This window comes from Mus caroli, unplaced genomic scaffold (genome assembly GCF_978045245.1).
Source record: "Mus caroli unplaced genomic scaffold, Mus_caroli_1 scaffold_19, whole genome shotgun sequence".
Classification (NCBI taxonomy): Eukaryota; Metazoa; Chordata; class Mammalia; order Rodentia; family Muridae; genus Mus; species Mus caroli.
In genome coordinates this window covers 44038812-44166095 of record NW_028227274.1, presented here as the reverse complement: position 1 = coordinate 44166095, position 127284 = coordinate 44038812, and the positions used below count along the sequence as shown (strand labels likewise).

Genomic DNA, 127284 nt, shown 5'->3' with positions numbered 1-127284 from the left:
CAGGTTACACTGATTTGTTTATCAGCTGTCAACTGGGGTTTTTTTTTTTTTTTTGTATTCTATAACATCAGAGCTGAGCAGTGACACAAAGTATCTGGCTGCAAATCTCAAGTATTTAGTCAATATCTTACCCTTTAAGAGAAATTGCCAACTTTTGTGCTGGATCACAAAATAGCCTCCACATATTTTAAAATCGGGATGGAGAGATGGCTCATGGATTAAGATCACTAGTTGGTCTTGAAGAGGTTCTGAATTCAACTCCCTGCACCCCCATGGTAGTTCACAACTATCCCTAACTCTAGTCCTAGCAAGTACAATGCCTTCTTCTGACTGCTGTGGACACCAGGCATGCACCACGCACAGGATGCACATGCAGACATATAACCACCTGCACCCCCGCAAACTATATCCATTAAATAAAATAAATAAATCTAAAAAATAAAAGCAAATTATTTTAGAGTAGTCTTTACACAAGAAGAATTACATTAGAAGCCAACACAAATATATGGGAAATATAAAATATTTAGTATAATTTGAAAATTAAGCAACTCATTTCTAGATAGGCCATGTATCAAAGATTACAAGTGACAACTGAAAATTTTTATTAACTAAATGACAAAAGTACAATATAAAATGTTATGAAATAGCTTAAGTAATCAATAGGTAAGATGAAAGTAATCAGTGCATAAAAATGAAAGACTAAATATTTTTTGCTCAATTTTGGGTCTAAGGAAAGGCTATCCATTCTTGCAACACTCATTAATTATTTTACTGAAAATACTAACCATAGAAATATGGCAAGAAAGGTAAGTTAAAGGTGTGATTAGAAAGGGAAAAAATGAAAATATCTGAATTATAGATGATATAAAAATTTACAAACACATTCTAGCAGAACTAAATGAATTTTATACTATTACAGGATGTAACTTTATTATACAAAAAAATATTTGTTTATACCTACTAAAATTAAAAGTAAAAAAGAAACCAAGAGAGGTGACCTTCATTCTTAGCAATTGTTGGGCTTCCTGCTTGGATGGAAAGGTGTCCTGGAATTCAGAAGCCCAGGAATCACACAGCTCTGAGGTGGGACAGTGTCCCATGGAAGGGCATCCTGAGACATGGAACCCAGGAACCACACAGCTCTGAGGTGGGACAGTGTCCCATGGAAGGGCATCCTGAGACATGGAGCCCAGGAACCACACAGCTCTGAGGTGGGACAGTGTCCCATGGAAGGGCATCCTGAGACATGGAGCCCAGGAACCACACAGCTCTGAGGTGGGACAGTGTCCCATGGAAGGGCATCCTGAGACATGGAACCCAGGAACCACACAGCTCTGAGGTGGGACAGTGTCCCATGGAAGGGCATCCTGAGACATGGAGCCCAGGAACCACACAGCTCTGAGGTGGGACAGTGTCCCATGGAAGGGCATCCTGAGACATGGAGCCCAGGAACCACACAGCTCTGAGGTGGGACAGTGTCCCATGGAAGGGCATCCTGAGACATGGAGCCCAGGAACCACACAGCTCTAAGAGGAAGCAGCCTCAGCAGAGGTGTTGCAGCTCCCAGGGGAGGGGATCCCCACCTGAGCTGAGGAGCTCTGGAGCCTCAGCCCTGCTCCCCTTCTTGGGCTCTTCATTGCTGCTTGGCTTCTTCCGATGAGAGAGCAGACAAATCTCATGAAAGAGACTGACTTATCGGGAGGGTCCAAGGTGTGGAGGGATGTCTCGAGGGTTGGCTGCCTCTGCTTCCCAAAGTGGACATCAGGGAATTAAACAAAGGGCAGGGCTCATATAGGGTTTCCTAGGGGGGAGGAGTTTTTCCAGGGATTTTCCTGCTCAGGGATTGGTGGCTTTTTTTCACCCCACCCAGACCCCCTTTCCCTGCATCAGGGTTAGGACAGGAAGTCCTTCCTGGCTGCAGGCAGCTTTGCTGAGGTGCCATCCTTGCTCAGCTGCTTGAGAAGGCTGGAGAGCAGTTGCCACCACTGTGGACAGCTCCTGTGGCTGAATCTCCTGGTGGCTGCAGGCTGAGCCAGCAAAGGAGCTGTTTTTGACAGTTCCTGCTGTGTGCCACTCAGGGATACAGCAATACTAACCAGAACAAAATGCTTAGCTAGACACAAATAACCGAGGTGTAAAACACAAACACTAAAAGCTACAAGGCCATGAAGAAAATCTCAAAGCGTACATAGAGTCTAAGGTTTAAAAATGGGATGAGGCTAGGATCACCTAGCTCCATAATTAAACAAAGTAAGACAAGCACTGTAGTACACCCATAATGCCCACACCTGGGAGGCAGAGGAAGGAGATACTGAGTCTGAGGGCAACCTAGATCCCATAGCCAGATCCTATCTAAACACAAACCAACTCTTCACCGGGAAAATAAAACAAAAACAAAACAAAACAAAACAAAAAAAAAAACACAAAAAACCAACAACAACAAAAAAACAAACAAACAAAAAAAACCCCCCAAAATCCCAAAAGTGTATTCTTAGAATACACTGAATGTCACAGTCTGTAACTGTTGCTTCAATCAAGGTGTTTTTAAAAGACTAGCCTTTCTTTTTCTGTTCCTAAAATTGATTATTTGGGAATCTCACATCACAAACCTTAATCTTGATCACTTCCCAGTCCTCTCATGTCTACCCCCTCCCCCATGTCCTCTCTCCCAAGCCTCCTCCACACCCTGCCCCCCCCCCAAAAAAAAAGAAAGACAAGAAGAAGGGAAAGAAAGAAAACGGTCCACTTTGTGTGGTCCAGACACTTCCTGTAGCATGGTCAGATTCCTAGTGGCCAGCCCCAGAGGGGGCATGGGTCTTTCTTCACCTGCACTGCCCACACCCTAGAAGGGACGGTGCATCTGCACACCTGCCAGAAGCCATCAACTGTGGGAAGCCATGTGGTGGAGGGAGGAATGAGGGATGGGGCTAGTTCAGCATGGCTCAAGGACCACAGACCCATTCGTGGCCCTCAGCAGCTGCACGGACCCCTGGCCTCAAGACGGCCTCAGGTGGCTATGCTCACGTAGGTGCTGGAGACTGAACTTGACTCTTCTAGAAAAACCGTCTGTTTCTAACTGTTGGGCCATCTGTCCAGCCCCAGGAAAGCAGTTTATATTGAAGATTTTTCTTCACTCGATGAAAATTGTCAAGTATAGAGTTTTTACAAGAGACCCTTTAGCATTGCTGGTCTCAGTGTTGATACTTTGTATGGTATGTAATCCTTCATTGAGTATTTTCTTTGGTGGTAAAGTTTTCTGAGAATAACATCTGTCGTGTTGACTTCGTCTCCTCTTCATTTTTTGAAAAATATAAATTCACTTTTGGGAACGAGGTTTGATATGAATCTATGTGGCTTTAGTTTGCTTTTGTTCTTAGTAGATAAAAATGAAGCAACTTTTAACTGGGTGCCTAGTGACAGTTCCACCATCTGTCTTTAATGTCAATGCAGAGCATTTCAGGAGTCTGGACATGTTCTTCATTTTGTCTTCCTGTCATCTTTGAGAGGTTTAATGCTCTAAATGGTTCCTCACACATGCATGATGAGATACAAATGCCCCCCAAGCACTAAGACAAAACCTGCATCTCCCTCCTAGGCACTGACATGGCTCTAAAGGCTTCACTTTCTCTCTTCCTACTTCCTTGGCCTCTGTAGGAGTCCAGAATAAGGGTTCCTTGCTACAGAATTTCCTGGGAGCAAATGAACAACACTTTTGTAACAGCAGCATCTTCATGGAGGAGATGGGCAGCCAGTGTGGCCAGGTGGCAAAAGGGGGTCCTCAGATCGGAGATCCTGGCAGTAAGAACTGTTAGAGAACAGTTAGTTCAAACTACGTTTTATAGCGGTGAAAACGGAAACTTGGGAAGTTGAATGGACTTAAAACCCAAAGTGTAGTAGGAACATTTTCCTCCCCTGTATCTGTCTCCTCCTCTTCCTCACATACAAAGCTTTGCTCTTGTTTTGAATGGCAATATGTCTAGAGAACAATGGTCACCTTGCCAGCCTTCTCTCCAGCTAGGAGTAAACACAGGACTCAGTTCTCCCAAGGGGGATGTGAGCTGAGGCTTCCGGTGAGTTGTGGTGAAGGCTCTGAGGCCCTAACATTTGGCTTGTGTACCTGACACTTCTCCTTCTCACTCCAACGGAGACATAGATTAGTTGCTCACATTTCACACAGTGGTTTTGTTTTGTTTTTCCTTTCATGTGTCAGATTCCATTTTGGGTGTAAGAAACTTTGATTTCTAAAGTGAAATCTCTATCCATCCTGAATTGCTAATACCGAAAGGGAACCCATTCATGGATGCTACTGGCTTTTTGTTTGTTTGTTTGTCTGGTTTGTTTGTTTTGGACATCTACGGGGCGTTTCCTCTCTGCAAGCAAAGAGTGAGTACAAGACCCTAGACAAGTGGAGAAGATCAAGCTGGCGGACTGCACTCCCGAAGCTCTGCCGCCAAGGCTCTGACTCAACATGAGGCACACACTTCTGCTGCCGTTCCGAGAGGCTATCAATTGACAGACAACAACACTCTACCAAGAAGCAGCGATGATCTGGGAGAAGAGAGTACAGTTACTCAGCAATTATGGCCGCATCAAGGAGAGCTAAGAGGAAAGCAGGTTGAGAGAGGAGGAAATATGTATACTTTTTGGATTTCTCCGTCACAGAGGAGAAATTACCAAATATTCCCAAAGAAGAAAGACGTCTATGGCTTATTGAGACAAAACTGTAAATCAGACCATTTCCACACAGCTCCCTGCCTCTGATGGCCAGCCAGCCCAGAGCAAACCGTTCCAACCTTCTTCAGAAGAGTAGTTTTCCTGAAGAAGTGTATTTGTCCAATGGTGCTCCTGTGCAATCTAATCATCACTGTCAGTTGCAAATAAATAAATAAATAAATAAACAAACGGTTTAATAAATAAATAAAGTCCTATGACTCAGAGAAAGCCTAGAACAGAGAAGGAGATTGCGAAGCAAAGAGAAGTAGGTGTGGCCACTCCAGCAGCAAACCTCTTAGAGAGATAGCTATAAAAATGAAGTCTTCCAGCCGGGAAGCTGCACCGGAAAAGGAACAATTAGAAGAGTGTGTTGTAACTAAAGGTGAGAGTCCAGGAACCTTGCTGGCACAAATGCTTTTCTGTTCTTTCACTCTTTTGTTAAGGGAAAGTTGAGCATCTGGAGGCTATTGAGATCTTATCAAACCCTACACACTTGGAGTGTTTACAACACAATCCCTGTGTCTATTCTCATCTTAGAAGCCCCGGTCGTGGTCTTTGTTACCTATTGGATTTCAGGAAGGCTGACTTGAGAAGCGGCGGTGCCATTTCCTGGGTCTTCACTTTTTTTCTCCTCTGGAAGCCAGGCTCTTTGTTGTGTCTCCTTTGCATTCATTTTCCTCTGCCCTCACACCTCCCACAACGCGATGGGGATTTTTTTTTTTTTTTTTTTTTTTTCTTGTCCTGGCTCTTAGAGCCCGGGAGAGCCAGTCTACCCGGCATCAGATCAAGTCCCTGGAGCTGTCGGGGCTGAATGCTCGCCTGCCAGGAGCCCCGCTTTGTGTGCTGGCGTGTTTGTCCGGACCGCTGGGGGACACGACCCCCGAGGAGGCGTGGCCTCGTCCCAGCACCACCCGGGAGGGCTGGACACAAGCTCGCCGCCGCCCTTATTTGTTCCGTTAGCTGGCGCTGACCAGCCTGGTGCAGCTAGGGCCCGGGAGGCTGGACAAGACTGCCCGGGTCCTCCTGGGCCTGCATCCCACCCGGCCCCGCCCTCAGCTTTCTCCTCTCTACTTTTAACCGTGCCCCTGGAGGAGGGCTGGGCAAACTCACGCTGAACAGAGAGAAAGGCGGGGAAAGGATCACATTCGATGAGCCCGTCTGGCTGGTCTAGAGTTCCTAAAGGGTCTTGACCATGTCGGAATCAGAGGAGATGAGTGAATTTGGCTACATTATGGAATTGCTTGCCAAGGGCAAGGTAAGCATCTCCCCTGTGGGGCTGTGTCCGTGGTCCGGGCTGGGCACTCAGAACCTAAGGGTGGGCTGCGGCATCGGAGCGGTCCCGTGCTGGGGGCACACAAGCTGGAATCGGGTCTGTGCTCCGCACTAGCGCATCCTAGTTGTACACAATGCATCGTGGCTGCCTTTTCTTTATGTCGAAGAAAGGGGACTCGTGGAGCTAGTTGGAGGAGCGGTGAGGGAGCCTGGCGGGAGAGGATGGAAACTAAAGGGCTGCGGGACAGCACGGAGACTTGGAATGGGTGACAGGTGCGGGATGTAGAGGGAGGGTCCGCCGATCCGTTATCTCAGAGGCCCGGAGGCAGCTCCGAGTCCGAGCGCAGCCTGTCGCTGTGTGGGACAGGGACAGTTCTAGCTCTGGTTCTCAGCGCTGCCGTGGGCGGGAAACGTGCGGAGTAGCTTTTCTTGGTACCAGGGTAGAGGGAGCTGTGGACTGGCGAGATGCCAGCCCCAGACCTCTCCTGAAATCTTTGGGACGCAAGCTGGGAGTGGTTCAGGACGTTAGCAGGATGGCTTCGCCTAAGCCTTTCGAGAAGCTGGACCTCAGGGAGCGTCTGAGAAACTGCCCAGAGACGCCTCTGAGTGGCTCTGCTGGTCTGGGTTGGAAGAAACGGTGCTTAACTGCGGCTATGTTTGTTCACTGTACCAGGAACTTAGAGTGGGAAGGAAAAAAAGGGGGGTGGGTGGGAAGGACCAGACTCTACGTGGTCATCAGAAAGGAGGATTGTGCCTCTCTGGTATGAGCCCTTAAAACTCCAATCCCACACCCCACTTCAATGCTCATAGCTGGCACGCAGCATGGAGTCATTTAGCTATGGACCAGACAGTCCTGACTCCCAACCTGAGTATCAGGGTGACTAGTCCTCTCTGGATTCTCCTATAGCCGCGGAATACATTAATCCGAAATAGAATATCCAGTGACAATTGGAAAGTGAAGACCGTATCTTGGGTCACTTAGTAGCATTCATAGCCTGGACCAGAAGCACAAGTGGTAGACCCTCGTTCCACTTTCCCACTGACCTGGGACTCCATCCAGTAAGCTCGAGTGTCATCTGAGCACTATGGAGTCACCCTGGTCAGACTATTAAAGCACTTCGTGGTCCCAAACAGACATCCTGTTATGACTTCTGGACTTACAAAGCGAAGTCTACACCTTCCTCCAAATGAGAAGTCCAAAAGCAAGGGCTGGCCGGGGCAGTGGTGGCACACGCCTTTAATCCCAGCACTCGGGAGGCAGAGGCAGGTGGATTTCTGAGTTCCAAGGCAGCCTGGTCTACAGAGTGAGTTCCAGGACAGCAAGAGCTACACAGGTTTCTACCCTGTCTCAAAAACCAAACCAACCAAACAAACAAATAAAGCTAGGGCTGGCTGCCAGGGAGGAGGGCCCTGCGACAGAGGTGGGACTCTGGATAGCTGCAACAGTGCTTGAAAAGGGGGCATCTGTTTAGGAGCTGGAATTAGGTTGGGGAGAAGATGCCTTTTGTGGACTTCAATGTAAATGGACCACTCTTGATGGGCTGGGCAATAGGATGATTGACAGCTAAGCTGTCTCTGTGTAGATGTTCTTCATTATACGCCAGAACTATATTAGTTGACTGTGATTTTCTCCAAAACTGAGAAACTTTGCGAAACTAGTCCTTGGCAGCGGTGGTGGTGGTGGTGGTGGTGGTGGTGGTGGGTCCAAGACCAGGAATGGGCATGTTGCCAACTCTGGTGACTACGCAGTACCCCTCAACACTAAATGGAGAAGGCAAACCTTGGTGAATTCTTGAAACTTCTTAGAATAAACTAAGGTCCGTGAATCCAGGAATCTCTCAGAGCCTTAGTGTGTTTGTTACAAAATGCTCCCTGGAATAGAAACATCAAACAGATGCACCTGGTGTCCTGCACTGGCTTCCTCTCCCTTGACTGTCAGACTGCCTTCTCTCTCTCGGCTCCAGCAGTGAGCCAGTGGCTGCCAGGAGCATTCCCCCACAGCCAGAGAGGCCAAAAATTGTTGGAAATCTTTGAGCCTGCAAAGTAGACAGTTCCTCCCTGTCTTTTTGGAGTTGGGGACAGGTGGCAGTAAGAGCTTAACTATTTCAACTCATGTATTCCTTATGGACTTTTTGTTTTGGTTTGTGGTTTTTCTAAACAAGGTTTCTCTGTGTAGCCCTGGCTATTCTGGCACTCATTCTGTAGCCCAGACTGGCCTGGAGTTCAGAGATCTGCCTGCCTCTGCCTCCTGAGGTCCTGGGATTAAAGGCATGTGCTGCCACAGCCCAGCTTGTCATTTTCCAACTCCATATAAAAACTCCCCTCTGTATGTGCTGTAAGCACTTAATGTTAGGTATGGGATAGCAGATTTTTGAGACTGAGGGCTTTGTTTTGTTTTGGATTTGGATTTGGAGTTTACTTGACAGCTTGGGTTTACAGCATAGGGAATGACAGGAGGCTAATCTGATCATGAGAGGCAGAAAGGTGGCTGGCAGTCAGCCAGCCTTCTCCAGGCTTCCTTCCAAGTTTGGTTTGTGAATTGATCGTCACCACTTTCCCTCTGGCGCTGTGTCATCCCTGCAGCGCTTCTCAAGCCCTATGCATGAGTTAAGTTCCAGCCATGTTGCTGGCCACGGAAATACTTAGGGAACATGCACAAGGTCTCGGGTTTGATCTCTAGAACTGCTAAAAACAAATCTGTTAATTTAAAATTCATGGCTCTGGGGGCTGTAGATGTAGCTCGGTAGTATGGAATTTGACTAGCATATACTAGACTACGGGTTCAGTTCCTAGCACCGCAAAAGGTAAGATAATAAAATACGTGGTTTGAAAATAATAATAAAATATGTGGTCTTATTAGAACACATGGATTCGTGCTTGTTGCAAAATACTCATACTTTTGGGATTCTATGGAAGAAACAATGGGGGTTCATTTTCACTTCCATCCCTCTGTCCAGGAACATCCGGGTACCTGTCTACTTCAAATTAAACCGGCTTAGTGTATTCCCCGCCTGGGGAGGTGAGTGAGCCTTTAATCTCAGAGTAACCTAAAACCTCCATGCCTAACCTGAGCAGCTAATAATGCTCGCTCTCTCCTGGAGCTTGCTTTAATATTTAAAGCACACAGCCAGCCCCAGCATTGTGATCTTCCTGCTCGCCCAACAATACCCTAGACCAGGCACACAGTTGTTAAGACATAGGCTAATTCTCAAGAGCCCTAAAAAAAAAAAAAAAAAAAAAAAATCAATGTAAATGCTTTCTCCTGCATTTCACTGCCGGGAAAACTTTAGCCATTTCTGAAAGCTTTTTTCTTCTTTTGCAACAGAAGGGACTTTGGGCTAAGACAGAGTTTTAAAATCTGTGGTCAATATCTAGAGATACTCAAAGCAATGTTCTCAAATGCTTTTGGTCTCTTGAGTTTTCTCAATTTTTTAAAAAAAAAATCCTCTTCATACTTATCTTCCCTGTAGATCACCCTGCACTTTTGTGGACTGACTCACAGAATGAAGTGTGTGGAGTGGAATATTAAGTTTAGAACATTTCTTTTTTCATATTTATTTATTTATTTATTTAATGTATGTGAGTACACTGTCACTCTCTTCAGACACACCAGAAGAGGACATCAGATGGTTGTGAGCCACCACGTGGTTGCTGGGAATTGAACTCATGACCTCTAGAAAAGCAGTCATTGCTCTTAACTATTGAGTCCTCTCTCCAGCCCCCAGAACATTTCTTCATCTATGCTGTGCTTGTCAGAATTATACCCAAGTATCAATACCTGGACAATGATTCTTTTTTAACAGTTGCCTCTCAGGTACATCCTAGGAGCAAAATAGTTTCAGCAAAGTGAAAGGCAATTTGGAGAGATTACATCTCATTTGGTTAAGCAGGCAACGAGACCATCACTTGGCCATTTGGTTAAGCAGGCAATGAGACCATCACTTGGCCATTTGGTTAAGCAGGCAATGAGACCATCACTTGGCCATTTGGCTAAGCAGGCAATGAGACCATCACTTGGCCATTTGGCTAAGCAGGCAATGAGACCATCACTTGGCCATTTGGCTAAGCAGGCAATGAGACCATCATCACTTGGCCATTTGACTAAGCAGGCAATGAGACCATCACTTAGCCATTTGGTTAAGCAGGCAATGAGACCATCATCACTTGGCCATTATTGGAACTTTGAATATTTGTGAGGTGCAAAAGACTCAAGAACTTTAAAATACTTTAATCTGTTATCTGGGTATATTTTGCTTACATATGTCTGTGCACCTCATAGGTGCCTGGTGTCTGAAGAGGCCAGAAGAGGGCATCCAATCCCATGGAACTGGAGTCCTGGATGTTGTGAGCCCCCATGTAGTTCAGAAAGATCAGCCTCAATAGTCTTGATCCAGTGTGCTGCCTCTGCAGCTCCAATACTCAAGAACTTTTACAAATACACAATCGACTTTGAAACAAGAATGCCCTTAAATGGTAAAAAGAATTAGGTTTAGAGAAATCCACAGAGCAATGTAAAGTGTTAACATCTGGGTCAGAAAAAAAAAATCCCACTGAAGGCATGAACAGGTATGTTCAAACAACTGAAATCCAAACTGAGGTAATAATGGTGAGGTTTGGCCTACTGTGAAGTGACTACATTCTTCCTTCCTTCCTTCCTTCCTTCCTTCCTTCCTTCCTTCCTTCCTTCCTTCCTTCCTTCCTTCCTTCCTCCCTCCCTCCCTCCCTCCCTCCCTCCCTCCCTCCCTCCCTCCCTTCTTTCTTTTTTTCTTTCTTTCTTTCTTTCTTTCTTTCTTTCTTTCTTTCTTTCTTTCTTTCTTTCTTTCTTTCTTTCTTTCTTTCTTCTTTTGTGTGTTAGGATTGAGCCAAATATATGCACTGTGGGAGCCTGCCTGCTGCCTGCCTGCCTTCCTTCCTTCCTTCCTTCCTTCCTTCCTTCCTTCCTTTTTCCTTCTTTTTTTTTTTTTTTTGTATTAGGGTTGAGTTCTGTGGGAGAAGAAAAGAAGACAGACTTGCAGTATCGTGTAAAAATAGCTGGTCTCAAAAATACTCTATCTTTATTACACTGTTGTGGAAGTAATTTGAAGATAGTATCTCCAAATATCATTTAGAAGGGTAAGTGGGTATCTTCATGAAATGGCCTATTACAAGCTTTATACTTACCTATGGGCAGTGCAGTAGGAACGGTGGAGTACCATTTGGCTGATGGAGAACTAGCACATTAGTTAATCTCAGGTAGAGGTAGGAAAGAGTACAGACGGGTATATGTCCCTTTTATAGAGGATTATACCCACTACAGGATTGCTGTAAGGATGAAAGGAATATTTTATACAAACTTCCTGGGAATGTTATTGAGACACAATAGACCTTCAACAGATAAGCTATGTATTCCGGCAGTAGGAGCAGGCCTTGAGACACTTTATATTGTAACCATGTGATCAATAACAAGTAGATGTTGGATGTTTAGATAAAATACCTAATATAAGGCTGGTGGAGTGGCTCAGTGTGTAAAGGCTCTTGCTTCCAAACCTGACCCTCCTTGCATAAGGAGAAATCTGAGTCCTACAAAGTAATGTTTTAAAAAATACTTGACAGAGAACTGCAGAGATGGCTTAGTCCATACAGGGCTTGCAAGGAACGATCTATCTTAGGTTCCACAGAACACCCACTAAAAAGAGCTGGACATGATGGCACCTACTTGTAATCTCAGTGCTGAGGAAATAGAGATAGGCAGATTATGTGGGTTCACTGGCCGTCCAGCCTTGCCTAGCTTATGAGAGAGTTCAAGGCCAATGAGAGACCTGTTTTAAATTTCGAAAATAAAATAAAAATTGAAAAGGGCTGAGAGATGTCTAAGAAGGGAAAGGCACTTGCTGCCAAATTTGGCAGCTTAATTTGGATCCCCAGGACCCACACATTAGAAACAAGAGAATCAACTCCTCAGGTGGTCCTCTGGCTTCCACATATTTGTGTGTGTGTGTGTGTGTGTGTGTCTGCAAGTGCACATGTGTGTGTGTGTGTGTGTGTATGTGTGCATATGAACAAGCACATATGTGTGCCCTATCTCAATAAATACAAAAAAATAAAAATGCTTTAAAAAGGTAGATGACACTTTAAAGAATAACACCCAGCATTGTCCTCTGGCCTCCACATGCACACAGGTGCACACACACACACACACACACACACGTATTTACACACATATACAAATATGGGCTATAAAATTAAATTTGAAATTCATATAAAACAACTTAATACAAGTATGTACAATATTTGTGTCATGTACTAAAAATGTTATTATATATCATCTAATTTTAATTGGATGTAAGGAGAATAATAAGGTGTGGTCAAAAGAAAAGTAGAGAACCTGTTTGTATCAATATTATTCAGCTCAACTTGCCCAAGAGACCTTTGCCCACTGACCACATAGGCTGTACTCCTGACACCAACCAGAAATTTCTGCCAGGACAGACCTACACCTCTTTCATCTCCCCAATGTGGAACTGTTGGCTGGGCGCTACAGAGCTAAGTGCCTATAGGGTTTTATCTTAAAACATAAAAGCTAAAGTAGTTTTGGAACAAGGCTTCCAAACATCAAACATGACTGAGGAAATGAGGATATGTAATTTAGTTAAGCTGAGCGTGCTAAACTCTACAAATGAGGTCTGAGCTAGAGGAGGTATCAATGAAAATTAGACTATAACGACTCCTCTGTGGGGTTGCGATCACATTTGTTTGTTTGCTTTGAGGCAAGCACGTAGCCAAGGCTGGCCTCAAACCCACTATATTTCTGCTTCTGCTTCTTGAATTCTGGGATTACAGGCATGTGCCACCATGCCTGGCTTTTGTACTTATAGATTCCTTTTATTTCTTCTCTACTCTTGGCTACCCGTCACACCACACTGGTTCTTCTTTTTCAGGTTCTGTTCTTTCTCTGTCTCACAGTTAGTAATCTGAAATGGCAGCTGGAAAGATGAGTAGGACCTGAACCAGGTGCTCTCTGGATGCCTCTCTCCAGACTTTGTTCACATAGCAACAGTTTATGCCCTTTCCCAGGTCTGGGCACAACTGGTAGACAGTTCAATTTACTGCCTTTCACCTTGAACTTCTGATACCTGGTAGTGTGGGCTGCAGTGTGACAAACCACTGTAAAACCCCATGGGTTCCATCATTTTTTAGCTTATTTCCCTTAAGTCTAGGATCTGTCTGCATTTTCGTCTAGGGATGCTGAACGATTGAGGGGGTTCCCCTTAGTCATGAGTTCGTTTGTAGTCACAGTATCTTGCTTCTACTTTTTGTTTAGGACATAGCACAATGGCACTCTGTCTGCTTTAGACTGGAGGTAAAGCTTTGTGTTTTAGGGCACTCACTGAAAAATGCACCGTGGTCACTAGGACCCAATCCAGTCGAGAATTTAATCTCTCTGGTGGCCAGGAGCCAACATAAGAAGAGACCAGGTGAGCTGAGTGAGTTGTGGGTTGTTAACCTTTCGGACTTTATGAACTCCATACAGCCCTGTGACAGAGCAAGTAAGTAGGCTGGAGATTCCACTATTGATAGAGCACTTTCCTAGCCTAAGTTAGCTGTGGGTTTAATCTTCACTATCAAACACACACACACACACACACACACACACACACACACACACACACACACACAGACGGGAGAGGGAGAGGGAGAGGGGGAGGGGGAGGGGGAGGGGGAGGGGGAGGGGGAGGGAGAGGGAGAGGGAGAGGGAGAGGGAGAGGGAGAGGGAGAGGGAGAGGGTGAGGGAGAGGGAGAGGGAGAGGGAGAGGGAGAGGGAGAGGGAGAGGGAGAGGGAGAGGGAGTCAAGGATGCTGAAGGTCTATAGTCTTGAGGGAGAGGGCAGGCATGGACCAAGGTTCCATTTGCTTCATTTTGGCCCACATGTTGAGAGAAACTAGTAGGACTGGTAGGGTAGGACACGTTAAACCTGGAGAAGAGTAAAGGACAGCCAATAAAATGCAAAATGGGATAATGATTAAGCAATTCTTGCCTTTTTGTCTGTATCTATGTCTGTGTGCCTGGTGCCTTGCAGAGGTGAGAAGAGAGCATCAGGTTCCCTGGAACGTGAGTTACGGATGATTGTGAGACAGCATGCAGGAGCTGGGCATGGAGTCCTGGTCCCTTGAAGAGCCACCCGTATTCTTAACCACCAAGCCATCTCACTGGCCCTGTCCTACTACTTTATTCAAAATGCTCCCAGCATGTGTAGAAATCCTGGTGTCCCCAGTCCTCTGTATTTTCAGATTGATTTTGTGTCATTGCAAGTTCACCACCTCTCCTTTAACTCCTGCCTCCCAACACACACACTGAATCACAGACCTATGCACATACGCATGTCTCTCCCTTACATTCCAAGAACAAGGTAACAAGGTGCTGCGCTGTAGCACATAGCTTATTCTGCTCCCTATGTACACAGAGCCCCCAGAACAGTACTCTATTTCAAGCAGGTCATCCTCAAATACCCATTAGACCAGTGGTTCTCAACCTTCCTGGTGCTGCGATCCTTTATTACAGTTCTTCAATGTTGTGGTGACCACCCCACCCCCAACCATAAAATTATTTTTGTTGCTACTTCGTAACTTTAATTTTGCTACTATTATGAATTGTAATGCAAATATCTGCATTTTTCTAATTTATTTATTTATTTATTTATTTATTTATTTATTTATTTATTTATTATATGTAAGTACACTGTAGCTGTCTTCAGACACTCCAGAAGAGGGCATCAGATTTCGTTATGGATGGTTGTGAGCCACCATGTGGTTGCTGGGATTTGAACTCGGGACCTTAGGAAGAGCAGTCGGTGCTCTTAACCACTGAGCCATCTCACCAGTCCCCAAATATCTGCATTTTCTTAGGTGACCTCTATGAAAGGATTGTTTAACCCCTAAAGGGGTTGTGACCCACAGGTTGAGAATCACTGTGTTGGACTGTCTCTGCAAGACAGGCAGGCAGAGGGGCATCTCAGGTAGGCAGTGGGATTAATTGTGAGGGTGAGAAAGTGCACGATCTACAAAGAAACAGTTTGATCCTGGTAAAGGAGAGATAAAAAAGGGTTCAACAACCCAAGTGATAAGAAACCTATGCGAGTGAGACAGGGTAGTACACATTTGTAATTCCAGCATTTAAGAAGCTGAGGCCGAGTGAACGCGTGCTTGAGACCAACCTTGGCAGCATGCCTATCTTGAAGCAAACACACAAACGTGACTAACAGAACCCACCAGGGAATTTTTTTCCAATTTTTTATTAGGTATTTTCTTCATTTACAGCTCAAATGCTATCCTGAAAGTCCTCCCATACCCTCTACCCCTCTGCCCTCCCTCCCCTACCCACCCACTCCCATTTCTTGGCCCTGGTGTTCCCCTGTACTGGGACATACAAAGTTTGCAAGACCAAGGGGCCTCTCTTCCCAATGATGGCCGACTAGTCATCTTCTGGTACATATGCAGCCAGAGACACGAGCTCTGGGGGCACTGGTTAGTTCATATTCTTGTTCCACCTATAGGGTTGCAGACACCATTAGCTCCTTGGGTACTTTCTCTAGCTCCTCCATTGGGGGCCCTATGCTCCATCCAATAGCTGACTGTGAGCATCCACTTCTATGTTTGCCAGGCACTGGCATAGTCTCACAAGAGACAGCTATATTAGGGTCCTTTCAGCAAAATCTTGCTGGTGTCTGCATTTGGTGGTTGATTATGGGATGGATTTCCGGGTGCAGCAGTCTCCAGATGGTCTATCCTTTCGTCTCAGCTCCAAACTTTGTCTCTGTAACTCCTTCCATAGGTGTTTTGTTCCCAATTCTAAGAAGGGGTGAAGTGTCCACACTCTGGTCTTTGTTCTTCTTGAGTTTCATGTGTTTTGCAAATTGTGTCTTGGGTATTCTAAGTTTCTGGGCTAATATCCACTTATCAGTGAGTACATATCATGTGAGTTCTTTTGTGATTGGGTTACCTCACTCAGGATGATACCCTCCAGATCCATCCATTTGCCTACAAATTTCATAAATTCATTGTTTTTAATAGCTGAGTAGTACTCCATTGTGTAAATGTACCATATTTTCTGTATCCATTCCTCTGTTGAGGGACATCTGGTTTCTTTCCAGCTTCTGGCTATTATAAATAAGGCTGCTATGAACATAGTGGAGCATGTGTCCTTATTACCAGTTGGAACATCTTCTGGATATATGTCCAGGAGAGGTATTGTGGGATCCTCTGGTAGTACTATGTCCAATTTTCTGAGGAACCGCCAGACTGATTTCCAGAGTGGTTGTACAAGCTTGCAATCCCACCAACAATGGAGGAGTGTTCCTCTTTCTCCACATCCTCTCCAGCATCTGCTGTCACCTGAATTTTTGATCTTAGCCATTTTGACTGGTATGAGGTGGAATCTCAGGGTTGTTTTGATTTGCATTTCCCTGATGACTAATGATGTTGAACATTTTTTTAGATGCTTCTCAGCCATTCTGTATTCTTCGGTTGAGAATTCTTTGTTTAGCTCTGTGCCCCATTTTTTAATGGGGTTATTTGATTTTCTGGAGTCTACCTTGAGTTTTTTATATATATTGGATATTGGTCCCCTATCTGATTTAGGATTGGTGAAGATCCTTTCCCAATCTGTTGGTGGCCTTTTTGTCTTATTGACAGTGTCTTTTGCCTTACAGAAGCTTTGCAATTTTATGGGGTCCCATTTGTCAATTCTCGATCTTACAGCACAAGCCAGTGCTGTTCTATTCAGGAATTTTCCCCGTGTGCCCATATCTTCGAGGCTTTCCCTGACTTTCTCCTCTATAAGTTTCACTGTCTCTGGTTTTATGTGGAGTTCCTTGATCCACTTAGACTTGACCTTAGTACCAGGAGATAAGAACGGATCAATTCGCATTCTTCTACATGATAACCACCAGTTGTGCCAGCACCATTTGTTGAAAATGCTGTCTTTTTTCCACTGGATGGTTTTAGCTCCCTTGTCGAAGATCAAGTGACCATAGGTGTGTGGGTTCATTTCTGGGTCTTCAATTCCATTCCATTGATCTGTCAGTTGCTGTACTAGTACCATGCAGTTTTTTTTATCACAATTGCTCTGTAGTACAGCTTTAGGTCAGGCATGGTGATTCCCCTAGAGGTTCTTTTATCCTTGAGAAGAGTTTTTGCTATCCTAGGTTTTTTGTTATTCCAGATGAATTTGCAAATTGCCCTTTCTAATTCGTTGAATAATTGAGTTGGAATTTTGATGGGGATTGCATTGAATCTGTAGATTGCTTTTGGCAAGATAGCCATTTTTACAATGTTGATCCTGCCAAGCCATGGGAGATCTTTCCATCTTCTGAGATCTTCTTTGATTTCTGTCTTCAGAGACTTGAAGTTCTTATCACACAGATCTTTCACTTCCTTAGTTAGAGTCACACAAAGGTATTTTATATTATTTGTGACTATTGTGAAGGTTGTTGTTTCCCTAATTTCTTTCTCAGCCTGTTGCTTTCCCACCAGGGAATTTTAATCAGGACCCAGGAAGAGTCTCTATACCTTTTAAGTGGAGGTTTAGAGTTATGGGTGTCAAGAGTGGGGAGCTGATGGAAGCCAAGCAGCCAAAGAGGATGCTGACTCTGACGGAAGTGGGGAGCCGGTGGTTTACAGCAGCAGACTTCAGACTTGCCACGGACATCACTGCCTTCCTGCTTTTAACAGTTTCTAGATCAATAGGATTCTGAACAAAAACGCTTTAGAATTAAAACAAGCACACAGAAATGCCAGCAATACAATATGAGAGGAAAGAAAGTCTCATGCCCCTGACTGCTCTTGTTGACTAGATCTTGGGAAGGAAACCATAGCTACCTCGAGTTCCCAGGTGCAGTCGCCGTGTCGTGTGCCCATGACAGTCTTTGCAGTACTTCCTCCCCACCTCTAGACCGCCTACTCCTTGGTCCCCTCTTCTGTGATGTTCCCAGAGTCAGGCATTCATTCTCATCAAATCGATCTGCTACAAAGTATTTTGTAGCATAAATGTATCCATTATGGAAAGTATTTAGTCATTATAAATGCAAGTGAGATTTTTGTATTGTTTCATATATACATGACAAGTATTGAAATAGGACCATTCTTAGTTAGCCATGAATCATTCACAAGTCTTATTGTATTGCAATTTCATAAATAGGAATGGATAAATTTCCTTTCAAGTAAGCTGTAGCCATTCATACTGTCATAAAAAAATATTTGAAATTGCCTAGAACCCCACATTTTGTCAAGTTGTATAACAGAAGTTTGCTGGCCAGGTGTGAAATATACCAGTGAAGTTTGCTTTGTATAATGGAAGGCCCTTGAATTTTATTTTTGCCCAGGTGTTGTCTATAAAAGTTTTATCCTCAGTTTGTGCTAGTGAAGCCTAATTTCTTTTACTCTGCCATCTCGTATGTTTTGGCTCAAAGGCCTATCTAAGCATGCTAATATATCTTTAATACAAAGGACAACATTAGAAACAAAACATTATACTTTTTGAAAGTCAAGACTTTAAAGAAGTGTATTTTAGGTAAGTGTTGTGGGGCGCAGAGAATTGCTGCTCCCCTCTTTTCCCCATACTTCAGATTCAAGGAAGCTTACAGGGTCTAACTTGTTTTGCAGCCTATCAGGATAGGAACAGCTCAGTCATCCCGTGCTGACCCTCCAGCCTCCCGCAAGGCCTGAATCCTCTCTCAGTAAATTGAGGTTGCCATTAGATGCTGTAGTCCCTTGCTATTCTCAATTCTACAATGCCATGATGGCCTGGTTGACAAAGAAGTTACCGCTGGTGTCAGAGCTGTGAGAAGATGTGGAATTTTGCCACAGGAAACAGATTTCTTCCAAGCAGGAAATTAAAAGTAGGATGCGTTTCAAAACCTAATGGAGATGTCGCTCTGCAGCTCTGTGCTCCCTTGGAGTTAGGACAAAGGTTCTTTCAATCTAATACCTAGACGAAACTAGCCATCACGAAAGCAGTGGCTTTAATTACCTAGTAATATTTGCCCCCGACTGTAGCAGGCTGCCTTGTTCTGTTCTGCCGGTGCGCAGGAAGCAGGCGAAATGCGCCCATCTAGACCCTTGGCCAGTGCAAGCTTGGTGTGGCTGCCGGGGCGTTCCTGAACCCCTGTCCACGCTGTGGAACCGCAAGGTGGCTGTGGGCTGGGCTAGGGCGGGGGCTTTGCCGCAGTATCTTGACTCCAATCCTTGGCCAGCACCCAGGGATGCAATCTCTGCTCCCTCCGGCTGTCCCAGTGACACTGGGCTTCTGCGTGGCGTGAGGCGCCAAGCCCGGGTTGAGTAAAAACCTGTACATACTTTAAGTGCTCAGTGACCAGGGAATACCGCATAACGAAAAAAAAAAAAAACCCAAGCAGGAAGAGTAGGTTGAAGAGCCCAAGGGAGAAGACTGGGGGATCCACCCGGGAACTTCCCCTAGGCCAGCCTGGCTAGGGGTGGTGGTAGGAGTGGGAGGGATCTCGCGCTGTCCCTGGAGTACCGCTCTGGGTGCTCCCTGAGGCGCACTTGCTCCTGATCCCCACTTCAGTTCCCTGGGAGCGTCACTGGTCTCCGTGCTTTCGCGCGCACTTTGGGAACGCCCTCAGAAAAAGTGAAATGGACCAGAGCGCCGCAGAGCCAGAACGTACTCCTTACGACCCCGGGGCCGTCACCCTGACCTGCGGGATTTAGACTCCGGGTGCCCTAGCTAGAGCGTGAGTGGTGGGCAGCTTCGAGCCCGCAACCCACCCCGCCCGAGCCCCACCTCGCCACTGACCACGCCCCAATTAGTCCCGCCCCCTTTGTGCGGCCGCGGGGTTGCCGGGGCGACAGCCCCTCCCCCTCCCGGCCCCGCCCCGCGCCACCGCCCCAGTCTCCGCCTGGCTGCTTGTCCAGCTGCAGTCCGCGCGAGCCGCCGCCGCAGCCGGCAGCCGGGCGTCATTCGCGGCTCCCGGGGCCCTCGCAGGGAGCAACCGCACTCTCCCGCGCCCGTGGTTTCGCCTGCGCCGGCCAGTCCCTCGCCGCGTGGCCCGCTGGCCGGATCTGGCTGACCAGCTTGCCCTCCGGTCTGACCCGAGGCTCCCGAGCCGCCTCGGGGACTCGCCCACACGACCCTGCTAGGGCTGGCTGCGCCTGTAAAGACTCCGTGGTTAATGTCACCCGGCGGAGGGCTGCGATGGAGGGGGATGCCTCAGACTCTCAGGTACGCACTTAACTCTTGGTTGTTCTCTCCCGGCTGGTCCCACTGTCCCGCGGCGCCTTTTTCTGCTCTTGAGAGGGTCGAGAGGGGATTGGGGTCCCGTGGGGAGAGAGCGAAACGCTGGTCCCGGACTGTGCGCCTGGCCACGCTGGGGACTCCCGGCAGGCTCTTCCCTGGGTTTCTGCCTGCAGAAGTAGTCGCTTTGGTGTGTCTGCGCTTAAGAGCAGGGCGCGCGCCCCAGCGTGCCGCCCTTTGTCTGGAGCCCAAGGGGCGCTGGAGTCCCTCCTGGACCCCCGCTGCTCCTGACACCCGCTGGGAGCCTTGTCTCCTCGCTGGGCGGGGCCGGGACCAGGGCCCCTGCGGCTGTGCGGTTCAAGCCTTTTCTTTGCAGAGAGGTTGAGTAGGGCGGTCTACCGAAGTTTCCTGACTCACCTCTTTGCAGTTGCTTGAGTGAGCTATCACATCAGATTGGTTTTAACTCAAAGGATGTTAAACAAGAGAAAGAAAGGAAAAAAAAAAAGAAGATACTGATTTTTTTTGAAGAAAGAATGACTTTATATCCAGCGTAACCAAATGATTTAGGCACAAGAAAAATGGAAATGCTTTTTAGGTATTCCTATAAGGGGTGGAGCTTTATCGATGGTATTGGTTATATGTAAAACGGGACAAGATTATATTTTGGGCAGCCAGCCTATATCTTTTCTTTTTCCTTTAAATTAGTGTGATACAGGGTGAAGTGAGATAAAATGTGAATATCCACTATCTGGTGTGAGTTTAGGTGTGACCGTCTTATTTCCAGGTTCCAGGTTCGTTGAAATCGTAGCATGCTGTGAGCCTTTCTAAATAGCTGTGATTCCTCAAGAGACACTGCATTAAAGATCTGTTGGCAGTGATGCAGCCAGTTATTCCTGGTGTGATTACTAAAGCCCTTTGTGTCACCGGTGGGGAAATAAATTAGCATACACTTACTTCATCAAAATGAGTGAATTAAATTTTACTTTCTGAGCACTTTTTCACCCAGCACTGGGAAGGAATATCAAAGCGAGTTTCTGGGTTCGAGGCCAGCCTAGTTTAAGAACACTAGTTCCAGGACAGCCAGGGCTACACAGGAAAATGGTCTTGAGCCCCCCACCCCCTCAAAACCACCATTTTTTTTGTATGATTGCATAAGATTGAAATTTTAAAAAAAACGTTGGCTTGTCATTAAAATTTCAGAGATGCCAGCAGTAATCTGAATAGAATTTGCGCCCCTCCCCAGCACTTCCCCAACATCTGTATAGAGGATGGATGGGAGAACAGTGTGGAGTCATCAAACCATTTTAGTTGTGTTTCTCATTTAAGGTGGTGAAATAATGAATCCCTATGGGCTTGAAGGAAGAAGCTGGGTGGTGTCTAACCACTCCTCTCCTCACCTTTAAAATTTATGATGTGCTTTTATGACACCTGCTTTGATATGCAATACAGAGCCTTAAGCATTTTAGCGGCATTTTCATAAAACACACGAAAATGGTCAAATTTAATGTAGAAAATTGCTGACAATCAGCTTGTAAATAGAATTCAGTTAAAATTTCCTGAACACACTGGCTTATTGATTGCCAGGTCTTGGTATTTAGCAATCCTGGAGTTAATGCACTGAGAATGGTTAGTGTCATAATGAAGTTATCTTTTGGTTGAAAACTATCACTTTTAGAATTTCCCTAAAGTCCTAAGTCAGGGACTTGTCCCTGATGGTTTGAACAGTCTGTGATTTTTGATAGGGTGTGGTCCTCTAATATCTTTATTATAACTTTTTTCTTACATTTTACTTTCTTTTGTCTTATTAGTTCTTAATTTTGTGCCATGTATATTAAAGGAATTTCATAGTCATAGGGATTTTTTTTTTTTTTAAAGATTTATTTATTTATTATATGTAAAGTACACTGTAGCTGTCTTCAGACACTCCAGAAGAGGGCGCCAGATCTCGTTACGGATGGTTGTGAGCCACCATGTGGTTGCTGGGATTTAAACTCTGGACCTTCGGAAGAGCAGTCGGGTGCTCTTACCCACTGAGCCATCTCACCAGCCCCTTTTTTTTTTTTTTTTTTTTTTTTTTTTTTGCAAGACAGGATTTCTCTTTGGAGCCCTAGCTATCCTGGAACTTGCTCTGTAGACCAGGCTGGCCTTGAACTCACAGAGATCTGCTTGCCTCTATGGCATGGCCACTCCCCTCCCCCTCAGCTGGGAAGTTCACACTTTAAGGTCTGTTTCTTAATTTTATTTTGGAAAAGTAAATACATGTACTTACACAAAATGAATGAGCATACTGACATGTCTCCCCACGAGAGTTTTGACCCTGTGCTGGTTTTCATCCTAAGGTGACTATTAAGAATATCGAAAAGGAGCTTATTTGCCCAGCGTGCAAGGAGCTGTTTACCCACCCGCTGATCCTTCCCTGCCAGCACAGCGTCTGTCATAAGTGTGTGAAAGAACTTTTACTGTCTCTTGATGACTCGTTCAATGATGTGGCGTCAGACAGCTCAAATCAGAGCAGCCCTCGGCTCCGGCTCACCTCCCCTAGCATGGATAAAATTGACAAGATTAACAGACCAGGTATGTGGGGGATGCTGGGTGGGGCAGGGAGAGCTTATTGATAGAGGTTCAGTTATATATAAGGGGGGTGGTTTTTGTTATTTTTTTCCCAAGTGAACAAGTTATAATCGTAGCCCCCACTTAAAATGTCAAAATGAACTTGTACTTTTTGATAGACACTTAATATGGATTTTGAATACTATCTTTGTGCTAAACTGCTTACACCTGTCTTTAAGTGATCGATAATGGGGGAATAATGAACTATTTAGTGAAGCATCTATAAAATTAATGTGCAAATAAATACTGCAGAATTAAGTATGGGACTACATAAAGGTTACTTCTAGAAAACTTTTGTTACTGAGATTTTACTTATTTTTATTTTATGTGTGTGTTTCAATGTATGTCTGTGTACCGTGTGCCTGCAATGTCCTCTCAGGCCAGAAGATGGTGGCAGAGCCCCTGGAGTTATAGTTGGTTACAGTTGGTTTCGAGCCATAATGTAGGTGCTGGGAATCAAACCCAGGTCCTCTAGAACAGCAGCCAGTGTTCTTTTTTTTTCTTAGATATTTTCTTTATTAACATTTCAAATGTTATCCCCTTTCCTAGTTTCCTCTCCGAAAATCCCCCCTTCTCTCCCCCATCTCCTTGCTCGCCAACCCACCCACTCACTCCCGCTTCCTGGCCCTGGCATTCCCCTATACTGGGGGCATAGAACCTTCACAGGACCCAGGGCCTCTCCTCCCATTGATGACCGACGAGGCCATCCTCTCCTGCATATGCAGCTAGAGCCATGGGTCCCACCATGTGTTTTCTTTGATTGGTGGTTTAGTCCCAGGGAGCTCTGGGGGTACTGGTTATTGTTGTTCCTCCTATGGGGCTGCAAACCCCTTCAGCTCCTTGGGTCCTTTCTCTAGTTCCTTCATAGGGGACCCTGTGCTTCGTTCAGTGGATGGCAGTGAGCATCCACTTCTGTATTTGTCAGGCACTGGTAGAGACTCTCAGGAGACAGTTTTATCAGGCTCCTTTCAACTAGCTCTTGTTGGCTTCCACAATAGTGTCTGGGTTTGGTGGTTGCTTATGGGATGGATCCTGGGGGTAGGGGCAGTCTCTAGATGGTCATTCCTTCAGTCTCTGCTCCAAACTTTGTTTCTGTAACTCCCTCCATGGGTGTTTTGTTCCCCATTCTAAGGAGGAACAAAGTATCCACACTTTGGTCTTCCTTCTTGAGTTTCATGTGTTTTGCAAATTGTATCTTGGGTATTCTGAGCTTCTGGGCTAATATCCACTTATCAGTGAGTGCATATCACATGTGTTCTTTTGTGATTGGGTTACCTCACTCAGGATATCCTCCAGATCCATCCATTTGTCTAAGAATTTCATAAATTCATTGTTCTTAATAGCTGCATAGTACTCCATTGTGTAAATGCACCACATTTTCTGTATCCATTCTTCGGGGTTCTTTCCAGCTTGTGACTATTATAAATAAGGAGCAGCCAGTATTAACTGCTGAGCCATCTTTCCAACCCTTACAGAACTTTAAAGCAAATCAGCCGTGCTTTCATTCTACCTGAGAATCTTAGTCTCCTTACTGGCATGGCATTCTTTTTTTCGAGTAAGTGTTTTGGCAGGGTATGGTGGCACACACCTCTAGTACCAGCACACAGGAGGAGGATCTGTGATGTAAAGGCCACCCTGGGATTACATGAGAACCTGCCTACTCCCCAAAATAAGGGTTTTGACCATCACAACTACTAGAATTGTGCAGTAATGTATGGAAGTAGCTTTAATGACACACAGCATCTACTTTGTACCTGTATCACAGGCCAACATACTTACCCTGTATTCTGTCAAGATGGTATTGTCTCTGAACAGTGATTGTAGAGGTGCTGTAGTGTAAAATTAGCTTAAAATTAGAGAAACAGCTGGAATTCTTTTAAGAGTCAGTGGTGACCACAGCCTCATGTTAAGCATGGTCTTTATACTAAGGAGCATATGTGTGTATGTGTGAGTACCCAGAAGTTCCAGGCTGCAGAGCTTCCACTCTGAGCTGTTTGCACTGGGAAGTTTTATCTTTAAACCTTTCATCTACTCTACTTGGTTTCTCCCACTGATAGGGGCCACTTTTTAATCTTGTGAATTTTCCCTCTATTTTTTTCAGAAAAGCATCTCTTTCTAAGCTGCATTTAAAGAGTATCTTTTTCTGTGCCTGCCTTATGCAGTGGAGTCCCCTTGTTTAGTATTTATATCCATGTGTCTACTCCAACAGAGTAAACAATAGTACTTTCATGTATTATATATACATGTTTTTATATACATTATAAATATATGTATATATCAAGATTTACTTGATTTTATACATACAGTGCTTTGTCTGCATGCCATGCATGGGTGCCCGCTGTCTGAGGAGGTCAGAAGAGAGTGTTGTATTCCCTAGGTCTAGGCTTACAGATGCTTGGGAGCTGCCATGTGGGTGCTGGGAATCAAATCTGTGTTCTCTGGGACATCATCTCTCTAGTCCCATGCAATTTTTTCTTGAATGCCAGTCATTAATCATTTAGGAGATACTTTGCACATATAAAATATACGTATAGGCCATCGAAGTCGATTGGGAAAATTGTGTTTGAGAGAGACCAAGGACAAAGAAGGTTGTGTTCATTGTGAGATCTTGGCTTTTATGTTTTGCTCCTTGCTGTGAATCTGTCACCCTGAGCGATAGTGAAACAATAATGAGTTGAAGTCATCCTTATGAGATGAAACTTGATGTTCTATCATAGGTGGGTCTTCACTGGCCAGTTGGGAATCTCTTGGCGGATGGAAGGAAATTGACTTCTTGTGTGTTACCGTTCAGTGCGGACAATTAGTGGGCTCTTTTCCTGCGGTTGTGTCCAGATAGGTTGTTTCTTCGACATGTGACTGGGTTGGGCTGACATAAGTCTTTCATGACGTTCTGTGTCTTAGTCTCTAGGTTTGACTGATTCTCAGTGTGGTTCATAAGAAATTAGAACTATCCATGCTTTCAGGAGCTCACTATAGTACTGTAATGCACAAGTGTCGCACGGATATTGAGGGACAACCTTTTGGTATTAGAGTCACACAGAGTGTGCCACCGTGACTGCAGTGTAATAGGGTTGAACATTTTCCTTTCAGAATAAGAGTTCCATTTCCCCATACATCCAGTGTCCAGTGAAGCGACTGAAATATGCCCCTCCCCATTCTGTAAGATCACTGTGTAGGCGGATCACGTCCAGAACGGAGAGTTGAAAGTGCTTGAGAAGTTTTTGGTAAAGGGTGACTGCAGGTGCTAAGCGTGTTTAACCTGGAGAAGGATGGCTACTGAATGGGTCCAGCACCATGTCAGGTGACCCACAACCACCTGTAACTTGGACTCCAGGGGATCTGGCACCTTCTTCTGACCTCCATGGTCAGGTACCCTCCCAACTCACACATAAATAAAAATACATCTTAGAGAGGTGGGGGGCTTCGAAGGTGAGACTGTTTGAAATGTGGCAGTCATTTCTGAAGGTCTGGTTTGTGAATCAGTGGTCACAAATGTCAGGGCTGTCACAAATGTCAGCAGTTTTAAAGGACCAGGTGTCATCGTGTTGCAGATGTAATAATACCTTTTGTTTATGGGAAGACATGATAAGACACTTGAAAAGGAAGCCAGAAACCCTGTTTGTAGCACTGAATGTAGAAGGAATGTATTTCTAAAAATTAGTTTTTAACCATTGGTTTTACTAAAGGCTTAGACCCTAAGCTGTCCAGTGTAGTATACACTAGTTGTGAAAGTGCTTGAAATAGGACTTTTCTGATTAAATACAGTATTTTCTGCTGTATATATAAAATGCTTACTAGATTTCCAAAGCTTCTGATAATAAAGACAGATTTAATGCTTTTTATCTTATTACATTCTGAGGCTGTATATAATGGATAATAGTGGGTTAAATATTATCAGAACTAAACTTATGTCTTAGCTTTTATTGTGGATATTAGAGAGATTAAATGTACATTGTGCTGTGGCTCAATGCTATACATATTTAATAGACTTTTAAACAAAAGGCTACTTTGAGAGCACAAAGTTTCTGTATATATATGTCAATTACCCATCCAGGTGTGCAAACAGAAAAGCTCTATTGTTTTATATTTCTGATTAGATGTGTGTAATCTTTTTCTCCATTTCATATTTTCCTGTTATCAGAGATAGTGAGTTGTAATAATCTTTTATAAGTTAGTTTTTTAGCTCAGAAAAAAAAACCTAAACAAACAAAATATACTTGAATTTACTTCGTGACCAGATACGAGGTTGTTTAAAAATACAAATTTGTAGGACAAAGCGTATGTCTCTCAAGTGTTGTCCGATACTGGTGCAGCCAAATTCTGTAAGATCGCCTATTTTATATTGCGGTCTTCGTAAACATCCTGTGTGTTAGCAAACACACACACTCACTGTTGATCCAATAATTGTGTTCTGTGAGGGACACAGTCCCTGCTTTCTCTTTTGTTAACAAGTGGTGAGTATTCTCTTTGGGATGGAATTTTAAATCCAGCTTTCTGTTCATTGTCCACAGCACCACAGCGGAGATCTTTGGGGTGGAGAGGTAGAAAAAAAAAAAAAAACCCGCTTTATTGCTTTTGTGGCTGCAGGCAGCGTGGTGTTAGATTTAAATTCTCTTGTGTATCTAGAGTTTCTCTAACACCAGTGGTCAAGTCTTCAAAATTATATAGAAAATAAACAAATTGGAATGACATGACTTAGAGGTCAAACAGGACAAAATTTCTGATGTTTTAAAGAGGTGTATGTCAAAATGATTCCCACTTTCATTTTGTCCACATATACAACTCGATTTTGTCTCTTAGTATCTGGTACCTGAAAAAAATCTTACATTTCTGTGGACTAGAATGAAACGTAACAAGCTACATTGGGAAGATTAAACAAATATTAAAATTTTGTTTGAAGTTGTCAGTTTCACAGTCTCTCCATTGTTCTTTGCATATTATGTCTTTTTGTTGTTGTCACCAATGTTTGAAAGTGTTTGCTGTCAGAGTTTTAATATGGAGGCCTTACCCACTTGTGGGTCATGTACATAGCATACCCCCCACCCCCCACTCCAGTTGACCTCTTAAAGTAAAATTCACTATTTTTGGTCGAATTCTGGTGATACTCTTTGGTTGGAGAAATGTTACCCTTTTCTGTTTCTCTTACCTTCTGAGAAGTCCATCTGGTGGCGCCCACCAATTGGGCAAGCTGTGAGAACAGGAGTCAGTTGTTGCCACCAGAGTATGGGAGAGGATACAATGGCAGCAGTCTGCAATGTGCTACACACATTTGATGCTCTTGCATTAGCTCTTAAGTACTTTATTCTTCTCCCAACAGTTGTGTGATAAATCAAAAACTGAAATCTGGCTCCTTTGGTGTCTATAAACCATTTTGAAAGTTCTTTAACTATTTTTTTTTCTTTAACTATTTTTAAATCTTGTCTTAATATTGGTTTACTGTGCCTTTGAAGCAAAAACCGAGTGGGTTGAGAGCATTTACCTAACTTACGGATGCTGCTTCCCCCAGTTGTGTGGCTGGAATTTGGTCTTCAGGACTTCCTAGCCTTCCCTGTCATCATCTGGTTAGTCCCTCACTTCCCATAGTGTGTCACATTGTAAAGAAAGACTGTGTGAATAGAACTTTCTCTAGTAATGGAAACATTCAACACTTCGTGCTGTGGTATCCACTAGCCTCAAGTACTCTTGAGAATTTGAACTATGGCTATTGCCACCAAAAGAAGTGAAAAATTAATTATGTTAAATCTTAACAGCTTCATGGCCCTTTAGATGACACAGCTATTGAAAGTTGACTTTATTACATTTAATTTTTAGTGCAGTTTTTTTGTTTTGTTTTGTTTTTGTTTGTTTGTTTGTTTTCATGAGGTTTATCTTCCAGGATATCCTTGGAGCTGTCATGCTTTCTTTGTTTCTCTGAATACAATATTTTATGAAACCAACAGTAAAGGCATATGACAGATGAAATGAAAGCTTATTGGCGTTCTTAAGGACACTTGAGGATCTGTTTAGAGAAACAGCCAGTATACCTATTTGAATAAGTTACCTGGAAATCATTCAGGTCTTAAATTCAACATTTTACCTCATTGAAGAGGTCCAGGGCAATATTTTATAAAGACTTATTTTTGCCATAAAAAAGGTCACAGAAATATACAGAAGAGGGATGCAACTTTTTTTTTAACATTTCTAAACATGAAAACAACCAAAATTTGGGTGTCAGCCGCTTTCATGTTAAAGCATGATTTAATTTTCATGGTTTTGTTTCCTGTCATGACTTAATTGGTCACAACCTCCATAAACTCAATAATAGACCATCGCTTTTCACATGCACTGTGGAGATTGGTTATTCGATCATTTAAATTTCTAGCATCTAGTTAATTTGTAGAAGGACCTAACTAAATATGAATTTCCATCTGTTTAAACTTGACCACTGCATTATTTGACTTCCAGAATTGTTTGGCTTCTTTTTTTCACAAAGACATTTCCATTGGCATGTGTGTGTGTTGTGTTTTGTTTTGTTTTAATTAGCCTGGCGCTTATTTCATTACATGCCTGCTGTGGTGTGAAACATCTTGGACTGTATTGCATGTTTTTAAAATTACTACAGGAATATATTTAGAGTAGGATTTTCAAGTTTGGGTGGGAAGTTTCTTTTTATATGATTCATGTTTTAAAATGTTAAGGCTAACATGTCATTAAATGGAGATATTAAAGATACTGTGCATGCCTGTTACATTAGCGCTTTGGGACTCCAGTGACATTTTGCATGCTATAAAGTCATTAATATAAACAACACTGTTGGCTGTCTGCTAAGTGTTAACTATTGTGATGTCATACTAGGCATCTTTTAAGACATTATTTTCAGATGACAGTCATTTCAAGAGCATTAATGTAGCTATTTAAAGATTGTTGCCAAATAGAGCATACTAAATGTACCCATTAGTTTTTGATGTTGAGCATGGTGGTATGAAAGAAGGCTGGAGTTGTTAAGAAGTTGCTTGGTCTGTGTGTTATGGAAGCTCTTTTTGGGCAACCAAGATCTCATACTCTAAGAAAGTTTTAAGTAAGTATGCGCCCACCCATGTTAAACGGACAGCTTTGCAGTTCTGTGAACCAGCAGGTAAGATCTGCCATAGTTTAGTTTCTTGACTTATTAAGATCACAATGATAACACTGAATTTAAAAATCGAATGTTTAAAGCCATTTATTGTATTTTCTGTAACACAAAATGACATGTAAAGCTCCTTGGCACCGAGTGAAATAATCTTAATGATTCCTTGTTTTAGGTCCCAAGAAGATACTGAATGGTTGGTCCCTCTTAAAGTGACTAAGTTCTAGGTCTATGAATGAATTAGTAACTCTTGTATGGATTGCATTCAATCCCTTCTTGTCTTTCCCACTGAACTTTCCCAGAAACACACTGCTGCAGTGGGAAACATTCTATTGCGATGATTCTTAAAATGTGTGACCACCCATTCCTTTGTGTATGTGATGAAAGTATAGACTAGCCAGAAATACACTGTCCGTGTAGGTGGCAATTTTGCAGTTCCAAATAGTCTCTGGGATTGAGCTTGCTGGTTCATGGGCCCAGACTAAGGTCCTTCTCTTTCATATACCCCATTTCTTCCGAAGTCAGCTAAGATGGTATTCACTCGATGACCTTAGGTATGATGTATAAAATTAACTAAAAATCTTTTATTTATTTATTTAATTTATGTATGTGAGTACACTGTAGCTGTCTTCATACACACTGGAAGAAGGCATTGGATCCCATCGCAGATGGTTGTGAGCCACCATGTGGTTGCTGGGAATTGAACTCAGGACCTCTGGAAGAGCAGTCAGTGCTCTTAACTAACACTGAGCCATCTCTCCAGCCCTTTAACTAGAAATCTTAATTATATAAACTCCTATCTCTATGAAGTGTTGTATTATATGGTTTGTCTTCATGTCTGTGTTTGGTTTAATATGAGTTTGTGTGCAATTTTTTATAGATTATTTTTCCTTTTTTTAATGAAAACTTTTAGTAATTTCACCTTGTCTTTTATATGTCAAGTAAAAGTATTTGTTTTGAAAAGCATTTTCAGAATGTAGATGGAGCCACTTGGAATGTTTGTTATTGTAGAGGCATGTCTTTCTAAAACCTGACTTCTTTTCGTATTAATCGTTTATGATGTAACTGAATGAAGACTTACTAATTACACAGGCTGGAAGCGTAATTCACTGACCCCGAGACCAACCACGTTCCCTTGTCCTGGCTGTGAACATGATGTGGATCTTGGAGAGCGAGGAGTCAGTGGTCTGTTTCGAAATTTCACTTTGGAAACGATTGTCGAGAGATACCGGCAGGCCGCTAGGGCAGCCACAGCCATTATGTGTGACCTTTGTAAACCACCACCCCAGGAATCTACAAAGAGCTGCATGGATTGTAGTGCAAGCTACTGCAATGAATGCTTCAAAATTTATCATCCCTGGGGCACTGTAAAAGCCCAGCATGAGTATGTGGGCCCCACCACTAATTTCAGACCCAAGGTAAGTTAGGGTACCAAATGTGATGGGAGAAATCTCCAGGAATCTAGAGACAGGAAGGTTTGATTGGGTAACATTTTAATAATTACAGCCCAGTACTTTAAAGCATGGGACATAGTGGTTTTATAATCTGTTAGGTGGAATTTGCATTTCTCAAGTATTCTGGGTAATTGGTTACTAATACTCATAAGAACTTCATGTCCTATGATCTCTGATGAGTAAAATAAATTTTGTATATCTCCAAGATGTTCTCATTTGTGTAATCGAAACAATGAATGCTTTAAAAGTTGTTCTTTATGACTTAGTGACTGGTATGAATATGAAAATATAATGGTATTGTTAAGAAGACAGGCTTTAACTTGTAATAATTTTATGTGTAAATTGCACATCTCTTCTGGAGCCAGAGAGATGGCTCAGTGGTTTAGATTGCCCACTGTCTTTAACAGAGGACCCAGGTTTGGTTCCCAGCACCCACACAGGCTCCTCATAGCCAGCTTTAATTGCAGCTCCAAGAGATTCAATCCTTTCTTCTGTCCTTTTTGAGTCCTGCACTGACGTTTCCATTCCCCACACAGACACATAACAAATAATTTAAAGTTTAAAGTCTTAAAAAATATTTCAAAAGTGTTCACTGAACATTGCTTATATAATGTAGCCTGAAAGATTAAAGCAAAGATATTTCTTTGTACACACATTGGGAAGGCCATCTCGTCAAAACTGTTAGTCTGATAATAGGTTTATCAAATAGCTTTGAATTCCCTATTATGATGTGTCTCACCGTAACTCCTTGGGATCTTTGAGTTTTAAATACGTATGGCTTCAAAAGTTTTAGTGATTCATTAAAAAGATCACATTAGTACTCTCCTATCATGGAAGGACACATGATAATGAGCTACGTTAGGGCTAGGTTTTTATAAGTTAAGGGTGCCATACACTTTGGCATGCAAATTAGCCATAAGCTTTTACTTGCAACTATAAAATCCTGATGAGTAACCCAAAGGTGTATGACTAGGCTATATTAACAAAAATAGTTCCTTTAAGCCATTTATGTTAGTCATTGAAAGCTGTCTTTCACGATAGAGAATACTCACCTATACCTGAACTCACTGAACCTCTTTGTATGGGAATTCTAAATTTTTCTACTTTAAAAAAAAATCATATACACTGGGTGTGGTGGTGCATGCTTTTAACCCCAGCACTCAGGAGGCAGAGGCAGGTGGAATTCTGTGAGTTCAAGGCCAGCCTGATATACAAAGTGAGTTCTAGGATGGCCAGAGCAGAGAAACCCTGTTTCACCAGACAAACAAAATCCCCCAAACTAACAATAAAACAAACAAGCAAACCATATACTTTTGAGAACTTGGAACTTGGACATTCTGAAACATTGTTTATTCCAGTTTTGTCTCCCCCCTGCAGCTGTGTTGGTAGTAGGAGTTTGCATATTGGTCGTTTATTTTCTTAATTTGTCAGACCAGTTATAGTTGCCTAACATCTAGTCTCTTGAAACAATAATGAACAATAATTTGACTTCATCAACATGTAAATATGTAAATACTTGCTTCCGAATGGAATCAGTCTTAATGTACCATTTCAAATGTATCTATGGTGATATTTTATTGAGTAAGTACAAATGTGCCATTTCCTTGAGTCGGGATGCTGCTGGGCAGGGCCTGTGTGGCTTGTGGAGATAGCCTGCTGGACTCTTACATTACAGAGCCTTCCAGGGCCCTGTTAGCCACAGGCTTGTGTGGAGAGTGAGGGCATCTGGTCTCTTAGGGTCTTCTGATGCCTTGTAGGGATACTCATGAATAGGTGTGCCTAATCTGTGTGGCGAGAGGGCCTGTCTAGCTTTTTTAAGCCTGCACTCTACTTGAGTCCTTTTGGAATGAATGTTTTCACCAAATTTAGGAGAAGTAACATTTGTGTATTGTTTGAACCCTCAAATTAAAAAATGGTAACTCTACAGTTTTCATGTGACATTTTTGTGTGTACTTTTATTCATTTATATGGTTCTATTTTATATAGCATTTATTTATATATATTTAGTATATACACATATATATTTTTATATAGCATTGGAGGACTTACTAGATTACTAGATTTTTAACTGTCCATTTGTTTTTGTTCATTAGGTTCTAATGTGTCCAGAACATGAGACAGAGAGAATAAACATGTACTGTGAACTATGCAGAAGGCCGGTTTGCCACCTCTGTAAGTTGGGTGGGAATCATTCCAATCACCGGGTAACCACCATGAGCAGTGCCTACAAAACCTTAAAGGTATGGCTTGTTATTTTAGAAGTGGGTTTATATGTTTGTTTTATTTTATTTTATTTTATTTTATTTTATTTTATTTTATTTTATTTTACCTTTATAGGAATTTTACCTGCAAGTATGTCTATGCACTGTGCGTGTACAGTGCTTGCAAGAGGGTCAGAAGAGGGCAATGGATTTCTGTGACTGGAGTTTCAGAGGGCTGTCACCCTCACTATGGGTGCTGGAAATCAACCCAGGTTCTCTGGAAGAGCAGCCAGTGCTCTTAATTCCTAGCTGTCTCTCCAGCTCGGGAAGTAGGTTTTGATACCTGGTGATTTCATGACTCAGTTTATATATATAAAATCATGATTTGTAATGTCATCTGTTTCACTGAATGGAGTTACCAGTATAAAGTAAAACTTAATATATAATTATTTTAAAAACTATAAAAATATAATGAATATATACTTATATAATTAAATATATAAATATTGGAATAATTAAAATTATTTTATATATTTATATATTACCTAGCATATATAATTTTATGCTACACATATTAATATAAAATAAATTATACAATATATATGTACATTATAAATTACATATGACTATATAATCATATATATATATGTAATTATAAAAATTAGATATAAATTATTTAAAAGATAACTATCATAACATTTTTAGTTTTTTTGAGTGTGTTAAAGCTAGTTCTGAGGTGTGAGGGAGAAAGGAATTGGGACCCCTATTAGGATCCTCCAGGGAGCTGGGTTCATTACCGAGATCCTCTGGGTGCAGAGGTAAGAAGGCTCCTGAAAATTTTCAAGTTTGATGGTCAGTAGCAGAGTAGGCAGTTGAATGGTGCTTCTTAAAATTTTGTTCTTTTTGCTATGAAGAGTTTTAAGCAAATTGTTCCCTTGGTTTAGCAGTATGTGTGCAGATTGCCCTGTATGTGGCTATATACACAATAGTGTCATATGTCTGTGTCATGGACAGGTTTGGCCATTGTAGCTTCTATTTCTCTGTTCGTTTGCTTTTTGGTGTCTTATTTAGGGTTAATATTGCAGTGGTAAAACATTACAGCTAAAAGCAACTTGGGGAGGAAGGCTGTTATTTCCTTTTATTCTTCCAGACAACAGTCCGTCCCGGAAGGAGTCAGTCCAGGAACGCAAGCCAGAGAGAAACCTGGAGGCAAGAACTGGAGCAGAAGCCATGGAGGAACACTGCTTACTGGCTTGCCCTCCAAGGCTTGCTCAGCCTGTTTTCTTACTACCCAGGCTCACTTTCCCAAGGGTGGCTCCGCCCACAGTGTGCTGGGCCCTCCCACAGCCATCATTAGTCAAGAAAACTGGCCACAGACCAGGATAGGGGGCATTTTCTGAGGTTCCCTCTTCCTAGATGACTCTAGCTTTTGCCAAGTTGATGCAAAACCAGTCAGCTGGAAGTTTGATCAGCTCTCAGATATTATCAATTACCCTGTGTTTTCAGTTTGCTTGGCAGGGCTGGGAAGTGTTTATTTAGTTTTAGCTTAATCAGACTGACTTTGGATGGTGAGTCTTCATCCCAATGATTTAGAAGCTCTTCTTTCTTGGGGTCAGGGGTCTGGATGGTGGGGAACATGTGCAAACTTTACTCCTTTCTGGAACTTTCCTTGACCTTAGGCATGGTTGACTGATACTCATTCTTGCGTACCTTTCCTCCAGTTTTCCCTTTTCTTCTTGTCTCTGTGGTTTTAGGCTTTAGAAACTCTGGCTTTCTTAGCTCCCACTTCAGGGAGACACTGGGATCCGGTTCAGTCCTTTGCCTTAAGCCATAGAAACTGCAGACAACAAGCTAGGATAGCCAGCTCTTCTGGTTTCCCATTGTCTAGGAAAATGTCTCTTTGAGTTCTTTTTTTCTCTTTTTTTGAGACAGGGTTTCTCTGTTATAGCCCTGGCTGTCCTGGAACTCACTTTGTAGACCAGGCTGGCCTCGAACTCAGAAATCCTCCTGCCTCTGCCTCCCGAGTGCTGGGATTAAAGGCGTGCGCCACTCTCTTTGAGTTCTGGTGTAGAACGAGAGATTCCAGATGTCGTGCTCGGTTGTTTCCAGTAGGAAGCCAGATACATTTTGTCCCTTTATCATGCATCTGCAGTTGGTCAGCTTCACAGGGCACAATCTGAGACATATCACACTTGTAAAAGGTTAGATTTCATGTGATCTGCCCCAGTTTTTATTAAACGTACTACGTCCTTGGCCCTAGTAAAGCTACAGTGTTGGTAAAACAATCCATATTTCTCTGCTGCTCCCAGACCCCACAAGCCTTTTTTAAATTTATTTTTTACTTTATTTTATTTTATTTTATTTTATTTTATTTTGAGACATGGTCTTGCTATGTAAACCAGGCTGGCCTCAAATTTGCCATAATTCTCCTGCCTCTACTTCCCAAGTTGTGATTTACAGGCGGTGGTACCACACCTGGGCAGAAAGGCTTCTGTGACCTCACATGATGTCAGCAAGCAAGCAATGGGTTCTATGGCAACATATACTTGCTGGGGACCCTCTGATTCAATATAGTCCTGCCATTGTCCTGCCTGGATGGGCTGTCGGATCCCAGTGGTGAAGGGCTTAGTCCACAGGGCTGTCTGTGCCTCTGCCCCACTGTGTATGCTAGCTGCGAACTCCATGTGGTTGGTTGGTTTGTTTAATTGCCTTGTATCACATGGTTGTAAAAAGTCTCAGTTACTCACCCTCCTTGGGTCTAATTATTTTATTTGAGAGGCTCTCGGAACTCAGGAGAACACAAACAGCAATTTATCGGACAGGATATTACAACAGGTGCTGATGAAGAGATGCCCTGGGAGAGGAATGTGGGAAGGGAAGAGCCGCCACACCCTCTGGTCATGCACCCTGTGAGAACCTCCTTTGGCGCTGCTATTTGGAAGTTCTGAATTCTCTCTTAATAGAAGCCTCATTGATAGGCTCACTGCATTAATTTTGAGAACTAATGGTCACCTCCACCTCGGAGCTTCTCTTCCCTGGAGGTTGTGAGGTAGGACTGAATCTTACCTGTCTAGTCATGCCTCTCTGTTCTTAGTGACCATCTCCTACCCTGAAGCCAGCTGCCTCTTGAATCATTAGCTTACTAAATAAATAAATAAATAAATAAATACATAAATAATTTTAGAATTAAAGGATTTAGGAGAGAAATGTCAGGAAACTACACAGCTATCTTTTATTGCACATTAATTTCTTTCATTTCAGACTTTCAGAACAATAGTCCATAATATACTTCCCACTTTACATTCTCTTTAGTAAGAGGCTGCTTGTCTAGATTTGTCATTTGCTAAGAGTAGCACGTCTCCTTTACACACTTAGTTTTACATTTAAGCTGACGGGGACTGGATACACCATATAAAGACACAGTACCACTTCTTTTCTTTTTGTCCAGTTGGGTGTTGAATTTCAGAAATGAGCATCATGGAAGGGTAACCTTGCATTGTCTTGTGTCTACTGTGTGTTGAATCTGCTGAGCTAAACACCAGGTTTCTCATCTACGCTGCAGTGTGTGTCAGGTTGAGAAGGTGTGTTTTCAATTCTGGAAACCGCTTGCACTTTTGGAGAAACTGGCTTAACCAGTTAATAGAGAATGACCCACTGCTAGCTAGCAGTTTTGTTAGCTGAGGCTAGGATATTTTCCGTCCTGTGACTCCCTTGGCTTCTGCTAATAGTGACAGAAACACACACATGGGCTTACAGTAGAGCCGCTCTTCTCCAAGGCTGCCTGCCCTTAGTCTTCCTGAATGGGGGGGACCCCAGAAAGGGTCTGCATGGGGGTTCCTGTTGACTTTTTCCTCTCACCATTTGGCCCCCTAGGCTTTTTGATTCTGGAGTGTCCTGAAATGATGCACGTTCACTGTCTCTCTTGGTCTGGCCTCACCTCAGTCACTGAGCCTTTCCATTGCTGGAAAGTTGGGGCTTTTCTAGAGCTTTCTCAGCCTCTCACATCACTACACAGGTTTCCTATTAAGCTTTGTCGTGGCTCATCTTACTTTAAACTGTTCACTCTGTAACCACATCTGAGGAATGTCTGAGTTTTCCATCTGTTATTTTCATAAACGTCTAAGGACGAGTATTACTCCTTTTCTGTTTGCTCTTCTCAAAACCACTTTGATTTTAGACAAGTTAATAGTTTGACACAAGTTTCTACTTTCAGAGAAGCAAAGAAATGCAAGCACTCCTGTTAGCAGTCCCCACTGCATAGGGAGAGACTTGGTGTAGCATTTGTAATTCAGGGTGTGCGAGATGTTTGTGGTGAATAGTGCTGTCAGAGTTGTTGAAGTAGGTAGGTTAGCACTTGTTGCTGTTGTAAGTGTTGGTAGTATAGGGCTTTCCCAACATGGTGGAGGGTAACATTTGACTATAAAATGCCCCCATGGGTTCTTGACTTTGGACACTTATTCCCATTTTGGAAGGGTATGGAACCCTTAGGAGATGAGGCTGGGCTGGCGGAAATGTGGGACCTTACAGTTCTATCCCATGTGGATTCTAGCTGGGCTCATTGTGAACAACATAAATGGCCGTGCCACACTCCTGCTGCCCCAGCCCCGGCTGCCCTGGCTACTGTGCCCTTACCTGCTGTGGTGGACTTGTGTCCTCTCAAATGGAACCAAAATAAACCTTCCTTCCCATAAGTTATATCTTTTAGTTACTGTATCAACATCAAGGGAAAAAAAAAATAACAAGACAGTAGCTTGAGTATGCCACATTGTAGGTTCTTTTTCAAGCACTACCCTTCACAGAAAGTACCACACATTTGTTTGTCCAAAGGTTTTATTCTGGACGTCTCTAGAGATGAAGAAGCAAGGCTGATATTACCTTTGAACTCGTGCGTTCTGAGTGCAGGGGGCAGGCTAGATATGCATTTCTCCCCTAGACTGCTCACAGGAACAGGTTGGCGCTGTTGTTGAATGACTTTTCCTTCATCGTGTTTACTAGTGTTTCACTGATGCCTTTTATTGGGGATATGATATATAAAGGGGAAAAATAGTTCTTAAACTTGGCTTGGACTTAGCCTTCATAGGACCTTGGGACAGCTATAGAGGCCAGCCTACTCCTACTTCATAGGGTCTTAGCTTTGTGGTATGACTTTCTTGGGAAGATGCGAATAAGTACCTTCTCACCTCAGACAGGCACTGAATTGATGTCAGACTAGAACAATCTAGCAGAGTCCAATTTGGCAAATTAATGAGCTCATTGTGGTTACTTATGGAAGCACAGATGGCTCACAGCTGTGTCACTGAAAAGCCCACGCCAGCTGTATCCCTTATCCCCCTGTGTTGGGGGTTGCAGGCAGCTTGGCTAGTGAGAGAGTTATGGACTGTGTAACCTTGGGAAGGGATGGTCTGATTAATCTTGTAATTTTCAGGAACTCTCTGAGATTTGTGAGATTGGTCTACTTTATGAGTCTTGAGTAGTCCCTCTTTGTGATGGGCCAAACTGTGTTTAAATTTGGAGGAAATTGTTGCATGTCAAGTCCTTAGGACACTCATATTCACACCAAAAGGTTATATTGTTTTAGCAAGTAAGAAGGACATTTATTGTGGATGAAAAAATACACACATGCAGTAGATACACAGAGAGACAAAGAACCTCTGCAAAGTAGAGGGGGACTTGAAAAACTTCTCCCCCACAAATAATCCAGTCTCTTCCCTAAAGCCTCTACTTTAGGGCTGGTCAATTCGAAGCTGATATTACCTTTAAACTTGCGTATTCTGAGTGCAGGAGCCATGTTAGTTATGTATTACTCTCTTAGACTACTCGTATGAAAGAGGCTTTGGCGCTGTTGTGGTGGTATGTTGTGTCGTGTTCTGATCTGGTCTTGAACTCCTTGTATGTCCAGCAGCAGGGGTCCTTCTGGTGTCAGACAAAGCTGCCAGGGTTTTGTCTCAAGTCAGAAAATTGAAGAAGAGGCTGGCTATCTTGGAGATTTTGATACTTTTATTACCAAGCCATGGTCCTTCTCCCTATATGTCTGCCTACCAGGAAGTCTTCTCTCCTAGTCTCTCCTTCCCTTCTCTCAGACATCACCCTGACTGATTTTTTGGGGCTTGGGGGCAATGACCATGACTAGCTGCTTTGAGCATACAAAGGGTGGACAATGGGGGGCGGGGCAGATGCAGTTCTGTCACTGGAGTCAAGAAAAAACAGTGCCTGTGCTCCTGCTTGTGGTCCCAGTATGTGCTCTTCAGGGACAGTGTTAGACTTGACATCTGGCTTGCAGTGTGAAGTTAAATACTCCCTAATCCTGGAGAGAGGTTATGTTACGTAATTATGAGTAGGTTTCTGGTTCAGCTATTGACTGTGGTATTTGTACCTTACGAACTCTGGGTTCTTTGGATGGGTAAAATGCTAGGTCAAAATGGAAGATTTTCTATCTCTTTGTAGGATTATTAGCCTGTAAAGTCCCATTTTCTTTTCTTTGTTTCTGTCTCTCTGTCTGTCTCTCTCAAGGATTACAGGATTGTACAGCCATGTCTGGCTCTTACAATTGATTGATAAGGACGCTGGAGATTCATCTAAGTCTTTGCACATGCTTGGAACATGCTCTTTCCCTAAGCTAGATTCCCAACTCATTCTGACTTTTGTGCCCAGAAATCTTGTTCCTTTCTGTCGGCCACTTCCTCTTTCTGCAGTGAGCACTCCCAGAGGGCTTCTATGTATCTGGTTGCTGGGTGTCCCTCTGAGACTGACATGGGTCCTGCATAGCCAGTCACATCTATTTCTGTACACATCCTCTTTCACTCTCCAGTATAAAGAGGAAGATGAAGTAGATTAGAGACTTACTTCTTGAATTCTTAAACACCAAGTTGTCTCTCTTCTTGCCCTCACTTCACATTTCAGGTGAGCAGCAGTTAGCATCCAGGAGAGCACTCCTCCTGAGCATCAGACCGACTGAGCCCTGGGAGGTGCTTCCTGGCCTTTCTCATTTTCATTTAGACTTAATACAGTTTTCCGTCGGGACTTGGTAGTCCTACCAAGTGCTCTCAAGTGGTTTTTGTTTTTTAAAAATGGATTCCAGATTCAGAAAATTATTCAAAACATATTGTTTTTAAGATAAAACCAGAGATTACACCAAAACCTGCGATGTAATTTCTCTGAGAAGGTATAGTGTTCAGAATAGCTAATTTACAAACAAATTAGTTGAAAATCCATGTTTTTGCCAGTGTACAATGAATGAATAGCAAGGATGGAATGGGCTGGGATTATTTTGGATTGATCTTTGGTATTTTTCCTGGTGTGTGTGTGTGTGTGTGTGTGTGTGTGTAAATTGTGAAATGTGAGGGAAGACTATACTATTTGAGCTGCTATACTATTTGAACTTCGGTTTGCTTAGAAGCCTTAGAATCAAGAATTCTGAGAGTGCTAAACAATGAAAAGTTCTACATGCACATTTGGAATTTTTGACTGTCACCCCTTCCTCCCCACCCCCACCCCTGACCTTCACTTAACCTTTCAGATGACCTTGAACCTACGTGCTGAGGCCAGTAAATATTTACCTTGAGCTAATCACCATAACTGGTTCTGCTGATCCTTCGTCAGGAAGGAAGAGCACCATGTAATTTACAAAATTGCATTAAGTCTTTGTTGAGTTATTTTTATATTTGTGTTCTGTGTGTTTCCACAGGAGAAACTTTCAAAAGACATTGATTTCCTTATTGGCAAGGAAAGCCAGGTGAAGAGTCAAATTTCTGAACTAAACTTGCTAATGAAAGAAACAGAGGTAAGTTGTGAGCTGGTCCGAGTGCCTTTCCATGCACTCATCCAGATGTTGTCTTCTTTGTTCATAACATCCTGAATGTGCTCTCTGAGCTGGAAGTCGTGTTACCTCATATCTCTGAATCCCTAGAACTCGTGGAAACACATGCAGAGTAGACTCCAGGATGATCAGTGTTCAGGAGGATCAGGGAAAGATTAGCTTTCCACACTGACCGCATATGAACATGAACAGATAGCCTTTGAAAGGTTACTGTATGTGATAGGCCCAGGGTTATCTACAATCCCAGGTCCTTCTGAATACATGTTCTGACTTGCTTATATACATAAAGATGAGTGTTCATGCTTGCTTTATTTGCAGTGGCCACAAGGTGGAAACAACTCAAACATCCATCAACAGTGGTATACAATTTGTGATGAGACTATTGGAACTAATACTAGATCATCTAGGTCTATCCTGCCATACATTGTATGGAAGGAATGATGCCGTGAGGACATTTATAGACAGTATCCAGAGCAGACTGCAGAGATGGTTTTGTGATGGTTGACAGCACTGGTTGCTTCTAGAGCACCTGGGTTCAATTTCCAACACCACATGGTGGTTCACAGCCATCTGTAGCTCCAGTTCCAGGCATCTACATGGTGCACAGACATATGCAGGCAAAACATTCATATACAGTATATATATTTTTAAGTGGCCAAGCAGTGAGATTGGATTATATTTAAAAATTTCATAAAGTTGTCCTCCTTGAGGGAGAATCAGCACTGCAGAGGTTATAAGGGTGGCTGCTGATACACAGTAATGTGCTTTTATCTGAATGTTCTCCTGGTCTACAGGCTACACAGAGAAACCCTGTCTTATCCCCGCCCCACCCCAAGCAAATTAATGCCATGTGTGTTTCCATCCTTAATGCTTCCTTAGTGATGATGAGACAGTTTTGTATCTGCAATCATAATTTTTATCTATGCATATTTCTGAGCTTAATGTGGAAAACCATTGAGAAAGTCTTACTGTCCTCTGAACTTTTCCTTTAAAAACTGAACTAGAACAAAGTATGTTGGTAAATACGAAAATATCATAATAAACCCCATCACTTTGTATGTTACATTAAAAACCAAAAAACACCAAAACCAAACTTGAACTGATGGGGTTAACGATGGAGTCTGAACAGCATTCCTTTCCCAGCGCAGAGGATGCTGGGAATTCAGCAGTGTCCCAGCAGTGTCCCTGGCAGTGCTTATTCCTGAAGACTTTGCTGTTAGATCTGTTGTGATGAACAATCCCAGCACTCACTGGATTCTTTCAAAGTCACCAGAGCCCTGATTTTATAAAAATTCAAATCATTTGGCCCAGGCAGGGTGACACAGATATGTAATCTCAGCACTAGGAGGGTGAGGTAGGAGGATTAAGATTGAGGCCAGCCAGGTTATGTAAACAAGACAAAACAACACAACAAAACAAACAAAACCCCAAATCAACATGCTTATAATATGCATTGCAGATAGTTTGTTTTATGAAACAGAAAAAAAATAATTATGCAGTGATAAGAATGTTTAGAGTATGTGACACAGTGGTATGCTTTAATCATCCTCATAAGAGTCTGAGTAATTTCTATTATCCATATATTTTGCATGGTAGAGGGAGAGTGGTGGGCACCGAATCCAGAGCTCACACTCAGCTACAGCTTAGCCCATAAGCACATGGCTGGGTAAGGATTAAAGAAAATTCATTTTAAAGACCTTAATATGGAATATTGAGAACGTTGCTTATAGTTCTGTGGCTGCAATTTAGCTTTAGGATAGCCTCCTGTATTTGAAATATTCCTGAATTTGAGATGAGTTGCAGACTCTCCAGAATTGTGCTCTTGCTATATTTGTGGTTAAGTCAGTTCCGTTCTGCCTTTAACCAATTTTATCACTGAAAATTGCTTCTCATTTGATCGAATCATTTTTTCTGTTGCCGGATTTTAATGGTACAAAGTTCTGACGTCACAAAGCAAATAGAAACGGAAGCGGACAGTTGTTCTTTATGTGCCTCACCCCAAGCTACTGCTTTGAAGATTTTTGGAAGCAGACAAAAATTTTTCTTTCCAACATCCGGCCTCGTTTTGTTGATATTATGTAGGGTGTCAGGAGAAGACCTCGATTGGGTTTATGGCTAAGATAATGCGTGTGTTCTATGCTCATGCAATGGAGAGATTGGGTTCAGCAGGAGGTAACACGTGTGTGTGATTTACACTAGTGCAACGGAGAGAGGGCGAAGGAAGAAGCGCTGGCGCATTTTGAAAAGCTCTTTGAAATCCTGGAAGACAGGAAGTCGTCTGTTCTGAAAGCCATAGATGCCTCTAAGAAACTAAGACTAGACAAATTTCACACTCAAATGGAAGAGTACCAAGGCCTTCTAGAGAATAATGGGCTTGTGGGATATGCGCAGGAAGTGCTGAAGGAGACGGATCAATCTTGCTTTGTGCAGACGGCGAAGCAGCTCCATCTCAGGTACTTGCTTGGCTCCTTAGCTTCTGAAAACCTCCACTGGCCGTGTAGCTCCTGGTGGTGGGTTAAGGAGCAGCCTGGCTCTGCCGAGTCCTGGGTTCTGAATGCAGTGTCCATTTCCTTGGCCTGCCATGTTGCCAGTGTTTAGTGTGACTTGGCCAGTGTTTAGTGTGACTTGCCTTTTCAAAGAATGGTTTTTACGTGACATATGTCTGCCCACAGAATACAGAAAGCTACGGAGTCCCTGAAGAGCTTTAGACCTGCAGCCCAGGCTTCTTTTGAAGACTATGTTGTTAACATATCAAAACAAACAGAGGTGCTTGGAGAGTTGTCCTTTTTCTCCAGTGGTAAGTGGTGAAAGCCGTGCTCCACCCCCACCCCCACCCCCACCCCCACCCCCCTGGCTGTGCCGCAGATGCCACTGATGCACATCCCTTCCCCTTTGACATACGTTGTTCTTGATCACCTGTCCTGGAACTTGAGTTTCCATGCACAAAACTGTACCCCTGGCTTTTTAAACATTGTGTACATGGCATGACATTGGTTTAAAATTATAAGCTTATGATATCGTTAGGTCATGAATTCTGGCTTAAAGTCTATTCTGATTTCCAGCCACATTGAATTAGGGCTGGCTGTGAAGATCTCAGCTTGATTTTATACCCTTTCTGAAGGCCGAGTCTCCATATAAAGTCAGTCTTCTGAGGAATGCTGTCAGGAGGGTCCTGACTTCAACAGATGGCTCTTAGGAAACACCCTCACAGACTGCCCCATCACAAGGAGGGCTTCCTTCCATTCTCACATCTTAATACATTTGCCTTGCTGAGATTTCTCTTCATGTGAAATTGAAGCAGCACAGACTAAGTGCTAGCTCAGTGGTTAACAGCAAGTACTCTTGCTAAGGACTAGAGTTTGATTCCCAGCTCCCACATCAAGTGCCTCACAGCCACCTTAGTGCCAGCTCCAGGGGCTCTGGTAGCTTCTGGCCTCAAAAGTGGCACTCACTTACACAACTTAATCCCCAAACATAAGAGTTTTTAAACCTGTATTTAAAAAAAAAAAAGATGCTTTCAGACTGGAGAGATGGTCAAGAACCCTGGCTGCTTTTCAGAGGTCCTGAGTTCAGTTCCCAGCAACAACATGGTTGCTCACAACAACCATCTGTTATATGATCTGATGCCATCTTTTGGCATGCAGATGTGCATGCAGATAGAGCACATACGTACATTAATTAAATAAATAAATATTTTTAAAACGCTGTTTTTTGAAAGACGAAATTTGTCTTCTGAAAGGTTAAACACTGTGGCTTGCTGTAGATCTCTTCTTTTTATACGTATATCCAAATCTGGTATCTATTATGGGTTTAGTTTTCCAGGTAGGTGTTTGTTTCATGTCAAATGCTGATTTATTTCCTAGACTGTTGGTTCTGCACATGTCAGTTGCTTTCTGCTTACTTTTTGAGTCTAAGGTTTTTACCTATGGATCCAAACATTGCTCCCTGCAAGGGTAAAGTCGATGTGGGTAAACATGGGTTATGCACAGTGCCAAGGGCGAAGAAAAAGCTGGGGAGAAGACAGGGGAAGCCCCCATTTCCTGCCTGTGGATATATTTAATATCCCCTTACATGCCCATCCTTATAGGGACCATGTGGCTGAAAATACTCTGTGATTTGGTCCTGTTTAGTTTTTTAGTTTAACATTAAAGCATGTTGTGGGGGTGGTTTCTGATCTTACTTTGACTGTGTACTCTTCAGGCATGTTAGTGCACTGTCAGGCTTCCTTATAAGAGGCTCGTGCCTATACGAGGCTGTGGGATAAGTGAAAGGAAGTGGGGCCCTTCCCTTATTTTATTTCCTCCTGTGTGGTTTGATGTAGATGGGGGTATGTGTGTGGGCAAACATGCTGGTGTATATGTAATTTATCCATTAAATTACACAGTTTAGACAAAGAAATGATATCATGGAATGAGATAGAAGTTCACGGCACAAGTAAAGTTGTCTCCAACCTTGAAAGCAACAGTCCCTATGCATTCCGAGTGAGAGCGTACAGGGGTTCTATCTGAACTCAAACTTAGTATGTAGCCAAGGGACACCTTGAATTTATTCTCCTGGCTGTGCTGGTATTACAGGCATGTGCTGTCATACCCAGCATACATGTAACTTATAGGCCTTACTGATAGACCATCTGATCCAAGCTTCCAAGTTTAGTGTATAGAAAAGGTTATGCGTGTGCACCAAGATTTAGCTGTGATGTTGGTCTAGGTTTTTTTTTTTTTTTTTTTTTGAAAAACCATATAGCCTAGGCTAATCTGCAATTCATTATGAAGCCCAGGCTGGCCTTGTATTTATAGTGATCCTAAGTTCAGAGATTACAAATGTAAACTACTATGTGGGCTATAAACATTATGCTTTCAGCAAAATATTAGGAACCTATTTCCCCTAAGTATATGAATCTTGGTCCATACAGTGGAATTTCTTATGGCAAAATATTGGCAGGATCTAAACAAGGCTGTTACACTGATTAGGTTGAAATTGCCTAAATATTTTTTTGGATTTTCCTTTTTTAGTTTCTGGTTTTCTTTTCTTTTTCTTTTTTAAAGTGTGTGTATGTGTGTGTGTGTGTTGTGTTTCATGTGTGTATGTGTAGACCAGAGGCCAGAGGTTGGTAACATGTGTCTTGTTCAGTTGTTCGTCTGATTCTTTTGAAATAGGGCCCCTCAGTGGACCCAGAGTTCACCAATTTGGGTAGCCTAGTTGGCCAACAAGCCTCAGAGATCCACCTGTCCCTCCCACCCCCGCCACCCCCTCCCGCCACCCCACCTCCGGCCCAGAGCTGGTGGAATAGACACCTGCCACCACTACCAGCTTTTCTGTGGGTGCTGGAAACATGAACTGGGCCACTCAGGCTTGCATGGCAAGCACTTCACCAGCTCCTGCTTCATCATGCCAATACTAAGAAAAAGTATTTGACTTTGAAAGTCTACACTGGTAAATATTAAAATGCTCATTAGAGTTTGGTTCAAAAATCACAAAACTTTAACATTTTTAAGTACTAAAATGATTTATGTAAGGTTATATCAAAATGTCAACTCCAGAGGTATAACTCATGATGGGTAAAATCTATGGTTTTAAAAAAGTAGAATTTCCAGTGTTTCAGAATTAATAATGGTACCACTTAATCTTGTTTTAGTTTTTCACTTATCTTTCCCAATTCAATTATAATTACACTTACCTTATTTGAGATTTACTGTCTCCTTATGCATAATATTATAAATCTGGAAATTTCTTGGACATCATAGAAGCTGCCAGTACTTTATTTTTGCTGAGGGAAATGCTGTCTTAACATCGTGTTCTATGTCATAATTCTTTCAGGCATAGACATTCCTGAGATCAACGAGGAGCAGAGTAAAGTGTATAATAACGCCTTGATAGACTGGCATCATCCAGAAAAGGACAAAGCCGACAGCTATGTTCTGGAATACCGCAAGATTAATAGAGACGAAGAAATGATATCATGGAATGAGATAGAAGTTCACGGCACAAGTAAAGTTGTCTCCAACCTTGAAAGCAACAGTCCCTATGCATTCCGAGTGAGAGCGTACAGGGGTTCTATCTGCAGTCCCTGCAGCAGAGAATTGATCCTGCATACTCCTCCAGCTCCAGGTACTGGGAATCCAGGAGTCAGGACGCAGAAGGGGAGAGGCCCAGAAGTGTAGAGTGTCTCCATAGGGTAGACCTACTTTGAAACCAGCTTTGTGCTTTGGAAAAACTCTAGACAAATAGATTCCACACTTGGGTGAGATTTAGAAATGGCCTGAGTTGACAAATACCACTTCATAGGTTGTATTAGATTTTGATTGATATCAGATCCCCGCCCCCCCAAAAAAGACATGTTAACGATTGGGGCTAAATTGGCATCAAAGTGGTATGAATGCTATTTTAAGCTATTAAGATGGCATGCTTGGCTGAGCTTGGGAGAGCATGCCTTTAATTCCAGTACTTAGACAGGCAGATCTCTAGTGTGAGACCAGTCTGGTCTGGATAGTGAGTACTAGGCCATCTAAGGGCAAAAACATAAGACTCTGTCTCAAAGCAAAGAGCCAAAACCATAAAACAGTAGCATGGTTCATGATCAGTTAATGGCAATGTCTAACATATAGGATATTGATAGTTGTTTTTTAAATTCGTTGGCATGATTTGTCTGACTTGCCCAGGTTTTCTCTCCCGGTCTGCTTCTCTGCACACGAGGGCACACGAGGGCACACGAGGGCACACGAGGGCAGAAGGCATACTTTAGGACCACATTGCAAGCTTTTCTTCTATACAGATAGCTCCTTGTTTCACATTGCCCCAGCTCTCTTTTCGGGATATGTTGACATTACTTGTTATTTATTAGACAGGTTGAAGAGCTTTACTGGCTCGGAAGGACATACAGGTTAGTTGGAGCCTACTGCAGTGTTTTCATAGATGGGGGATGCTTAGAAGTACAGTTGTTCGGACTCACAGTAGTGGGAAGCATTTTTCCCTGCCCATCACTGCCTCAGACAAACTCAGTTGTTTTTGTAGGCCATGGACCCTACCCCTGTTTTAGTGCCTTATATACCCATATTTTCTGAATTCTGTCTTTCCTTTCCTTTTTTGTCCAAATATAAAAATGGGGTGTGTGTGTGTGCTTTTCAGAAATATTGTGGTTTAAAAAAATTTATAACATAGATATTGTCTTAAGAGTGTCATTGCTATAAAGAGACACCATAACTACTGTCAACTCTTATAAAGGACAACATTTAATTGGTTGGGGCTGGCTTACTGTTTCAGAGGTTTAGTCCATTATCATCATGGTGGGAAGCATGGCAGCATCCAGGTAGACATGGTGCTTGAGAAGGAGCTGAGAGTTCTACATTTTGGTCCGAGGGCAGTAATGAGAGACTGTGCACCACACTGGGTATAGCTTGAACATAAGTAACACCTCAGAGCCCACCTCAACAGTGGCACACATCCTTTAACAAGGTCACACTTATTCCAATAAGGCAACACCTCCTAATAGTACCACTCGCTATGGGCCAAGTATTCAAATACATGAGCCTGGGGGGGGGGGCACCCTATTAAACCACCACAGATATATAGGGTTGGCTATACTTATTTCTCTTGAGTTTTACTAAAACCAATAGAAAGGGTGAATTTTCAAGTGTCCAGTAGACATTTAATGCTATATGCTATTTTTTAGTTTTTGAGTTTCTGGTCTCTGAAAGCAGAAAGATAATTCCAAATAAGGATGCTGTTTCTAGTAGTGGCTATATAGGGGGGAGGAGAAGGCATGCTAGAGTTTTATGTTCCTCTCTGAGAGAAGCCATTTAAGTAGTGGGACCATTCAGATTTACTGTGCAAAGTAGGAGATATTAGAGATGGAAACGAATCAGGAATAACTATGCCAGGAACTAGCCATCACCAAAGAGAAGGATCTGCCTGTATATGGGGACTGGGTTTAGCTTGCTGGCAGCCATTTTTTTTTTAAGTGTCATAAAGGTAGACGTACCATTGTAAGCATACAGTTTAGTGATAGAAAGTACATTCATTATTGTACAGAGAATGTACAGTAGCACCGTTCCCATCTTCAGAAAAAAATGTAAATCTCTCCTGAAAACTCGGTATCCCATAAACAACTCTTCAGGCCTCTCCCTGTAGACACTGGCCGTCTCTCTTCTTTCTCTGTGAGGATTAGACTATCCGGGTACTTCAGGCCTCTCCCGCAGACACTGGCCGTCTCTCTTCTTTCTCTCTGAGGATTAGACTATCCGGGTACTTCAGGCCTCTCCCGCAGACACTGGCCGTCTCTCTTCTTTCTCTCTGAGGATTAGACTATCCGGGTACTTCAGGAGAGTAGACTTTGCAGCATCTGTCATTTTGCATCTGGCTTATTTTGTGTTGTCTGTATTTTATACTGTGTCAGGATTTCCATTTTTAAAGTTTGGCAACACACCCCTGTACGTCTACCATATTTTCTTTATCCATTATTCTGCGGATAGATATTTTTGTTGTGTATGCGTTGTCTAGCTACAAATGTTATATTTGAAATAGTTGAGTTAGCTCCATTCTATAAATGCGGAAATTTAGAGTTTAGATGAATCTTTTATTAAATCTTTGCGCTGGATGCAAACCTCTCCAAACTGGAAACCCATGATGTTTTCAGAGAAAGGACCATCTTTCTCACATCTGTTGCGTTGACTGACAAGGGAAAATATCTTACAAGTTTTCAAATTAAGAAAGTTTAGTCTATTTAGAAATGTATACCGCGTCTTAGTTTCAGCTCCTGGGAATCCAAAGTTTCTAACCTCACGGGCACCTGCACTCATGTGCACATAACCGACCCCTCCCAATAATTAAAAATAATAAAATAAATATTTTTAGAGAATGGATGATTGGTCAAGTACATTCTATATATAGTAAATAATGCTGCTGACCCCAAGGTATATATTCATAAACATTCACAGCTATATAGAACATTTTCCTCTGCTTTGGTTATTTCTGAAGCTCTTCGGGGATCTAGAATATTCTAGAACATACTGCTGCTTTGGAGTTGTACTTTTTGGTTGCTGTCGTTATCTGGCATAGTACGACAGCATCCCTGCATCTGAGCTATCAGATGCAGCTTTCAACTATGGAAATCCTGGTAGACGTCGCTCAGATTGCTGTAAGAATAATTTCAGCTTCCGTTCAGTTTTCAGTTTCCTATTCGACGAAAAGTGTGGCTACAATACTGAGCACCTCTTGCTGAACCTGAAGAGAGACCGGGTGGAGAGCAGAGCTGGATTTAACGTCCTCCTGGCTGCGGAGCGCATCCAAGTGGGCCATTACACAAGCTTAGACTACATCATTGGGGATGTCGGAGTCACGAAAGGTAAACACTTCTGGGCCTGCCGCGTGGAACCGTATTCATACCTGGTGAAAGTGGGAGTTGCTTCCAGCGACAAACTGCAAGAGTGGCTGCGCTCTCCCCGAGATGCAGCTAGTCCAAGGTATGTTTTTTTTTCCTCTATAGAGAACTTGACAACTACTTTAAAAGTAAATATTAGCGTAGCCCAAGATCACCCTGAACACAGCCTTGTTCATTACATTTGGAACACTCGCTTCTCAGACCCAGGTGATTGGCTCTAGCCTGTGGCTGTCTTAGGAAAGGTCTTAGTCACAGTATCTTGTATTCATTCACAGAATAATTCACATTTAATTTTCTATGAGGAAGCTAGTCTGTTTTGAATTCCTCTTGCTTATGACACAGCTTCACAGCTTAAATTTTGAAAGTTTCCCATAGTTGCCAAAATGTTTGTTAAAACACCCATCCAGTGAAACATCTTTAACTTCTGGGTCACAGTTGTTATCTAGTTTATTTACATAGCTTCTTTAAACTTTCCCATTGGTCCTTATGTGCTATGTGTGTTTCTTCAGCAGGTAAATTTCTTAAGATAGTGAATAATGAAGATTATGTAATTTAGTTTCCCTTAAATGAGGATAAGATGAACTGGCTTAGAAAATAGTTTTTTTTTTTTGGTTTTGTTTTATTTTGTTTTAAACATTCAATCTGAATGGTTAAACATGAATGCTTAACATGTTATAATGAATGATAGGGCAAATGTTTTGCACAAATAATGACCTACTAATGAGCTATCCTAGGTAAAGGGCTAATGAAACACAATAGTATGCTCAGGTGTGAATATCGTAAATGATAAATGTTTTACCGATGGTGAAGTATTTGTGTTGACGTGTAAGAGTTGGACAGCATGAGAAATAAAAGAAGCCAAATTAAAAAAAAAACAGTAAAATATTGATACACTATGATTCAAGATATATAAAAAGACAAGCTATACACAGGGAAGAATGGAAGACTTGTATATCAGAATTTTCTATGACTTTTCATGTGTCACAAAAGGAAAAACCAATTTCACTTTTCTTAGTTGATGTGGAAATCACAATCAGGAAATAGGGGTTTCCAGAGGACAACGAGCCATGCTCTTATCTTGTGCTCTTTATTTATTTTAGCCTGTTAATTTCACAGATAAGAACGTAGTTCTTTTTATTTTATGACATACCGTTGTGTACCATACATATTTAATCTTAAATTAGGCTCCTCGACATTCGGATTTTTTTTCCAATGGAAATAAACTTTTAAGTTGCTATTTGTATTTAGATTTAGATAAAAATGGATGCTACTGCGGGGAATTTGGCACTGAGCACAGAGGACAACTCTGCAGGACAATTTATAGTCTGTGCTTTAGGTGTGTTCATGGAACATTTTTGTGTGTGTTCACTTTAGAGCAGTGTGCATTATTTTTTGAGTATGTTGAAGACCCTACGAGACTGTGGCTGGAGGTGAGTCACCGTGTTTATTGTTGTGTTGTAGATATGAGCAAGACAGTGGACATGACAGCGGAAGTGAGGACGCCTGTTTTGATTCTTCACAGCCGTTTACGTTAGTTACTATAGGCATGAAGAAATTTTTTATACCCAAGTCACCTACTTCCTCTAATGAGCCAGAAAACAGAGTTCTCCCCATGCCAACAAGCATAGGGATTTTCCTTGACTGTGATAAAGGCAAAGTGAGCTTCTATGATATGGACCACATGAAATGCCTGTATGAGCGCCAGGTGGACTGTTCGCATACAATGTATCCGGCGTTTGCCTTGATGGGCAGCGGAGGAATTCAGCTTGAGGAAACCATCACAGCGAAGTATCTGGAATATGAAGAGGATGTGTAGCTTGGACACCCCACGTGACTGATGAGGATAAGAACCGTGAACAAAGCCATGCCTTGATGTTAATCTTCGTAACTAATTACATATCATTTACGTCTCTGTCACCACACCTGTTTGTACTGTGTGATTCTTTGTTTTGTCTGGTCCTGCTGTGACACACAGGGTCTTGCTGTGTAGTCCAGACGGGCCTCAAACTCTGTTCTGTTATAGCCTCTGGAGGGCTAGGATTATAGGTGGGCACCACCATACCCAGCTAGTGTATGATTCTTAAAACTCAGAAGGACTTCACAACCTTGTCTCTTCCACGTCATTGTCCTACCTATTACAAATGGTGGGAGTAGAGACTTTCTGTCTTAACTGGTCTGGGATAGATAATTTTACAATGGAAGTCCTTCTCTTTGGGCACAGGGACTCTAATTGATGTAAGTCTAATTGGTTATTCATGTCCCTTTGTTTGGGGGCTGGGGTGGGATACAAAGTATTTATTGTGGTTCTTTGAGCTTGTTTTTTTTTTTTTTTCTTCTTTTCATTTTGTATCATGTTCATGTCCAAAGAGAAGATATTTTTAAATGCTTACTGATTGAAATTAGTACTAAGCCATGTGTCTTGCATTTGATGTTAATAGGAAAATAAATTTATAGATAGGTAAAATGACAAAGGCCATAAAATGGTAGTATATTTAAGTAGAAAGTTATGTATTTTAAAGTGTGTAACTACTGAGAATATTCATCGCCTGGCAAATGAATACTGCTTTTTTTTCCCCTGTAGACCACAGACTGTATTAGTAAGGACATCTCTAACAGTGTCCTTGTTGTAATGCCCATTGTCTGGCACATGTAACAAGCATCGTTTCATATAAAAACACAGGGTTCTTGAACCCGTGCAACTTTTCACTACAATATAATTATTTCCAGGAAATGTTATCTTCAAATTTTCTTACTTTAGAAAATATTCATATTTATAGCAAAGAATTATTTTTCAGAAATACTAGGGAAGATGGACTGATAGTGAACACATGTCTTTTTGTCTTGTGAATTTTATGGGTTTGGTACATATGTTGTATGTCAGGGTTTTCTGGTTTTTGTTTACAAATCTGAGAAGTTCACTGTCCATTTTCAGCATTGAAATACCAGACATGTTACATGTTACTACTGTCCAGTTGGATGGCATTATTTGTGGGCTCATTGTGTGGTCATAGGCACTTGTAGTGTGAATCAGTAAAGTACAAAATTCCTTAGAAATAATATGAAAAATCACAAGGATGTGTCTAGTCAGTTTTTATGTCTTTTCTACATTGAATGTTAATTTCTGCAAAATTACCTTCTGATTATTTGAATTGCCTTTTTAAAAGTTAAAATGTCCAGACACTAAGACATGTTTCCAGCACTGATCATGTATGGAATGTTAACATTTTAGTAGAATAACCAAAGCTGTTTATTTTATTTATTTTTTCGAGGCAGGGTTTCTCTGTGTAGTCCTGGCTGTCCTGGAACTCACTCTGTAGACCAGGCTGGCCTTGAACTCAGAAATCTGCCTGCCTCTGCCTCCCAAGTGCTGGGATTAAAGGCGTGCGCCACCACTGCCCGGCTCTATTTGATTATTTTTAATGGAAGCCTGTTAGGCCAATCACACTGCGTCTGACGCAGCACTGACGGACACACACCCCTAAGTTTGTGTAGAAAGGTGTGGAGGATTTGTGTTTAGTGGTTGTCCTTCCTCTCCCATTTATATGTAGCACTTTATGACATAGGAAACAGAGAGAATGTGCAGTGTTACCTGGGTCATTGTGCAATAAAGCTGCTAGTGTCACCAGTGTGTGGGTTAGTGTGATACTCAATACTCATGTGAGCACATGTCCTGTAGACATTTTAAAATATAAATAAAGCTTTAACAGGAGTCAGAGAAGGAAGCTGTTCAAACACTGTATCACTCTATAGAAATTGCTTAGTGGAATTTCACTTTTTAATAAAAAAATAAATAAACAAAGGGAAGCCAAGTGTAGTTATTCAAGTCTGCACTGCAGGGATTTTTTACTCTGCTTTGTGGTAAACCGAAACAGAACACTTACTATAAGATGCTTTGTGGCACATGTTAATTTTTTTTAATTAAAAAAGATTTATTCTTAATTACATGTATGTGAATGTGCATGTACACATGAATGTGAGCGCCCATGAAGGCCAGAAGTAGCGGATGCCCTGGCGCCAGAGTTAGAGGTGGTTGTGAGCTACCCAGCACTCGTGGGAAGGATGTGGAGACTCCTGGACGAGCAGTACTCACTCTTATTTTTATTTATTTATTTTTATTTATTTTTTAAAAGATTTATTGATTTATTATATATCAGTACACTGTCGCTGTCTTCAGACACTCCAGAAGAGGGAGTCAGATCTTGTTACAGATGGTTGTGAGCCACCATGTGGTTGCTGGGATTTGAACTCAGGACCTTCAGAAGGGCAGTCAATGCTCTTAAACGCTGAGCCATCTCTCTAGCCCACAGGACTCACTCTTAACCTCATATGTTAGTTTATTATTTTGAACATTTATTTAATTCTAGTATGATGAAGCTGATTTATTTCAATTGTCTGCTTATATTGTCATTTCTGGTCCACAGTTGATGACATTTTACCAGGTTTGCCTGTGTACTTACATGCAGACGTGTGTGTGTGTGTGTGTCAGAGAACAAGCTATGGAGAGTCAGTTCTTTTCTTTCACAGTATAGAATCTGGATTTTTAAACTCAGATCTCCAGACTGGCAGCAAGCACCTTAGCTCTTAGCTGACTCTAGATGGTTTCTTAACTGTTGTTAACTTTTTTTATTTTTAAAGGCCAAGTACATTAAGGCTGAATTCCATTCATCTTTGTCTTATTTTCCATAAATTCCTTCCTCCTACCTTGGAGTGTAGAGATGCACTTGCTACCACTTAAGACATACTAAAGTCTCCATACGATTTTAATAAACCACACCTTGTACAACCCTGGATCTGCCTGTCTCTGTCTTTTGACTCAATCTTTAGCTGGTTTTCAGACAACAGGACTGAGGGGTTTTTTTTCATAATGACTTGCTCATCCACTCCCCATTGGAGGGTAGTATTAATAATCTGAGGTTACTTCAGTTTGTTCATTAAAAAGCCTGACCTGTTTTCTGGGAAAGCGGATAGTAGGGTTCTGGTCGATTTCTTTGTTATTACATAACACTGAAAAGCAGCTCCCGTGGAGTAAATGTAAGAACTTAGGTAGTAAACCTGACCATGACCAGATTGGCTGATAGCTCATGATGCCTGCTTCCCAGTGAACACAGACAACCTGAAGAGCTTGTTGAAAGCTGATTTTGATCTCTCAATCTCCTGTCCTTTGAAATGGGCAACTGATACACTTCTCTTAAATTGCTACCAGAGTTAAAATAGGGCGCACAGAAGCTGTTAGCATAAAGCCTGGAATGGGTACTCAGCAGATAAGCGTTTGAAGTGATTAATCCCACCCAGCAAATAAATCTTTTAGTCAATTGTCGATATATTTTGCAAATAACCAACTCTAGTGTCTTAGTTAGGGTTTCTATTCCTGCATAAAACATCATGACCAAGAAACAAGATGGGGAGGAAAGGGTTTATTCGGCTTACTCTTCCACATTGCTGTTCATCGCCAAAGGAAGTCAGGACTGGAACTCAAGCAGGTCAGGAAGCAGGACTGATGCAGAGGCCATGGAGGGATGTTCCTTACCGGCTTGCTTCCCCTGGTTTGCTCAGCCTGCTTTCTTATAGAACCCAAGACTACCAGCCCAGGGATGGCACCACCCACAAGGGGTCTCCCCACTTGATCACTAATTGAGAAAATGCCCCACAGCTGGATCTCATGGAGGCATTTCCCCAACTGAAGCTCCTTTCTCTGTGATAACTCCAGTCTGTGTCAAGTTGACACACAAAACCAGCCAGCACATCTAGTTCATGGAGAAGAGGCAAAGGCAAGCAAACACCTGTAGTGGAAGATCCGAGCTGAGCCCTTGTTTTAAATAGCAATCCTTGTAATCCCGCCACTATACTTGCAAAGTCCCAACTGGCCCCTGTATTAGATATAATGGCGGAATCAAATCTTTGCTCAAAGCCCAAGGCAACTCAGAACTACTTGGAGAGCTAATTTGGGCCCTCCTTGTAAATACTGTGAGGTCAGCTTCAAGGAAGCCCTCCTTTCAATTGCATTTCCTAACTTTTCACGGAAGCCTAAAACCTTTTCACTGAAGCCTAATACATGCTGTCAGCCTCCCCTCTGTACCTCCACAGAGGAGTCATTCTCTTCCCCAGAACACAGCTGCTCAGTGTATTCCATCTCGGTGAGCAGTTCTCAAGTGGATGGAATTGTTAGATTCCAGCAAGGAATTCCATTGTCTTCAATAGGCAGAATTAATCCCAGTAGCGCTCTGTCATTATTGGCATATACATTTGTGGCAGTGTCCCTAGATCTGACTTTATTGTTGGCTTATTCAATTATACTCTTCCTTTACCCTAAATTATAAACGACTTAAAGCATCCCCCCACCCCTCCTGAGCACCATGGTGCTGGGCGTTGAAGTCATGAGCTTACACAAGCTAGACAAGCATACTAACACTGAGTGACATCTCCAGCTCAGAGTTTTCACATGTGTTGTCTTTCATTTCTGTAATTCCCCCAATGATTTTTTTTATGTCACTAGTTTTTAATTCAACCAAGACCACAATAACCAGAATCCATAGACACATCCATCAAAGCTTGTTTAACCCGTGCACAGTTGGTTGATATTGCAGCTTGAGAGCTGAAGTTATTTTATGCTTTCAAAGGCCCTTTATGGAACTGGAGAGGTCTCAGGATAGGATATTCTAACTTTCTCTCCCGGCCCCTGACAACAGTAAAAATGGAGACTTCAAGGCAGGGAATGCTACCTTGGTTGAGTTTCTACCTTTCACAAGATGCAGAAATTCTCACCAGGCTCATTACTGATACACCCAGGCATGAATTAGATCAGGACAAGTGCCCATCTGGCCAGGTCACCTGGCTGAAATTATAAGCTGCCGAAGTACGCGTTCAGTCAAAGTCACAGGCTGCAGGATTTGGTAGTGACTCCAACCTTCTCATTGGCCTGGTAAGGAGGTTGAGTGGGGGCTGGGGAGTGTGGTGGTAAATGTCATTAGATCATTTAATTCCCAAATAAAAGACACAAAACCCTTAAGATTTAAAGCATTACAGCTGGGCAGATATCAACCCTCTGTGCTATTTTGTCTACTATCCTGAGATGTCACTTGTCAAGTTCCACTTGGGACACTCCTACACCAGCACTCATGATTCACCTAACCCATAGTGACTTCTTTCTCTTCCTCCACTCTCTATGTTCCTGCCTCAGACCCCAAGCCCAGAAACTTCCCTGCACTCCTCTCTTCTGCCCAGCCCAGGCTGTACCCTATTAACCAATCGGGTAACTTGGGAAGCAAGGTTTAAATGGCAGAAGCTGGTATATGTGAGGAACTCCTCAGGGATGCTTTATTCAACAACAAGTCTTTTTTAAACAGATGAGAAAGACTAGAGCTGTAGATCTTTTTTTCTTGAATGACCTCAGGGAAGAGGAGCTCCTCACTGGGGGCGGCCAGATCTTGGGGGCCAGCATAGAGCATTTGACTATACAGCAGCAGCAGCAACAACAGCAACAACAGCAGCAGCAGCAGCAGCAGCAGCATCAACACCTACAGGGGAGGGCTGCTTTGCTAGCTCCCATTCCTGCACATGTCTCTTCTTCCTCCCCCTTCCCAAACTTTCTTTTCTTTCACGTCTCCATCTCCCCTCTACATAGTCTTTAGGGTGGTGTAGCCTGATCTTAAGATTTACCTTGAGCAGAAGCAGGTGGCCATTAAGCCCAGCACTCAGGAGGCAGAAGCAGGGATCTGGAATCTCTGAGTTTGAGGCCAGCCTGGTCTGCAGAGGGAGATCCAGGACAGCCAGGGCTATACAGAGAAACCCTATCTCCAAGACAAAACAAAACAAAACAAAACGAAAAGTGTTACCTTGAGGAGAGTCCAAAGAGTTTGGCTAATAGAGATAAATGGTAAGGTTCAATTCAATTACTTATTTCATATTCTACATTAGGAATAAAATACACTTATCTAGATCTAGCTAATGATTTTTGTTATTGTGAGATTATGAAAACTCATGAGTTACTCTTTGGGCCACTTTTGTAACCGTATTCTCTCATTTTTTTCTCATGTTTTCTGTGTTTTTGCCATGACATTTCTATGTGTTTCCTATCTGGATTCCCCGTAAATAAAGACATGAGGCAAACTTTGGCATTTGGTTGATTGTTGACTCAGGTTAGACATTTGAGGGATCTAATTAGCATAAGCAGAAGAGATGGGAACATTGCAACAGAGCACGGTGAATATTCTCACATACCCTGAAGTGAAGCTGGCCTACCAGTCCTTTACCAGAAACTTTATTTAATGATCAAGTCTCTTTTAAACAGATGAGAAAGACTAGAGAGTGCAGATTATTATATTTTTTTCTCAGATGACCTTGTAGGAAAGATGTCTGAGTCATCTTAGACCATCTGGGTTTGCTTTGGGAGTTTATTGATGATTCTGAATATTAACTGACTAACACTGTCAACATTGTGCAGCCCTACCTCTCATATCACCCTAACCTTGCCAGCACTCTTTGCCCATGACTTCAAGTAAGCACTTACATGCCAGCAAGTCTACAGTTTACTGTCTGCCGCACTGACTTTTCTGAACCCCACACCTACTCACAAAGCCACCTGCTTTTGGATGTCTTAAGAGCAACTTAAAATGAGCCATCTGGGTCCCAGACTCTATTTTTGTTCTTCTCAACCAGGCAATTCATTTAGAAAGAAGAGCTATTAAAATTTTTAAAAAATAGGACTAATGGTTGAAGAGATAATTTTGATAGAGGGTCCTTTCTGTATCCTCAACAGTTCATCAGATTGTACCAGCAATCTGTCAACAGTCTGCGATCTCCCTTCTGAAAGTGGGATAAGACATGAAGAGTCATGGCTTTTATGGCGAGTTCTCACGTCAATGTCATTTGCATTAATGGCTCAGTGCCAGTTGGGTTCTCACTTGGCATGCTTTGAGATCCACTGCCTACAGATCCCTGTACGTGGAAAGAACTGTGTGGATACATTTGTGCTCAAACTATAGCTTTTCTTTTCACTAAGGAGTAACCTAAAAACTGAATCCTTTCAAGACACCTCCCCTTTTTTAATCTGTAAAATGGAGGGAAAGAAATACCCATTAACCTTGTCATGGTGAGGGTTTTACTGCTGTGAACAGACACCATGACCAAGGCAGCTCTTATAAGGACAACATTTAACTGGGGCTGGCTTACAGGTTCAGAGGTTCAGTTTATTATCATCAAGGCAAGAGCATGGCAGGATCCAGGCAGGTGTGGTGCTGGAGGAGCTGAGAATTCTACATCTTCATCTGAAGGCTGCTAGCAGAATACTGGCTTCCAGGCAGCTAGGATGAGGGTCTTAAAGCTCACACTCACAATGACACACCCATCCCAACAAGGCCATACTTATTCCAACAGGGCCACACCTTCTAATAGTGCCACTCCTTGGGCCAAGCATAAACAAACTATCACAAATATTCTTGTGGATTATATAAAGAAATAGCTGAGAGGCATATGAGTTTATAACAAATCTTGACTCTTCCCACCTTCAAAAGCTGGAAATACATTTCACAAAGTTTCCAGTGCTTCATGCCCCAGCTTGGGACAAACTCTCCAGTATTCCAGTCTGATCTCAGTCTTGATGTGTAGTCAAGGAAGACTTTTTGCTCCTGATCCTCCTGCCTCCAGCTCCCAAATGGTATGGGTTGTCGCACATGGTCTCTGCAGTGCTGGGCATGAAGCCAGGGCTTCTCAAAAGGCACTCTGCTAACTGAGTTATGCCCTCAGCCTAGAAGTTTCTTTAGAAACCCTGGAGTTTGTATTTCTCTCATCAGATGGGATTTATCCCTGGCCCCCTGTAACCTGAGCATCTCCTCTGATCTTACTAGACTGAGGGGGTACTTGTTTTTCCTCTTGTTTTCTGGTGGTTAAGAGTCCTATTAATGCAAAATATGCTAGAGGTTAAAAAAAAAGTAGTTTTTCCTGGTAATTGAGCAGGTTGTTTATTTTAGTTTGTTTGCTTTGGTATAGGAGACCGAACTCACCTTGTGCATGTGGAACTATATCCTTTGACTCTTAACAGTTTTATTTTAAAGCTATGCCATTTTCTTAGATTGGATGAGAAAACACCACTCCTCGATTATTGTCTTGCTTTTAGTAACAATGACCCCAGAGCTGTCTTTGAAGGTGTATTTTCTTGGTAGCTTGCCTACCATTATAGCTAACAAATATAGATGCTTAGCAAACACCAGGCCAGATCAGCTTGTGACACAACATTTGCAAGCAAATTATAGTAACTCTGTGTCTTAAACTGATCACAGAAATGTCTGATCTCTCCTTAAGGTCGGGTTTGCTCGTCAGTTTCCTCTACCTTTCTCAACTCCTTCTGTTTCAGTGGTTCCTGGTAAAATCCTTCTAGATTGCACCAATGCAGTGGTGCATACGGCTCGTGCAGCTAGAGTGGCCCTCTCTCCAACTCTTGCCTTGTTTTGCTGCTTGGCTCCAGAATTGTCATCACTGTGTCTAGGGAGGGGGACTTTGGAGACACATTCATACCCACCTCCTCCCAACTCTGCCAGCAATTGGCTACTTTTCTCATCCTTCTCAAAGTTTCAGGTCCCCATCTGACCTTCCCAGGGTTGTTGTGCTAAAGTAACAAACTAGATGACTTAGAACAACAGAAATCCCTTGACCTCAGAGCAACATCAGATCGCCACGCTCTGAAATCTGTAGGGAAAGACCATTCCTTGCACCCTCTACCCTCTGGCAGCCCCAGGTATCCCGTAGTTGTGGCGGCCTGGCCATTTTCTTCATGTGTCTGTATTGTATGTGTTCAAAGTGCCCCCTTCTGTATGGACAGCTGTCAGGGATTAGAGCCTACCCCAGAGAGCTCCTTTTTTTTTTTTTTCCCTTGGATTCTTAAATACGTCACCTTCTTTGGAGGTTAGGATGACATGTTTTTGGGGAAGACAAGTTAACACATGAAGTCCTATACATTTCAGCACATTCTTGGAAGAGCTCCAAAGGACCACTTCTCACAGCGGTACTCAGAGTCTTTTGAGCCCTGCTAGCACATTTAAGTGGATGAGTACAAGACTAAACCAACAGTTAGCAGTGTCAATCACAGGTTTTAAAAATGGCGTCTCTCATTAAAATGTCTAGCAATCTGCCTTCTTAAAAGGTTTTAAGAGATTTAAAATGAGTTTTTTTTTTTAAACTGTGTGAATGTAGTTGCAGTAAGTAAACTAGAGTTAAAGAATACCTAGATTTCACATGCGCCAAACTCCTTGGAATGCCTTCAGTTTTCTGATAGCAGGTCATATTATCTGGGAAGTTTCAAACATCTCTAAAACCATAAAGACAAGGACAAGCTGCCTCAGAACTATATCTTTGTTGTGGGTAGAATGGTAGAAAGTCTCTGGAAATCTTTTACTCCTTCGGGGTAGATGGCTACAAGCAAGAGTGGCCAGGATCTACGGATTACTCAGTTACTAAGTAGGTGTATGAAAACACAAGCATTTATTGTTTGGAAATATTTGGGACCATTTTGTTTCTAAATACATTTTGTTGAATAGTCTCTCAACAGGGTATCATCAAGCTTGGAAGACTTCACCTCATACCATCCAACTCAGTGAAGAGATCTAAGTGATAATTATGCCACAGAATTATATATCAAACACATCGGTCAAGAACTGTATCACTGCTGAGGTATAAGGAATAGGAACATCATGAAATACATCACGCACATCTTATACATGGAAAGGCACATTACATCACAGAAGATAATCTCAAAGACCAACTGTCTTAGTTAAGGTTAACAGACACCATGACCAAGGCAAGTCTTATAAAGGACAATATTTATTTGGGGCTGGTTTACAGGTTCAGAGGTTCATTCCAGTATCATCAAGGCAGGAACATGGCAGCATCCAGGCAAGCATGGTACAGGAGGAGCTGAGAGTTCTACATCTTCATCTGAAGACTGCTAGCAGAACACTGGCTCCCAGGCAGCTAGCTAGCACAAGGGTCTTAAAGCCTACACTCACAGTGACACACCTACTCCAACAAGACAACACCTACTTCAACAGGGCCACACTTGATAATAGTGCCACTCCCTGGGCTGAGCATATTCAAACCATCACACCAACACAAGTTGAGAGAGAGAGAGAGAGAGAGAGAGAGAGAGAGAGAGAGAGAGAGAGAGAGGATATAACATAACAAGGAGGTCTGACATTACTAAGAATTTGCAAGGACACAGATAAATGGGAACTCTTATTTGCTAATGGAACGGTGTGTTAGCTATTCTTTACTTCACAGGGCATCTTATGTTTACAACTTTTATACAAGCTAAACAAACGTCTGTACCAGTCAGAAGAAGCAACTCCATCCCAGCAGTGTGGATTACTACAACCACTTTGGGAAAATAGTCTGTAATTTAGTGATTTGAAAATTAGCATACCTCATGACCCAGGATTTCTCCTCATAGGTGTCTATTCCAGAAAATTCCATGCTCTCATACCTCTGAATCCTTGTATGAGAAAGTTCATGGTCCCAACTGAGAACTAACATAGAGTCCATCAGGCACAGAATAAAGAAGGAGGCCAAGAAGTACTTACGTATAGAGAGCAGTGATCCCCAACTAGATGTGGGAATGCACATATTTTTCAACAGCATTAGCATAAGATTCAGGCCGGGGAGGCCTCTAGGAAGAGTGGGGAGGATGTAGCTGCACAGGCCTATGGGTGAGGTATCCTGACTTCTGCAGTAAGGGCAATCAATCTGTGTGGGGGCTGTAAGAGTCTTCACTTTGGCCGGGCGTGGTGGCGCACGCCTTTAATCCCAGCACTCGGGAGGCAGAGGCAGGTGGATTTATGAGTTTGAGGCCAGCCTGGTCTACAGAGTGAGTTCCAGGACAGCCAGGGCTACAGAGAAACCCTGTCTCGAAAAAACAAAACAAAACAAAACAACAACAACAAAAGAGTGTTCACTTTATCCTTTACAGTATATATTTATGTGCTTTTCTGTGCCTGTTATTTCACACAATACAGTAGCTGATGTAGTAGATTTCATACTGTTGTCTCCTTTTATACACTGGCTTTGGAGAGGAAGGCACATGTGGGGACTTTGGAAAAGTCACGTGGCAACTCTCTGTGGTATTGCCCTCTGAGTGGTAGGCTCTCTGAGTGGTGGGAGTTGATTGTTAACACCCAGGAGGCTAGCCTCTGGGCCCACCTGTGTGCGATCACCTAGATTGAGTTTAGCCTCTGAGAGTGTCTGGGAGGGATCATCTTGATTTTATTACTGATGTGTGAAGAGCAGCCTTCATTGTGGGTGGGACCATTCCCTGGGTGGAGCTTCTGAGCTGTATAAAATGAAGGGTAAGCTGAACAGTAATGCACCAATCCATTGCCCTCTGCTTTGGACTGTGGGTGCGATGTGCCTGTTTCTCTTGATCCTCTGTCATCAGGACTTCCTAGCTATGATGGGCTATGACCAGTAATTGTGAACCCATTGGAGTATTTTGCCACAGCAACAGGAAAGGAAGCTGAAGCACTGACCTCAGCGCTTTTCGCAGGTCTGTATCAGGATCTCTTGGTCTTGGCTGTGAACAGAGCTGTGGGTACAGCTTACTCCTTTCCCACTTACACAGGGAACAGAACTGTGGAATGACACCCATCGGAGTCACCTCAGACAGATGCAGTGACTAAATAAGATATACCGTCATGGATGTTTTTCCTGCCAGAGCTCACCTTGGGGGCCTTTGTGTGAACTGTAGAAGGCACAGAGACTGGGTGGACAAATAGACAGCACAGAGAGAGAGAGAGAGAGAGAGAGAGAGAGAGAGAGAGAGAGAGAGACTGACTCACATCACCGTTCAGAGCTGCTGCTGCTCTGTGGTAAATACAGTGCAGAACCTTGGTGTTGGCAAGTGACAAATGTTACTGCTGTGATAGAGAACCCAACACTCAGAAGACAGGTTGTCTGCTGGCAATCAGCTAAGGGCCTTAGGTACAAATAGAGCCTCAATTCATTGTGCGGGAGGAGTCTAGCCTTTCCTATTATTATGCTGCTTTTATGACAAATTCATTGCATAAAACAATGTGTTGGGAAATCTTCATCTCTGGATGTAATTACTGCTGGATGTAAGCATTACTTTTCTAAGGACTGTTTCCCCATCTTCAAAACGGCATCCTTGGTTTACGTACATTGCTTGGTGAAGCATGTGTGTTGTAGGGTTAGCAGAGCAGGTGTAGTGGGGTAGAGAATTCCAATGGGTCAACTGAGGACTCCTTTGATTTTCCCAACTCAGAGCACAGCATGCTCTGACCTGGAGCCACCAGACTACTCTGATAAAACGAGATCATGTGTCACCTAACGCTGGCAAACCTGGACTGTGTTCTCCACTGAAGCTGAATTAGCCAAGCCCTCTCTTTCTTTGCAGTGACGAATCTTGGTTATTAACTTGAGGAAGTCTCAACTGAAGAATTGCCTGCATCAGATTGGCATGTCTGTGGAGCAGTTTATTGCTAATTGATATGGGAGTGCCCAAGCCACTGTGGGTGATAACATCCCTGGACTGCTGGGCCTGGCCTATAATTTGAAAGGTAGCCCAGCATCAGTCACCGAGCAGAACAGTAGGAATCTCTCCTCCATGGTCTTGGTTTCTGTTCTGCCGTTAGTTCCTCTTCTCACCTTCCCCTTTATGACTGACTGTAATCTGAAAGCCGAGTAAACCGTTTCCTCTCTTAAACTGTTCTCCTTCCAAGGATTCTATCACAGCAAGGACATTTTTCCTTCCATACTACAGAACCAGCCTGTGATCCGCCAGGTTCAAAAGTACCAGGGATGGGGCTCCTCACTTGGAAATTTACAATGCGGGGATGAAATTCATTTTGCTTTTCTTCTTTCCGTTCTTCCCTTTCTGTGCTGGGAATGGAAAGCACGCTGCACTGTATCCATAAGTTACATCCAAAACCTGAAACCCGCTCTTGAACAAAAAAGTGGAGAGTTTTCTGATGACAGGTGAAAGACAAGAGAGATTGGCGGGGAGGTTTGGGGCTTCTTTAAGGAATCGTTCACATTGGAACTTCAAAACTAAGAATGAGAACCAGTGGACAGTATTCCTCTTCCGCTCCTAAGTGAATCCTGGATGATATATATTTTCTTCCTTTTACTTGGGTTCATCTTCACATTCCGCAAGAATATAAGAAAAAGAATTCTTTGTGTCCGTCAGTGGAGAGTACGTTCTGAATGAGGATATCGCCCCCTAGTGCTGAAAAGTGGCCTAGCTGGTAGCACCCCAAAATCAAAACTGAATAAGATTGAGTTTTTCACATCGGTACCGAAGACTCCGTTTTTTTTTTTTTTTTGCCCTGACTGACTTGTGGGTTCTAAAAAGAGCCGGTGATATTACTTTCATGTTATATAATATCATTGCTACAAATGACCAGTCCCCTCTTTGATTACAGAGCGGGACTGTGACTTTACCTATGAGGTGGAGGAGCGGTAACTTCTGATTAGCAGGTCTTTCAGAGAAGCTCACAGAGGTTTCTTTCATGGAGTAAATGACTGTTGCTTTTCTTGTGTGGGTTTTGCTACTGGGAGGTAAAGCCTATTGTCTTTTGTGGCTCGAAATCTTGGCTTTTAAATTTAGCAAATTCACGTATCTCTCCTTAATGCCAGGTCAAAGGGTTTTTGAGGTTTTGTTATCAGGGAGGGAGAGAAAGTGTGTTCAAATTGTTTCTCTGAAGCATTCATTGGTCCACCAGGAAGTAAAGAGCAGTCAGCCGGAAAGGAAAAGTTAAAGTGTTAACTATTACCAGGAAGTAGCAGAGGCCTTGTTACCAGGAGGTAAAGACAACTTTAAGGAACAGCATTTGAGAACCACCACCGCCCTGAGGGGCTGAGAAAGAGGAAGAGCAAGCAAGGAAGGAACAACTTTCAAAGAAATGCCTACTAACCCCCCATCCCAACCAGGCAGGTCTCTTCCCTGGGATTCAGACCTCCTGGAAAGTGTCCAGCCCAGCCTACTCAGAGATGGAGAATGTGCAGAGTCCATGAGGAGGAAACTACAGAGTGAATTGTTCTGCCTTCGGGGCAGAACACCACCCACAGGGAGCCCCTTGAGACAGCAGGCTGCCCACTCTTGTCCACTTCTGGTGTAAGCCAAGAGCTGTGGGAACTGAATAGTCTGGAGGCTTGGGAGAGGTGAACACCAGAAGACATATCCCCCACCTCTTCCATCTCTTCTTGAGTCTATTCTATGCACCCTAATGACTGAGTGTGTCACTGTTTCAGTTATTGAAAGAAAAACAGAAGTTGCCTGTGATTTGGGCTTGAGCGTCAATAAATAGCAGATATCATATATTTTCTACCAACTCTAATTGTTAAATATCAGAAACTTGCCCATTTTGAGGACTCTATCTTGGGTCTTCTGGTAATGGATCCCCCCCTCACCTCTGCTCTGTTACCAGCTGAGGCACAGGCACACCCATAGGTACCTGATGCTGAGGCTGCAACATGAGTCGAACGTTCTTGGATTTAATGTCTGATGTCACTGGGCAGTTCTGAAAGATTTTTATTAAACAAACAAACAAACAAACAAACAAACAAGCAAGCAAACATACTAGATACCGGTTGCAAAGGCAGTGGTAACAAGTGTGAAAGCCTGTGTGTGTTGCAGTTGATTAAAGCATGGTCAACCTCTCTCTCTCTCTCTCACTTACACAATCACGTGTAAGGGAAGCTGATTCTGAAGGAGTCTGGCTAAAGGTCTATCTGACGGCTTCACTCCCTTTTCCTAAGTTCCAACTCATATGCGCGCGTCGTAGAAATCTCTGGAAGCCATGATTGCCAAGACCCTGCTAGTTTCCCTGGATCACTCTTAAAACCTTGCCCCATCCACTCTTTTGTCTTATATTTTCTTCTTATTTTTACTTCTGAAGATTTATTTATTGTATGTATATGTGTACACTGTCACTGTCTTCAAACACACCACAAGAGGGCAGCAGGTCCCATTACAGATGGTTGTGAGCCACCATGTGGTGGCTGGGCATTGAACTCAGGACCTTTGGAAGAGAAGTCAGTGCTCTTAACCACGGAGCCATCTCTCCAGCCCATATTTTCTTCTTTAATCCCCTTCTACTTCTCACTCCTGGATTAGAGTTTTCTCTACTTGTTTCTATTTCCCTTTCTCCTACCATTTCTTTTCTTTTCTTTCTTTCTTTCTTTTTCTTTTTTTTTTTTTTTTTTTTTTTTTTTTTTTTTTTTTGAGACAGGGTTTCTCTGTGTAGCCCTGGCTGTCCTGGAACTCACTTTGTAGACCAGGCTGGCCTCGAACTCAGAAATCTGCCTGTCTCTGCCTCCCAAGTGCTGGGATTAAAGGTCTGCACCACCACTGCTCAGCTTCTACCATTTCTTAAACATACTCAATTCTGACTATTTTCTTCACTCAGAGATAGACACTTGCTTTTAGGCCTCTATGTGTTACAGTACAATCATATTGAAGTAGGGAGGCTGTTTAAATTACAGTTTTAGTTTTCATATATATGTCAAGAACAAGTTATTATACTATAAAATTAGAAAAGTTTTTTTTTTTTTAAATCAAGTATCTGACATACAGCATTTCCCTCCAACTTTTGGACTGCATGACCTTTTTCTCTTTGTACAATAAAAATTCTACAGAGGAAGGGGAGGTGGAGGGTCACTGAGCCCTGAGTGAGTGTCCAGCCACTCCAGTCAGTCAATATGTATACCATTTTGTCCTGTTTGCAACTAGTTTTGAAAACATAGGGGAGTCTACAGGCTGGGCACAGACTGTCCGTGGGGCAATTTGGGGATCATCTATGTTCCTGCCAGATCTATGCTTGGTCAGTGATCCTAATACATTCACTGGGTCTTCAGAATGAAGCTTGGCTTGTCATTGTGACCCCCATGAGGAGTGGGGCAAAAGCTGTGTAGTGCCACCACCAGGGTGAAAATTCTCCAAACAACTCCCCTCCTTCCTCATGCAATCTCCACCCCCTCCCCCAATCTTGTCTTCCTTTTCCCCCAGGAATCCCCTTCTGTTTTCATGTCACGTGTGTTCCACCCACTACTTCTTCAGCACTTCCCCTTTCTCACTCCATGACCCATTCCAACACCCACGTACATAAAAGGAGAATGCAGTAGAGGTTCCTATGAGAAACACGTGGTATTTGTTTTTCTGAGTCTGGGTCACTGGAACCTACAAATGCCATGGTTTCTCTATTCCTTATGTCTGAATACATTTCCATTGCATTTATGCTCCACATTTTCCTCGTTCATTATTGTATTGATGTACATCTAGGCTGTGCTCAGAGCTCTGTTCAAAGCTCTTTCCTTCCTAAGGTACTAAACACTTAGGGTTTTGCAAGTGTTATTATGATTATTAATTATTATTTAAATTATTTTTCTCAGAAAAATGTGCACGTCTATTGCTGAGGTGGAATATAGAAAGGGGTACATGCTACTTGTGGTGACTCTAGAAGGCCAGTGGGTGGGAAGTATGGTGGGGCTGACATGCCTCTGTTTCTCCTCTCCCTCCTCCTCCTCTTCTTTCTCCTTCTCTTCTTCCACATCCTTCTCCTCCTCCTCCTCTTCAAAAGTAGTGGAACAACTTTGTGGGAAGCTTCTTTGATGTGGATTTGTAAAATTCTGCAGAAGGTCTGAAGGCTGGGGTAGTGAGTGGAAGGAAATCCCAGTTTGTCTGTGACTGTCCGTTCTCAGCCAGCTTCCTTCAGCGCCTTTCTGCCAGGCCAGGAGCAACACCACCTACTCTAGAAGGCAGGCTGAGTTCTTCTCAGCTGTTCACACATTCATGGGGGGTGGGTGGGGTGGGAGCAGAGGGGCCACTGATTTGATGCCACTGGAAAGGATAGGAATGCTTTGTGGCCTCTCCAGCTCTTGGCTTCTTTTAGGGTTCCCATGTTAGTCTCAATTTGTCTTCTTGGGGCTCCAAAATACATCTTTCCTGGAGGGAATAGCTCTAAATGACTTGGAAAGAAACTCTTGCCTCTATTTGTTTTAGAAACCTAAGGCCTAAGCACTGCTTTCATAGTGTCCCATACGTTTAAGGGCCAATCTCTAGGATGTTCCAGTGACCTAAGATGGGGAAAGCCCCAGGGTATCTATGGGGGTAACTCTAGCTGAGACTCCTAACAGTAGGAGATGGATACTGAAGTGGCACTTCCTATAGCCAAGCAGGACTCCCAGTGGAGAGATAAAGACAGCAACCCACCCACAAACCTTCAACTCAAAATGTGTCCTGCGTACAAGATGGGCAGGGACAAAGAGAACAGACAGAGATGGAGGGAATGGCCAACCAATGACCACCAGAAATTAAGACCTATCCCATGGGCAAGAACCAATCCCTGACACTATTAATGATACTGTTATGCTTGCACACAGGGGCCTAGCATAACTGTCCCCTGAGAGGCTCCACCCAGCAGCCAATGGAAAGAGATGCATCAACCCACAGCCAGACATTAGATGGAGCTTGCAGAGTCTTATGGAAGAGTTGAGGGAAGGATTGAGGGACCCAAAGAGGACAGTTGACTCCAACAGAGTCAACTAACCTGAACACTTAGGGGCTCCCAGAGACTGAACCACCAACTAAGGAGTGAGCACAGGCTGGACCTATGTCTGCTGCACATGTATAGAAGATGTGCAGCCTCGTCTTCATTTGAGTCCTAACAACAGAAGCAGGGACTCTCCCTGAATTTGTTGCCTGCTTGCCTGTGGATTCCATTCCCCTAACTGGACTGCCTTGTGTAGCCTCAGTGGGAGAGGATGTTCAGAGTTCCTCAGTGATGTGATGTGCCTGGGTGAGGTGGGGAGAGTGGGGGGATAGTGTGTGAGGTGATAATGGGGGGATCCTCCTTTGCAAAGGAGAAGGAGATGGAAGAATGAGAGGAAAAGCTGCATGACAGGTTACTGGTAGGAGTGAGGGCTGATACTGGGGTGTAAAGCGAATAAATAAATAAATGTAATGATATTAAAAAGAGGTCTAGAGGTAGGAAAAAAAAAAAAAGAAGAAACCAAAGGCCTTTGAGTTCTGAGCAAGCTAAAGGCCTAGTTTCAGTGGAGGCCTGTCTGTACAAGGCTTCCTTTGTTCTTGGGGAAATGTACATAATTTTGTGGTTTTTAATTTATCAAAAGTTATTTCAGATTTCATTTTGTTATTATTTCTAAGCAACCCACCCAAAAGAAAACCAGAGGTGTGTGTATGTGTGTGTGTGCGTGTGTGTGTGTGTGTGTAACACCAACTACAGAACTGAAGCCCACTGCTGCCTGGAATTGTAAAAATTATTCTTATTGAAATAGGATTACTATTGAACGAGTCCTCTGTTTTCTCTGTAGCTTGCTGGGTCTTTGTTAACTTTTAGGATGGCCCAGGCGACTGGCTGAAAGTTGTTCTATACCTTATACATGCCAGCTCAGCCTCACTGACATTTCCCTCCCCTCTTCTCATTCAGTGAGAAAGCATGCCTACCGGGGCTGATGAGGGAGGTGAAGAGCGTGGAGTGTGTGTGTGGGGGCAGGTCTTCCTAGATTTCTCTACAATCTCCCAGCCATTGATAAATGCTGACTTCTTGTTACAAGTAGAGCATTTAGATTTTCCTCTTCAGTCAGCACAGTTTCAAATATCTGCCGAGAGCTGACATCCCCTTTCACTGCAGCTATGCTGATGGAAGTTATGAATAAAGATTATTCGGCATCTGCGTCCTGCCCTGGTTCACTAAGTTCTTTAACCCTTGCCACATATATTGCTATTTTTTTCCAGCTTATTGCTTAGCTTTTGATTTTTCTGTTTAGGGTATACTTTACACCTCAAGTGTGCTAAGTTTCTATGTGGTGAATTCAATGTTTTTTTCACTTATGATTTTGCCTCTGACACATGCTAAGTTGTTTTCCCCAACTGAAAAGGAGCACTTTCTGTGATGGATGCCATGTGGATCCCAGCGGAGTGACTTTTGATGTCGAGCATCCTGACATATATAAGTCAAGTCTTGCCTTCAGCTTTGTGAGGTCTGCACACACAGGTCTGGCTTCTCCAGCCTAGAAGCTCTGTGGAATCATCTGGGTTGTCCCAGCTTTCTCTCTGGGAGCCTGGCAGTACCGAGGACTGTTATCGTGGCACTAGAAGAGATTGTGGCTGCTGAGAATGGAGCCATGCTGTATATAAAAGTGATAACCCAAAGTATATAAATGTACTCACCTTAGCTGAATCCTTGGCGTCAGGCCTAATACAATCTGTTTCATTTTTTATTTTTTGAGACAGGGGTTCTCTGCATAGCTGTGGCTGTCCTGGAACTCACTCTGTAGACCAGGCTGGCCTCAAACTCAGAAATCTGCCTGCCTTAGCCTCCCAAGTGCTGGGATTAAAGGCAGGCACCACCAGTGCCTGGCTTACAGAATCTTTTTTTTTTAATCTTAGCTCAGGTTCCTTCTATCAGAGACTTTAATCAAGGTTTTGATAGAAATTGATATGGAAGGTGATTCTGGAAAGTGATGGGAGAGAGTAGAGATGGGAGACAGGGAAGGGGCCATGTCCAGTCTACATTGATGGTTTCTTCTGGGGGAGGCCAAGTTTTGTCTTGGTGAGATCCCTTGAAAACTCAGCATAGGTCATGCCTGAGAATTTTCTCTGAATTCATTTCTTTTCTAATTGTCCTAACCAAATCCCTTACAATAGACAATTTAAGGTTTTATTCTGGCTCACAGTTCAGAGGCATACAGCCCATCATGGTGAGGAGGGTATGGTCCCTGTTGCTGCCCAGAAAGCAGAGAAAGGAGAGCGCTCGTGCTCAGAGGCCCCTCCCTCAGCCCCTTTATCCTTTCTGAGAAGCGAGCCTATGAAGTGGGGCCACTGGTGTCCATCAGATCCTCCCATCTCAGCCAATCCTCTCAGTCCATCTTCATGCACACGTCTAAAGGTGTGCCTCACCATTTCCCCAGACTTTTATCAACCCAGTGAAGTTAGTAGTCATAGCAAACCACCATACTGACCAAGGACCTAACATGAATACAAGGCACTTATGAGATTGCTCCCCCAATACAGTAGATGAAGCAAGCAGAATCCCCTGGCAAGCCTGAAAGGTTGGGGCTGTCTCAGGATACTTTTTAAAAGTTAAAAAAAAACCAACCTCTTTATTGGTTCTCTGTGATTTTACATTATGCACCCCAAACCCATTCATCTCCCACTTCCCCTCCTACCCACTCTACACCCTTAGAACTTCCCACCCAACAGAGAAAACAAATTTCATTAAGGAAGCTATAGTGTGCCTTACAGTACACCCTTTTGCCCACACTTCTCTGCTTGCAAATGTTCATTGTAATGACTTACTGGTCTGGTCTGAGGCCTCTGGCTTCTGCTACTCTGTCAATACTGGATCCTCACGGGGACTCCTCTCAGATATCCTGTTGTTACCCTGTGTCATGGAGATCCTGTAGTTCAGAATCCACAGGATTGGCCCCTTCATGCACTCCAGCAGTTCATCTGAGGGGTAGATGCTGGAGTGGGTCAATTCAAAGCCCTGCATCTGGGCCTGAGAGATATGAGTTGGTCTGTTTGCTGGCCATCCTCAACCCCTTCCCCCCTCCCCCAACCAGCCAGGGCCAGCCCTACCCTGCAGCCCAGGCAAGTGTTGCAGCAGCTGAGGGACGTGGCCAGTTCTCCAGCTCTCCCATCTGTCATAGGTGGCAAGCGATGAGGGAGGGAAGGAGAGCGTCTCTCCCTTGTCTGTGCCACCACACAGCAAACAGGGTTGGCTAACCCACAATCCCCACCTCCAGAGCCAGCTCTACTGAGCAGCCCAGGTGAGGTGCAGAGCCCACTTTCTTGAATGCTGCAGGAGGTGAGGGGCAGGGCCAGCTCTCCAGCCAGACATAGGGGATGAGGGTGGGCAGGGCATCTCTCCCTTGCCCATGCTGACGCCTGGCAGACAAGTTGCAGGGCCAGCTCTCCCACACTCGCACTCTTGGGGTTGGCTCACCTGCCTCTCTCCTTCCCCACCTTCCCCGCGCCTTCATCAGGGTCAATGCTACTGTGCTGCCTACATGAGGGCAAGGAAAGTACTCCTGCTCTTATGGCCTCAGGGCCAGGTCTCCCCACTCTACAGGTGGTGGGAGCAGATGGGGAGGAGGGTATCGCTCCCTTCTCCAGGCCACCACATAGGATACAAGTGGTCCAGCCAGGTAGGGCTAGGTCTTCCATGCTCGTATCCTTGGAAGCCGGCTCACTCACAACTTCTGCGATGTACACAACTCCTGTGATGTGCAGCCTGCTCTCCTGAGTACTGCAGCCGGCTAGGAGTGGGGCCAGCTTTTCTGTTGTCACGCCCCCAGGGCCAGCCTTCTCAAGAAGTCCAGGTGAGGGGGTGGGGCCGGTTCTGTACAACCCTCAGACGGCAGCATTAGCCCAGACCAAGGACTTCTGCCTGGCTTTCGGTGGGAACAAACTCTTGTTGCTACAAGGCCATGGGTGCAGACATGGCCCCCAGGGGCAGCAGAGGCCAAGATCCTACCATGGTCCTTGGTGGCATCACTGGGTACTCACATCTTGCTGTCCCTCGTTGCTCTCAAGTCTTCAGTTCTGGCTCTCTTCATTGTACTCATATCCCTCTGCTTCTTTCTCTTCCACTTCTCCACCACTAACTTGCATTTGCGTCTGAGTGGCACCCAGGGTCTCTGAGTGTCTGGCGTCATCTCAGGAGTGGTCTCAGGAGTGCTATGTCCCACTCATACATGCTGACACCATGCAGGGGTCATCTCAGGCATGGTTTGCCCCACTAGGCCTACCCTGCACCCAAATGGTAGTCATCTCAGGCTAGCTTACTGTCCAGGCTCCGTGGTGCTGGTCTGGTGGTCATCTCAGGCTAGCTCCATTCAAGCCTGCATGAGTAACCCCGTGCCAGGGTGGTTGTATTGGGCTCTCTACTGCCTAGGTCAAGGTCCCAAGAGGAGTTCTTTTAGTGTCTTCTGGATCGTTCCCTGCCCTGGGAGCCTGTCTGGGCTTGCTTGGTGCCTGATTGGTGGTGGTCTCAGGCTCTCTCTTTTCAGGGAATGTTAGGCTACTAATCATTCAGATAGACGGTCCCAGGACAGAATACTGAGTGTAGACATGGCCTCTCTCCGCTCTGCCACCTACTGACCCATATGTGATACAGCAGCCACATCTGCAATGCCTCTGCTGGAGATTGAAAAGGCAATTCTTAAGTAGGACTCAGCAGTTCAGGTTAGGATTCTTCGGAATTTGATAATGTTATTAGATAATGTGGAGGTAAGTGCTTCCAAATGAGTATCATATATCATGGCGAGGGCTGGCAAGATGGGTCGGTGGGTAAAAGCGCTAGCTGTATCAGCCTGAGTTTCATACTGATCCCATGGAGGAGAGAAAGAACACACTCCAGAAAGTTGTTCTCTGACCTCCACACATGTGATGTGGCATGTTTTGTTCTTTTCATTTTGATCCCTCCTTTTCCCTCTTGGAACAAAATAAAAATGAAAAAAAAATCATAGTAAGGACATCTATCCTGTTTTTAGTTTGTTTAGGCTAAGTGGGGTTACACCATATCTAGTATTTTTCTAGAGAAGTGTGGTTTTGGTACGTGGAAAGTGGAGGCTCTTCCCGGTAAAGACATGAGACTTACAGACAAGCTCTGAAGCCCATAGAAGGAAGAGATGGTATGTGTCTGTCTCACCTTTTAGCTCCAGGGTCTACATGGTCACTACTGCTGGGTCAGTTTCTCTGGTGGGAACTTTGGTGGGTTTAAGCTAGAGAAACATGAATAAAGTCAGGGGTAAGTGCTTCTGGATGGCGAGAACAAGAGGATCATGAAACACAGATCAGCAGCCCCCCCTCCTCTTTCCCCTTTCCTGTCTCTTTATCTCCCTCTCCCCAACATAAACAGAAGATGCACAGCTTCCTCTCAGCATAATCCCGTCCTGGCAACCGTGCTCTTGGGCTTCAGGCTGTTACTATATGACATAAGTGTTGCTTGAATGCAAGCATTGCTAGTGGGTCACATGACCTGACAACTGCAGTAGCAGCTAAGTGACTGTGTGAGTAGCGTATACAGTGTCTACGTTGCTATGCGGGTCAGCAGGACGATTCATGTGCGAGCTGATAGAGGAGGTCGCGTAAAATTGTTAACACACCACTCAGAATGGTGAACAGTGGAACACTTACCATTAATTTCAGGCATTTTCTAATAGTTACAGACCTCAGTTGACCAGGAGTCATTAAAACTATGAAAAGCAAGAGAGAAATCAAAAGGGACTCTTTTGTGAAGGTTTTATATTGTTTTAATTGATAAACATTGTATTTACTGGGTAAATATTTTTTTAATGCTGTTTTAAAGTATAACAATTCAAACTTATCTATAGTCTTCTGTAATAAAACTTCAGGATACAGCTCAGCTTTCCCTGTTTCCCTATCTCCAGGCATCTTCTGCTCTCTAAACTTATCCTACAATCAGTTACACCAGCAATAAGTGTAAGAATGGTTACTAGGCTGAGCTCACAGTTCTTTGTAAGCCTGGCTGCTGGCGAAGGGTTTGCTATTGAACCTCCTTGTTTACTTTGGTCTGGTGCCTCTTTGGGACTTCCTGTATGGTTGATATCCCAGAGTTTTGAGTCTGGTTAGCTGGGCTGAAGAGTCAGCCACGAGTAACAAGAGACCAGCACTACTGATGTGGAACCTTTGTGTTCCTGGAGCAATTGTTGCTGGTTAGCTGGAGCTAAGACATTAATGGTGATTAAGAAGAGACCAATACCACTGAAGTGAAATCTTCTGGGAAGTGTTTTCTGAGAGTCAGGACACATAAGTTGTGTTCCAGAGGTGGCCGATGGGCTTGTCTGTCATACTAACAGCTGAACTTGGTAGTTAATAGTCATCCAGGTGGTACTGGTTTTGAAGGCATGAACAGGTCACACAGAGCAGCTGGGGCTTAGCACTGTGAGAGGCCAGGAGAGGCCTTTGGTGAAGGTGCAGCCTCAGTAGCAGACAAAGGCTCTGGATTGAAGGGATTATATAGAGAAATTGAGGCTTGGCCCCATGAAGAGAAGCTATTGGTGAAAATTGTAGTCTCTCCTCCCCAGCCTGAAACCTGCTTGCTCAGGTGTGGAGCTTCCCGCTCAATCGTTTTGCCACGCCCACTGCTGGAACCTGCCGCTTTGCTGTTTGGAGCCATACACGTGGTCACCCTGCTACTGGACCCCGAGATTATTTGGCGGGAATCGGGCCCCCTTCCCCTGCTTCATAACTGTGTGTGGAACAGTAAAATTGAGCTTTGATCAGAATCTGCCTGTCTTAGCTGCATTTCTTTCTCTCGTCGCCTAGCCCCTCTTCTCTTCCAGGTTTCCAAAATGCCTTTCCAGGCTAGAACCCAGGCTGTGATCTGCTGGCCGGACACAACAAAAATGTAGTCCAGTTGCAGCAGAGACGCCAGTGTTTTGGAGATGCCAGTGTCATGTGATGACTACCAGGAACAGCAGCAGCAGTGGAGTGGAGCCAGCCAGAGCTTAGAAGACAAGCTGTGTGTTGCAGAGGGTGAAGCTGGAGAAGTGGCCCAAGGCCTTTGGAAGAGCCCAGAAGATTGTGAGTGAATCTCAGATAATTAGACACTGAGTTATTTACACTGTTGAAGTTTGATTATGCTTTGTTTAGGTTGTGACTGTGCCCTGATTCTTCCCCTTCGAAGAAAGCATTTAGCTTATTTTTGACTTTTATAGGAGCCCACAATGGAAAGACTTTGAACTTTTAAAAAAGATTTTGGATTTTTAAAGGGATCAGATATTATAAAATGGTTTAATTTATAAGACTGTGGGATTTTAAAGGTTATTTTATGTTTTTAATGTGAGATTTGAGGAATAAGTAGAAAAGGAAAGGTTGTGGCTTCATGGTGATGTGCTTGTGTGTCAAAGTGACAAGGGATCAATTGTGTTCTATAGATTTATGTAGACTTGACAGAAGCTAAAGTTGTCTGAGAGGAAGGAACATCAGTTAAGAAAATGCCTTCATAAGATCAGGGTACAGACAAGCCTGTAGGGCATTTTCTTAGTTAGTGATTGATGTAGGAGGGCCCAGCCCATTGTGGGTGGTGCCATCTCTGGGCTGGTGGTCTTGGGTTCTATAAGAAAGCAGTCTGAGCAAGTCATAGGGAGCAAGTCAGTAAGCAGCACTCTTCCATGGCCTCTGCATCAGCTCCTGCCTCCAGGTTCCAGCCTAACTTGAGTTCCTGTCTGACTTTCTTTGGTGATGAACTGTGATGTGGAGGCATAAGATGAATAAACCCTTTCCTCCCCAGCTTGCATTTGTGGTCATGATATTTCATTGCAGCAACTGAAACCCTCACTGAGACAGGAGGAAAGGTGACATTGAAAGCATATCTGCATGCCTGTCAATTAGGGCATCATTATTTTTTAAGAAAACCTTTCAGTTTGAATGTCTGAAGGGTTTAGTGTCTGCATCAGCATGCTGCTGGCATTCATTCAGTTGGACTGACAGGGTTCAGGTTGCTGGGAAGGAGTGGTACGTTGTGGCACTGTGGCCCTTGTCCACAATTACAGTGGTGGCACTGTAGACTAGTGGATTTTATTACAGTGGTAACACTGTATATTCTTAATATTAGTTAAGAGTTTTTCCCCAAGTGCTGGGAATTAATACCGGGCTTTCCTTCATGCTACACAAGTGCTTGACTACTGGGATGCAGCCTTAGTCCTTCTTGCATCTGTGGTGACATTCTCCTTGGTGCCTTTAGGAAGTTTCTTTGGAAAGGTCACATTTTTGTGGTCTCTTTGACTTTTTTCCTGTGCTGTTTCTTTCCTTTCCTTTCCTTTCCTTTCCTTTCCTTTCCTTTCCTTTCCTTTCCTTTCCTTTCCTTTCCTTTCCTTTCCTTTCCTTTCCTGCAATGCATTCCAGGTTTTTATTTTACTTTCCTCTTTCTCTCTTTTCTCCCCCATTTCCTCTGTCCTCACCTTTCATTCCTTTCCCTTTTGACAAAGTGTTCTTCTTTTTTTCTTTCTTTTTTCTTTTTTTTAAATATTTTTTTTATTACATATTTTCCTCAATTACATTTCCAAAAGTCCCCCACACCCTTCCCCCCCCACTTCCCTACCCACCCTTTCCCATTTTTTGGCCCTGGTGTTCCCCTGTACTGGGGCATATAAAGTTTGTGTGTCCAATGGGCCTCTCTTTCCAGTGAGGGCCAACTAGGCCATCTTTTGATACATATGCAGCTAGAGTCAAGAGCTCCAGGGTACTGGTTAGTTCATAATGTTGCACCAACAGGGTTGCAGATCCCTTTAGCTCCTTGGATACTTTCTCTAGCTCCTCCATTGGCGGGCCTGTGATCCATCCAATAGCTGACTGTGAGCATCCACTTCTGTGTTTGCTAGGCCCCAGCCTAGTCTCACAAGAGACAGCTATATCAGGGTCCTTGCAGCAAACACTTGCTAGTGTATGCAATGCTGTCATTGTTTGGAGGCTAATTATGGGATGGATCCCTGGATATGGCAGTCTCTAGATGGTCCATCCTTTTGTCTCAGCTCCAAACTTTGTCTCTGTAACTCCTTCCATGGGTGATTGTTTCCAATTCTAAGAAGGGGCAAAGTGTCCACATTTTGGTCTTCGTTCTTCTTCAGTTTCATGTGTTTTGCAAATTGTATCTTTTATCTCGCTATACTAAGTTTCTGGGCTAATATCCACTTATCAGTGAGTACATATCATTTGAGTTCTTTTGTGATTGTGTTACCTCACTCAGGATGATGCCCTCCAGGTCCAACCATTTGCCTAGGAATTTCATAAATTCATTCTTTTTATTAGCTGAGTAGTACTCCATTTTGTAAATGTACCACATTTTTTGTATCCATTCCTCTATTGAGGGGCATCTGGGTTCTTTCCAGCTTCTGGCTATTATAAATAAGGCTGCTATGAACATAGTGGAGCATGTGTACTTCTTACTGGTTGGGACATCTTCTGGATATATGCCCAGGAGAGGTATTGCGGGATCCTCCGGTAGTACTATGTCCAAAATTCTGAGGAACCGCCAGACTGATTTCCAGAGTGGTTGTACAAACTTGTAATCCCACCAACAATGGAGGAGTGTTCCTCTTTCTCCACATCCTCGACAGCATCTGCTGTCACCTGAATTTTTGATCTTAGCCATTCTGACCGGTGTGAGATGGAATCTCAGGGTTGTTTTGATTTGCATTTCCCTGATCATTAAGGATGCTGAACATTTTTTCAGGTGCTTCTCAGCCATTCGGTATTCCTCAAGTGAGAATTCTTTGTTTAGTTCTGAGCCCCATTTTTTAATGGGGTTATTTGATTTTCTGGAGTCCACCCTCTTGAGTTCTTTATATATATTGGATATTACTCCCCTATCTGATTTAAGATAGGTAAAGATCCTTTCCCAGTCTGTTGATGGCCTTTTTGTCTTATTGACGGTGTCTTTTGCCTTGCAGAAGCTTTGCAGTTTCATGAGGTCCCATTTGTCAATCCTCGATCTTACAGCACAAGCCATTGCTGTTCTATTCAGGAATTTTCCCCCTGTGCTCATATCTTCGAGGCTTTTCCCCACTTTCTCCTCTATAAGTTTCAGTGTCTCTGGTTTTATGTGAAGTTCCTTGATCCACTTAGATTTGACCTTAGTACAAGGAGATAGGAATGGATCGATTCACATTCTTCTACATGATAACAACCAGTTGTGCCAGCACCATTTGTTGAAAATGCTGTCTTTCTTCCACTGGATGGTTTTAGCTCCCTTGTCGAAGATCAAGTGACCATAGGTGTGTGGGTTCATTTCTGGGTCTTCAATTCTTTTCCATTGGTCTACTTGTCTGTCACTATACCAGTACCATGCAGTTTTTATCACAATTGCTCTGTAGTACAGCTTAATGTCAGGCATGGTGATTCCACCAGAGGTTCTTTTATCCTTGAGAAGTGTTTTTGCTATCCTAGGTTTTTTGTTATTCCAGATGAATTTGCAGATTGCTCTTTCTAATTCGTTCCTTTTGACAAAGTGTTAAGGGACAAAGATAGAACAAAGATGGAAGGAATGGCCAACCAATGACTGCCACAGATTGAAACCTATCCCATGGGCAAGAACCAATCCCTGACACTATTAATGATACTGTTATGCTTGCACACAGGAGCCTAGCATGACTGTTCCCTGAGAGGCTCCACCCAGCAGGCAATGGAAAGAGATGCAGAGACCTACAGCCAGACATTAGATAGAGCTTGAAGAGTTGAGTGAAGAACTGAGGAACCCAAAGAGGACAGTTGACTCCAACAGAGTCAACTAACCTGAACACGTGGGGGTGCTCCCAGAGACTGAACCACCAACTAAGGAGTCCCCAAGAGGCATCAGACAAAAGTCTTTAAGGAGATAAAGATGCTGATGGTGGCTTAGGCATAAGAGCCTGATCCTCTGCCCCCTCTCAACCTTTCTGCAGTGTGTGGCCCATCTGGGCCTTGGACCCTAACATTTAGCAGTGGACAGTGGCCTTGCTTCAATACTTACTCTTTTCCTGTGTCCTAATCCTAGATTCTTGTTCCCACTTTTTGCCAGTAGGTGGCAAGAGAGGCCTGGGAAAAATATCATGACCAACCATGAGGATTAAGGAAGTCAGTTTTTATCTGCTAGGGCTGCATCCCCAGAGAGGCAAGGCCTCAAGGAGATCTTTGATGGAAGCAAATAATTTCCTTGTAGACTTGCCTCAGGCTAGAGAGAGGGTTATCTTTGAGTTAGTTTTCTTTCCTTTTAAAAGTTGCAAAGTGTTTTTTATCTATATATCACACATAGACACAATCATACGCCTTAACCATGAAAATTCATTACCTCTTCTTGCAGGCCAAGGGTTTCAGATACTCAACCATGGAAGTGTTGACTAAACCCCAGTAAGAAGCCAGGATTTAGGATACATCAGAACTTCTGACAAACTTCTACAAGTAGCAGTTGAGGTTAGAAGCAAAGAGATCAAAGTTAGCTCAGGACACCAATAAAAGGTGGTCAGTCACAGAGACTCGGCTGAGAAGCAAAGAGTGCATCTTGTGTTACCATAGGAACCAGCTATTCCATAACCTGTCTGTTCTTGGTATCTCTGTGTATTGAAGAACCTCTGGGTGTAGAATTCGGAGGCAGATATATTTAAGTTTGAGATTTAGCTCTGCTACCTCTAAGAACTGTGATCTCAACTCAAAACATTTCTGAGCCTTGGATGCTCATTTTCTGAATTTGGCTGTACATTTAGACCAAGGAGTCGTGTCAATATTAAATAGAAAGGGCTCTTGTCCCTGAAATCAAATAGTTGCTTAACAAATATAACTGTTAGGAAAATACTCACTTAATGATGAATAATAAAAAGGGAAAATACAAAAAAAAGTGTCTTAGGGTTTTATTGCTGTGAAGAGACACAAACCACAGAAACTCTTATAAAGAAAAACATTTAATTGGGGCTGGCTCATAGTTTCAAAGGGTTAGTCCATGTTATTGTCATGGCAGGAGACATGACAGTGTGCAGACATACATGGTGCTGGAGGAGCTGAGAGTTTTATTTCTTGATGTAATGATCCACGGGCAGCAGGAGTCTGTATATGTTACACTGGGAGTACCTTAAGCACATGAGACCTCCAAGCCTGCCTGTATATTTCCTCCAAAGAGGCCACACCTCCTAATAGCACAACTACCTATGGGCCATGCATTCAAACACATGAGTCTCTGGGGAAGGCATTCCTATCTAAACCATCATAGAAAGATATCCCACAGATATAATCTTTGGTCACAAGAGAATAATCTTCATGAATAAATATTATACTTAGGAGGCATCTCCTAATGATAACGGAACAGATTTCTATAGGTACATCTATATGTACAGTTTAATCTATAGGAACATGTGGAAAAATAATACTCAGAATGTCTTGCTTATCTTAAGGGGGTAAGTACCCTCAACACAAATACAACATCATACATTTTTGTTTGTGGTAGGTGGAAATATTTTGAGTCCATCTTAGGGTATTGCAGGCAGTTACACACTCAAAATGAATGAATACAAATGTCCCAAGTGCAGGATAGCTTAAAGGTGACAAGAAAAGTACATGGCTTATGGTGTACAGTTGTGTGTGTGGTGTACAGTTGTGTGTGTGTGCGTACGTGTATGTATCCTTTGATAGTTGCTATTTTATGTCTATTCTAATAGTTACAATGTGTGTTCTAGCCCAGATACTTCTGGCTTTATTTAGGAAGAAAATAGAGACATACATTCAAGTCATTTCTAGATATACTTTAAAATCAAACAAGAGAGCTGCATCAGGAAGATCAGACACAAGGAAGAGACAGTACTCTCTCCTTGGCTTTCTTCCCAGACCTTCCATTTAGAGAAACATAGTGTCACCTCTCCTGCCCACACACCAGTATGAGCTGTGGAAAGCCAGCATGGCCCAGGGGACAGAATTCCTTTTGTGTCATGGCCAACCCTTAGGTCATTACATACACAAATTCTGCTTTAAAAAAATCTCACTCCTCTAAATCTCTTGTGCTTCAACTTATTGATACCCTTCAACTAGGAGCAGACAATGACAATTAACTGGTTAAGTGCACATACTATGGGGAGGGAATCTTTGTTTCCCCTTCTAGATCTTGTGTTGGAACTTTGCTGGCAGAACAGCCAGTCACCTGTGAGGCTGAGATGGCATGTTTTACCCTCAGCACTGCTCCACAGAAGGGACCCTCATCACAGCCACAAGGGTCCTCCTGACGTCATTGTGAGCTTTGACCCTAGGAATGCACAAAGATAAAAATATGAAGGTGAATTTGAGTTTTCTTAAACAGGAACTTAAAAGAAAATTTGACAAAGTCTTAGGCATTTAAGGTAGTCTTTACTATGTGGCTGAGGATGGCCCTGAACTCGTGATCTGCCTGTCCTCCTGCCTCTGTTCCCAGTACAGGAATGATAGACATGTGCCACCACCGCCAACTCCTGAACAGTAATTCTTTTTTGTCTTTTTGTTTGTTTATTTGTTTTTCCCAGACAGGGTCTCACTCTGTAGCATTAGCTATCCTGGAATTCTCTCTTGGTGTGGACCAGACTGGCCTACAACTCACAGAGATCTGCCTGCCTCTGCCTCCTGAATGCTGGGATTAAAAGTGTGTGCCACCACAGCCCAGCTTGAACAATAATTCTTAAAACCATCATATCATTCAATATATGTCAGTGGTGTTATTTATTTATACAAAGGCCAGCTCTCTCAGTTAAAATACATATTTTTACATTGCCTATTTACTTATAAAATGTGACCATATTGAACCACTTCTCAGAAAATGTCACTTCACATCAAGTTCATGGTTTGAAAAGCAAGCAAGCAATTGCTGGTTTGATGTAAGAGAAGGCTTGAGAGGATTTATGAGGGCGACATTTCCTTTGTTCTTTGGATCAAAAACCAAAATGTCAAATTTTTGATAAACTAGAACATTCCTGACTGGCTGTTCTGACCTCTGGCATAGAGTCCCCAGCAGCCTAGGAGGACTTTGTCTGTGGCTCTGGTGTTTTCTGTCTCTGACTACCCTTTCTTATCCTGTGTCACCATGATGCCAAATGGCAAACTGTTTATAAAAATACTTATTTCATTTTCCATGTATTTAGATGTCTTTGACCAAATATGGAGCTACTCAGAAAAAAATAACACCAACTTATACTCATCCAGTGAGATGACTGTATTTTGGCATCTTTGAGGCTGTATGATTGACAGGATGTCTATTAAGATTTTTGGTATTTAAAAATGAGAGCTTCTTTATCAAGGAGTACAACACCCCCAGTGTGGGATCCTGCATTCTCTAAGTTTTTCCTTCCCCACAACTTCATTTATAATAGCCTATAGTATCTAATAATAAATATACCAATAAACACATCAGTTACCAAATTAACACTTTGGACCAATGACCATAAAACAAAAGCTTGAAAGTTCAATGATTCTGAATGATCTTGGGCACACAATCTTAGGAAACCTTATGATTTCCATGAAAATGTCAAAATTTCTAGACTCTTTTGGAGCATGGTAGACACACCGGAGTGATGATTATGGGTTCAAGGCCATGTTAGAGCTACATAGTGAGCACAGTGGGCTACAGTGACATGCTGTCTCAAAAAGAATCTAGAATTTGACCATGAGCCTTGATATCCATTTATTAAAAACAATAATCACCGATAATATTACTGAGGATTTGCTACATGCCAGATGTTGGACTGAATTGATTTATATGTGTTGGTCAAATATCTTATAACAATACTATGAGGCAGAAGCAGGTAACTAAGACTCCATTCTCCCCCTTAACAAGGGGTGGAACCCAGTACTGGGTGTGAGGTACTCTCAGGAGATGGAACCCAGTACTGGGTGTGAGGTACTCTCAGGAGATGGAACCCAGTACTGGGTGTGAGGTACTCTCAGGAGGTGGAACCCAGTACTGGGTGTGAGGTACTCTCAGGAGGTGGAACCCAGTACTGGGTGTGAGGTACTCTCAGGAGATGGAACCCAGTACTGGGTGTGAGGTACTCTCAGGAGGTGGAACCCAGTCCTGGGTGTGAGGTACTCTCAGGAGGTGGAACCCAGTCCTGGGTGTGAGGTACTCTCAGGAGGTGGAACCCAGTACTGGGTGTGAGGTACTCTCTCTCAGGAGGTGGAACCCAGTACTGGGTGTGAGGTACTCTCTCTCAGGAGGTGGAACCCAGTACTGGGTGTGAGGTACTCTCAGGAGATGGAACCCAGTACTGGGTGTGAGGTACTCTCAGGAGGTGGAACCCAGTACTGGGTGTGAGGTACTCTCAGGCTTCTCAGGCTACGGAGGGGAAAGGGGTTTTGCTTCTGAGTTTAGTTTTTTTTTTTTTTAATTTTTTTTTCTAAAGAGAACAAGGAAGGTGAGCATCACTCGGATATTTCCTATAAGCATCAGGATCTGCCTTTTTTGCAGAGACTAAAGATCGGCTGTCAAATCAGCATAATGAAGCCAACCAAAGTCGAGCGGCAGGAACTGGATTGTCATAACTGACTGCATTAGGTGGCAGTGAGATTTTATGTCTAGTGTTATTTTCCCCACGAAACCTTCTGGAAGCAGTTGATGTTACTTGGGTTTGGCTTTGGGCTTTCTCCCTTATCTGTACACAAATGTTCGGCAATTGCTTTCCAGTTCTACTCTGATCTGGGTATGAGGTACTCCCAGAGTAGTGCATTGAAGGTATGCATTTAGCGTCTGAGCATCCTTACTATAAGTCTGTAACTGTCTCTTTTCTCCCAGGGAGGGCTGATCCAATCTCACTTCCCTTGACAGATTTTATTTGCTCTTCAGACAGAGAGTCAGAAAAGCCACACTGAATGCTGGCTGGTTCTAAACACTCATGGAACTTCTCTTGTTTGGGAATATAAGGCTCCCCCATTCCAGCTGTGTTCATCTTGTGCCATATGTCCTGGTCAGGGTAGGATTAAAATGATATGATTCTGCTGTCTGGGGAACTGAAGTTCGTGGCCATCCATTCTCACATAGGACAGTTTATTCTCCTTCTTTGTGAACATCCTTTCATTCTAAGGGACTCTGCATCCTTTGTGGATAGGAATGGCATAAGGTGGGTCTCTTGATGGGTGAAGAGAGAGTTGTGTGTGTGTGTGTGTGGGGGGGGGGAGAAGTGAGAGGAAAGGAATGCTTGATCTGAGAGCAGCATAGAAGAGAGGGCTCATATTTCTTATAACCCATCACTTCTCCCTTCCAGGATTCTGATGAGCTCATTCTTTTTAAAAAAAGGGACCAGAAATGTTTTGAATGACTGACCTTCTAAGAGTTGTAGGAATCCTATCATGAAACAAAGCAATTCTTGGCTCAGGAAGCTGTTCTGGCTTCTGGAACCAAAATTAATATGCCAAATGATATTTTTAAAAAGCCATTCTAACCAGAATTGTTCCCAATCAATGAAAACTGGGTAAAAGTTCAGATTCTAAATATAGGGTGATTAATTGATTTTTGTTCTTCTTTGTTGTTGTTGCTGGTGGAGTCTAGTTATCAAATTTAGAGACAGATGATGATGGGTGTAGTTCATAGCTTTAACTGCATTACAGCATCCCCAGGTATGACGAGAATGGAGTAATTGGGATAGAGCCATAAGGACAATGCATCCTACTTCCTGCTTCAGTGCTCACTTAAATTTTAAAAAGTTACCAAGAGTCCCTTTCATAGTCTCGGCCTGGCCGTTTCCGTCATGGTAGATGTGGTTATCTGATCCTCTTTCCCCACTCCTGTACCAAGTTGCTAAACCAAGAGAAGCAGAAAGAGGTTTTAAAGCAACAAGGTGCTTCCACTAGCAAGAACCCAAGCCCTTGACTGCATCATAATCTGCATAAATTAAAAATGGAATCTTGTATGTCTGAGTGAAAGTACCCAGTTGGTTAAAGAACATATATCACCCTATGGTAACTTTTTCTTGCGTTTTGTGTACATGATCTACTTGCAAAATTATGTCACCACTGCCTTTTCGAGACAGTTAGGATAGGCTAAAGTGTCCTACCAATATTTTCTGAGAGTGAAGTGTGCTGTATGTGGCCACCATCTGAAGATCACTGTGTTGAACACAGCTCGTGATTTGATTTTCATGTCATGTTGCTGACTTTGTACAGATCTCCTCATACCCTGCTCTCTGTTTTGGATCAGTGACTCTTAGCCACTTGGCAGAGATCAGGGTGATGGGTACAGTATATCTCTCCAGACATCAGGAAGACCAGTGTCTCTGAAGAGACTTGCCTTGTTGCTAATTAGGCAATATAGTTCAGGTAACAGAATAATTTGTACAGAAATTCAAAACATTGCTGGAACACAGAGACACTTCTGCATAGAAAAGTTGATGGGCAACTCAAACATCAAGTGCAAAGAGCATTTATGAGGCCATTTCTAGGTATCAAATAAGACTTAATGGAGCTCCCGTTACCCAAATCTTGGTTTACTTTTTCAAAAATCTTTTATCAATTGCCTTTGAAGGTTAAAGAGTAAAAGATTGGATTCCATGATGCTTAGATAAAAATGCAAAACAAATCAAATGGAAGGAAATTTTAGTGTGTTTCTGGACAGATGCTTATCTTTAAACTCTTACAATGTTCTTTTTTTTTTTGGTAGCTGGCCAAGTACTGAGTGCATTGCGCTTCATGGAATACAAAACTGGAAAGGCTGGAGGATTAACTCAGTAAGCTCTTTCTTTTGCTGAGAGGAAGGCGAAGAGCAAGTATAAAACAGGAGATAGAAAATTTCATCAGAATGGACTTTAATTTTGAATAAAGCAAAACAAAACAGTTGTGTACTGTGGTGAGATGTGCCTGTTGTTGCAGGACTCAGGCCCGGGGATATGGGAGACTGACATAAGATGGTTGGTTGTCTTGAATTTGAGGTCAGCTTGGTCTATTGCCGAGGACCATGCAAGGAGAACCGACAAATGGCTTTAGAACTCATGAAAGTCGGCCCATTGGTTACTACAGCCACATGGGTGAGCCTCGGTTGGCATGTGCGAGGATTTCATGCTGTGAGGAGTTCTGCTCTGCTTGCTGCCCTCACATCCATCGTAATCTAAGAATTATATGAAAACATTGTTGCCTCAGAGCAAAGTATGCTGGGTAACTTCACTAATTGCTGGCTGCCATTAGCAGCAGCCCCCATACATCTCTGGATCCACCCCAGTCAACCGCTCTACGCACTGATCTCTCAATGGCTGCCTGCTTCAGTTTACTCTCTGGTGCCAAAGCTGGTCTTTGGCAGTCAGTCCAGCAAATTCCAAGTCAGTGGAAGCAAGACCCTATGTGAAACAAGGAAACAACTCCGCCCTCCATAATCAACCCAGCTTCACTGGGAAAATACAGAAGCCGTTCTGAAAGGGTCCAGTTTCTTAAGCAGTTCGCGCAGGGGAAGGCCATCCTTGGTGGAGATTCTGGGGTCCTGGATGGCCCCTATTAGCTAGGAGACACATGTCAATTTAAATTGTCTCAAGTCTTAAAGCCCAGGGAGACCAAGGACTAGGTAACTTGATTCTGAGACACTAGCAAACTAGGTCAGTGGGTTAGGAATCTAGTCTTTTCCAGGAAGGAGGCTGCTCAGGTTCAGGATGGAAAGCGCTACGTAGGCGCTGAGCAAGGAAAGAATTCCGAGCAGCCTCTGAGGGTAATAAAGTTGCAATGTTGCAATTTAGTGTAGAGAAGAAACTTTGGCGTTGTGGAACACACTCTGGAGGATCAAGGGTAGACCAGGTGACTGGATGGGATTTGATACATCATTGTTGAGCAAATCAGTGAGTGGTGAATATGGTAGTTGGTAATGTGTGGTTCTTTTATTTGCTGGGTCCAGTGGAGAAATACTTGGTTTAGGAGAACAAAGGGGAAATGGAGTTCACTGATGGAGACTGTGAGAACACAGTCACAGGAAACACATTACACATAATTCTGTATATTTCGCCTTTCAGCATAAGTAAAACATAGGAAAGTCTATGCTACCTACCTTAAGGGATACTTTTTTTTTTAGGGATACATTTTTTTTAAGTCTATGTCTTAATGGTTAGCTTAGATTGGCCATGAGCTTGCTATGTAGCTCAGGCTAGCCTCATAGTCCCCCAACCCTATCCCTGACTATAATAATTGCAGCCCAAACAGTTTATATCTCATGGGCCCTGACTATGTGCAGAGGCTGTGTTGTGTTTATCTTCAGCATAAGACAACCCTGAGAGTGGGATTGTTGATAGAGGATGAAATCAGGCCAAGGTTAAAGGTCACAGAATTAGTGACCTTGGATAGCTCCATTAAAGTCCACACTCTCACACTCCCCCCATCCAGCCTCCTGTAGGCCAGCCAATAAAAACAAAGAGAAGAGTCTCTTAGCTTCCCTCTAGTGAGAGCCTGGGTGGTACCTCTGGCAAGGTAGGCTGGCATCAGGATCCTTTTCGGTGATGCTCTTAGAGGGAAAAGGAACTCTTCCTAATTTTTTTTTTTTTTCGAGACAGGGTTTCTCTGTGTAGCCCTGGCTGTCCTGGCACTCACTTTGTAGACCAGGCTGTCCTCGAACTCAGAAATCCGCCTGCCTCTGCCTCCCGAGTGCTGGGATTAAAGGCGTGCGCCACCACGCCCGGCACAACTCTTCCTAATTATAGCTGCGAAGTTCCTAAGAAAGCACTCTCTTAAAAATAGAGCTGGGTCTCCAGAGAGGTTGCCCTTTTACCTTTATTTGAATTCCAAACATGTCCTTGTCTATTAGCACATTTATTAGCCTACTTGATTCAAGGGAACAAACCTTTAGCATCTGCTGCGCTGGTCGTTTTATTTAAAGTCATCTGGCTTTTGAAAATAACTGCTAAGTGGTCTCTATTAATCTAGTCTCTCAAAGATTGTTTTTCCTCTGTTTTATTTTAACTTAAAAAAAAAACAAACAAACAAACCCTGAAACCATTAAACATCCATTAAAACTTGGGATTTATTTTTTTTTTTAAGTTATCACATTGTTGTGCCTTGTGTTAGAGAGGACATTGTGAGACAAGCCTGTGGTATAGTTGTGTTTCCTAAGCTCTCCTGATCCTTAAAGGACCCATGATACTTACTAAAAAACAAACGTGCCAGGCCCCTGAACACCTGGGGTCAGTAGGTGCAGAAGGAGGGTTACGAGTCCATATTTTAGAATAAATATCCCAGTTGACATGGTGCTTAGGCAAATGTGGGGATCCCATGAAGTGGGAGATTTGGGGGGAAGCATCCCAAGAATGATCTCTCCAAGGCCTGAAGCTTGAACCATCTTTATGGTCTTTCTCTTTTTTCTAAAAGCATTATTATTATTATTATTATCCCAATCCCCATTTAGAAACTTAGCTGCAATTCCTGATGTAGGGTCATAAGAGTCTGACTAGTCAACATTGGAGTTGGTTTGAACATGATGCATCCAGGGTCTGCTTATTCCATTACTCCTTCATGTAGTACATGCTGGATCCTTCTGAGCCTGAGCCCTGTGCTGCCGCACCACTGTTGTGTCTCCCCTGATCTTCAGGTTCTTCTTTTTGCTTCTGACTCTGCGTTTACCTGGAGGGCACAGTGCTGGAAATAATTGGTCATAGTTGGATGATAGCTTCCTGGGTCCATCCCTGTTTATTTCAGGTGTCTTTCTTTCTTTAGACAGCCTTGCCATGAGGGTAAATAGCTTTATAGTCAGATACCAATTCCCCCTTAAGTTTTGTGGTGTCACAGCCTTTGTCTTGGCCTTTAAAGGTACTACCTTCTAGTGGCTGGGGTAGCTAGAAAATGGTCCTACCTGGTAATTCCTTTTTATTTCCCATTAAGTAGTCTGGGACCACTGGACCTGGGTCTACCTGTTCTTCTGATAGAGAAAGCATGTGTTCTCATGAGAACTATAAACTAGATATGAATCTGAGGAAATTGAGTTGTGTCTTTCCAGCTCAGGATGTTTAATGACATTCTGCGAGGCTGACTGGACAGGAGAGATGAAGAGATGGCCCAAGTCCTCGATGATCTGGTGAACAGAGACAAAAGGCATTGTATCTGGTGGCTGGCCATTCTGAGTTTGAAGTTCTGCTCTTTGTACCCATATGACCTTGTAATTGATCCTTTTGGTGCTGTTTCCTCAGTTGCATTATGAGGCTAATGAAAGGGTCCTGTAAGGTCACTGAGAGAAGTGAATGACAGGTCCTGTAAGGTCACTGGAAGGACTGGATGACAATGTGAAGATGACAGATGACATTCTTTAACTAATACCTGGTGTGTGAAGAAACGCTTGGGAAATGCATTGTTATGTGACAACCCAGAGCCTGGCTTTCCATGCTGCTGTCGAACCTCTACTACGTCTAGTCGGAGCTCAGAAGCCTTGCATAGGGTAAGCAGGGTTCCTTTTCCTCTTCTAAGTTTATACTGACACTTTTTATCTGGCCATTGCTTCCTCACCATTGCTTCTCCTCTTCTGTAATATCCCCTGTTATCAGGACATGAAAGCATAAATGTTTTCTAATTTCTCTCTCCTTTGAGCTCGTCTTTGGTTGAGCTTGAAGCAGTATGGAAAAGAGAATGTATACAATTTATTTTTGTTTCATGGCCTGATGTAATTAACCCTCCAGAGATGCAGTACTATAGTTTTACATAGGTACTCACCCCAGAGCCCACAGTACTTCAAGAGCATTCTGTTATAGAGGAGTGCAGGTTCCAATCTAGTTGTCAACCGGAGCCCTCTGGAAGTAGTGATTTGGAAAATGACTTTTCTCCCCCATGGTTTGTCCCTTGCTTTAGAGAATAAGCTACATTGCCAAAGGTTTTGGGAAACTCCTAAGCTGAGTTATCTCTATTAAAGGATAAGGGTATTCTGCAGTGTTCTGTCTTGAGCAAGCCTCAGGAAACATACCAGCTGGTAAAGGTACTTGAAGTCCATCCCCTTTATAAATGTGCTTTATTGAGAGAAAAAAAATTGAGCAATTTTGTTGCAACATTCTTAAGAATGTACAATGAGTCTCTTCAATCTTCCATTTTGGCGCTCAACAGCTTTCTACCTTCTCTTAGTTTGTTTTGCTTTGCTTTTAAATTTCTAAAGAATTTGACAAAGTGACGTCTATATGTAGACTGTGTCGTTCATTTTGATACCTCCACTTCTAGAGAAGGTATCTACTAGTTAACTCTTGTAAACTAGTGGACCTCATTGACCTGGCCCTTCACCCACAGTGGTCTGGGGTCAACTCTCCTTGCTGGTGGGATTCAGCAGAATAAGGGCTGCTTTCCACAGCCAGGTTTCCATGAAGGCCACACTGGAGTCAGGGAGAATGTGACCCCCCCTTCCTGTAAGTCCTGTAAAGTGCTTCCCTGGAGTTCTTAGTGTCCTTGTCCCTGGAACACACTAGGGGGATTTCAAACTGACTAAGGAGGAAGAGATAACCATGCCCCTAGGAGCGCCACCAAGTCAAGGCCTTCCCTCCCACAGTCTCTTTTAAGTCTGAGGACGGTCTGGAAGCCCTTCCCCTTGACGTTTGCTCAGCCTTGCACTCCTCGCTCATGCCACGAGGGTCCTTCACATTTACTTGGGTTGTCATTGGCAAAGTTGCAGTTTTTCAGCCTTGCTCTAAATGCCACTTGAGCATTCAAGGAAAAAAAATACAGAAATCAAGTACTTGGAAATCTCTGGCAAGCAGTCTAATCTAGATCTGCCTGCAGAGCAGGAGTGCCTTTGGGAACTGTTTATGTGATTAGTCTAGGAGGAGACAGGGCATGGTCCCCAGATTCTAGGTGTGGACCTCCAGTTGCTATGGCCAGATGGTGGCTGCAGTTTGGCTATTTATTATGTGACTCCCCCTATCCTCCTTGGTCAAGCTCCACACATACATCATTTCTGTCATCAGAGCACTGTACCCTTTATTGTGTGTCAGTTAGTAACAGGAAAGAGTGAGAAGATACCACAGTAGAGGCCAGTGGGTCCAAGGTAAATCTAGGAGGCGAGATCTAGGTTTAGAACTCAAGCTGTCCTCCTGGGGCAGGGTGAGCCATGCTCCTCCAAGGTGTCAAGCTCCAGTTAAACCAGATGTAGGGGCAGCACTTGGTGGTCTTTGGCCCTGTGAGACCTGGACCCCATTAGTTCTTTGTACCCTAGTCATGTGGCTTTCTCATCCAGCTTTATCACCTTTCTTTTATTTCTGGGGTTTCTACTCTTTTACATGCCTCAGCATCTTCCCATGGTTCTTTAGCCACATTCTTTCCATCTCCAGTTCCTTCCACCTTTCTTGTGGCAGCTCTTGCTGGGGCACCTTCCTTCACTCTCTCCACCACAGGGAAGACCAACTCTTTGGTGCCCTAGGACCATGCACAGTTCTCTTCTTGACATATAGAGTGGTTGGTAATTATTCTTGTATTTGATTATTTGTGTCTGTAATCACATGAAGCCAAAGACCGTGTCAGTTCTCACCATGGAGTGGGGATGGGGGTGGGAGAAAGAGAAAGAGAAAGAGAAAGAGAGAGAAAGAGAGAGAGAGAGAGAGAGAGAGAGAGAGAGAGAGAGAGAGAGAGAGAGAGAGAGAGAGAGAGAGAGAATGTGCTCAATAGGCATCTTCTGAATTTTAATGGGCCAAGAGAAGGACAGAGCAGTGACGGCACCCGTGATGGTGGAGACATCCCATGTGCTTGTCTCCTTCTCATGGAGCAGCTGCCTCTGTGCTGTGGCCTTAGTGCTGGTCAGGATTTACTTATTTATTTTTTTGCCATGGTTTTGGTAATGGTTGACAAATCCCAGGATGATTGTGTTGTAGAGAGAAAAGACTCTAAATTTTAAAGCCTTGTGGCTAAGATACTCTCGTAGGCTTCCTCACGAACTCCTCATGAGACTTGTTAGTTTAAGAGCCTCTCAGCTGGATGAGTGTGGCTCGGGACACTAAGTAGAAAAAGTGAGAGCAAACATTTTTCGAAGTTCAGATAGGATGACTCCTTTGATCCCAGGTCTATTTAATCTCCGGATGAGATGTGGTGTAGAACCCAGATCCTAAATTCAGGTCCTAAACCCAAGGACCAACATCTCATTAACTCTTTCTTCTTTGGGGGCATTGAGCAAGATACCAGTTCTTCCTCCCTGTACTCAGGAAGGTGAGATTTTGTCCTGGAATGCAGTTGCCAAAAGCAGTCTCTGAGGCAGGAATCTGTGTGCAAGAGGTTTATTAAAATAAGAAGCAGTCCTGGGAGAAGCATAAGAGGGTAGATGGGAAGGATGGAGGCCCGAGAACAAGTGTGATGTCACTTCAGGAACATGGTCACACTCTGTTGGACTCTACAATGGAGCCAGAGTATGGATTTTGCCTCCTTTTTCCTTTTGGTTTTCTTGAGACAGGGTTTTTTTTTTTTTTTTTTTTTTTTCCTGTGTATCCTGGCTCTCCTGGAACTTGCTCTATAGACCAAACTGGCCTTGTGTTTAACAGAAAGTGGCAGGGTGGGGATGTCTTTCTAAAAAGGTTACTCTGGCTATTTTGGGAGAAAATAGATAGGTGTGTGTGTGTGTGTGTGTGTGTGTGTGTGTGTGTTTCTGGGTGGCAGGATAAATAACCAGAGTAGCAGGAAAGTCAGGTGGGCAGAGGAGTGGTGGGGATTGGAGACGGACAGTTCTGGGTAGACTCTAGAGTGCTTAGACAGGAAACTCAGAAGGATTGGACTGTGGATTTAGAAAGGGTTTATGAAGTAAGAATCAAAGCTAATTTCTTGGTTCAAGCAACTGAATGGACAGGAATGCTATTTTCATGGCTAGGAAAATTTTCAAACGGATCAGATTGTGGAATAAGATCAACGAGGGGTTAAGGTCTAGTTCATCTTGAGATATCTTTGAGACATCTAAGATGAGGTGTTGGAATGAGGAAACAGAGGCATGAGTTGTTAAATATCAGTAGCAAATACATGCTCCCTCTAGCATTCTGAACTCCAGACATCTCCTTTCTTGCTCATTTCGATTGGCTCTGTCAACTGAATTCAAAAGACACAGGACAGTGCACATCTTCCCTTGGATTCTGGGTATTTTGTCTACATAAGTGTTATAATACTGCATTCATTTTGAAGCATTTATTTTTAAAGTGTGTTACATTTCTTGATCTGCAAAATGTATTTGCTATTTCTAGATGGGTATTGGAGTCTATGCATCTTGAGATAACATTGTTACTTCCCAATGCTGAAGCATATTATAGGGTGACAGAGCCATATACCAGGAAGGATGCAGTTTCAGGGTAGCCATAGGTAGTGACACTGTCTTTCTAGGAACATCTCATTTGAACAGCACATTAGGATACCTAATACAAAATAGAAAAAACCTAATTGGGAAGTAGTGGGATGAAAAGGAGAAATGACGATGATTCCAATTTTAAGTGTATTGCTCTGAGGTGTCCTTCATTCAGACCTATTTTACAGCCCCAAAAGTTACAGTCACAGTAGGCCAATGACCAGGGACTCATGCACCAAGCCTCTAAATCTAATATAACATGCCACCTGAAAGCTTCAGACAAATATAGCAACAGAGAGACTCTTCAATAGTGCAGATATGCCTCCAGCTTGGGGATAATACCTTCCCAGGTGGGTATCCCCTTTCAGGACACAATGCCCATGCTAAATCAGTGGTTAGCATGTCTCTAGAAGGAAAGAAATACAAGAGCCATGTACACTAAAGGGTAGAAGCAGAAGGTCTCCATCATTACTTCTAGTGATACTCTTGGGGAATGTGTGCTTCTGATTTCTGCAATACTGCACTCTTTAGATCTGGAAGTTCTTGTTCTCATAAAAACATTCCTCTACTAGGAACCCAAAGAAAAGTACCTATTATACTCGCAATGACTATGCTTAGCTCAGTTTCCTTGAGCCATGATTACATGAAGTCAGTCGCTATCTTGGCAGAGTGATGGCCTCTGATGGGGAGAAGGTAAGGCTATTAACTACTCATCTCTCCTCCTTCTGGGGAAGATGACTGTCACTGTTCAGGAATTGCCCTAAGATAAGGCTGCTGTCTCCTTTAAGGATATGTCTCCTGGAGGCAGTTGACAGTCAAGGCATGGGGACCTAGGGGTATCCAGCTTGAGCCTAGTGCTTCAATGGGACAGTTTGAATGATCACCCTTCTCTCGTCTCCATTTTGAAGCCTTCACTTCTTCATAGGTACTAACTACGAAGGACACCCTTGATAATCTACTTGACCTAATGGACATCTGAGTTAGTTCCTATGGAATCTGAGGGAAGGGGAGTGTCTCAGTGGCATGTCAAATAAATAACTGAAAATATGGGCTGACATTTAGAAGAAATATCTGTGCTATGGTCTTGGAAGTCATCCATCTAAAGATAATAGGGAAATGTGCTTGGGTGAGTTTGTCCATGGGTAATGATAGAGAAGGTTGTATCACAAGAGAAGCAATAGCAAACCGTATTTCTATAAATGTTACCATTTAGTACTTGCTAAGAGGCTTAATAAAAAGTAGGACACTAATTACCTATTACCTAGAATTAAAAAAGTTATGTTGAGATGCTCAGTTTATCAAGATAATGAATAGGAACCTGAATGAACGATATTTGTATTCTTATGATCCCAAGGGCAGGATAAGTAAGGTAGGGCCAGGTAGATCAGAGGCCTCATTATAGAGTGGAAGATATATATATATATATATATATATATATATATATATATATATATATATATATATACTGGGCTCCTGGATATCGGGGTTAGAGATCCCTTACTGTCAACAAGGTATTATAATGAGATGGGCCAGTGAAAAGAAGTAACCGCTAATTAGGGAAAGCAAGCTTCAAGGCATCATCTTAGAGAAGGGTCTAAAGTGGGTCTTAGAAGAGTTAGATAGAGCAAACAGATTAAGGCCACAGGGGTGAGAGCCTTGTGGTAGGAAACAAAGAGCAAGGGATGTATCTTTCCTTCTTAGAACTTTGTCTCTACTGCCCTATCTTTTGCTGATGTGACACCAGGGAAGTAAAGTTAGCATTTTTTTAGCTGTGTCACCCTGTCTTTCTCTCTGGTGAGCGCTGATACATGGGATGGGAGAGCATCAAAATCCTTCTGATGTAATAGTTGCCCTCCCCCCAGCTGATGTAAGATGGAGGCAGTTGGAATCTCTCAATGGCTCATTGCTACTAACAAGGGCTGACCCTTCCCAGAGCAATGAGGATGGTTACCTGAGCGTCAGTAGAGAGTGTGTGAGCTGAGAAGAGCCAACAGGCAAGGAGCTCCCTGGGGAATCACTAGCAGCTAGAACTTGTTGGTATTTTTCTACAAAGATAGCACCGTTCCCCTAATCTTCTATTAAAACAATCTTGCATGTTCACTTTCTCGTGAATTTTGCTCTGAAATTTCCTACTTCTTTTTATTGATTCTTCTTTTAAAAATGTAGATTTTACTTCTTTATTTTTCTGAGACAAGGTCTCACCTCCTAGCCAGGACTGGCCTGGAACTCACTATGCAGTTCAGGCTGGCCTTGAACTCATAGCTCTCTACTTGCTTCTGGCTCCTGAGTAATGGGATTAAAGGAGTTTAGCACCATACCTAGGAATCCTCCCTTTATGAGCATGCCCAGTGTCTACTTTCTAGACTTTGAAATGTGAGATCTATCATACTTCGAAGAAACTCACTGGAAATGGGCCCACATGGTGTTTACTGCCTCATTATCTCAGAACCATGCTCCCCTTACCACTAAAACAAAGCAGAGGGAAAAAGCCCTGCTCAGCTGGTCCCATCAATCTTACCCTGGCTCCTGTGAAATGACACCAACTTAATAATGTTGCCATGGCCACTTCCTGGCTCTGGAGGAAAACATTTCAGCATTTCAGGCAAATTGAAGAAGCACCTTGCATTAGACAGTGATGGCGCAGGGTTTGAGGTCTTCCTACTCAGAGTCTGTAGTACAAAAGCCTGATGTGATAACTTTTCACAGCATGGTGGACCCAGGTGAGATTAAGATCTGGCTGGTTCCACATGGCCTTTCCTTATACTTTATTGAGTCTTTCCCAGGTTTACCTGGAGGGATGTTGGTAACGATTTGCTTGATGATCATGGGAAATCCCCCTTCTTGTTTCTACCACTGTAGCATGTGTTTTCCTTCCTGCTTAACTTATTTCATGTTTCCTATGGTAATTGTTTTGATCAATCTTTGCCTATGTGAAGTCTGGCCACATGAAAGTATGAAAAGTTTCACTGGTGGATAGTAATTGTCCAATTCTGGGAGTCCATGTGTCTTAGGGTTTTACTGCTATGAACAGATAACATGACCAAGGCAACTCTTATAAAGATAACATTTACTTGGGGCTGGCTTACAGGTTCAGAGGTTTAGTGCATTATCAAGGCAGGAACATGGCAGCATCCAGGCAGGTATGGTGCAGGAAGAGCTAAGAGCTCTACATCTTTATCTGAAGACCTCTAGGAGAAGGCTGGCTTCCAGGCAGCTAAGATGGAGGTCTTAAAGCCCATGCCCACAGTGACACATCTACTCCAACAAGGCCACGCCTCCTAACAGTGCCACTCCCTGGATCAAACATATACAAACCATCATACCATGGGTGTACAATTCCCAGTGGCAACAACAACAACCTTATCCACATCTTCGCAGGACCATGTGTAAGCAAAGAGGTTTTATGTTGTCAGCAATTACAGCTACCCACTCAGGTTTAGCCCAGTTTATTTTAAATCTCAGCTGGAGTAGATAGCTCTTCCGTCACTTTCAGGGTTTACCTGAAGGTGTTTAATGATGTCCTTTCTGTGAGAACAAATTGATGCGATGAGTCAAGTTGCATCCATCTTTTAGGTTAATAAGACTTCTTAGCTTTCATGATCGGATTGGATAGTTTACAACTCAGCAGCCCTGAGTTTAATCTTCATCACTGCAAAACAGCCACAGTTTATTACTCCAAGCTCTGAACCAAAAATCCAAGACAGCCTTCTTGTATATGAATGAGTCTTTTAATTTTGAGTTGTAACCTTGCAGTTTCAAAATCTGACTTGCTTAAAAATAGCATCTTCAACTGCCCTTTAAATCATCAACAAAATACTTACTTCTCAGGTACTTAGGAGAAGAAATGTTTTTCTTTCTTTTCATATGTGGTGAACTTCAGTTTTGGCTAAGAATGGTAGGGTTTTTTTTTGTGATTAAGGTAAATGTTGCTAGTTATGTGGATATGAGCTTTTACTTTTAAGAGGAACTTTAAGACTGCAAAGCACATTTGTATTATCTAAATTCCCCACTCCACTTCCCTCATCCTCCTTCCTTGCCCCCATTCTTTTTCTTTTATTCTCCCTCACCTCTCTACCCTTTTCCCTCTCATCTTTCCTTCTCTCTTCTTCCCTTCTGCCCAAAGTATACATTATAAGGTCTCCAGCCATGCTCAGTGTGAACTGGTCAGCACAGGCTACACAGACTACAGGATACCAATTGATGTCAGATATCAAAAAGTGAATTTCTCGGGCATGGTATGTGTCTCAGAGTTTCAATTGCTGTGATGGAACACCATGACCAAACGTAATGCGAGGAGAAAAGGGTTTGTTTTGCCTACATTTCCACATCACAGTCTATCATCAAAGGAAGTCTGTGTAGGCACTCAAGGCAGAAGCCTGCAGGCAGGAACTGAAGCAGAGGCCACTGAGGAGTGATGCTTTCCTGGCTTGCCCCTCACAACTTGCTCAGCCTGCTTCTTTTCTTTTTTTGGTTCTTCTTTTAAATGTCTTATTGGCTGAATTTTTTCAGGTAATATTTTTTGATCATGTTCTTTCCCCTCCCCAACTTCCCAGATTCTCATCTCTATCCAACTAACTTCATATTCAGTCTCACTCAACAACAACAACTCAAACAAATTAAAACAAATACCCCGAAGACAAAAATTGAGAAACTGAAGCAAAAACACACAAACCCCATGAAGTCTATACTTTATGAGGTCTCCAACTATGCTCATTGTGAACAAGACAATACAGGCTATACAGACTATGGGATGCAATTACACCTGATCATTGGGCCTGCTCCGGGGCATGGTTAATATACTCAGTGTCACTCCATTGGAGAAAACTTGTTTTTCCTCTTCCAGAAGGTATCCATGGTAAATAGTTTCCTGCTTAGGTGATCTTCTCTATTCTGATATTTTATCTAGCTTAAAACTGTGCAAGCCTTGTGCAAGGCTTGTGCATGCTTTCATATTCTCTGAGTTCATATGTGCATCAGCCCTGTTCTGTCTGGAAGATACTGTTTTCTTGGAGTCGTCTACTACCTCTGGCTCTTACAATCTTTTTGTTCTTTCTTCCACACAGATTCCTGAGCTTGAGGGGAGGTGTTTGGTAAAGATATGTAGACATCCTGCTTTCTTATACAACTCAGGACCATACTGGTCTGGGTCTATATACATCAACAAGAAAATATCCTATAAACATACCTATAGCCAATCTCAAGTGAGGCATTTTCTCAATTGAAAATCTCTTTCCAAATGACTCTAGCTTGTGTCAAGTTGACATAAAACTAATGCAGTATACACCAAACAAGAGTAAAAAGTGAGAAGGGAGGGGTATGTAATAAAGTAAATAAATAAGGAATTCCTGTAGCCATTTAAAGTATAAGGCCCAGAGGGCTTGCCTATGATTTTGTGACTTTTTTGACTGAAGCTGGGAGAGGGGGGAATTGATTGAGAATCATGTAAGATGTTTTAAAAAAAGAGTTGGGGATGCCTAATTTACTGCAAACTTCCTGTTTGCTGGAACCTAGTCATAATGTTCCAACCATGTTCAAGGGATGTTGGTAAATGTGATTGGTCTTCTATCATGGTTGGGGAAAAGAACTTGTAGATGAGATTTGGCTGTTACAGTGAATTGATCTCTGCTCTGTCTGCTCTTATAATAATCTCAGTGTTACCTTAAAAGAGACAATCTGAAGCCCAGTTCAGTCACTCTATTCATCCCAAAGTCCCAAGATCTCCAGAAGATTTCCATTAGTTCAGATAGAGTCTTGGACCTATCAATTAAAGGGACGAGATACTAATTGCCTTTTGTCATTATCTTAGTTTGGGTTTTACTACTGTGAAAAGATGCCAAGACCAAGGCAACTTTTATAAAAGACATTTAAATGGGGTAGCTTATAGTTCAGAGTTTCAATCTGTTATCATCATGGCAGGAAGCACAGCAGGGTCCAGGCAGGCATGGTGTTGGAGGAACTGAGAGTTCTACATTTTTATCTAAAGGAAGTCAGGACAAACTATCCTCAGGAGCTAGGAAGAGGGTCTCAAAGCCTACCCCCACAGTGACTTACTTCCTCCAACAAGGCCACACCTCCTTCAATAAGACCACACCTCCTCCTACACGGCCACACCTCCTAATAGTGCCACGCACTTTCCTGGGCCAAGCATATTCCAACCACCACAGCCATGTATACTGGTGGAGGCATTTTATACTCCTGTTTGGAAAAGGGTAGTGTGGCAGACCTAGAGTGATGCTGGCCCATAGCAATTCTGAAACGGCACTGAGCATTGCAAAGGCAAAGGTGATAATAAAGGCAGGGTGATCATGCACTTTGACTCTTCTTTTCTTAGCTGTGCTTCTTTGGTGAAGCTTTTGGAGAAGGTGAGTAATGTCATTGCAGCTGTACTTTGGGAAATTCATGCCCTCTGCACTGTGTAGCCTGCATTTGGGTCAATGAAACAAGTTAAGGAAATTATTGTTGTGGGTTAACAGGTAGATAATCTATGCCCTAGTGTGGGAGGCAGTGGAAGCAGAGGGAAGTGATGAATAAGAAGGAGGCTAAATTCAGACAAGATCAAACTTAAGTGTGTTATGGCCATAGTAGTAGAGGCCAAATTCCAAAAGCTTGTCATGTGGTTACTTGTCATGTCAGGTGACTACTAAGAGGAAAGACACTCTGACTGTCTCAGCCTTAATCCTAGAACTAAGGAGAATGATGTGCTGGTATGGAGAGGTCAACAGCAGGCACTGGCTCTGAGGGGGACTGGTTTAGTTTCTGTCCTTATTTTGTGTTGTTCTCATTGAGAGGAATTGAGCCTATACCCCAACTTTATTATTGAGCTAGAGTTTCCAAATTCTAAGTGTTTATAGGAATTATTTTTTTCCTCTTTGGGAAACTTTAAATAAATGCACACATGCTTGAAAGTATTTATTGAAAATGAGTTACTAACAGTATGGTTGGTGTCCTTAATGGTATATTGTTCAAAAAAACAAAAAACAAAAACAAAAAACCCAAAGGTCTTAAGTGTGTGTGTCTTCATTGGCAGCAGACTTGAAGGCCTTTAGTGGTAGGGAACTCTTTGTCTTATGTTGAAGGCTAAACTATTTCTGGAAATTCTAGTTGTCAAAGGCTTCAACTTAAGTTTTTTTTTGTGTGTGCCAATTTTATGAATCTAAACAGTGCACTCTGCTTACTTATATACCACCCTTTCTTGTCTCTACCCCATCATTTTCCCCTCCTCCCTACAGATTCCTTTTCTATATTCATGGCTCTATGTTTTATTTTGTGATTTATAACCAGGATTGCTTGTGTGACCATGGGTTTGGAGTTATTCACTGGAGCTGAGTAGGCTCGCCATTGTGTATGTAGATAACCAAATAATAAGATCCCGTTGCTGGAGACATCACATACTTTGGTTGGACGATATAAAGAAATATAACTGCAACTGAGCTGTGGGCTTCCTCCCTGCTGGCCAGCTTTCAGAGCACTACAGGTGCCATGCAGTCTTTTGGAAGAGACAAGGTATGTTATTGAACTGTGAACTCTACAAAAGACAATGTCAACCTACCAGGCAAGGTATGATGTTGTCCATTATGGTAATAATATGCAAATATGGCAATAGTAGCACCAATGTGGGGCTACCCAGTCTCAGATGAGATTTGAGGCCTGCTCCATAGGAGCAGATTAAATGTATAAGACTGTAAATCTAAAAAAAAAAAAAAAAAATCATGGTTGATAAGCCTTAGGGCCCAGGGGCAAAATTACTAGTGATATTTAGCTAAACTGACATGCTGCCGAAGATCTTCTAAATATCTGTGTTTATGCCCAGACAAAAAGACTGCTCTTATCTTTAATGAGAGACCTTTTTGTTTTCAGTCAATAGTAGTAAATGCAGAGACTCATGGCTGCTCAAGGTACTGAGGTTAAGTGATGGTTGAGTGTTCAATCTTAAACAGGATATTTATATGATTCCCTCTTGGGCTTAGAGAACATCAAGGAAGAGGAGGGAGCTGAAAGAATTTGAGAGCCAGATGGTAAGGAAAAGGGCTGTGAAATGGTGTCTTCAGGGCATGACACAGCCATGGAAATAAGATCTTAGCTACTGAGGTTGCCCATACTGTGCTTGTAGTCAACAACCAATCACGGATTGGGAGGGGGCTTATGGGTCCCGCCCTTCCCCACCAGAACTCTTGACTACTGGTGGATTCTAAGTTTTTATTATTATACACTAATTATAGGTGATAATGGGTTTTATGACAACATGTTTATACTTATATATAATGAATTTTGATCATACTTACCCCTGTTACCTTTTCTTGTCTCCCATCTACTCCTGGTAAATTCCTTCTTCTTTCCATTTAGACCCCTTCTACTTTCATGTCTTAATTTAAATAAGGTGATTTGATTAGGTAGTTTAATGAGGGTTGCTTACAGGAACGTGGTCATTTACATGACTATGGACACCTTATTAATGGATATACCATTGAGGTTAATCACTCTCTTCTTTAGTAATCACTTACTGCCTCTAAATCCTTTGGGAGGAATACAGCATGTTGAGCCACCACTATCCCACCACCATGGCCAACTATTGCCAGAGCCTGGTCTTGTGTAGATAATTAAAGGTATTGGGAGCTCAAGAGTGCATCCCATAGTCATGTTGTGCTCAGAAGACAGTGTCCCACAATTCATGTCCCCCACACTCCCCCTCCCCCGTTCCGGATCTTACATTCTTTCTGTCTCTTTTTCCACGATGTTCGCTGAGCCTTGGAGGGTGTGCTTTGATCACTTTGAGGTACTGTGATCACTTATAAGCCTTCAGTAGCAACGTCCACTGCTAAAGGAGGTTTCCCTGACCCAAGCCAAAGCAGTAATAATCAAGGTGCATAAACACAAATGTTTGGAAGGTGATCTGACAGGCACATCGTGTCTATTGAGCAAAACCGCAGCAGTGGCCACACTGTCAGGACACATGACTTTCTCAGCTTTTGAACAGTAGTTAATTCCAGCTTTATATTTAACCAAGAGTTATTTTCATGAAATTTCTTGGAATTTAAGCCCAAGACTATATGGGGGCAATTCATTATTTTAGAGTCTAGAAAGCAATAATGGTTTCCTTTTGCGTCTTTTCTGTGAGATGAACAACTTTTATTCTACCAAACATTTTTATTTTCATATATTTTACTAATTTTAATTTGTATTTTTCTTCTGATTGAGAAAGAGAATCTTTTAATGTATTTTAAAAATTTGTCTTCATATTAGCATACAAAGTAATAGGTTTCCTCATGGAATCTTCACACAAATCTTGGCTTCTCCTGATCCTTCCTCTCATTCCTCTCCCCATCCCCCCACGGAACCCTACTTGTCCCCTTTCTTTACCACTTTTGTGTCACATGTAGTTTACTATGCTTTGTCTGCTTTCTTAAAGCTCCTTTTCTTCTCTCACCAGTCACCTTTTTACTTTTATGATTTACACTCACCGCACCCCCACCACCAGCACATAAACACACACATACAAAAATGAAAAGCTAGGCTTTATGCATGAGGGAAAACATGTAGCATTTGTCTTTGTGCATCTAGGCTATTTCATATGATAGAATTTCCAGATCCATTCATTGCCCTGTAAATTTCATAATTTTATTTTTCTTAACAGCTAGATATAACTCCGCCATGTGTTTTATGATAAATGTCTAGGCTTTTCCATTTCCTTGCTTTTGTGAATAGAGATGCAGAATGCATGGATACTGGGGGTTTCTACAAAAGAAAAACCTGAAAATGGGGCTACCATATACCACAGGATAGAACACTGGAGGGAATACACACAAAGGACTATTTTCTGCCTCAGAGGCACTTGCATAGCTGCTGCTTAATACAATTTACTTTGTGGGGAAACTTCACAGGCTCCTTCTAGAGACCAAAGGGTTCACCCTGACTCCATTGGAGAAGGTAACATGGTGGGTCCTGGTGGGGACAGGAGCCGCATCTGCTTTCATGTGGTCCAGATGTCTCACTACTTAGGAATACCTAATGAGCGGACTCTCACAGATACCATCAGTTACAAGTGCTCCCTGGAAGGGGGTTGTGGTTCAAGTGAGGGTTTAACCACTCGTAGAAACTCATGTTTCTATTGTCTACCTGTAGGATTGCGGGCCCTGCTATAATGTAGCAATCAGGGCTCCATCCCTTCTCATCCATTCCTTCTCCAGAGCTTGCATGTGTTCAGGCAGCCACCCCATGTTCTCATGGCCAAGTGTTCGAGGAAGCCTTGGCAGTGGCTCCCGGTTTGTTGGAATAGCATTAGTCCCATTCCTCTTTTCAGTGGGGTTGTTGCCCCACTTACATTCAGTGTAGAATGTAAGGAGAGACTGCTATGGGAGATGGGGTATCTGAGAAATCCTTATTGTTATACAAGAGACATTCAGAAAGGTGACAACTCTCTGCATGTACTTTACTACCTTGGGATTGGAGCTTAGGCTGCTTTTAACCACCTGGTTACTAGCTGGAGGATGAAGCCCATTCGTGAAGAACAAAGACAAGTGCACCACAGGAGAAGGAGTGTTGGGTTTCTAAATGGCTTGGTTTGGCAAGTCAAGGATCATAGCTTTAGTTGGAGTTTTTAATAACTATTCGCTGAAGTCATACTAGTAGTGGTGACTTTAAAAAAAAAAAAGACACCTGAAGGAGAACACTGTCAGAATAACGCCACGCCTAATATTCCCTTACACAATACTTCTGGACATGAGATATGAGTGAGAACCCCTGGAAATAAGCTGTGTTTGCAGCTGATTGGCTGATTAGAACCCCAGTGATGTGAAGATGTTGAAACATTGCAGGCCCAGAGCCCAACTAATTATTGTGGGCCAGCAAGATGGCTCAGGGGTGAAGGTGCTTGCTGCCAAGTCTGACAACCTGAGATCAATCCCCAGGACCTACATGGTAGGAGAAAACCTAACCCCAAGTATTTTGGGCTATCTTTAGCCTTCAAAATAGTCATCTCCTGCTTACCTCTGTGTCAAACCTAACATCCAGTGACTAACATATCAAAAGCTCATGGAATGCATTAACTTAGCAAAACCTTAGGTTTTATCAACCAGAAGGATAAGCATCATCAGATAGCATCTGAGACTATTGCTGGAACTCGCTATGTTCTTAGAACCACCTACTTGGTGTTTCTACCAATGTATTTGAAAAGTGCCTTGATTTATGGCTTTCTTTGTTCTGTCACTCTAAAAACATCAGAAAACTATTCCCATGTTGAAAAAGTGGTATTTGGGGTAATCCAAATCTGTGATCCGTGGCCAAGGCCACTTATATTTGGCTCTAGAGTAAAGAACCTCTTCCCTCACTTGAGGCAAGAGCTGTGCTTTTGCTCAGTAGACACCACCCTCCATGGCTGCTTTAGTTTGATTGTGGTAACTGTACCCCACACTTGCCACGTACTGGTCTTGTGGGTAACAAGGGCCTTCAAGTGTGTCCTCTAACAAATTCCACTCTACACAGAGTTCCCCATAGATCCTTTGTGTTATTTGTTCCAGAGTCTGGGAAGTGACTAAGATTAGGGATATTATTGCTAAGTGGTCAGGAGCACTGGAAGAGGTCCATCTACCTCACGCCATAAGGTACAGAGGAGAAATGATGCCGTCCATTACTTAGGGCAAGTCCTCTAGCTGAACACATATGGGACAGGTGCCTGTGGCTGTGGCCAGTGGTGGTTTGTCTGAGGACCACAGACCTTCTTCTCTACCCCTTGTTTTACTCCAATCAGCCATGAAACACCTGCCTATGATAGACACCAGCTGCCCTACCATTCAAGGGACATACCTCTGTTTACAGAGGTAATGCCATGGGAGCATGCATACTTTCATCCCTAAGAACACTGTCTGTCTGAGAGCTCACTTTGGATGGATGATTTCGTCAGCTTGGTGACTTTCCTCTGAAGTGAATGGGTTCATCAGGGATTGTGACTGTCCTCTGAACTGCTTTCTTGTTGCAAGGAGGTATCCCCATGCTCTGATCCAAGCTGCCAAATGTATTTGCTTGTGTGTGTGAAGTCAGTGAAAGGGAGTGGAGGAGCTCAAACCTTTGACACCTTGTCTTAAATGAATGAGTCCTCGGCTACCAGAGACAGGCATTTCAACCCCCCCACCTCTTTCAGCCCTGCAATTGGGATTTGATGATTTTGTAAAAAAAAAAAAAAAAAAAAAAATTCTAAGGACCGCTTATTTGGGAGCTTGCTATTACATAACCCCAGATGGCAATAAGTGTTCCTGAAAGAGTCATTCTGTAAAATTATTCAGCTAAAGCAGTGGAGAACCAAGAGCCTCGGGGCAAACAGCCAATTGTTGTGAACCCTGCCAGTCATCTCTTTTGCTTCAGAGCCTCATCCATCTGTGAGAGACAAAGGGCCCCAGATGGGAGGAGAGCCTGCAGGCATATTGGACAGACTGTTGTGACAGGCTTGTCCTTGCTGTGGCATCAGTGGGTACATGGTAGCAGTGGATCATTGGGCAGAGGAAACAAGATGCTAGTGGGCTCCAGATCAATGTCCAGTGGCTTTCAAGAGTTGCATTTGACTCCGTGATCACGAGCATCATGGCTGCTATGACTAATCCAAGTAGCGGAGAAGGACACATGTCTGTCTAGGACCTGTAATAAATTCTATAACGGTGAAGGTCTTCTTTTTGTGTAGAATTAGGGTAGCCTTTTTTTTTTGTACAGAAGAGAAATGCTAATTTTTTAAGTTATTGCAAAGGGTGAAGTGTATAGGAATGTTTTACTTTTTAATCTTTGACACTGTGGAAACAAACCCCTGGGTTTACGTAGTTGTCTCCCTTCTTCTGAAAGAAGGAAAGCTCTGCCTGTGTTGTCCCATGCCATTTTGTATTCCTGCTAAGTGCCCATGGCATCAAGCTCACTGCTTGCTTGGGAGAAGTAACAAATGGGAAACTATATGAAGGGATCCAAATACAGCCAGAATTGTGAAAGACTGAATAGTTGCTTAGTACAGCTTCAAAGCTGGGCAGCATGAGGCCGTAGAAAAATCCAGAACTACTTCTAACATAAGCCAATGACAAGTGTTGCTTCCTTTTGAGGAAGAATATTAATTTGGCAATTTTTATAAAAGGTAATTTTTATACAATCTTACTGCTAGTATTCTGGCCTTTGAGACCTTCCCCGGGAAGAGGTGTGAGGGCAAGCAGAAGGGAGTATGGATGCTAAGCTATGCCTTCTGCTGTTTTGGACTCAACATGTAAGAAAGACCCCCATGTCTCAGTTGAACTGTTAGAGCAAAGTGACTCCACCCAGTGGCCCACTGTCCACACTATCTCCTGGGTTACAGAAAGGGTGGGGCAGCCATAGAGAACATTGGAAGGGGCGGGGGGGGGGGACACACAGAGATCATCAACCTGTTTGGATGACCATGCTAACTTGTTAAAACACAGATTACCCATCCCTATCCTTATAGCTGGTCAGCCTATATAAATCTGGGTTCAGGGTTTCAGAGTCAGATGGCATTTTTGTAAAATTCAAACACTTATGGTACTCCTCTTAGGAACTGGCACCTGTAGAAACTGGCACCTGCTATAAGTAGTCCTGGTCAACTGAACGTACTTAATGAATGATTTTGTAGGTTGCCAACAGATAGCCTAAAAAAAGCTTGTCACGTGTGAAGATAGTTTGTTTCATGGAATTTGAACTTTAAAAATACCAGAGCCCCACTTTCTTGATAAGGTCTCATGTAACCTACACAGACTGGTCTCATTCTTACTATGTAGCTAGGATAGATGACCTTGAACAACTTTTCTTCTTCTTCTTCTTCTTCTTCTTCTTCTTCTTCTTCTTCTTCTTCTTCTTCTTCTTCTTCTTCTTCTTCTTCTTCTTCTTCTTCTTCTCCTTCTCCTTCTCCTTCTCCTTCTCCTTCTCCTTCTCCTTCTCCTTCTCCTTCTCCTTCTCCTTCTCCTTCTCCTTCTCCTTCTCCTTCTCCTTCTCCTTCTCCTTCTCCTTCTCCTTCTCCTTCTTCTTCCTTCCTTCTTCTTCCTTCTTCCTTTCTTCTTCTCTTCCTCCTCCTCCTCCTTCTTCCTTTCCTCCTTCTTCTAAAGATTTATTTATTTATTATAGATGTAGCTGTCTTCAGACACAGCAGAAGAGAGCATCGGATCTCATTACAGATGGTTGTGAGCCACTGTGTGGTTGCTGGGAATTGAACTCACTGAACCACCTCTCCAGCCCCCACCTTGAACTTCTTATCCTCCTGCCTTCACCTTCCAAGTTCTTGGGATAACAGGTGTAAGCCACCATTCTTAACTTACCCAGTGCTAGAATGGAACCTGGGGTCTCATGCATGCTGGGGACGGGAGGCTACATCTCCAGCTTCCATAACACAGTTCAAGGTTGATATACTTTATTTCTTACTACACAGTAGGATATGTCATAGAATACCTGCATGGGATATGAACAACCATTAAGTTTACTTTAGCATCTCTGTTATTATAACTGCCAGTGCTTTCTAGGTTTTTGGTTTTGTTTTTCCTTATCATATATTTATCTTTGGTCATTTGTCAGCAATCTACCATCTCCTGCTGAGTCCCTGGTTGTATAACATGAAGGAAATTTTAATTGAAGTGAAGATAAAATTGGGTTTTTATTTGGCTTTTAGCTGCATTTACATGCAAGGGAAATTTTTGCAGTAGAAACTTGACCAAGAACATTGCTTTAGAGGCTGGAGAGATGACTCAGTGGTTAAGAGCGATTGTTGTCCTTGCAGAGGATGAGAGTTCGGTTCCCAGTACCCACTTCAGGTAGCTCACAACTGTGTGTAACTCCAGCTCCAGGGGATCCAAATCCCAGCTGCCACAAACACTGCAATCATGTGCGTAAAGCCACACTCACTCTCTCTCTCACACACACACACAGACACACACACAGAGACTCACACACAGACACACACACACATACACACACATACACACACACACATACACACACACACACACACACACACACTTAAAAATCTTTTAAAAGTGATGCTTTTACATGACAACAGTATTTTGGGTTTTGTAGAATTAGACTTGGAGATAGCAGGTAGAGTTAGATGAACTGTCAGAGAATTCCTCCCCCACCCAGTGTCCATGTTGTCTAACTTGGCCTTTCTGGTGAGAGATGCAATGAATAGAGACCCGTTCTCTGTGTGGAGAGGGTGAAGGGTATGCATGTGTGCATGCCACTAGCTGTCAGTGTCTCTGTGGCGGGATCAAAGTGTGCACTCAGGCAAGGGCTGTAGAGACTCGGGCCACCACACTTCCCATTACTTTTGTGCTCATGGATTGTTCTCTCACCTGTAAGCTGTCAAGGTCTCTGATTCTATCCTCCTGAGTGTTCACACTTACGGTCTTTTCCTCATTTGTGATGGGAGTTTATTTTCTCCCAAGACTTTTAAGCCTGGGACTGTAACCCGTGCCCTTGTTGTGGATAGCAATGCGGTGACTTCATTACCAAACCAGCCATGCATGCAGACCCATCACTCAGCATCACCGAGTGGCCCTGCCTGACACTTAGTCGACAGCCATCGCCTGTGGTCAGAGCACAGCTTGGGCCTCATTACAAAGGTGACTCATTTGCAGTCCCTGCACGTCCTCCTGGGCTAGCTAGTGTGTTTGTTTTTCTGACAGATAACCTAAGCCAGGGAAACCTCGGAATAAATATGTATTAATTCTCGAGTACAAAGGCATTGTGCGCTCATTATACAAATTCAAATGCCCCAGATACTTGTGATGGAGGGGTTTCTCACACTGTCCCATTCACCCCATAGTAGAGGTCTCAGTAGTTCTCAGTGTGCTGAAGGAGCAGACATATTGGCCTTTCTCCATTCACACAGTCCTATACGTTCTCAGCCTCAGTATGAGAAATGTTAGTGTGACATAGGAGACGTGAATTTAGGTGGTGGGGAGGTGACCATTCCATTTTTTTGGGGGGGGGGAGGCAGGGATTGAACCCAGATTTCCTGATTGCTAAGTGTATACTCAGCCACTGAACTATAACTTCTAAGCTCCATATTTTATTTTACTAATCTGCATTTGGTTTTGAGTATATCAGGGAAATAGTCACTTTGAACTCAAGACTCAGTGATTATCATTATCTTTCTGTTGAGGTTCATTCCTGTAAAAATTTATTTTAAGAAAATAGTTATTCAATGTGAACTAACCAGTAACCCCAGAGCTCTCTGGGACTAAACCACCAATCAAAGAAAACACACGGAGGGACTCGTGGCTCTAGCTGCATATGTAGCAGAGGATGGCCTAGTCGGTCAACAATGGGAGGAGAGGCTCTTGATCCTGGGAAGGTTCTATGCCCCAGTATAGGAGAATGCCTGGATCAGGAAACAGGAGTGGGTGGGTTGGGGAGCAGGGGGAGGGGGGAGAGATTAGGGGATTTTCGGAGGGGAAACTAAGAAAGGGGATAACATTTGTAATGTAAATAAAGAAAATATCTAATAAAAATTATTTATTAATATCACAAATGGTATCCTAATATCAGAAGGAGTTAATATTTTTATAAGTATTTATTCTTATTTCAGTTACTTATTTATACAATTATTCTATATTTTTTCTTTTATATAGGTTGTATTGAACTTGCTTGTATTTCAGAACACATTCATTTCATTATTTTAAGATATATATTTTTTCTTTTCCCCCCTTCCCTTCTCCCTTTTGCTCTGGCCCTGCTCACTCCAGCCTGCTCGCTCTAGCTCATAGGCTTTTTGTTTTGTTTTGTTTTGTTTGTTTCTCATTACAGATAGTTGTGAGTCACTGTGTGGTTCCTGGGATTTGAACTCATGACCTCCGGAAGAGCAGTCAGTGCTCTTAACCGCTGAGCCATCTCACCAGCCCTATTTTAAGATATTTTTATGTGTGTATGTATGTATGTTTTGTGTAAAGGTCAGGATACAGGTTTTAAGAGTCTGAAGTCTCATTTCATGTGGGTTCTGGGGTTCGAACTCAAGCCGTGAGCCTTACATGGCAAGCACATTTATCCTCTGGGTTATCTTCACAGCCCTTACATCATTCTTTTCTTTTCCTTTTTTTCCTTCTATTGACAATGTCTCCCCCTCCCCCAATATACCCTGAATATAGTATTCCCTCCCTCTGCTCCTCCCAGTTCATCACTATGTCCCCTCCCATCCAAATCCACCTCCTTTCTGTCTCTTATTAGAAATGAAATAGGCTTCTAAGGGATAATAATACACCAAAATAAAGTATAATTATATATAAATCAAAACCAATTCATTGGAATAGGAGAACCCAAACAAGAGGAGGAAAGGAACCCAAGAAAAGGCACAAGAAACAGATAAAGATACAGAGACCGCCTCATGTCCACACGTATAAATCTCATAAAAATACTAAGTTGGAAGTCATAATCCATAAGCACAGGACACTCTTTTTTTTGCCTCTTCTTCCACAGGATTCCCTGAACCCCAAGGGAGAGATTTGATAGACATATCCCTTGTAGAGCTGAGTGTTCAAAGTCTCTGACTCTGCATAACGTCTGGTTGTGGTGTCTCTGTGTTTGTTTCCATATGTTGCTGGAGGAAGGTTCTCTGAGGATGGCTGAGCAAGTCACCGATCTACAACTACAGCAGAAAGTCATTAGGAGCCTTTTTATTGCTATGGGGTTTTCTGTTTTGTTTTGTTTTTGATTTTGTTTTTTTAGACCAGTGGTACTCATATTTACCCTACGTCCTTGGGCTATCTGGTTTCAAATTCTGGTCACCCAAACAATGTCAAGTATGGGTTCTATTTCAGGGAGTGGGCCTTAAGTCCAATCATATATTGGTTGGTTACTCCCATAAGCTTTGTGCCACTATTATTCTAGCATATCTTACAGGCAGGACAGATTTTAGATCCAAAGGTTTTTGGCTGGTTTGGTGCTTACTCTTCTTTGATAGCGTGCAGAGCACCTTTCAGTACCAGACACTGGCATGTAGGGTGAGGGCTGTACGCAGCCACAAGCTCTACGTGCTTATGCTCAATGAGTTGTGTAGCTGTTATCTTCAGAAATGAGGCCTTACTATGGAGAGCAACCTATCGTCTTGTCAACAGCCTGGGTTCTTTGGGGATTCCCATGGGACCCCTTTGGCCAACAACGCAATTAGATGTAACCCAAACCTGGTCAAGAGGCTTCATTTGGTGACAAGAGTTGGCCAGCTGAGCTCTGTCTCCCCTATTATTTGGACATTTCATTTAGCTCACTTTCATGTTTGTGTTTATGTTGGAAAGCTTCTACTGGATTAGGGTTCCACACCATCCATCAAATGATCCTTGATTTTAGCTTTCACTTCTATATTCCCTTTCTTGTGCCCCTCATCTTCTCCATCTGATCCTCTTGTTCCAGTCCATCCATACAACCATCCACAACTGTCTATCCTAGTTCCCTTTCCTAGGGGATTTATCTGCTTTTCCCCTAATGTTGATGAAATATTTAATCTCAATCTAGAGTTTCTACCCCGCCTTTGATCATTTAGTTCCTGGATAAAGGACATGCACAATCTTTATATTTATAATAAACCTTAATCAGCACAAGAGCTGGGTAGATATCTATCCTCTATGGCATTATGTCTGTTTCTCAGCCAATGACCCCATTATATAATTTGCCATATTTTGTCTGGGCTGCTCTTAATTCCTATTAGCCAACCCGCATAGCCATTATTTTAAGATTCTTACCTGATAGTGGCTTTCTCCTCTCTCCTCCTCCTTCTCCTGTCTTGTGGTTCTCCTCTGACCCCCAAATTCTGGAGCCCTAAACCAGCCTATGTCTCTTCTGCCCAGTTCTTGGCTGTTGGCAACTTTATTCACCAATCAGATATAACTTGGGGGTAAGGTGACATAGTGCCACTTGGGTTTAAGTGCAACTCTCTTGTCTTTGGGGCAACCAGGTCTTGGGGGCCTGCACTTAGCATTACAATACATAGCAATAGACCAGACCTCACCACCTAATTCCTTACTCTGTACGTAACCTTTATGGTTCTACCAATTATATCTTGGTTATCATTGACTTAACAGCTATCAAGAACATATAGATGAACGCATACCATTATTGTCTTTCTGGGTCTTTGCTGCCTCACTTAGGATGATTGTTTCTAACTTCACCCATTTTCATTTACCTGTAAGTTTCATGGTGTCATTTTTATTAAATGGCTGAGTAATATTCCATGGTATAAATGTACCATATTTTCTTTATCATTCATCCATTGAGAGACATCAGGGTTGTTTCCAATTTCTGGCTGTATTGAATAGAACAGCAATGACATGGCTGAGCAAGTGTCTTTTTTGTAGGATGAAGCATCCCTTGGGTATATGTCTGATAGCGGTATAGCTGGATCTTGAGGTAGATTGATTTCCATCTTCTTGAGGAATCACCACACTGATTTTCATAGTGGCTGGACAGGTTTGCACTCCCACCAGCAAGGAAAGAGTGTTCCACATCCTCTCCAGCATGAGCTATCATTTGTTTATCTTGATTGTAGCCTTTCTGATGGATATAAAATGAAATCTCAAAGTAGATTTGATTTGCATTTCACTGATGACTAAGGATGTTGAACATGCCTTTTGTTTCTCAGCCATTTGACTTTTCTCTTGAGAATATTTGTGATAAATATGAATATATTTTGATATTTCTACATCTAGCCATCCAATTTGACCAACATGATTTGTTGAAGACACTGTCTGTTTTTTTTCCAGTGTGCATTTTTGGCTTCTTTATCAAAAAGCAGGAGTACATAGGTGTGTGAATTTATGTCTGAGTCTTAAATTGTATTCCATTGATCAACATGTCTGCTTTTGTGCCAATAAGTATGAAAACATTTTATTGAAAATTGTTGCATGTGTGCTCATAAAGGAAATTGGTCTGTAATTCTTTGTTGATTCTCTGTGTGGTTTGAGTATCAGTATAACTTTAGCATTGTACAATAAATTTGCAATGTTCCTTTTGTTGATTAATTTGAAGAGTATTGGAATTAACTTTTTTGAATATCTGGTAGAATTCTTTGTTAAAACCATCTGGTCCCCATTTTCTTGGGGTGGGGGGAGACTTTTAATTACTGCTTTTATTTTGCTAGAGGTTATAGGTGTGTTTAAATTGCTTATCTGATTTTGATTTAACTTTAGTAATATATATCAAGAAAATTATCTACTTTTTAAGGATCTTTTCAATCAGGTGGAATATAGGGTTTTAAAATATTTCTTTATGATTCTCTAGATTTCCTCTGTGTCCATTGTTATGCGACTCTTCTCATCTCTAGCTTTGTTAATTTGGATATCCTCTCTTGACTTTTTAGTTAATTTAAATAAGGGCTTGTCAATATGATTTTCTTAAAGAACCAACCCTTTGTTTCCTTGATTCTTTGTATTTTGTTGTTGTTTCTATTTGATTGATTTCAGGCATGAGGGTGATTATTTTTTGTCACCTATTCCTTTTGAATGTGATTTCTTCTTTTGTTTCAGAGATTTTAGGTATGCTTTTAAGTTACTAGTATGAAATATCCCCTTTACTGATTGACTGAGTGGCTTTAGAGCAGAGTCTCTATGTCGCCCAGGCTGCCCTCAAACTCACTCTGTGAACCAGACTGGCCTTTAACTCAGAGATATGCCTACCTCTGTTCCCAAGTGCTGAGATTAAAGGTGTGTGCTACCACCACCCGGATATTCCCACTTACTTGCTGGTCAATGTGGATAGACATTGCTTAAATTTGGATTTTATTGTGGAATAATAATATTATGGTTTTATTTTTCCATCTACTCTGATTGAAAGTTTTACTGGGTATAGTAATATGAGCTGGCACCTTTGATCTCTTAAGAGTCTATAGAATGTCTCTCCATGTACTTCTAGATTCTCCACTGAGAATTCAGGCCTTATTCTGATAGGCCTGCTTTTATATTTTACTTGTCCTTGTATAATATTTTTTAATATTTTTTAATATTTTTTGTTCTGTGTGCTTAGTGTTTTGACTATGTGCTGAGGAGACTTTCTTCTCTGGCCCAGTCTATTTGGTGTTCTGATAGCTTCCTCTACCTTGATGGGCACATCTACTTTAGGTTAGGAAAATTTTAAATTTTCTTCTATGATTTTTGTTCAAAGTTTTTTTCTATGCCTTTGAGCTGGGTTTCTTCTCTTGCATTGATTCCAGATTTGACCTTTTCATAGCATCTCATATTTCTTAGATGTGGAGGGTTTTTTTTTTTCTTTTTCTTTGGTTTAACATTTTCTTTGACCAAGGTATCCATTTCTTCTCTTGCCCCTTTAATGCCTGAGATTCTCTCTTCCATCTCTCATATTCTGTTGGTGAGGCTTGCCTCTGAGGTTCCCGGTAGAGTTCCTAAAATTTCATTTCCAGATTTCCTTCAGTTTGGGTTTTCTTTATTAATTCTATTTCTACTTTCAAGTCCTGAACTGTTTTATTCATTTCCTTCCACTGTTTGTTTGCATGTTCATTGATTTTCTTAACAGATTTATTCATTTTTTTTCTTCAATGACCTCTAGCATATCCATAAAGGCTATTTTAAAATTCTTGTTTTGTGTTTTCAACTATTTTGCAATTCTTATGGCCTACTGTGTTAGGGTTGCTGGACTCTAGGGAAGCCATATTGTACTGACTGTTATTATGTTTTTACACCGGTGTCTAGACATCTGGATTTAGGAAAATTATAATTCTAGGTGCTGATATCTGGTCTGGTCTTTGTTGAGTGGGTGTTTTATTCCTTTATTTCTATTGCTTTCTCTTGTTCTCAGGAGGATGGTTGACTGTTGCTTGGCAGGAAATTCTTCTGTGATCCTACTAGGTGTAGACAGTATGGGTTCTGGATAAAATATGTTTCTAGGTATTGAGAACTGACACTTAGGAATTAGGATGGACTAGAAGAGGTATATGTGTGTGTGTGGGGGGGGGGATGGGCTCACAGAAGGAAGGAAAGGGGAATGTTCCTCCAGGATCTGTTTAGCTCTCTGGGATTGGGGACTGAGAATGAGAGGAGGTCACAACAGTTAGTACATTAGAGAGCTGGGGATGACACTGGAGGATTGGGCATGGAGGAAAGGAGGGAGAGTGAAAAATCTTAGTTCCCCTACCTGCTCTGCTGGCCTACTTGCTTCTCTGGCAGGCTTGGCTGGCAGATTCCCAGGGCCTGGAGTTGGGGGTTGAATAGCAGTATGGCTAGGGAGGAAGGTTGGAGAAGATCTGAGTGATCCACTGGTAATGGGGGCCAAAAAGAAGGGGATGCTGCTGCAGTGGTCTGCTACAGAGGCAAGGATGAGGCTGGGGGACTGAGTTTGGAGCAGAGGAGGAAGAAGTGAAGATCTGTAGCTAACCTACCTGTAACCCTATATGCAGTGGCCTGAGGGTTCCCAGGGAGTGGCTGCTGGAGTTGAAGGCTCTTATTTAATTTTTTAATGGATGCACTTAACAGTGATATTTCCTAGATGGACCTAAAGTCATATAGCACTGATGACTGTATTAGATATGATAAATGTATGATTATGCCAAACTTCTTTGCTATTCTAACTAGTCGTGAATGTATGCTATACACATGTATTGTATGCATTCACACATTTATTCACACAGGGCGACTTCCTAGAAATGAGAGATAAAGATATTTGCTATTAAAAATAGAATTCAATTTCCTTACAAAGGTACAAATGTAAGTTTACACTGCTACTGACAGTATGAGATTGTTTCTGTACACTTGTCCAAACCCAGGCAAGATGTACCTCCTTAATCATTGCTGGATTAAAAATGGTATTGTTTTAGAGTGCTTCATCTTATTGACCTAGAATGTCTTCTCACATATTCCTGTGGCAGCTCTATTTCTTTGGTGAATTGGTAGTTTATATCTTTTCAGTTTTGCTTTTACATAGTCTGTGTTTTTATATCTCTTTGTAGATTTTTATAGCTTTCTTCATAAAAAATAACAGGTCAGAGCTTCAAGTGGTACTTGCACTTGGTAGGGTGGTAGAGGTAGGAAGATTACGTCTTCAAGGCTACCTTCAGCTATATAAGGAGTTTGGGGCTAGTTTTGACTATGCAAGGCTATATCTCAAAAAGAAAAGAAAAAAAAAAGAAAGAAAAAGAAAAAAATTACCACACCATAAATCAGTCCATTTATTATTTGTTCAGTCTGAAAGAACTCCCTTAAATGTCCTTATGTATAGTGAATTGTAATTTTGCTACAGTTAGGTACAACATCAGTACAGTTAGATGGTTCTCATTAGATTAATTTATTTTGATATAGTTATGATCTTTCAAGAGGATAGTTTTAGAGATTTATGTATCTTTTAAGTTTTAGACTCAATATTTTTCAATAAACCAAGAGGTGACAGTTCTCTGTAACTGCTTTATCTAAACTATATTCATCATCAGGTAAAAATCCCATTGTTAAAATAGTCCTTGAATGTCAAATAAGGTATTAAAGGAAGAGAACACATATTGAGCCCTGCTCTATGATAAGCACTGGCTGAATATGGCAGATACAAGGACAAGAAGGGACTCCCCTTTCTTTCTTTCTTTTTTCTTTTTAAAAAATTTTTATTTATTTTTATTAGATATTTTCTTTATTTACATTTCATATGCTATCCTGAAAGTTCCCTATACCCCGCCCCTGCCCTGCTCCCCTACCCACCCACTCCCCCTTCTTGGCCCTGGCATTCCCCTGTACTAGGGGATCCATCCCATAATCATCCACCAAACCCAGACACTATTGCATATGCCAGAAAGATTTTGCTGAAGGGACCCTGGTATAGCTGTCTCATATGAGCCTATGCCAGTGCCTGGCAAATACAGAAGTGGATGCTCACAGTCGTCTATTGGATGGAACACAGGGCCCCCAATGGCGAAGCTAGAGAAAGCACCCAAGGAGCTGAAGGGGTCTGCAACCCTATAGGTGGAACAACAATATGAACTAACTAGTACCCCCAGAACTCGTATCTCTAGCTGCATATGTATCAGAAGATGGCCTAGTCGGCCATCACTGGGAAGAGAGGTCCCTTGGGACTCCCCTTTCAAATGGTTACTTCAGAACAAGGAGGAGCACACTCGTGAACATAACTGCGGTAGGAGATGATGGCTGCTACCTGTGTGCAGGGCACAGTGTAGGAACACTTTAGTGAGAGACCCTTCCTACTTAGGATGACAGGAAAAGATGGTGGTCAGGCAGGCTCAGGGACAGATGTCTCTGAGGCTGAGTCCTGGCAAATGACATGGAAAAGAACCCTCAGCGGCTGCAAAAAAAATGCCTAGAGATTCCAGAGAGTCTTATGATGATCTTTGCCATATGCTAGAGTGGGGGGTTATGTGGAACAAATAGGGGTCTGACTGTGGAGGGTCTTTTATACCATCAAAATCTTTGGATTTTTTTTTTTTTTCTGCAGCAATGGGGAGCTTCTGAAGGTACAGAGCAGGGCAGTGTTGTGAGGATGCTCAGATTTTAGAGGGACCACCCTGACTTTTGATGCTGGAGTGCTGGCATAGATAGCATGAGGTGGTTTCATGATAAGGGAGGGAGAGAGTCAAGGGTCTGCATCTGGTAGGGTAACAATAGCAGTAGTTCTTAGAGAAAGATGGGTGGCTGATAGTAAGCTCTGCTTCATAATGGACTTTATATGTGACTTGCCTATGAAAGGCAGAGACAGAGAGATCTTTGAGTGGACTGTGTATACCTATCTCTGACATTGATTTTTCCATTTACCTATGCTTTGTGTCTTACTCTAAACAAGGGCTGACTGCTCTTCCCATAGCCAGACAGACAGTTTCTCTGTCACTTGTAGCTATGTCTGAGGTTGCTCTTATTTGTTACTTTTCTTTCTAAATCTTATTCTCAGCCTTATATGTTCACCTGCTGTTTCCATGAACTGACCACACATAGAATAAAATCAATGAAATAGTGATTTATGCACTAAATTTATGTTGGAGTTTTGTGGTCTGTTTTTTTTTTGTTTGTTTGTTTGTTTGTTCTTCTTTTTCTGATGTGTGGTTTTGCTGAGAGATCCTCTTCCTGGGTAGCTATCAACTCCACTATAGATGTCCAGACTTGATCTGATTGCATTGAGAGGCATTATAAAAAAAAATTAGTCCAGCTCTATGGCTTTACTATCCTGAGCATGCCTGATCTTGTCTGGAAGGTCACACACCTACCTGAATACCTTGCGAAACTGCATGCATAACTTTACGACAAATGGTAACAATGGTGATGAAGCACACTATTCATAGCATGCCCACAGTGCACTTTGTTGAGAAAGGATGTGACAGTGGGCTCTCCATACATTATCTAATTCATGGACTTATGGATTTGTTATGCCTTGCATTTCCCCCTTTTCTCTGTATTTGCTTTCTGAGCAATTTCATCTGCTCCATGTCTTAGTTGGTCTCTCACATGTCAATCTTTTTTTTTTTATGTCTAAATATCTGAGCCCAGACAAATTAGCCTGGTGTTCATTGGCCTCTTACAGTTGATGGTGTTGTTGGCAACTTAAATTTAACCCTTCTAAAGTTCCATCATCATCTTCCCCAAATCTGTGTGTCCTCCAAGAGTCCCTCTCCTATAATGGTGTGAGCCAGAACAATTACTAGTGTAAAATGAATAACAGCTGGAGTTAAAGCTGGATTAGCTTACCTTTAAAATTCATATTCCGTCTTCTCCCCAAACAGCTTATTTAGAGTCTTTTATGACACATTGTCTTTGGGCATCATAGTGGCAGCAGTGGAGGAAGGCTGGGAATAATATTGCATGTGACACTTCATCAAGATATTGTTGAGCTGGCGGTGGATGACGACGTTTGTGTTGGCTAGGTTTATTTATTTATTTATTTATTTAGTCAACTTGACATAACCTTGAGTCACTTTGGAAAAAGAACCTTAATTTGAGGATTGCCTCTATCATATTGCCTATAGTCAACTCTGTAGGACACTGTCTTGATTAAGGATTAATGTGGGCAGACGAGGTCCACAGTGGGCGGTGCCACCCTTGGGCAGGTGGTTCTGGGTGGATAAGAAAACAAGCTGAGGAAATCATGGAGAGAAAGCCAATAAGCAACATTTCCCTCTATCTTCTACTTCAGGTTCCTGCCCTGGCCTCCCCCAGGACTATAATGTGTAAAATGAAATAAACCATTTCCTTCCTGAAATTGCTTTTGGTCATGGTGTTTAGCACAGCAATAGAAAGCAAGCTAGGACAATATTAAGTTGCAATTGGTAAAAAAAAGCCCACGTTATAGTTCTACCCCCCAAACCGGATGAACAACTGGATGGAGCCCTGAAGCCAGCTGCAAATCTTGCACAGGAAACAGAACAGCCTTGGTGGTAGAGGCGGAGGAGTCGTTTGAGCACGTTCAGAGCAACTATAGATACTCTTGGTGTATCAACATTAAGATCTTAAGTGCATTTCATAAAGTAAAAGGAAATGATATCTATTAGAAAAGGAATGTGGTGTGAGCAGCCCGGGGAGTGGAGTAGTCTTTAGTGCTGCAGCTGCAGTTTGAGCCAATTATAAGCTAGAAATAGAAAGCAGAGGAGGAGCTGAGAACAGGCTACCACATTAATCCTAGCATGTTTTCTCTGAAGCACAGGACTGAGTTTTCAGGGGGAAGAGGCTGTTGAGGACCTTGGGATGTAGATGATGCTCCACCTGGACCATGTCATGCTCTGGTGCTCCAGCCACTGGCTCTATTCTGACTCCACCAGGAATCTAATTATCTTTCTCGTGTCTTTCCTCCCAGCCAAGTACTCATTTATTAACAGTTTCCAGGCACCAGTGTTTAATTTCTATGGCCATAATTATTGCTTTCCCTCTTTTTTTTTTTTTTTGCAGCAAAGCTAGCTTTAGACAGACCCTAGGTAGGGTACGCAGCAAGCTATTTATGGATAGACACTGTCTCCATTTTGTGTCTGTGGTGCCTAGCATAGTATGAACTGGAGCAGAAGTCAAAGGCTCATGCAAACTTCTAGATTTCAAACAACTAGAAGTTAAACTAGAAGTAAACAGATGAATATTCTGTCACCGCATCTGGAGTTCATATACACAGGCCAAGGTTAACATTCTTTTAGGTAGGGTCAAACATGTTGAGATAGTTTGAAGTGCCTTAGAGTCTGCATCTAAATGATGCACATGGTGTGGGGTAACTGTTGAGAGGAGGGAGGTGAAGACAAGAACATGACCAAGTGTTGGATGGATTATAGAGACAACAGCTCCTTCAAGTTCAGGAACCAGACTAATGTAGAAAGGCTTTTGGAAAAGGATGTGCTGCAGGTGTGTGGCAAGAGGGACCCAATAAATGGTTCTCCTTCCCCATTACTACTCTGTACCCCCTTGATAGATCCTGCCAATTTAGGAGAGAAACATGCTTCTTAGTGTCCTCAGTAAAGAACAAATAAAACAAAACTGTATCAGTCTTCTTTGCATTGCTATAACAAAAGATCCGTGCTGAAAGGTCATGATGAGGTGACCCTGTCTTGTCAGATTCTGGTGAGAGCCCCTTGGGTTGAATTATAACAGAGTAGAGAAACAGAAAAGGATTCAAGAAAGGCTGAGATTATAGGATGGCCTTGCTTTTGTTGTAAAGTTACTATTTTTTTTTTTTTTTTAAATAAGAGAGTACTGTAGCTGTCTTCAGGCACCCCAGAAAAGGCATCGGGTCCCATTACAGATGGTTGCAAGCCACCATGTGGCTGCTGAGAATTTAATTCAGGACCTCTGGAAGAGCAGTTAGTGCTCCTAACTGCTCTTCCTGTAAACCAACAGTACCTTTTTGAGATATAACTAGGGTTCTGACTCCTTTGCAAGGATGTCATACTAGGTTTACAGATCCTACTACTTAAAAAAAAAAGATTTATTTATTTATTTGTTTATTTAATGTATGTGAGTACACTGTCACTTTTGTCAGACACACCAGAAAAGGGCATCAATTCTATTATAGGTGGTTGTGAGCCATCATGTAGTTGCTGAGAATTGAACTCAGGACCTCGGGAAGAGCAGTCAGTGCTTTTAACCACTGAGCCGTCTCTCCAGCCCTGACCCTACTACTTTTATTTTACCAGACTGGGGGCCAAATTTCAAGCAGGTGAAATGTTGGAGTGAGCTCACATCTAAACCATAGCAAAACCAAAAGAGAGTTGCCAATTGGCATGGAATTTACTGAGGCTGACTCATAGATTCTAATTTAAGCACAAAGTATCACTTCTCATTCTAACTCCCAAATATATATAATTGACACAAAGACCCATTAAGTTCATCAACAAGCTGTAAGCCTAGTCTGGGCAGGTTCTTAGTTATTCTAACCCTCTAAGCTATCGACAGGCCCTTTCCCTTCAATTCGATGAGTCTTCTCCTGGCTGGCTCTGGTCTATGTGTGTGCTCACATCTGCTCACTCACTGAAACCTCATGGTGAACCCCCCTGCTCTCTCCTTGTGGTTTCTCCACACACTTCTTCCTCATAGTTCTTCTCTCACTTCTTCTTCCTTGGGACCCCTGGCTGGTATCAGAACTCCAGCCTTCCTGTTTCCTCCGCACAGCAAATTAAATGATCAGCTCTTTATTGACCAATCAGAAGGTGATGGAGAATGTTTATAAAATCCCGAGACTGTGATGCTTCACAAAATATCAAAGGATGGCTTGTTCGTAACTCTGCCAGTCTAGAAATCATCATCTGAATTATATAAGGATAATCATTACACAGAGCACAAAGCCATCACTCCGACAGTGCTTCTCCCTTCTTTTTAAGTACCCTATTTCACATCAGCAGTGTTAACTACCGATGCACTCAAATGCTTGCCCTTTTGGAAAGGAGAGCCATTAGTCATCCTTCCCCATGGGATGGGAGGCCGTGGGACGCCGCCATTAGAGTGATGCTGTAGCTCCTTTCCAGGATAGGACATTGCTTCTCCTTAAATCTAATATCCTCTGAGGAGAAGCTTCCCTTCTCCCCTCACACAGCAGGTTAGCAATGGTGGTCTGCCCTCCATTATGAAACTGCTTCCTGCATATTGGTTCTCTGCCACGGACCGAGCCTAGTCGCCCCCCCTCAATCCGTGGGAATCAGGGGGTTCGGACAGATGCGCATAGAGTCAGCGGGAATGGGGTGACAAACAGACTCGACACAAGGGAGTGTGGATCTGAATGTAATTTGTCAAATTGAGCATCAAACTTTTTATACAGGAGAAAATAGTGAAGTTAGGTGAGACACTGGCAAGGTACAAAGAGGTTACTGGATTCTTACATAAAACAGAGGAAGGCAAACACTGAAGGACTGGCAGGAACTAACTGGGATAAAATTCAATGTTAACAACTGGGATCAAAAACAGCCCCACCTAAAGTCAGTTTAAACTTTGAAGCCAGGAGCAAGGGCTTCATGCCCTTGCCATAGTTCCTAGTCTAGTCTATTGCATAGTCCACCTTGCCCCTAGGCCATTGTAAATACTTGTGTATGTTTGTAACTCAGCTATCTACAGTTCTAAGTATGTACTCTTGTTCCTCCTTAGATCACAAACTTCCTTCTTCCTAGATAATGGTAAATTCCTGTGTAGGCAGTGACTTAGCTATCCATGCCCAGGGTCGGATCAAGGACTACCTAGAATCTAATTTAGCTATATGTCAAAAAATCAATCCTTAGGAGCACTTGTAATAAAGCAATATTAAGGGAAAGCACACAGATCCATTTACCAACTAAAACAAGGACATTGGAGCATTCGTTATACAGGATGCCATGGTTCTAGGAGACTTAAGTTTCCGTGAACTTTTCGCCTCAGGACAGCACCCAGGTTTTTGGGGCCTATGGCACTTGTTACTACCGGAGTGGATATAGCAGCTCTCCACCATCCCAGGTTCACAGCATTTGAATTCCTGTTACTGGATCATCCAAAACCTAATTCAGTGGCTCTCAAGCTTACAGACCATCAGAATTCTGGTGGCAGACAGGAGGGGATGAGAGAAAGTGAACACCAGGGTTTATTTAAATGTAGATAACTGTTTCTTCCAAGTTGCTAATCAAGAGGTCTGAGGAAGAGCAGGCAATTTGTATTTTTGAAAACATTCTCTCTGCCATCAGTCACTGTAGCTTCTGCTTCTGAGCCTTAGACTTTGAGAAACACTGATCTGACATTCAGATGTCTGTCTCAGATGAAAGTACAGGAGGGTTTGTGGTGTTTTACTGATTTAAAGCTTGCCTGATTCCTGGATGGTGTTAGGAGATTGTTTTCAAGTTTGAAGTGTCCCAAGTGTTTGTTTCGCATGGGCTGTGAAGAATAGAAGCAAATAAAACTGATAATATGGTTGGAAAGGATCTTGCAAGTGAAATTCTTGGCAAGGTTTCCTGTTGCTCCCCCAGAGAAAGGTACCAATGCAAAATTATGTTCCCTGGTATTCATGGACTAAACATCACAGTGTGTATTTGTAGGAAAATAAGTCAGGTTTTCTATTGCTATGAAGAGACACCATTACCATAGCAACTCTTATAAAGGAAAACATTTAATTGGGGCTGATTTCAAAGGCTTAGTCCATTATCACCATCATAGAAAGCATGGCAGCATGCAGGCAGACATGATGCTGGAGAAGAGGCTCAGAGTTTTATATCTTGATCTGTGGGCAGCAGAAGGACATTACCACACTGGGCACAGTTTTAGCATATGAGACCTCAAAGCCTGCTTCCACAGTAAGATGTTTCTTCAAACAAGGCCATATCTACTCCAGCAAGGTCACATCTCCTAATAGTGCTATTTCCAATGGGCATTCAAACACATGAGTCTATGGGGGGCATTCCTATTCAAACCATCACAATCTGTTCCCTGGCCACCATAGGCTTATAGCTGTATCATAATGGAGAAATGTGTTCAGTCTAACTTCAAAAGTTTCCATAGTCTACAATAGTCTTAAGTTTATTTAAAAGTTCAAAGTTCCAAGTCCCTTTTGAGACTCATGCAATCTCTTAACTGTAATCCCCTTTAAAATCAAAATAAAAAAAGAAGATCACATACTTCCAACATATAATGACACAGGATATACATTACTGCTCCAAAGGGTAGGGTAGGGAACACAGTGAGGAAATACCAGACTAAAGCAAGAAACTCCAAACTCTGCCTCTTCATGCCTGACATCAAGACACTCTTCATATCACCAACTCCTTTCAGCTTTGTTGACTCCTAAGACACTTTGTTCTCTTGGCTGGTTCCGCTCCCTGTTACCAGGTTTCCTTTGCAAGCATTACACGACTTTGGGGTCTCCAAGGCAATCCAAGGCTTCGCCTTCACAGCATCACAACATGACTTCTCTAGGTTTCCACCCAGGGACAGCCCTGACACATGCTTGACCTCAATAATTTGGTCCTTAGTTATGGAGGGAGATTTTGTATTTTTGTACATCCTTTATTCTAGTCAGAGCCACGTGGCTGCCAAGTTCTGCTGCTCGATGGGGTTGAATCCTGGCCTCGTTCAATGACATCCTCACCAGCTTTCTGTTGTCAATAGTTACCTTTACTGCCTAAGCTTGGAACTCAATCTGTAGATCAGACTGGCCTCACCCTCAGCATTCCACCAGCCTCTGCCTTCCAAGTGCTGGGATTCAATGTATGTACCATCATACCTGTCCCTAAACTTTTCATTAATTCCCTTTCACAGGTTGAAAACTTGTCTGGGTGGGACCTTGCCCTGAGGTCACCACTCCCCTTATTCCATTTACTATCAGGCTTTTCTTTAATCTTTTTATCTCATTGAATACTGGCATTAAGTGCTTTTTTACTGCCTAGTACCCCCTTTCTCCTCAAATTGCACATATTGTATTTTTTCTTACTCAGCTTGCTCTTTTTTA

At 42.7% G+C, this 127284-nt stretch overlaps 1 protein-coding gene and 1 non-coding gene across 3 annotated transcripts; one reads left to right on the top strand and one right to left on the bottom strand.

Annotated features, from left to right (window-relative positions):
• Nucleotides 1-5797: 5797 nt before the first annotated feature.
• On the top strand, nucleotides 5798-52690 carry Trim36 (tripartite motif containing 36). 2 transcript variants are annotated; one of them, XM_085833456.1, is made up of 10 exons: nucleotides 5798-5968; nucleotides 22548-22782; nucleotides 31016-31341; nucleotides 33471-33617; nucleotides 41263-41358; nucleotides 43594-43847; nucleotides 44067-44191; nucleotides 47212-47502; nucleotides 50555-50852; nucleotides 52232-52690. In XM_085833456.1, the coding sequence occupies exons 1-10, from the start codon at nucleotides 5906-5908 to the stop codon at nucleotides 52584-52586; spliced, it is 2190 nt and encodes a 729-aa protein (XP_085689582.1). In that variant the 5' UTR covers nucleotides 5798-5905; the 3' UTR covers nucleotides 52587-52690. The 2 variants fall into 2 exon arrangements, with proteins under 2 accessions (XP_085689582.1, XP_021006594.1); XM_021150935.2 differs by lacking the exon at nucleotides 5798-5968 and adding an exon at nucleotides 19905-20196.
• Nucleotides 52691-74802: 22112 nt separating this feature from the next.
• Nucleotides 74803-74937, bottom strand: LOC115029912 (small nucleolar RNA SNORA17). Its single transcript, XR_003835487.1, has one exon. It is a non-coding gene; the product is annotated as a small nucleolar RNA SNORA17 (small nucleolar RNA).
• Nucleotides 74938-127284: the final 52347 nt, after the last annotated feature.

What these genes read in the sequence shown, in the direction of transcription:
- Trim36 (XM_085833456.1), top strand. Translation starts at nt 5,906, where the DNA reads ATGTCGGAATCAGAGGAGATGAGTGAATTTGGCTACATTATGGAATTG. An exon ending in TGACAAGATTAACAGACCAG is followed by an intron (nt 22,783 to 31,015) that starts GTATGTGGGGGA and finishes CTAATTACACAG; the next exon opens with GCTGGAAGCGTAATTCACTG. An exon ending in GCGAAGCAGCTCCATCTCAG is followed by an intron (nt 43,848 to 44,066) that starts GTACTTGCTTGG and finishes GTCTGCCCACAG; the next exon opens with AATACAGAAAGCTACGGAGT.